The sequence below is a fragment of the Choloepus didactylus genome, chromosome 16, assembly GCF_015220235.1.
Source record: "Choloepus didactylus isolate mChoDid1 chromosome 16, mChoDid1.pri, whole genome shotgun sequence".
In the NCBI taxonomy this organism is placed as follows: Eukaryota; Metazoa; Chordata; class Mammalia; order Pilosa; family Megalonychidae; genus Choloepus; species Choloepus didactylus.
The window spans coordinates 16,502,442-16,624,337 of record NC_051322.1 but is presented as its reverse complement, the minus strand read 5'-3'; the positions used below and the strand labels follow the sequence as shown (position 1 = coordinate 16,624,337).

General features: G+C 41.4%; 4 protein-coding genes across 8 annotated transcripts; 3 read left to right on the top strand and 1 right to left on the bottom strand.

Moving 5' to 3' along the window:
* The first annotated feature begins 6,209 nt into the window (after positions 1 to 6,209).
* SERPINB2 (serpin family B member 2) lies at positions 6,210 to 20,594 on the top strand. The gene is made up of 8 exons (XM_037806052.1): positions 6,210 to 6,331; positions 9,771 to 9,947; positions 11,798 to 11,908; positions 13,175 to 13,303; positions 14,504 to 14,621; positions 18,375 to 18,517; positions 19,134 to 19,298; positions 19,624 to 20,594. Exons 2-8 carry the CDS (start codon positions 9,780 to 9,782, stop codon positions 20,026 to 20,028), a joined length of 1,239 nt encoding a protein of 412 aa, XP_037661980.1. The 5' UTR covers positions 6,210 to 6,331; positions 9,771 to 9,779; the 3' UTR covers positions 20,029 to 20,594.
* Positions 20,595 to 23,142: 2,548 nt separating this feature from the next.
* LOC119511608 (serpin B10-like) lies at positions 23,143 to 46,068 on the top strand. Of its 2 annotated transcripts, XM_037806115.1 has the most exons (8): positions 23,143 to 23,209; positions 26,117 to 26,293; positions 28,530 to 28,595; positions 29,076 to 29,204; positions 31,526 to 31,643; positions 40,148 to 40,290; positions 42,587 to 42,742; positions 44,919 to 46,068. In XM_037806115.1, exons 2-8 carry the CDS (start codon positions 26,126 to 26,128, stop codon positions 45,321 to 45,323), a joined length of 1,185 nt encoding a protein of 394 aa, XP_037662043.1. In that variant the 5' UTR covers positions 23,143 to 23,209; positions 26,117 to 26,125; the 3' UTR covers positions 45,324 to 46,068. The 2 variants fall into 2 exon arrangements, with proteins under 2 accessions (XP_037662043.1, XP_037662044.1); XM_037806116.1 differs by lacking the exon at positions 23,143 to 23,209 and having other exon boundaries at positions 26,117 to 26,198.
* Positions 46,069 to 55,650: 9,582 nt separating this feature from the next.
* Positions 55,651 to 56,648, bottom strand: LOC119511464 (60S ribosomal protein L5-like). The gene has a single exon (XM_037805898.1). The coding sequence runs from the start codon at positions 56,604 to 56,606 to the stop codon at positions 55,713 to 55,715; it is 894 nt and encodes a 297-aa protein (XP_037661826.1). The 5' UTR covers positions 56,607 to 56,648; the 3' UTR covers positions 55,651 to 55,712.
* An 8,927-nt stretch (positions 56,649 to 65,575) lies between these two features.
* LOC119511761 (serpin B8-like) lies at positions 65,576 to 80,333 on the top strand. 4 transcript variants are annotated; one of them, XM_037806286.1, is made up of 7 exons: positions 65,576 to 65,898; positions 71,527 to 71,704; positions 73,015 to 73,152; positions 75,043 to 75,160; positions 76,794 to 76,936; positions 78,067 to 78,219; positions 79,812 to 80,333. In XM_037806286.1, the coding sequence occupies exons 2-7, from the start codon at positions 71,537 to 71,539 to the stop codon at positions 80,214 to 80,216; spliced, it is 1,125 nt and encodes a 374-aa protein (XP_037662214.1). In that variant the 5' UTR covers positions 65,576 to 65,898; positions 71,527 to 71,536; the 3' UTR covers positions 80,217 to 80,333. The 4 variants fall into 4 exon arrangements, with proteins under 4 accessions (XP_037662214.1, XP_037662215.1, XP_037662212.1 ...); XM_037806287.1 differs by lacking the exon at positions 65,576 to 65,898 and adding an exon at positions 66,622 to 66,639; XM_037806284.1 differs by lacking the exon at positions 65,576 to 65,898 and adding an exon at positions 66,725 to 67,375.
* The last annotated feature ends 41,563 nt before the right edge of the window (positions 80,334 to 121,896 follow it).

Sequence of the window (121,896 nt, the reverse complement as noted above, 5' to 3'; positions counted from 1 at the left end):
TCTACAGTTATTTGGCTATGTGTTTACTTTCTAAGTGTGTTTTATGGAAGTTAGCACTGAAATATGCTTACTGTTCCCAAGCACACAGAATTGGTGAGATGTACTGGAATGTGCCAGATAATAGAGAGATTAAATTAAGATTTGTTAAGTAATATAAATAATCCACTTATCTATCCATAAATAATCCCCAAGGATAGTGGAGAGTTGAGTGATGCATGCAATTAGGGTTACATGATTCCAACATTGCACCATTAGACTCTTGAAGGAAATGTATCATTGCAAGCATAGGGTTCCACCTGGTATACACGATGAGTGAATTCATGATTCACACTGCATTCTGAGTTTCCTCTCAAAGCACAGTCTCTCTTTGCATGCTTTTGGCATGACAAGTCTGAGGAAGGCTAATGGCTTTCTCAAATAGCTGAATCACGGAATGCTGGGCCTTTCCCTCAGCCTACGGACCATGTTAGGGTTATCACCTGGCAACAAGATAAATACCTTGACTGAGGTGTTATACTCCCTAACCAAGCTTGTTCCCACTGCAAACTTTCTCACACTCATGGCTGGCCCAGGGCAATGTCTTAAAATAGGTGAGGCTCGCTTTCTCTTGTCCTGGATTTCGGGACCATCCCTCTCTGTGGCTGTGGCCGGTTCTCATCCAAAGCCTGCTTATTCTTTTGCTTCATCCTCTTCACACACCCTGAAACTCCCTCCCTGACCACCCCACCCCCATCAAAACCCCCTCCTCAGGGATTTAGATGCAAGTCTTACTTCTCCCCGAACCATTAGCTTGCCACATTTTGTTGCTAATTGTAAAAGGAGGCATTAAAGATATTTTCCCCAATAAATATATTTTAAATATATACTGGGGGGATGTTTTAGCCAAAGGATCCAAATTCACACTCTAGGGTCACCACCTTCACTCCATTTGATCCTCCTCACAGCAATAGTTACTTCAATTTCTAGAGGGAATCATGCTATCTAAACACTAAAGCTAATTAGAATTAATGACTTTTATTACAAATCAACAGTGTTTCCATATATAACTGAAAGTCTATAATAAAATAAGATTATTATATGGAATTTTATGTCAAAAAGGACTTTCAAAGGAAAACATTATAATAATGTATATACAACTCAAAATTTCCCATTTTAACCACTTTAAGTATACAACTCAACAGTATTAATTACAGTCATGATATTGTTCTACCATCACCAGGAATTTCTCTTTGGTCTACAATTGTATCATATTTTGCATAAGTTCAATGATGACATTACTTCTGATGCAGAGATGATACATTTTGCTCATTTGTATGTTCCCCAGTTATCAGCAAGTCACATGAAATGGGTAGTTATGAAAGTACCAGTGGTTGCTCATCCAAAGTGAGGGGAGGAATGGAAATGCATTACGATGTGCTGGACATGAGCGAGTCATTCAGTGAGCACTGAGTGAGCACCTGATGTGAGCCCGGCACCCGCACTGGCCTTTGGGGAAGCCCATCACGTCCTCGGATTTCGTGATGCCTCCTCTCCAGCATCACCCAACAGGTTATTCCATCACTGAACTGCCTTTTCAATCACAGCCAGACAGATGTTTCAAAAAAAAAAGCACAGTGTACGCCAGTCTCCAAATCAGAACAATATACCTGTTTCATTTAAATGCGGATCTTCTTCTTTCCACTGAGATAAATGACAAAAGTTTATTCATGAAGTTGTTTTCTTTTGGGGGAATTATTTCTCTTTCATATGTGATTCACTTTAGTACTATGGGAAGAAAACCACTCACCTCAATATAGATTCAGTGCATTTCTGATTTTAAAAGTGTGCCCATTGTGGGAAAATTTTGAAGTTATAAAGAAAAAATGACAATCTACAATGTCACCACCCTGAAATAAGCGCTGACTTGTTTCCTTCAAGTCATATTTCTGCACATATTTTTATCTATATAGTTGAAGTCATAGTGTTTGTATATATAGATACAGATACAGATATAGATATAGATATAGATATAGATAGATAGATATCCTTTTTTCCACTTGCGATTTTCTCTTACACATTCCGGAAAGATAAGAAAATAAGAGAGAGAGAATTTATTTCACTATTCTCGGCTTCCACGGAAGTGATGGGCACGACCACCCTTCCACTGCTATTCCAGGGAATCTTACCTGCTTTGTAACGGTGAGGAATGCTTGGTAGTAGCTATGCTCCTTCTTCCTGTTGACTTACTAGCTGGATTACTGCTGTGGTCTCCTAATAGATCTCTCATCCTTTGGGTTCTTCCTCTTCCTGATTTCCAGAATTTTCTTCTTAAAACATCATGTTTTACAGGTGGCTTCTCTTCTCCAGAGTTGACAGTAGGTTGCTGGTACCTTAGCTCTCAGCTCCCTCCTTTCTTCTTTCCCTCCCCTGCCACACCGACTCCTCCAGGCAGATCTCGGGCAGCCATCCAGTACCTTCGGAACCTTCCCCTTAGAATCTTCCACTTTTCCATCTTTCCCAGCCCTTTATTGAGAGCCTGACGCACTCTTCAGTCCTTTCCCCTCCTCCCATGACACCCAGCACCTGCATCACTCAGTCTGGCTCTTAATTATATATCACCTTTTACAACTTTTTCAAATTGCTTGATATGTGAAAGTTTGTCTGCTTATAACATTGTCAGACTCATAGCATTGCTCTAATCTAGGCAGAAGGCCACCCCCATACCTGACCCCCAACAGGCACTCTGCTATAATAGCTAACACTCTGGAACACTTACTGTATGAAGGGCAATATGCTAAGTGCTTGACAGACATTATCTCATCTATTCCCCATAAAAGCCTGTGTCATTTAGGAATGCTTTCAGCTGCAAATCATAGGGGACCTATAGTGTCTAACAACGGAGCAAATGGTACCGACTTCTTATCTATTGTCTCATGTAACAACAACAACATGGACAGAAACACAAGGTAGGTGGTTGGTGCCATGGGCTCAGGAGCTCTCTGATGTCAGGGCTCTGGTCTGGTGTCTCTGCAAATCCCCAGGCCTTCCTCTGGTGTTACAATTTGGCTGTAGTAGCACATCCTCACACCACCATGCAGAGACCCAGGGAGGAGAGGATGGGACAGGATAGGGAGGTTCTTCTCATGTACCTCTTTCTTATCAGGAAGGAGAATTTCCCCAATTTTTCCCAACAGACTTCCTCCTCATCTCATTGACCAGAACTGGGTTATATGTCTACCCCTAGACCAACAGCTAGGCCCTCCTTTCTGGAGATCAAGAAATCTCTGAACAAGAACTGAGCAAAATCAGGAAGAAGGGGTTACTTCAGGGTAAGCAATGAATGGTACCAGCCATGCAATTTTATTAGGAAATTAAAGCCCAGAGAGGTTGAGCAATTTGTGCAAGATTATACGACTGACAAATGGCAGGAAGAGGCTTCAAATCAGACCTTCCTGCATCTCTCAGAACTGTCATCCTTGCTCACCACACCACAGGACTTCTCTGGATATTTTTTTGCCCCTTACTCAATTCACAAAACAACAACAACAACAACAACAACAACAACAACAACAACTTAATAACTACCCATTCTATGCCCAGCATCATTCTTGCTGCTGAAGGGGAACCAAGTATGTAATCTAGTTAGGGATAGATGCCTAACTCAGATGAAGCAGCTGGACTGTGCGAGACTATGAAATGGTGAGCTCAACTCTGAGAAGTGTAGTTCTGTGGGGAGGAAGTGCCCTGAGGGTTGTTGGAGTTGCAGCCCACTTCATGGAGGATATGGGGTGGGAACTGAACCTCTCCGAGTTGGATAAGCAGGGAGAAGATGGCATTCCTGTTAAGAAGAATAGCTTGAGACAAAGCAATAAGGCAAGAAACAACAGAGCTTGAAGAGTAAGCAAAGCCAAGAGGGGCTGAAGTTCTAGGCAGATTAAATATTTGCTCAGCTATCTGTTGGGTAGCCAACATGTGGGTTAAAAACAGTTGAACCAATTGGGCACAGAGACATTGACAGAGAGGGTCTCCCAGGGGCCTGAGGCTGAAAAGTGGGAGAGGCCTAAACTGCCAAGTAGAAGCATCTACTGACCTTTCACTGGAGACAGAGAACTGATGAGTACTGAGCATGTTATCAAACCTGTGGGAGGGTCAGTAGCTTCCTAAAAGTTCTCTATGGTCTCATGGAGGACTTCAGAGGAAAGATCACTGTGTGGGTAGGCTTTTTTTCAAATTTCTTTGCTTGAAGGAATGGTACAAATGAAAGAACTTGATGCATGTTAATACAACCTATAGAAAGGCAAAGAAAGGTAAATCCAACATGAATGCACTGCCAGGCTGACCGCTGGTTACTCCTGGGGCTCTGGGGAAGCCAACCTAAGATTGAATTCTCATCACTGCTTCCCAGGCTGTGCTTGTCAGTCGGCCAAGCCAGATTCCAGGGCCCCCATCTTGCGCGAGTTGGTTATACAGTCACCCAATTCTCTGACGAATTTCACCTGTCATTCAGCCTCAATGAAGACACACAAGAGGGGGTCATTTTTGACAGTGGTCAGTGTGTACAGTCCCAGTAGGGATGGATTCACCCTTTTTGTCCAAGTGTCAAGCTCGCCCCTTTGCATTCAGCCCACTATCCCAATTGTCAAATTTTCTCAACAACCTGAAGGAAGATTCAGCCACCTCCTCGCTTCTGCAGCTTCGTAAGTTTCTCAGCGTGTTCTCTCTCCTCGTGAGATTGGTGAAGAAAATATTTAGCAAAGCTCTTCAAAACCACAACATCACTGTCAAAGTAGAAAGACATGGACAGGTAGAGGTGAGAGGGTGGAGCTCCAGGCCGATTTTGTGGTTGGTGATGGCCTCCACGCCCTGGTGGGGTCTGGCACCCCTATGAAGGGACCCAAGGGGAAGGCAGGCAGCGGAGCTGGGGTGGTCCAGGGCACTGGGAAGAGGTGACTGAGGACGAGGAGGAGGAGGGCAAGGGATGAGGTACAAGCACTGTGACTGTGAAGCTGTCTGCCGTTCAGCTCTTTTGTTCATGAGACTGAGATCTTTCAGCTGTTAAAAAATCAAGTAATTAGGCTTTTGAGTGTCAGGCACAGATTCTGAAGAATAAGCCCATCCCACTGTTCCTGTACTGACGATGAGAGGTTTGTGTGAGGCACCCCCACTCCTTTGTGACCAGAGAGACACTCAGATTGGCAAGACGAGGTAAGGGTCAAGTCTGAAGCTGAGGCTACAGCCCAGCTGAGAAGCTCATGTGGGGCTAAAACCCAGTCTCGTCTTCCTTGACATCACTGATGGTCAACTCAGCTCTCCAGCCAGGCGCAGAGTTCACCATTCCAGCTGTGGAGAAACATACTGCTTTTACATCTCCTCATCTCTATCCCATTTGGGTATTTCCTATACATAAAAAGCAAAGTGAAGAGAAAGCCATCTTTACAATGTGTTACAAACACTTTTCAATGAACTGTCAAAATGTGCATATTTCTGGACTCAATTATATTTCATTATGCATAGCTGCTCCATATTTTTTCCTCATTCCTTTGGTTGTGTCTAACAATCTGGTGACTTTCTCAATCAAGGTTTTGAAATCACAATTTCCAGTCAACACCTATGCTTTACCCAGAATTATAAATCAACTGAAAATACCCAGTGGATTGTCACTGTTTAATAAAAGGTAAGGTCTAGGCCCTAATTATGGGCAAGTGAAAAGTTCTTTGGGTGTGCCTTGTGACAAGAGATTAGGGCGGAACCCATAACTATTAAGGAAATTATAGTTTGAGAAAACAGAAGACAATTTAAAATAGAGAATTTCTAAGAAAGAAAAATAATGGTTTACTCTTCCTTCGCATGCCCAGAAAGGTCACTTGGGGGCTGCCCAGGGTCGATAGAGAGTAAGGATCCCATTGTCTTTATCTATGGCAAAGGCCCACAGGCCCTGGCTGTGAAACCTTCCCTGTGATGAGTTGGAAGCTAGAACGAATTTCTTGGAAGTTGACGCTATCGATTAGCATAGGAATAGAGGGGAAAGACTTGAAACTGAGATGACAGGTTGCAGCGAAATTTGGCAGGCATGTGTGGATATTGCCAAATTCTCAAGTTTCTGAGTGATGACATCCTCCCAACAAATTTCTTAAATTATGCTTTTACAAACAAGCATTTTTATTCTAGTGATGTCTTTCTGAGTAAAATGTTGAATCATTCAAAGGCTACAAATTAAATAGAGGGAGAGAGAAAAGTGCTGGGTGGGAGGGGCAGAACACTAGAGCATTATAAAACCAGTCGTCCCAAGTCTGAGTGATAACAATCCTTGGAGCAGCATTTCTTGCCAGACAGCACTTCAGAGAATTACCAGGTATTTCAGCAACTTTCTTGGCAATCTCTATGGGAACTTTGGTTTCATTTTCTCTCTTCCTTCATACTAGTATTATTAATAGATTGAAAATTAAAAAGTGAGATGTTTTTAAAGAGTGAGTAAAAATGAAGCGATGTTTTCTTGTTTAGCTATTTGCTTGTTTAACTGAAAATATTTTAGTTCAAGGTTTTAACTAAATTTGTAGCAGGGCTTAATCTTGAATGCCAGAAGACAGGAAATGCCGGTGTGGCATTAATCAAACTGTAATGGACATTCCAATTAGGATAGCAACTTTATGGAGCAGGTTAGAATATTTGTAATCTAGGCTAGCCACTGCTTTGATACTGAGTTTGACAGAAAGATTTAGATAAATGTAAATGAAGATATTTTCATCTAAGCAAATGAAAATCATCTATTTTAAAAGGAAAAATGACTCCGTTTTCATAGGAAATGAACAAGCAAAAACTGGAGAAATTAAACAACAATTTGGGTAGGGTCAACCTAATACAAAAATATATTCAATGAATTTAGTTAAATAATGGGTCAATTCAGTGAAAAGGAAAAATCAGCCAAAGTGATTGTTGGATTAACTGAAATGATAGTTCAATAAATAATCTAAAACTCCAGAAACAAACAATCGTTCATTATGAAAGTTAGCAAACAAAAGAGATTGCTTTTAATTTTGTGTGTGTTTTGAGTTGTGGTAATTTTTGAAGGGAAGTTTCCTCGAAACTATTGCTTTCTCTTAGCTATTGTTTTCCTTGGTCAAAGTCTCTGCTCTGTATAGTTGCCAAAAGAACATTATGTTAAATGCCATAGCAAACTCAAATATAGCAACCAGGGCCAAAGAGGAGAGGGCCTGGGGCCAAGTTTCAGAGGTGCGGCAGGTGACTCCTGTGGCAGAAAACAGCACAAACTTCAGGGAGTCCGGCCCCACGGTTTGGTTTCCATTCATTCTTCCCAAGGATGATATTAAGCATTAATTAGGAGCATGGTATTTGGAAGTGAATGAAGTTGTGTAATTTACCACAGTGTTAAGGAATGCGTAACAGGTGCTACCCGTTTTGCTCTGTGACTTCAAGTTTACGTGTCACATAATCCAGACGTAAGGCCCTGATTGGACCGTGTCCTTGTGCCTTCACGGATTTCTAACACTGTGAGCTTCTCAAACCTTATCTGAGAGGGAGGTAGAAAAGGTGCTAGACTTGGAGGCAGAAGGCTGGCCTCCCTCCTGGTTCTGAAGCTAACTAGGAGTGCTTCTTCATATTTTCATGAATTACAAAGCTTTATTGGGCAAGGAATCATGCCAATTAAATGAAACAAAGAAACAAAATGAGCAAGGAATTTTGATGACTGCAATATAAATGTTAGATATTTTTCATGATAAATGCAGATAATTGCATATATCTCGCTTGTATTTTTTCACGCAGGAACAGAGAAATATTTTCTTTGTCATTAATACTCGGTTTCTTTCCAAAAAGGTATTGAGAAAGCTTACAAATAAAGGCCCACAAATAAGGCTAATTAATTAGAAAGGCAATTTTAAATTGATGAAAGAGGAAACGAATCTTGGGCCACCATTAAGTCTCTGTGATGAAGCAAGAGGAAAAAAAAAGTTACGTTTTTACTTAATAGGCCTTCTAGGAGTATTACAGACGTGCTCCTTTCCTCTTTTTATTTCCTCTTTCCAGCACATGCAGTGTGACTTGTTTATGCTCTTACATATACTAGTAAAGGTCTACATCACAGGTGAGGCCATGTGCAACATTGGAGGGGATGGGATTCCTCTGGCAGAAATTGCTTGAATCTCTGCACCATCGCACATGAGCTGTGAGACCTTATGCAAGTGACTTAACTTCTCTGAGCTTCACGATATAACCTATAAAATGGAGATAATATTGTCTACCTCATACAGATCCTGTGAAGATTAAATGAATAGACAAGAGGAAGGGAGAGGGTTTCAAAGACGAGTTTCACTTAATTTATGATTTTTGTATTGATAAACTACATTCCAGTGGTATCTTAAATGAGAAATGTTGATACAAATTTCAGTCACTGTCTAAAAGAAAGTTCACAAAGTAAGCGTTTTCATGGATTAGGGAGAGAAGTGGCTGCGGTCTTTCCTCCTTGGGAAACCCTGCTGGGTGAGGGGGTCACTGCAGACAGGCAAACAACAGCTGCAGGCCATGCTTCACCTGGGGGGGGGGGTGGTTGTGCCCCCAGCCCTTCCCACACTGTCACAAGAAGGTTTCTGTGGGACGATGATGGTAATTACAGGGCGTATTTTAAGCCACCGTGTAACAAAGACATAAGATACAGTGAGGAATAGAAATATGATCACTGGCCAGTACCAAGAGTTTCACACACACCTTGGGTGTGTCCAAGCATTGAGCTGCTTGCAGAGCCTTAGGTGATGAAGTCATGTCTGTCACTTATTTTTAGAGTGTTGATAAGTTGAGTGTGTGTGTGTGTGTGTGTGTGTGTGTGTGTGTGTGTGTGTTTCATATACCCCTGATAGTCCCTGCAAGGCTGCCTGGCATTGACTTACTCTGTGGAGAGTGAGATAGGGGAGGGGGCTGTTCTGTATTCCCAGAATGAACTCCCCAGCATAGCAAGTCCTTTTGTAACAAGGCATATTCAGTAAGAACTCAAAGAATGCTATTTATGGTTGGTTAGACTCAGAACCAAACAATGGTTCTAGGTCATTTCTAGAAACAGGGACCACAAAAGGAAATTGACCATCTCAATAGGGGCCTACGAGAATCTGTGTGCATGTTACACACATTTGGATATGTGAGTATTTGCCTGTGGGTGTTAGTGTGTGTGGTGAGTACGTGGTGTGTGTTTGGGTGTGCAGAGGGCATGACCCTGAAGTGCACCCACCTGGCTTCAGTTCCCAGCTCCACCACCTCTAGTTGAGTGAAATTGGTCATTTTCTTAATTCTGTGCCACAGTTTCTCATTTAAAACAGGAATAGCAGCATTTTCCTCACAAGGCTTCAGTGAGGGTTAAATGTTAGTACAGGTAAAGTATTTAGAACAAGCCTGTTACACAGTGAGAACTGAAGAAATGTCATTTGTTGTCACTGTTGTTATCATTATTATTTTATGGAGAGTCATAAAGTCTACTCATCGTGTAACTTCTCACTGTATCTCAAAACCAACTCCATAATTTGTGGAGTCCAGTGCAAAATGAAAATGCGGGGCCCCTTGCTTAAAAATTATTAAGAATTCCCAGACGGTAATAACCAAGCCTGGGGCCCTCTGTGGCTGCACACGCCGCATACCCTGTTGCCTTACTACACCCCCGTGGTGCTCTGTGGAGGAAGAACGGAGAGGAAACTCCTACCCCAAGCAGGTACTCTGTGTACTGCTCTGCTGACCTCACCCAAGATGTTGAGTCATCTTTTAGAACTGTTTCTTCCTCGATTTCCTTCCAGATTGAAACAATGGAGGACCTTTATGTGGCAAACACAATCTTTGCCCTCAATTTCTTTAAGCATCTGGTGAAAATAAACCCCACCCAGAATCTCTTCTTCTGCCCATGGAGCATCTCTTCCACCATGGCCATGGTCTACATGGGCGCCAGGGGAAACACTGCAGACCAGATGGCAAAGGTAAGCCTGTGTTGAAACTCCAAATGAGGACCAGGGATTCCTGGACTGCTCTTACGTTATGCTCGGGACATCTTGACTATAACAACGTCAGTGCCCATTGCATGCTAGTAGAGCACCTGTGGTGACAACACAAAATCCATAGATTCATACCTAGCGACAACCAAACCCCCCAAACCCTCAACTGTAGCTAGCAGAAAGCATATCAGAGTATATTAGTCTACGAGGCTGGAGATAGTCCATTTCCTTATATTTTAATAATAGAAAACTGATGCTTTTCAAAAGTGTTTTGAATGCGAATCTCATTTGGTTTTAGCACAGGTCATCCTTTTACAGATAGGAAAATTGGCAGCACGAATGGAGCTCCTTTCCCAAGGTTTCCCAATGTTTCCAAGTTCCTGTTCAGGTTCTTCCCATTGCACTGGCCACTGTGGCATCTGTTCCCCCAAACCATTCTTGTAAAGAGTGCCTCTAAATGGTTTAAAGACTGTCACAAAGAAAGAAAATACAGCAGAGCTAGGGTCACTCCCAGGGATTCATGGATTGTGATGTAGCTTCAGAGAACCTCTGGCCATATTACCAAGTCCGGGAGGTCTTGGTCAAGAGATGGGGCCTGGCACTAGAACATGGCCAGTCTTCAAGATCGGTGTGGACAGGGCATGGAACCGTGTTGCAAGGTGTTTCTGTGTCAAGGCTGCTGCTTTCCTTCTCTGGTGGATGGAGACAGACCCAGTCAGGGGACTCTTTGCACTGAGTCTGAGGCCTTGAAAATATGTTGAACTACTTCAACCGGATGTTCCAATATGCCTGGGGAGTCATTCAGCACATTTCAGGTCCATGATCCTGTTATTTCTTAGGCCAGTGACCCAGAGGTGGTCATCATATAATTAAAATTCTTCCACATTCACGTGCACACAAATAAACACTAAAGTTGAAGGCTTTCATGTACAGTTTCTGACTTTCCCACAACTATGCATTGTGCTTTTGGTCCTACCAAATTGCCAACAGCTGGTTTCCATTTTCCCATGAGAATTGTACCTGACCATATAGCACATGGTGACCCACTTAGGACGGGCTTTGCTTAAGCCAGGGAGGACGTTGGCCAATCTCATGGCAGGAGGAAGAGATGGGTGCATCCCTCCCTGTGTTGGTGGCAGTTTAGGCTTACAACAAAACCCAATTGCTCAATGCTCGGACTGGTACCAGCAGCATTTTGCAACATTCCTTCCCCTTTATTTTCTCTGCCTTGAAGAAACAAAAACAGTGGGCTTCATTAAAACCTTTAGAAAACACCAGAGTCTTAATTTTTAAAATGTAAAGGAATCAGAAGCAATATACTTTGAGGGCAAATACTGACTAAAGTGCTCCAGGTTGTTAATGTAAAAACTTGACTTTGATAATAAATGAAAATTAGCCTATTAGTCATTCTGGGCCCCAGAGAGCTTTTCAGTATCCAGTCACAGTGTTTTGAGCAATTTATAAACAAGATGATAATTCAGATATTTAGGGGAAGAGGTTATAAATCATCTCATTATTAGTAATAATTACAAGTATATGAGCCAATTTTGGATTTATATACAAGACCTCAGGTTGTTTTCTGTAAGGGAAATTAAGTTGGCTGACACCTACATGTACCTGTGAAGGGGAGCTACTGGAGGACGCCATCATTGCTGTTTTCAATCTTACGACATTCAGACATAGCTTTAGTAACTATGAAACATGAATGCTGTGTGTGTTCCTCTCACACCAAGGCAGGGAACCATTTATTGGGCCACTAAGCGGCAAACCACTGGTTTTAAAAGTTAAGTAATGTGGCAGGAGAGCTGAACCCTTTTCCATAATTCCGTTCACAGGTGCTTCAGTTTAGCGAAGTTGGAAACCTTAAAGCCATCACAGAAAAGTTCACCAGCTGTGAGGCCATGCAGCAGATCCAGAAGGACAGGTATCCGGAAGCTATCTTGCAGGTACCTGGCTCACGTGTTCATCTTTCTTTTGTATTTTATTTCTAGAATCATGCTGTCTTGAAATCACAGTATTAGACTGGGGAGGAAACTGGTACAGCTGCCCCTGCTTACAGAAAGAAAACCAAGGCTGGGCATCACTCAGTGAGCTTCCTGAGGTCCCACAGGAAATTGATGGCAGAGCCAGGGCCAAGTTCAGACTTTGTGACTTTCAGGCCAAGGCTGTTTCTAACTCCTAATACACTCCTCTGCCATAGCTGGGCATGAGGAGTTTATTCTAAATCCAGGTAGAGATTCCTGGAATACAAATGCATGGATGCAGAGTTCCAAAGGGCAGTGGGTAGGAAGTGATGAATAATTGAGCAATGGGGAGGCCCAGGTTTTATGACTCCACGAGAGGCCACTGGCCATGAGATCCCAGTTTCTTGAGCACTTTCCCAAGTCTTATCTCTCTCTCTACTCCCCCAGCCCCCATCTCTATCCCTATGTCAACACTCCATTTCCTTAAATCCCAGCTATGCAGCTAAACCATAGCAACTAGATATAGACCTGTTCCTGCTGGTGACCAGCTTCTGTGATCACCCTTGCAAATTAGGTTTTCAGAGAGACTTCCTCCTTCCTGGAACCCTGACACGCCTTCTGCCTGCCTCCCAGGGAGTGATGGTGGAAGGATCCCTTCAATATGGAAATTCAGCCAGGTCTCCACAACCCTGGGCAGCCCAGCTGGAGGGCTCTGTCCTCTGCTCCACCCTCAGATGTGCTGCTCTGGGCCCATGTCTGACATGTTGCTTACAAATTTCAGTTGAGGCTTAGGATTCCCACTCACTTCCATGGTTTTATAAAGCCCAGATTTCCAACTGCATAAACCACTCCTTAACTGTAAAACAGGTACTACAGAGGCTGTAAGAGCTTTTGTAGGCTGTCACCAAGGGTAACATTTTAATTAGTAAAAATTCCTTAGAGACCTTGATGTTTAGGAAATTGATGTTAGGAGCCTAACCTTTCTTCTAGGATGTTGGTTTCCTCCTGGTTAAATGCAATCTACAGATACAGCAAAAGCTGAAAAAAGTAAAAAGTTATCTTATTAGTTTTAATGTGCCACCTTCTTGTCAAAATAACCTTCTCAAAGATTCCTCTAAGTACCAGAAAAACAAGTATACAGCAATATAGCATTTTATTGTTGTATTGAGAAAAAAAATATCCTTGTTGGAGAAAATCTGGTTTAGCAGTTCCTTGATGTATGAAGAGAATCCCTTCTTTGTGTTTAAGGCACAAGCTAGAGAGAGAATCCCTTCTTCCTTCCTGGCTCTCAACTCTGCACTCAACACATCCACAGGGGATTATTTATTGGAAAGTGCCAATAAGCTGTTTGGAGAGAAGACTGCAAGATTTAAGGAAGTAAGTGAACCCTGTAATTGAAACTGCAGAGTCCAAAAACTGTAATGAGGTAACTGTCAAAGCAAGTTCTCCACAATAATACAAGAAACATCAGAATCCACATGGGCTCCCCAAGGTTGGCTGCACAGAAACACCGCTTGGTGGTGACAGCTGTCCCTTTTCCTCCTCTACTGGTTGCTGCCTCTCCCTGTTGCAAATGTTCCACGTGCCAAGTAGTCAGTCAGGACAAGTGCAACTGAGTTTGGGAAGCACTCCTCCCCAAGCCATCTACTTCTCACTTCTTGCAGGTCTAGCGTGCAAAGAGTGCAAGAGGGCACACAGAGCTGGGACGGGCAGTGGAGGCAGATAGAGGGGAAGGGGCTTAACTGAGCATCTGCAATCTGCACTGTTTCCTACTTTGGCCCCCTATATCCAACCCCCACCCCGTTGCTGCCCTCCCCTGGACCAATCTTTTTTTTTTTTTTTTTAAACGAAATTCAGTTTTATTGAAATACATTCACACACCATACAATCATCCATGGTATACAATCCACTGTCCACAGTATGATAACATAGTTATGCGTTCATCACCACAATCTATCTCTGAACATTTTCCTTGCATCAGAAACAACCAGAAAAAGAATAAAAAATAAAAGTGAAAAAAGAACACCCAAATCATCCCCCCATCCCACCCCGTTTGTCCTTTAGTTTTTATCCCCATTTTTCTACTCATCCATACACTAGATGAAGGGGCTGTGATCCACAAGGTCTTCACAATCACACTGTCACTCCTTGTAATCTACATTATTATATAATTGTCTTCAGGAGTCCAGACTGCTGGGTTGGAGTTTGGTAGTTTCAGATATTTACTTCTAGCTATTCCAATACATTAAAGCCTAAGAGGTGTTATCTATATAGTGCATAAGAATGTCCACCAGAGTGACCTCTAGACTCCATTTGAAATCTCTCAGCCACTGAAACTATTTCGTCTCATTTTGCATCCCCCTTTTGGTCAACAAGATACTCTCAGTGTCATGATGCCGGGTCCACATTCATCCCCAGGAGTCATACTCTGCGTTGCCAGGGAGATTTACAACCCTGGGAGTCGGGTCCCACATAGTCCCCCGGACCAATCTTGACAAGAATCCCATAACTCACAATCATGCGCCAACTTGTTCCGCGTAAATTCTATATAACATTTGGTATTTTCTTGCTTTAAAGGAATACATTCAACTCTGTGAGAAATATTTCTCGACAGAACCCGAAGCAGTCAACTTCCTAGACTCTGCAGAAGAAGCCAGAAAAAAGATGAATTCCTGGGTCAAGGCTCAAACCAAAGGTAAAACTGAAGAATTATTTTCTGTTCTTTCCATTTAGAAAACTTGGTCTACTTTTTAAACCATCCTTAAAATCTGTTCAAGCCACAAGAAAAATGTCAGCACTTAACTATTTTGGTTAGTGTAATCTTATTTCTGTTTATCTGAGTGGTGTTTTAAGTGAGAAAAAGAATTGAAAACCCACTGCTAGAAGACAAATGTTCAGTACTTGCATATTCTTCATTTGGATATTATCTCACAGTCGAATATGAGAGGAGGCAGAAGTTTTCGAGCATAGGAAATACCAGTATAGATGTAATTGTGAACAAAGCACAGGAATAAATATTTGACCCCAACTGAGTGACTGGTGTAAGCTTAAAGAATACTGGCAATTGGGGGTGGGTTCATAAAATTATTTTAGCTTTTTCTTCTCTTTCCTCACTCAGAGATAATAGTTTGTTAATTTCTTTTGGTCTCTGCTTCATCTCTCCTTCATTTTCTAAGACACTTTTGCTTCCTTAACCCATGTCCTTAATTATTCCTTGGCTCCTACCTCCCTTGGTATCTTTTATAAGGACTAAAACTCAACTAAATCATTCATTCATTGCTACTGGATTCATTTATTCAGTCAACAAATATTTATTTACCAGACACTGTGTGCCAGACACTGATGAGGATAAAAATGGTGAACAAACAAACAAAAAAACAGAACCCAGACCCTGCCGTCATCGAACTTGCAGTCTAGGGGAGGATTCAATCACATTGGCGATTGCTATGGAGTGTTGCTGAGCGCTTTCTGGAAGTACGAGGCGCTGTGCGGGAGCTGGTAGAAAGGTCCCTGACCCCAGCTCGGAGGAGGACAGAAGGCTTCCTGGGACAGGAAATGTTTAAGTTGGGATTGGAAGGAAGAGCTGGAGCTGGCCAGGACATGGGAGAGAGTTCCTAGCTGAGTGCACAGCATGTGCAAGAGTCCTGAGGCGAGACAGCCCAGGATCCTTTGAGGCAATGAAAGGAGGTGGATCTGGCTGGAGTATAGGGTGCTGAGGGGAGAAGTAGCACATTTACTGTGTCATGCCTGTGCTCAAAACTTTTAGTGCCCTCCTCCTATCCTCAGGCGAATGTCTCACTCTTTCCCCTCACTTTTGAGGTTCTTCATAATCTGACTGACTGTACTTACCTGCTGACAACTTGATGCAAACAGTGCACTCGTTGCAAACTTCCTTTTCCTGGATCCCTGGGCTTCAGCGTTTAATTTAAGGGGCAACCCAAGTCCTCCCCCTCCTTGGAAGCATTTCCCGGGTTACTATGTGCCCCATACAACCTTGAACGGTTATTGAACTGTTATTAGTTACTTTGCTTTGCCTTCTTACCCAGACTGTAACTACTGCAGGATAGGGGTCTGACATCCTTCTCTCATGTCCCTGCAAAAATTAGGAAAGTCCTTTGCTGAAAGTGAAAATCCTTCATTCTTCCAAATTTCCAGTTAGAATTATAGGTCTTAAATAAATTATTGTTGAATAACATAAAAATAGATTCCTGAGAGTGAAAATTGGTACCATGGATGCAGAATTGTTTTGGTATTTCACAGATTTATGAGCTATCATGATAGGAAAGTTACTTGGAGACTCATCACGTCATATTTTGGAGTCCAAAGTCAGAGGGGTTTACCTGGCTTTGATCACACTACCAGGTAGTGGGGAAGCTGGGGTTACCTTTTTTTCTGATTCTCAGTCCAAAGATTCTTCAGCTGGCTATTTAAAGACTTTGATAACTTAATGCAACAAATTAGTTTTCCCTTTAACTGCTATTTTTAAAACATTTTCCAGGTAAATTTAGTGTCTTGGTTCTTAGCCACCACAATGGAAAAAGCATAGAGAAAAATTTTTTCATCTTGTTCTTTATCTGTGAATAGTTGCTTTAGTTCTTCATTTCCATTGTGGATTTCTAAATTACTCTATTAAAATATTGAGAAATCATTGACACAGAGAGAGTAAGGACAGTGAAGATTAAATTAGAGAAGTGACAGTAAAAATAGAGACACAATTAAAGAGAGACACATAAAAGGTTTGCTTTTGTGAGAACAGCATGAGTTGTTTAACTCTTTAAAAATTGTGCTGATCTTGCTGTAAACCCATCATTTGTAATGCTAAGATGCCAAGCAGTCATTTAGGCTGATTGTGTTTACTGATTTTTAAAATAATTTGACAGAGTTGTCTGATCTATCCCAAGTTATGGTCAAATACTAGTTTGTTATGTGCATCACAAAGTTAAATAAAGCATTATTGGAACTCAATAGGAACCAAGAAGAATAACCCATGGATATAGTGAAATTAGTCAGACCACAGTCGTCTTTTTTTTTTTAGTAGGCTTTATTTTTTTTCAGAGAAGTTTTAGGTTTACAGAAAAATTGCCCAGAAAATATGGAGTTCTCAGATGCCCCCCTCTTCCCCAGCACAGTTTTCCCTATTATTAGCGTCTTGGATTCATGTGGTACATTTGTTACAATTGATGAGCTAAAACTGATGCATTACTAGTAACTAAAGTCCATAGTTGACACTAGGGCTCACTCTTCGTGTTGTACATTTCCATGGGTTTTGGCAAATGCAAAATGTCCTGTCTCGACCATTAGAGTATCATATGGAAGAGTTTCTCCCACCTAAAAATTCCTCGTGCTCCACCTAATCTTCCCTCTCTCACTTTTTACCCTGAATCCCTGGCAACTGCTGATCTTTCTTCAGTGCCTAGCATTGTCTTTCCCAGAATGTCACATAGTTGGAATCTGACAGCACCTGGCCTTTCCTGCTGGCTCCTTAACGACTGATGTGCATTTAGACAGTGACCTTTCTGTTACGGTCCCGTATCTGTCAGCAAGATCGGAGGGTGGTGGACAGGGAAGCAACGGGCTCTGGAGACAGAATCCTCACTAGCTTAGCAGCTTGGTGACCTTGTCAGATGGCTGTGCTCTCTCACTGCGGCACCCTTACAAAACTGACCTAGTAGAGTAGTTGTGAGGATTAAATAAAATAACATATTTGAGCAGTTGCAATAGTGCAGAGCAGGTGCTCAGTATAATTGGACTGTTTCTTAAAATTTTCTTAAACTTTCCTTAAAAATACCACACACAGCTGTCATCATTTCTGAGAACATTCTCTGGTGCACTCATTTACTCCCTTCTCTGTACACAGTATTTTGCATTTCTTAGCTCTATTACAGAGCTTATCACACATTATTTGACAACTGACTTTGAGTGTCCCTTCCAGTCTTCCCAGGTCCTCCAGGATGATTCTTGCTCTTTAAATCCTTGTGCCTTCACCACTACTAGTTTAAGTCTAGCACAACTTTCAAAAACATGTTTTTGAATGACTGAATGGGTCAGACCCCTGGACTGTCTAACCCAGACCCAGAAAGAGCACTAAGGGACATACAGTAGAAAGACACTTATTTGCCTTCAGAGACTTTCACTCCGTTCTGGATAAGTATCTCCCAAACAATTGCACAAATTTGATAAAACAACATAAAAGGAAGTGAAAATCTCAACCTAAATTTTGAACCCAATATTTCTTCATTTTCTCTTGGATTTCCCAAACCTTCTGAGAATTTGGCCTGAGTTTTATTGATGATTCAAATAAATCTAGAGAAAAACTTGAGTTTGAAGATTAGTGTCTCTGCAAAGTTCAGTGAATTTCAGATTCACGGTTACTTGAAAGACCCAAGAAACGATAATAGCTTCAGAATTCTTGTTCATGAAACCTGAACATCTGTCATGTTTTCTGTAGGCAAAATCCCTGACCTGCTGCCTGAAGGTTCCGTAAATGCGGAGACCATGATGGTCTTAGTGGATGCCGTCTACTTCAAAGGAAAGTGGAAAACCCCATTTGAGAAGAAGCTTAACGGGCTTCAGCCTTTCCGCATCAACTTGGTATGAGGCAACAAGATGCATTTTCCTAATGCTTATTTTAGGGCCTTACATAAGATGACAGAAAAAATAAGAGCTCATTCATTGGCAAACCTAAATGACTTGTTAGTTACGAGTTCTGCCCACTGGGCATTTAACAGACTCTCTCAATAATTTACTGGGAAGCAGTCTGAGTCGTGGTGAAGACCATGGGTTTTATAACTGCACCAGCCTGGGTTCAAACGTTGGCCCTTACTGGCTATGACCTAACTTATCTTCCACACCTTCCATTTCTTGATCTGTGAAACTGGGATAATAATACTCAACTCAGAAGTTTGTGGGAAGTGGTCAGTGGCATTAACAGAGCTCTCAGCCCATGGTAGGTACTCAAAAAATGTTTGAGTATTATTATTATCCTTATTATCATCCATCTTACTAAATAATAGGCATAAACACGGAAAAGGTAATAAGATCAGAACACCCACTGTAAGGTTAGACAGATGATTCATTTTGCTTAATTTTTTAAAAGCATATTTCTTTGACACTAGAGCAGATTCCATTTTCTTTCATGTCTAACTTTTATGTAAATCTCTTGATGTCTTAGTACTAACTTACATGTTTCACTTTTCCAAAATTTTAGACTGAGCGCAAACTTGTACAGATGATGTACTTGCACGAAAAGCTGAACATCGGATATGTAAAAGATCTAAAGGTTCAGATTCTAGAACTCCCATATGCTGGAGATGTCAGCATGTTTCTGTTGCTTCCAGATGAAGTTGCTGAGGTGTCCACTGGCTTGGAGCTGGTAAGGCACTCTAACTTCAATTGCTTTCAACGTTCATGAGATGAAATATCTACACCTTAGGAAATGGTGCACAGTTTCTCATGGAAATATGTAAATGGATTGATATAGCAAATGTGTCAGGTCTCAAACTTTCAGAGTATTCAGTTCAGCCTTAATCATATGTTACGCATGTCACCGTCTTACAAAAATTTGACCAATCTATCCAATTTTTATGCCAGCCATAATATAGTAAAGTCAGTGAATTTTAAAATTAGGTTAAAATAGAGTGTTTTCCTTCCTTTCTAAACACTTACCAGTATTTTTGGTTTTGGTTTTGGATTTGCAGCTGGAACATGAAATAACCTTTGATAAACTCAAGAAGTGGACCAGCAAAGATACAATGGCTGAAGATGATGTTGAAGTGTATTTACCCCTGTTCAAGTTAGAAGAGAAATATGAAATGAAATCCATTCTGAGAAGCATGGGTATGGAGGATGCCTTCAGCCGGGGCCAGGCCAATTTCTCAGGCATGACGGAGAGGAATGACCTGTTTCTGTCCCAGGTGTTCCATCAAGCCTCTGTGGATGTCAACGAGGAGGGCACTGAAGCCACTGCTGGCACTGGGGCCGTTATGTCAGGGAGAACAGGTCATGGAGGCCCACAGTTTGTGGCTGATCACCCCTTCCTCTTCTTTATCATGCACAGAATAACCAACAGCATCCTCTTTTGGGGCAGATGCTCCTCACCCTAAAATTGAAAACTTCTCTTTCTGCACTGGATCTTGTAGCATAAGCCATAAGCCTCAGAATTGCTATCTCAAATGTCAAAAATTGAGAGATTTTACCCTCGGATTGTTGACTTATTGAGCAACTTTTGAAGATTAAAATTGACCAGTTATGTATGTCACACTAAATGTAATCACAGAAATAACAACAGCCATGTCAGTCATGACAACCCTAGTAATCATTTGAAGTCCCTAAAATGTAATGATGTCCCATTTAGTTCTTCCTTGCCATTAGTTTATTTTATAACATTAACTTTCATTGTGTTATTTATTCTTTTATATAATGATGAGGTTTTAAAAATTATTATTCACTGTTTATTTAATGTAACTTATAATGTTCCAGAAACAGGTGATCGGTTAATTTTCTATGTAAGGAAATGCACTCACTTGTTCTTAATAATGATTAATAAGTGTATCTCCATGACATTTTATAAGAAATATCCAGAAGAAAGCATTGAACAGCAGGCAAATATATATTATATGCATTTTTAGCATTATGTAGCACATAGATGTCCTGTAACATGTAAAATTACAAACACATAATAAATAAACATGTTTCCACGCAACCATTTGTTTGTTGTCATTCCATTAGGTCTGCAGATCATAAGATCTATTGTATCTTGATTCCTAGACATGAGCGGCATCATGGCTCACACGTGGAGATCCAGAAATAATAAACAGGATAGAGGATGAAAGAAAGGGCATGTCTGCCCCTCTTGCAAGGAGGCCCAATCTTAAGGTGGGATGGAGTGTGGCAGTGAGCTTCCTTCTCACTGCAGCAAAAGTCATAGCAGTTCAGATGAGTATTCTAGGTCCAAGTCTTTCGGGACACCAGGCATAAGCACCCAGCCCAGTGGTCCTGACACAGAGTCAAGGTCAAAGTCGCTGAGCTGAGTTCAGAAGTGTGGGGATGGGTTGGGCCCAAGAGCAGTAAGGCAAACACGGATAGCTCCTTTTGAAGGGTGTTTGTTTTGAGTATCACTGAATGCTTTATAGTGGGTAAGGCTGAGTTCTAGGTACAGAAACAGAGCAGAACTTAATTTAAAACCAGAGAACTAAGGCAGATCAAGGGAAGGTGGTAGGTGGTAACTTTCCGAATCTTGGTGAGCCTTAAAATATCTGTATTTTACTCTCACTCTCGAATCAGGGTGTGGGTATAGAATCCTCATTTTAAAGCAATCTTCAGTACTTTGGAATATGGTTTCATTATCGCCTGGCACCCAAAGTTGCTGATGGGGAAGTTGATGTCAAAATAATTCTTGCTCCTTGTAGTTTTAATACTTTTCTCTTTGTTCTTGATGATGTTCTTAATATTTCATTGCATATGTTTTATAAATGTTCTCCTGTTCATTAACAGATTTTCCCACCTGGGGGCTTGTATTTTGCTTCAGTTCTGGGAAACGCTCAGCCATTATCTCCTGAATTGCCCCTGCCTCACTCTATCTACTCTCTTCTTCTGGATTCCTCTTAGAATAATATTGATGTACCTGGAGCTATTCTCTATGTTTCTAAAATTTTTTGACTTGGTAATAAATTCATATGGCTAAAACATGGAATATCATGAAAAAGCTTAGAGCAAAAATTCTCCCTCCCACCTCTGTTTCCCATTTATTCCGTTCCTATTCCTCCATCCCCACTTGTAGTATATGCACATATTACTAGATCTCCTTAGGGCAAGCCATAAATAACAAGAAGAAACAAACAGACAAACAAAATTATGCCAAAGACATTATACTGTTCACTTAAGATGTGATTACCTTTTTCTCTTTTCCTACCTCCCAACAGGCAGTAAAATAATGCACATCCATGATCTTATCTATGTAGGCAGTATATCTACATTTAGGGAGGATTTTAATCAAGGGCTAACAGAGAAAAGAATCTAGAGAAAGTTTTGGGGAAAAAATAAAAATAAAACCTAGTCTTGTGACTCCAAAGAAAATGAAGCTATCCGGCAGATTAGCAGAATCTTCAGGACACATTTAATGTACCGTCAGGTCTTCGTGCTGTGCAGTGAAGCAGCCTGAGTCACTCTCTTGAATTGCTGTCAGTTGAGATGGGCAATCCTTCTATCCGGAGCCTGCGTATGACACTTCCAGCTAATAATAGTCCTAGGGCAGCCACAGATATTAATATCTGCCTAGTGCAAGTAAGGCAGGCATCACAGAATTTCCTAGCACATGTTGCATTCCCTGGAGAAATCCAGAGTAACCGCTCCACTCTGGGCCTCATACCAACATTCAAATATTAAACTCTGAGCAAGATTGCCAGAAGGCATGAGTGTGCCCATTAAGAGAAAAATCTTGCAATAGTCTTATAGACACATATACTAAATATATTATAAATGAAAGAACACCTCTTCTCCCTTGATCCCTTCTGGATGTTTCCTCCTGCTTCCATCTCTACACACTCCCTTCATGACTGCCCTATGCTTGTGCATGTCATGATGGAAAATGAAACCGTTTACCTACCTTTTTTCCTTTGTAATAAGTAAGGAGGGAGAAACAGAAAATGATGAGTCAACACAAAACAGGAATGGGTCTAGGAGCGTCGATCCATATCCCTTGTCCCTGCTGGTGGCAAGAACTGACATCCGGAGAGCTCAGCTCTTGGTTCTACAGAACATTCCAAACGAGAAGGGCAGGAGAATGTCTTAGATGCCTCTCGCATAAGGACCCTAATAGCAATTTAACAGTAAATACTTCTCCAATAATATTTTCTCTTTCATTGCCATTATTATTCCACTAATTTGAAGCCTTCTATTTTTACTTTGAAAGAAATCTGAATCTGCTGGGGAAATCTGCTCTAACTGACGCCAGCGGGCAGACTGAAGATGCAATGCAGGGAGGAGTGTGGGATTTACCATTCATCAGAGTTCAGGTCTCTACATGCATATAGATGTGGAAAATGTGGGTAATTAAACAACTCAATCAAAGGCCTCTCTGCCTTTTTATCTGAAGTTCTGGCCAAAATAAGCGTGAAAGAAGAGTGTGTATAAGCTTGTAAAAGTCAAAGGGTGGAGCCAAGAAGAGGGAGGCATAGGATTTTCTTCTTCTTTTTTTTATTTCTACAGTTACAAGTTACCCAACTCTTCAGCCACAGTCTCTTACTAAAGGAAGACATTGCCAGTTCTGTTCCAGCAGAAAACAAGGTATTGTGAATATTTCTTTGGTTAAAAAAATTTTTGTTAATGTTTTTCTTTGTTGCAGTGCCTAGCTAAATAAGGAATGATTGAGTCCTCCAAATCATAGAAATAATCACCGTTAAGTAGTAGTATTTTTATAAGGCTCCTTTCCTCAAGAATTCTGTGCAAGTCAGAGAGACTTAAGCCTGAGTTGGTTCAAAGTTTGTATTGGAAAGAGGGCTGAGGAGGGTGCTGTATTAATTTCCTGTGGCATTAGAGAGTTAATTAAGTCCGGAATTGTGAAAGTACTGGGCTCCCTCTGGGACAGATTTGTTACCCCTAGATCTGTCACCATAGGCAAAGAGAAATAAGATATTCTTAGAATAATCGAGCCTAAACCCTTCCAACCCTGCAGAAGAGTGGGCCTGGCAACATGAATTTTTATTCTACTTGATAGTAGATGGAACTAAGAGCTGGACCACGAACCAACAACCAACACCCCATATTCCCGTCTTGGCCTCATTCCATGGGCCATTAGCTTTCTTCTCGCCAATGGAATAATCTAAGCCCCTAACCCCTCACCTTACACTGGGTGTGGATCACAAAACAAACCAAATTGTTCCCTTCCAAGAAAATGGCTTAAAGTAAATGTAAAAGTCCCGAGGTGTCATCCTCTGTTCTGTCCAACTCTGTCCTCCCCACTCCTCCTCCTCATCTCTGTCCTTCACCTCTTATTCCTCCTGCTCTTCCTCTTTTTCACCCATATTCTCTCAACTTTACCATTAAAATCTTAAAGACAATAAGATGTAATGACAAGAGCAACTGGATTCAGAGTTTGGAGAATGGGGTTGCAGGCCTGTCAATTCACTAGCTGTGCCTTGTTGGCCAGCTCGTCAACTTCTCTGGGCCTTGGTTTCCTCACAGATGAAAAGAAGGAATCGAATCAGGGGTTTCAAAAGTTCTTTCCAACCCTTATCTGCTGGGAGTATGTGTATCTAGGATGACTATCTATGAGTATTTTGATACATGATACTATCTTTTCCCTACTTTCCTGATTCTCTGCAGCTTCTCCCATGACCTCATTTATAGATTGAGGTTATTCTTTTTAATTTAACTTAACAGTTCATAGCTCTGGAAAACCATAAAAGAGCCATTCATTCCAAAAATGACACAATAGGTTTATGATCTAAACATTTACATTCTTCTTTGAAAAAAGATAATTATTCAACATGTATGAATAAATTATTTACAGTAACATCTTTTCTAAAATTCTCACCCTTCAGAAAGCATGTTTCACTGTAGAGTAAAATATTATTAGTGGCTGGCTTAACATTAAAATTAAATTTCTTTTTTTTTTTTTAAGTTGGCAAGAATTTTTCCCTCATATATCCTGGTCTACTTTTAATATATATTAATGATGCTATCAATGGGAGAATTAATGAAGCTGAAGATAAATGGATATATTTTTTCCACAAGAAGTTAGCTCTTTCATTACTGTTTTCAGGAATTTGTAACAAGTAGTCAAATTCTATAATAACTATAAACCACAGGTTGAAAAATAAAAATTTGAGACCCTAAGATGCTACTTGCCCCTTTCTTCATGGAGGTTCATGGTCACGAAATCAAGTGTTTCTCACGTAAATGTAATTTATGATTTTTAAAAAGATAAACCTTACTATAGAAGCAGTAAATGCAATGTCATTTGAATGAATACAGCCATTAAGGAAATAGAGAAGTTATTTCCAAGGCGGCATTGGATCTGTTAAGAAAAGGTACACATGGGCAAGTTTTGAACATATTTTGAGGGTGTGAGATTACTCCAAAACTAGAGTTGTTTTTTTAATCAAGTAATATTAGCCTAGGATTATCATTGGCTTCTAGAATAGACAGGAGCCACACCTAGGGCATGACTTAGAGGCTGGAAAGCTGTTTGGTTAAGTGTAGGCTTATGGTTAGGAAGGATTTCAGCAGTATCACAATGCCAAGTCATGATGAAATAAAAACTTTGCCTACCCACGTTTCTCCCTTGATCCAACTATTTGACAATAGAGAAGTCACAACCTTTCTGAAGCTCTCCTTCTAGGCGAAGGCGAGGTGACATCAGCTAAAGACAAAACTTACACTACGCTGGAACTAGACCTGAGAATTTGATTCATTTTTCATCATTCAACCAATTTGAGAAATCATTTAGCTATAACATGTCAGTAGATTGCACTAGCTATGTCTTTGATAGAGATCCAATTTTTAAAAGATTTTTAAAATGAACACATCAGAACAATTAGAGGTGAAATTTAGAAGTTGAATGTAAAATTAAAAAACAAGCAAACCTTGGTCTTTGAATTCAAGAAGACCAGTTTCAGAGGGTTTTTAGCAAATGAGAGTAAAGGCAAAAGAGTCTCTGTGTCTCAACTTCTCTGTAAGGATTTCCCACCTGATTGTACACCATTTTGTTGAAATAAATTTAAAATGGTGACTAAAACCCAAGCAATATTTATAAACATCCATTCTGTGCAAAGACCTGAGCTAAGTGCCTCTGGATCTACGAAGCAGTGTAAGAAGGAAATTCAGAAAGCATTAGATATGCCCATATGAGAACAAAACTGGTTGTATGATAAATGTCAAGCCAGGGGCAAAAGCTATGTTATGGGATATCAGCAGAAGATACATTCCTGTGGACCTGAAAGGTCAGGAAAAGCTTCCAGAAAAATAAGGAATTTGAACAGGGTTGGATTTCAATAGAATAAAAGGGGATCCAGGCATTCCGGGAACTAGGAATATCACATATAAAGATTGGATAATACATATTTTTTTCATTTCAGTGAAGGATGATTCAAAATAAGATCATTGTGTAAGCTAACAAATCCTTTTACAAGAGTGAAACAAATGGAAAGGATTATTAACATGTTTTCTGTATTTTGCTTTATTTTTTCTTAGACTTTCGCAATGGACTCTTTAGCAACATCAATCAACCAGTTTGCCCTAGAGCTTAGCAAAAAGCTAGCTGAATCTGCTGAGGGTAAAAATATTTTCTTTTCTCCCTGGGGCATCTATACTTCCTTAGTCATGGTATATTTGGGCACCAAAGGCTCCACTGCAGCCCAAATGGCCCAGGTAAGTGTGAAAGGTCAACCATCCTCTGTGTCCTTAAAACTAAATGCTTGCCTTGCCCTTTATTTTCAGCCAGTCCCCGAAGAGTCCCACAGCCCACATTTTATAATAATATTCCCCAAACAAAACATACGCTATTGAAAAAAAAAATTCTGTATCATAAAAAAAAGCCTGGGAAAGGGAATCAGTTTAAAAACTGTAACTAAGAAAACTGAGTACTTGTATGCTCTAGCAAAATAAAAAAAGGAGAAATGATGAGGTTATCAATTTTAGTTTAACACCAAAAACATGTTTATTTTGATTACTAAAATATTTCAAGATTAAGGCATCAAACTTTAAATAATAGAATTAGTTAGCATCTTTCTACTCTCCAAAGATTTTCTTGAAAACAGAAAACAGAAAACCTGAGTGCATTATCTTCCTCATGCTTTCCTTGGTCGTTTCTCTATTTAATCCCCCGTGTCGGAATGAATCTAAAGAGCACACTAACAGATAACATTAAAATTGTGAAATAATATAAGGAACTATTGATTCACTGTAAGTGCCACTCAAAACTCGTTGGCTGCCAAAGCAAATACCATGCAATAGGTTTGCTTAAACAATGGGAATTTATTGGTTCACAATTTTGAGGCTAAGAGACGTCCAAAGTCAAGGTGTCATCAAGGCGATGTTTCTCCCTTGGGACTGTGGCGTTCTGGGGCTGGCTGCCTGTGATCTTTGGTCCTAGGCTTTTCTGTCACATGGCAATGCACATGGTGACATCTCCTGCCTTTTCTCTTCTCTTCTGGGTTCCACTGACATTCAGCTTCTGGCTTTCTCTCTCTCTCTGTGGCTTTCCCTATAAGGTCTTTAGTAATAGGATCAAGCCCCATCCTGACTCAGCTGGGCCACACCTTAACTAAAGTAACCTCATCGAAAGGTCCCATTTATGAGTCCACACCCATAAGAACATGTTTTTCTCGGGTACCTAGCCCGAAACCACCACAATATATTCATAGATAGCAAGCTTATAGCAAAATTATCCATATGTATGTGTGCATATATATGTGTGTGTGTTTTAAAAAAAAAAAATAAAAACAGAAAAGAGTGAATTCAGCCCTAAATCCTGCAATAATAGAAAGGCCAAGTGGCAGAATTTCCTTAATATCCCACAAGGGGGGATGCCCCCTGTGCTAAATCAGGAAATGCACACAAGCGGCAATTCTCAGGGATGTAGACAGAGTATCTATTCTGTCACTTGGGGCCTGGGAGAGCCTCTTATTCTAGTGTAACTTTCCACCGGCTTACACACAGCTGGTCTGGCTGAACCTGTAGTTCACAAGATATTGAGGGGTTGGTTTAACAACAATAGCAACAAAATCTTGGCTCACAGCTAGTTAATAACTGGTCAATTAGTGAAAAGGGCTAAAGACTTGATCTTAGATGGATTGCAATTTGGGTCCATTTCATATCAATATATTGCAATTATTGCAAAGTGTTGATTGTCCTTGCTTTATCTAACTGTTCACAGCTTCAGTGTGCAGCTGAGCCCAGGAGGCTGGCTGTGCCCTCCTTTTTCTATGGCAGTTGGCCCCAGTTCTATCCCTGTGGATCAACACAACCTGTGGCCTCATAGGCATTGTTCCTTATTGTGAGCTGATCCAGCATATAGGAAATGGAATTGTAGCCCTCTGCTCTACTTTTGTACAATTCAGGGTAAAAAAGGGTTGTCCCGTCCTTTGTGTTAGCCTTCAGATGAAATGCTGGGCTGAAGACAATGATTGCCTCAACATGGCCAGTGGTGGTAGATGAGAACCAAAGCCCTTACATAGGAAAACAATGAAATTCCCTGTATTTTCCAGATAATTGGGACAATGGTGGCTTTTGCTTATATTATCTAAATAATGATCTCAATTGAACACCTAGCCTTCTTTTCAAAATAAACAGAGATAAACATAGGAAATAAGAGAATTTTAGCTATAAAGGTACGCCCAGCATCATCCTAAATGTCCTATAAAAAGTATTAAAATATACAGACTAGTGGCTTAAATGAGACTTTAATATATTTATTTAAAAGCAGCTCTTGATTTACTCTATTAGTTCAGCTCACACTCCATTTAAGTAAAATCAGAGCTCCTTTGCTTAATTAATCATATGTTTGGAAGCTATAGAAGCAACTGACTTGTGTTTATCGATGTGTTTCATATGATTACTTCTCCTCAAACTGAACTCACATATTGTCTTTTTACTGAAATTATAGGTGCTTCACTTTAACCAAGAACAAGACAGCAAATCTTGTCCTGAAAGTGAAAAGAAAAGGAAAATGGTATATCTTATCTCTTAATATTCAAGTAACTATTTATCTGATAATTAAGAAGAAAACACTTTTAGCATATGTATTTTACTAGTTACTTTAAACAGTCTTTAATAGGTAACTTTTCTTAGAAAAAATGATATTAAAATTATAGCAGCAGTTTCCAAAATACAAAATATCTATGTTTTTGAAGGACAGTATTCTTTCACCTTATCTTTCTCCTGCCTTCCTCCCCACATTTTTTTACAAATCAGAATTGCTCCTCTTTTAAATTTGTTTTGCCTCCTTCGCAAAATGTGAAGAAAACAATGCCCCCAATAACTTGAAAATGTTTGCACTGAAAACATTAAAGAAAGCAATTTTTATCTACTTTTAGAATTGTTTCCAGCTTTTGTTTTTAATTTACCAAATAATTTCATTTGCTATAGATTGTTCAGATACATGTATTTCTTGTTCAACATTTTTATCTGGATATCCCTTTTTCTTTTAAAGGAATGCAAGGTTGAAGAAACATATTCTGATTTCCAGAAACTTATCTCAGAAATCAATAAGCCAGGCAATGCCTACATACTTAAAGCAGCCAATAGGATATATGGGGAGAAGACTTATCCGTTCCACAGTGTAAGTACAAGCATCTGATCTTAAGCTGATGAGAAATAGAGCCATGTGAGACTAATCAATAAACTTGTGTACCTTTCTCTAGGTATCCCAGGAGCAATCTTAATGTGATCACTGCTTCTTGGTAGACAGTCATTTAGATTAGTCAATAAGGATCTAGTTGTAAAGGAAATCAATAATGGATCTTAACCGGATCTAGTGCTTAGATCTTTATGTCCAGAATAAAAGGGTACACCAAGGAATGGCATGATTACTTATAGAAATGCAGTCTGTATAATGCTTGGGCCAGTGTTGTTTCATAGGATACAAGGAGCAAAAATATAGAGCAACCAAGCTGGGAGAATCTGGAAGGGCAGAGGGGCATGTTGGCCATAGGAGTGTGGCTCGAGATAACTGAAGAAAAGCTGACCTTGGGAGGAGAGAAGCGGGCAATTTTTACATCATGGCTTCAGAAGCTTTAGGAAAGCTTCCTAATGTGAAATCATGTCACCTTCTTCCCTTCACTAATGGTTGAAACCCACCAGTGCAATCCAAGACTGTGTCCTCTGTTAAATCTCAAGGACTCCTGAGTGTGAGTGGCACATCCTGAACTAGGTCAAGCATTTACTTCTCCCAGGTTTATCCATCAGATCCTTTGGTGCATATCAGAAGAGAGCAGGGGGGCTGAGGTGACCAATGAGCAAAGACCAAGGAAAAGTAGGTAGGGTAGAGGGATAGCAATTAAGACCAAATGAAGGTATTTTGTGATTTCAAGGGTGCTATCCCTGTAGATGTCCAGCAGATTCCCAGGAGTTCAGGAATTGGTCTGTAATATGCCTAAAGGCATAAAATGGGTCAAATGGCCTCTCAGAGACATTGTTGTCACTGGCAGTCTCCGGACTCCAGTTCAGAAATAGGAGAGACGACCGAGCATGTGTGCACTTGGAAATGAGAGGGCCACAGGGAGACAGAACATCATTAAAATGTCCCCAAGTCCTGGAAGTGCTCAGAGATGTTGGTTAGAACCCATGAGTCAAGAAGGGAGTGGTGTCTTGAGGATCATTAAGTTTTCTTTTTACCAGATTATAAATTCCACAGAACTAGGATTTCCTCACCTTCAAACCACTACCAGATGGTGAATTAAATCACCACTTTTTACTGCTTACACACCCACCACAAAGTAAGAAAACTCAAGCAAGATTGACTACCACAATCATCCCAAAGAATAAATTATGCTCCCAAGGCAGGGCCCTCACAACCAGCAATCTCGGTTACAGCCATCATGATGACCTTCACGGGGGTGAACGTCAAAGGGCTGGAAGGAGGAGGCTGAACTTTCCCCTCCAAAATCTCACCCTGCCTATTTTCTGTAGGCTCTAAAGTTCGGTCAGCCTCTCTGGAATGCCTGACGAAACCGGTGACCTTGCTCGGAAGTGAGTTTTCATGTCAGCATGCCAGGGGCACTCCTCAAGGTTCTCGGGTGTTTAAAGCACAAAGCAGGAAGCTACAGGGCCCACAGGTTTAACTTTGGCTTCATCCCTGCCATGGAAAGCCAAGTACAATTCCCAAGACCTCTTGGCCACTGGTGTAACTCCTGGAGATTTGTAGAATGCACCCCCTTTTAATTCCAGCTTTGTTTCCCAGGCTGTGGATCGAAATGTGTCCCCCCCAAAAGAAATGCTAAGGATCCAAATGCTTCAGAATGTGACCTTATTTGGAAATAGGGTCATTGAAGATATAAATCAAGATGAAGTCATATCAGAGTAGTGTGGGCCCTTATTCCAATATGACTGGTGTCCTTAAAAGAAGGAGGGACACAGGACAGAGAAGAGAGGCTGAAGCAATGAGTTTGCAAGCCAAGGGATATCAAGGAACGCCTGCAGCCACTGGAAGCTGGGAAAGGAAAGGAAGGCTCCCTCCCTAGAACCTTCAGAGGGAATTTGACTCTGGGAACATCTTGATTTGGAACTGCTATCCAGAATGATGACAGAATATGTTTCTGTTGTTTTAAGCCACCCAGTTTACGGTAATTTGTTTACAGCATCACTAGAAAATCAATACCCCTAGCATGGAAAAAAAAAAAAAAAGAAAAGAAGAGTATGTGGAAACATCAGAACTGTGCAAAGCAAGCATTGCTTCTCCACCTTGGCCAGTCAGTGCCCTGCTAAGTTTGGAGAGGGGGGTGTTTAGTTCTTGACCAAAACTGGGGTGGAGGAAGAGGGAAGGGACTAATGGAAGGGGGATTTGCAATTGTTTGTCTACCTAGTTCTTTTGATAGTCTAAATACATTTGATTTCTCAATTTAGACAAACTCTGCAAAAAGGGATTGTACATGTATCTTTCAGAAATATCTAGAAGTCATGAAAAAATACTTTGGGGCAGAGCCACAGTCTGTTAACTTCGTGGAAACTTTTGACAAAGTCAGAAAGGAGATCAACTCTTGGGTTGAAAACCAGACAGAGGGTAAGTTTCCACCAGCATGCTCCCAGAGTGCTTTCTCCAAGCCTCATTTTATTTTTCTGAACATGTGTTATGTGTAAGTATATGTATTTCTTAAATAGAACAGTGGGCACATTCTAAATATTCAGGACATTTCTTTCTATTCATACCCATAGTTTTTAGATACATAGCTTTCCCAGTAAGTCTTAACCAAAACTATAAGCCAAGCCACCACTTTTCCAAGTAAACAGCAAAATTATCATAGCCTGCTAATTCCAAAGAGGATTCAGGGGGGGGAATAGGAAAACGCAAACCAAAATGTGAAATACTGCTAGACTTGTGGTTTTAAGAAAAAATAGCTACTATTTGATAAAAATGAAGATTACATACACAGTACAATTTTAAGCAATTCACTAATTTAGGTCATGTGTTAGAGTATAGGCTATGCTGCTGTAACAAAGAGGCCTCAAAATTCAGTGGCTTAAGTAAGATAGAAATTCATCTTTCTCATGCATAATAGTCTAAAGGTAGATAAGCATGGTTGAACAGGTGAAGCACTTTGCCCCTAGAGGCCCTCTAGAGCCCATGCTGGTGGGTCAGCTCCTCCGTCCTTAATACAGAGCTTCTATTTCTAGATCTAAGATGGTTCTTGGAATTGTCAATTTTACTGTCAGCAGTAAGAGGGAAAAAGAAAACCCAGGGCAAGCCACTTTGTCTTCAAGGGGATGCCTTGGAAGTTTCATGCATCAGTTCTATTCATATTCCACTGGCCCTCCTCTCAGTCTCATGGCACATTCAGTACAAAGGTGACCAACTTGCTTGCTCCGGTTTGCCTGGGACTTCCTGGATCTGGATGAAAGGCTTCAGTCCCAGGCAAACCTGGATCATCAGTCACTTTACTTGCTGTAAGAAAATCCTGTAAAATGTAGTTTTTAACTGGGTAACCACATGTCCAGCTAAAACTTGAGGGCTCTATTTGTAAAAGGAAATAGTAGAAGGATACTTGGGTGCAATTTTGCAGTCTTTTCTTTATAACCCTTATTTTAGAAAGGAACCCTTATTTAGACAGATGAGGCTTTAGAGAAATTAAGTTCTCCAAGATCACACAGTTCAGAACTTCAGAACTAGGATTCAAATCTAAGTCTGTTTAGCTCCAAAGTCTGAACTCATTTCAATACACCATGCTGTCTTTTAAATCTAGATTTCAACTGATGCTTCATTTTACCTCACAAAGAAATACAAAGGCTTAATCACTAATGATTAATGATTAATGAGTAGTAATTACTAAGGCTAAGCAATGGAATGTTCAGGTGTTTTGGCCCCTCCCCTGAACTTTAGTTGTAAGGATAAATACCTACCTGACAGACTTGCTGAGGTTCTCACAGGTATTTCAAACTCAACATACCTAGAGTCATACTCAAAATTGTTTTCCCAGTCGTTATCCTCCCCATGTATGTGCCAACTTGGTGGAAGGGTGCATCAACCGTCTAATTACCCAGAACAGAAATCCAAGAGATACCCTAAACTTGCCCTTTTCCTTTGCCTCCTCCTAAATGTGTCTTACATTTGGCCTTTCCTCTCCCTGCCTTCCTCCTCTGTCTTAGTTCTTGTCATCCTTTATCTGCACGAGTGTGAGAAGCTGCCTCTAATCTTGCTCCCCTCAAATCCAATCTCAACTCAGCCACCTGATTGATCTTCCTAAAATACAGATCAGACCACGTGGCCCATTTCATCCCTTTTCTCAAAACCCATCCGTGGTTCCCAGTGATGTACAGGATGAATTCAAGTCCCTTCATCTGACACATCATGTCTTTTATGACCATGAAGTCTTGCCCTTCTCTCCACATCTAGTCCTGTCACTCCCTGCCTTGACATTTATATTTCAGGAATTCTAAGCAGCACAGAGTCCCCTGAATTCTCTGTGCTACTTCATGACCCTGTCCTCATGCCACTATTGGAAACACCTTTCCCTGCCCCACCACTCCCAACCCTTCCACTGCCACTGGGTCACTTTCCAAGTCTTCACTCCAGAAGAATGTCCTTCAGGAAACCACTGAGAGTCCTCCTCTCTGCCACCATAGCAGACTGTGACAATTTTTACCACAACACTGAAGCACATTGCTATTGAAATCAACTGCTGACACATCTGCCTCCCCTACTGGACTCAAAACTATGCCTTATTCATCTTCCAGCTTTGACTCGCCAGCACATAATAGGCTGCCCACAGGAGCTGCTCACAGCATTAAGTTTATTGGAATGAAGTGAGGAAGTTGGAAACCCTAAATTCTCAACTCCTTTCATATTGAACCAGTGACTCAAAAACCATGTTGAGGCAAGAGTAACCACTGGACATAAATTACTCCTGATTTGGATTTGTACAGAAGAAAGTCTGGTTTTAAATTTTAGATTAGCTAGCATCCACTGAGTACTTATACTGCTCCAGTTTGCATGAGGACCAAGTGGGATTATACAGACAGAAGCATGTTGAAAAATGCAACACAAATTCAGCCTAATAAGTAGTGCTGGAGCCAGACTAGAATTCAGGTCTTAGATTCCTAGTTCTATGACTATAATGCTGTGTGGACAACAGGTGGGAATCCTACTAATAGGAAAGCTAGAAACATCTAAGCTGCTGTCTTTAATCCCCCAAAAAGTTTTTCAGAGAAGAAAGGAGAGCAGTTGAAGAATTTTATGTAAGTGGGGTTCTTAGGACCTGGCTCATGCCATGTTTTCCCCCAGTTTAAACTGAGACACTCAAGGAGTATGTCAGGATCCAGGTGTCTAGAAGACAGAGCTGTCCAGTGGACATCCAGCAAGGGCAGAAACATTATATAACTCTGCACCATCCAGTGTGCTAGTTTCTAGCCACATGTGACCACTGAGGATTTGAAATGTGGTGAATGTGACTGAAGAACTTAATTTTAAATTGTATTTAATTTTAATTAATTTAACCTTAAGTAGACATACATGGCTAGTGGCTACCATATTAGGATGGGTCTATAGGAAGTTTTTTTTGAAGAAGAAGAACAAATGATTTTTTTAAATTATGGAGGAAATGTATACTTCAGAGTACAGTTGCTACATGACCAAGATATAGGATGGCCGCATTTTGAAAAATTCTGTCGTCTGACTAGTAGTCAAATGAGAGGTCCTGGAAAATAAGCGCATCCTTGACATGGTCAGACTCGTTGGTTGAGCTTCTGTGTGCCACATTCCTCCATTGGCCCTGCTGACTCTTTCTTTTAGAAGTGGGATCTTCCAATGAGGTAGAAAGCTATCATCCACCTGTATTTTCTTTTGTGTATTGTACACAAATCACTGTTAATTGGGGGTTATGGCACACAAAATAAAATAAGGAATAGTCAGCTGTTCAGGAACCTTGACTTTGTTGAGACAGAGTTCCACATGACATCAAGAGAAAATCACTAGAAACTCTTCTGCATAACTAGGTTCTACCTGCACCACCTTAAGCTTCCTTTCTTAAGCTCTCCACAGACCTTCTTCCTCCAAGTAGCAGTTGGATGACTGGGACACACATCGTATTCAAAGTCAAATTCTCAATGTTAATATTAGACATATGTTGCAATTATTTTTTTCTGGTTCATCTCCCTTATAGTCTGTAAGCTCCTTAATAGTGGGGAGTCTGGGAAGGAGTACTGTAGGCACGTTTGCAATCTCAAAACCCATCACTTGCTTGCACACTGGGTGCTCTAACGTCCACATTAATCTGTGCCCAGCAGGATTTACCCTGAAAATCCAGAGAATGGCCATCCAATTACCTACAACTGCTGTGGCTGTGTGCTTTGAGAGAGCCACTAGGTGACACTATAAGCTTTCAGTTAACATTACGAATAGCGTGAAATGTTTTCTTTGGAGTCAAATTTGCTGTTACATTGAAGTTTCATTTGTCCACATTTTGTACATTCTTTGTAACACAAATTATATATTAAATGTCCTACCATGGTTGTGCATTCAAGAAACTAGGTTCCTTGAAAGAATGTGAACCCAGAGAACAATGTAATAAAACTAAAGTTAACTGGGGATCAAATAATTTGAGATCAATCCATGCAAATCTCAATCCTCAATATGTCCTCTATTTGCATCTATAACTCTACAAAATGATAGAGTAATTCATTCAAAATGATAGTTAAAAAATATGCTGTTTTTCAATATTTATTTAGACAACTGAAAGTTTCACTTGTTTCTTTTTTATCGTGGTTTCTTGCACCCCATATCTTCCTCACTTTGACCCAGTTTTATTTGCTAGAATACATTCTCTGGAAAGTATTTAAAAGGGGATTGGGGTATCTGTGGATTATATTATTTCTGAAAAATCCAGTATCTGAGAAGATCTTTATTTTTCTTTCCACTGTACTAATGGAGTGGCCAAATATAAAGAGGTTCAAAATCCATCTTTCCTCCAGACATTAGCATCCAGCACTGTTGATGAAAACAATACACCTGTAGCCCCACTCCCTCCAAAAAATTTTAGAATTTTCTCTTTATTTTTGGTATTCTGAAGTTTCAATTTTATGCTCCAAGCATAGGTCCTTTTAAAAAAAAAATCTGCTTGGCACTCATTTTAAAGCTAAACTTAGACTCCTTCAACTAGAGAATGTTGTGTATATTATTTAGTTAACCATTTTCTTCTCTCTATTTACTCCATTCTTGCTTTCAGGTACTCCTAAGAAACAAATGTTGGAATCTCTGGATCTATCCTACATGCCGCCATCTTCCTTTTATACTTATTTTTATTTCTTTGTACTTTCCATCTCATGCATTTGCTCCAGCTGTGCTCATTCTATTATTCTGCCCACTGAAGTAAGAGTTTTACTCTGACAGTTACGTATTTTGTACTTTGACAATTTTGTTTTTCTTCCCTGAGAAGTATAGTTATTTCTTTTTCATGGGTAATATCTCATATTAAATCATTCTAAAGGCATGTAAAATTTGGGTAACTTTTAAGTCTTTTTTTCCTCTGTTAATTCCTGTTCCTTATTTGTTTTGCTTGTTGAGTCTGAAGCTTCTCTTTCATCAGGTTGAGTTTCTTAATTCTTTAATCCTCTTAGTTTTCTGCTTGTCTCTTTGTTTGAGAATCTCAGTTTATTTGTCTTTAGTTGACTTCTGACCAGAAAATCTTGTCTTATTGTGACTCTATGTATGGGCTTTGCCACTTGCCTGCTGGGTGTGTCAGGCTCCCGTTTTTTCTTGGGGGTTCCTAATTCTCGGGGGACACTGTCATAGCTCCACCATGACATGTTATCTAGCCCGTTAAGTTAGCACATTTGCTACTCAGGGAGGTAGAAAAGGTCAATTGGCTGGATTGCTCCAAACCGGTGATTCTGAATCCTGACCATACATTAACTCCAATTTACTGATTCCTGAACCCAACCCAGATGAATTAATTCAGATCTCAGGAGTGGGGCTCAGGAATCAGTAATTTTTTTAAGTCCTCAGGCAATTCTAAAGTGCAGTCAAGGTGAAGAACCACTGACATAAATGGAATTATCTAGTTAATCTCACTAAGGGTCCCTGCACTGATAAATTCCCTGGGCATGGCCTTTGGGCCAGTGACTACCAGGGTGTATCGACCTCCACATCAGTCGTCTCCGATTCCTGTTCTAATGCTGCATTTCTATCCATCAATCTGATCCATCTGCATCTTCTCTTTCAAAATTCCTCCAATGTTCCAGTCCTTTGGGTGGGGTCCTTTCTTGGTTTACTGTTTTAGATTTACTTTTTTTTTTTTAATTTACAAATGTTTGTTCTGGAGCTAATTTAGTAACTTTGGAAAGACTTTATAAGGCTAAGGATGAAAAGAATTGTGCATCAATATTGTATCCTAATTAGTAAATTTGTTTTTCTCAGGAGAATTGGTTAGCAATTCTGTACCTACCTGATGTGTATTCTAAGATTGAGCAAATAAACAAATACACTGTGAATAATGAGGGTCAGCTTTCTCATTGCTGGAGAAAGGAATTGCAAATAAGGAAAGGGGAAATACTAGAATGAATCTTGTAGTGTTGAGCTAGAATTGGAGGTATCAGTATGACCTCCTCACCTTTTAGCCTTTAATATATTTGCAAAATGATATCTATCTATCTATCTATCTATCTATCGAGAGATACAGATGTCTAGATACATACACATATTTCCTAGTTCCTTCTGCTGACAGGGCCTAGAAGCAATGACAACCCAGTAGCACTCAGCATATCTCGTGCCTAGCTCTTGATTTCCAAACTCCATCCTCCAGCAAGAGGAACCAGAGCTCCTAGAAGAAATGGCTGATTCCAGGGCTGGGATAAGGAAAGTACAAGATGAGTGGAGGACATGTAAGGTAAGGTAAGGTAAGGAAGGTAAGGAAGTGCTCACAAAATGTTAGGAGTATGTCAAAAGAGCACAGGAGCCAACATGAGGAAGCTTCCAATGACTGCAGCAAGGACAATTTGATCAAGAAAACAAATGATGCTAGTAATGAATTATAACCCATTGAATAAAACAAATATCCATAAGTCCATACTGATATAAATAAATTATTGAATACCTAAATTACTGGAGAAGAAGGGAAAGCTCTTTCTCACAGTATAATTTCAACTAATATGTGTAGAAGGAATGACAAAACCAGAAAATCACCATTTGGCAAATACCACAGCAATAATTGTCGTAGGCAAGAATCATCAATGGATGCTAAATTTTCATGAGAAGCAGAATATTTGCATAGTTTAAGTAGCTCCTTATATGACACTTGTTAATTGCAAAGGGGAAATAGTATTTTTATAGCACTGAAACCTGGTAGATGCCACTTAATCAAGTGATCTAAGTTAACCTCACCAATAATGGGGCATATGGACCTCATGTATCTCCTGATATGATGAAGGGCACAAACTCATTTCTGTGGTATTCTTTCCAAAAATGCACGACCTGAATATAATCTTGAAGACAAATCAGACAAACCCAAATTGAGGGACAGTCTACAAAATAACTGGCTAGTCTTTTTCAAAAGAGTCAAGGTCATGAAAGACAAAGAATGAGGAATTGCCCCAGATTACAGTAAAGGAAACCAAGGAGAAATAACAACTAAATGCAATGTGAGATCCTGGACTGATTCCTGGTCCAGAAAAAGGACAATTGGTGAAGTTTGAATAATATCTGTTAACTTCCTGGTTTTGATCATTGTACTGGTGGATGTAAGATGGCATCATGTAATGGTATTTCATTATCATCATTTTTATAAGTATAGCATATCACTGGGCTATAACCATTTTCTGAATCCTTATTATTAGAATATAAGAATTAATTTAGTGTGATGGTGTAACTCAACACCAAGATAAAGTTTTTTATTAAATTCTTTTTCAAATGATTTTCTTTGTTTTTCCTATTATTTGCAAATAATAATTTGATCTCTTCCTTTTATGAATTTTATCCCATTTGTTTTCTTGCTTTACTATGTTGGCTAGCACTTCCTTGCCTCTTTCAGCTTCAGGTAGCCCCAGGTGGTCCTTGGCTTGTAGACACACATCACTCCAATCTCTGCCTCTGTCTTCCTTCTCCTCTCATGTCTGTGTCCAAAATTCCCTTGTCTCATAAGGACACTAGTCCTTGGATTAAAGCCCATCCTAACCCAGTATGACATCATAACTTGACTACATCTACAAAGACTCTATTTTCAAGTAAAGTCTCATTCACAAGTACTGGCTGTTTGGATGTCACCGTAACTTTTGGGGGGACACAGTCAACCTGTAACGATAGTCCATATCAAATTTTTTGATTACGTACCAAAAGCTATCTTTTATAGTTTTTAAGTCTCTTCCATGCCTGTATTTTGGCAGCTTAAAAGATATGCCCTTTATTTCAAGTAGCCTCTGTTTCAAGGGTGAAGCTGGATTGGCTGGGAGGTTTCCCACAGTCCAGTTCCATCTACCTTATAGATATCAAACATGTTACTTCTACAACAAACTTCTAATAAGTGACTTGATATCTTTTTAATAAATCCTTCAAGGTCTTTTAGTGGGGAGTTCAGAGAGAATGTATTGGGGGCTGCAAGCCAAGGATCAGTTTAAAAAGGAACTAGAGGAGGCTAAAAAAAGCAATTGCCCAAAGCAGTGTTCTGGACAATGAGAAAATGTTGACACAGCCTTTCAAATGGCAATCAGGCCAAGCAGCTGGAGCAGCTTACAGAATGTGGCTGCAAACAGAAGTGAAAAAGAAGGAAACATTTCAATTCCCCCCAAAATAAGGGTACAAATCAACTCATATTAGAGGAAAGTTTTTATAATAAAAACATGAATTTAGAATTAATTGGAGTAGTGGCTACTTACTGTTTGGCATATTATTTCTTCAAGTTTTCCTGCTATACTCATAGCTATTCTGGACAGGTAAAGTATTTATCCCCAAATTGTTCTGTTTCTGGAAAATCTAAACCCAGAACACTTCAAGAAAACTTTCCAGGAAAATGGTAGTATAGTTGTCTAAATAAAATATTCATATTGTCACCCAGCCATTTGAAACCTGTTCTTTTGCTCTTGTAGGTAAAATCCTGGATCTTCTTCCTGAAGACTCTGTGAGTTCTACAACCAGGATGGTTTTGGTGAATGCCCTTTACTTTAAAGGAACTTGGGAACATCAATTCTTAGTCCAGAACACCACTGAAAAGCCTTTCAGAATAAACAAGGTAGGTGCCTGGTAACGATCCGTATGGACTTCTATGTGATATCGTAAAAGGGTTTCTATTTTAAAGCCTTTCCTCTTTCTGAAGATATGCTTCTGCAATCTACGGCTCTTTCTAGGGCAGGGAAGGCTGAGCTAAAAGCCCCCAGTTCCATCCCACCTGGAAGTTCTCCTTTTATAATTTTTCTCTGCATATAGACTGTGCACATATTTTGTCACTTAGCCCTTGTTACCTCATGAGTAGGGTAGTGAGTTGAATTGGGCTCCCCCAGAAAAAAAGATATATTGTAGTCCTAACTCCTGGTACCTGTGAGTGTGACCTTATTTGGAAATTAAGGAAGTTAAGATGAGGTCATCCGATGACTGTGTCCTTATGAGAGGGAGTTTGGACACAGAGACATAGAAGAGAAATGCACAGGAAAGAAGGCCATGTGATGATGGAGTCAGAGACTGGAGGGAGGCAGTTACAAGCCTGGGAATACCAAGGATTGCCGGATGCCACCAAAAGCTAGGAAGAGGCAAGGAAGGATTTTTCCCCTAGAGCCTTCAGAGGGAACATGCTGCCCCCCCCCCCAACACCTTTATTTAGGACTTCTAGCCTCCAGAACCATGAGAGGATAAATATCTGCTGTTTTAAGCTACCCGCATTGTAGTTTTTTGTTATGGCAGCCATAGGAAGCTAATTCAGGCAGTTATTATGTTTATTTCTCAGGGGAGAAATACAGAGTAGCTAAGTGACTGGCACCAGGCAAGAGTTAGAAGCAGACCAGAACCAGAATCCAAGACTCCTCACTATCAGTTGAGTCCTTGTTCTTCTAAACCAATACTATCTCCTACCAAACTCTTACACTTCCGCAAGTAAAAGAAAGAAGAACATTTTTAAACTTAACTGTTCAAGGTTTCTCTCTGTGTTAGGACACAGCACGCTTGTTTCTGAATAAGTAGCAGGAGTCCACTATAGTGACACGGGAGACTAAGATAAGATCCATGAGCTTTATCTTATGGAATCCACAGGCTAGCATATTGGGAACTTAGTGGAAGCAAGGGCTCAGATGCTGTCAGGATTCTTTAGCCATCTTTTCCACTCTCATCATTCTTTTCTCGCGCTGCAGGCTAACTTCCTCTGCCCCCTTATTCAACATGGCAGAGCATAGCTAAACCCACAATACTGCCTCCCTTCTAGAGACGGGTCTGGCTAAGGCTGGAATCTGATGGCTCCCATGACAAACTACTAGGAAAGGAGCTCGCTGGTCCAGGTTTTCTACATTTGCTAAGTCCAGTGGTGGATGGTATCTACAAACAATGCTGCTTAGGACCACCCAGGGCTCTAACCCTGCCAACGTGGGCAATAGACAGTTCTCAGAAACTCACAGGGAAACAGGTGGGGAAGGGACTGAACACGTATCCCAACAGGTGTCAGTGCACCTGGCTAACTAGAAGTGAGCTGATTATATACCTGTTTCATACATTAGTCAGGAATTTTCAGTTGCAAGTGATAGGAAAGCATCCTAACCAGCTCCAGCAAAATGCGGGAATCATATTAGCTTATGTAATTAAGAGAAACAGGGAAACAAAATCTCAGGTTTCACCCCCACTCCCCACCTCTGGTTTTCTTTGTGTGTTGCCCTCATTCTCTACTACTGAAGATGGGATTTATCCATCTGACCTGGGAATATGGCTACCACATGTTTGCCTTCCAGCTTCATACCCTAATAGACAAGAGAAATTCTTGCTGATTTAACAGAAGGATCCCAAAGAGGACTCTGGTTGATGCCATTCATGTGTTCATTCCTGAAAATCACCGTATCCTAGAGTACTCTGAGCAGACAGCCCAGGACATATGGCTACCACCTTAGCAGAAGCAGGGGGGCTCGTGAAGGACACTCAACCCCACGCAGAATGAATAAATGACATAGGTCTACAACATCTGAATTGCAGTCTTCATGACTCTAAAATACTTCGTGAAATGTTTGCATGGGAAACATACCTTCCTCAGTTTCCGAATCACTGGCTTTTGCAAAGTTTTGCATAAGATTATACACTCTCTTAAGTGTTTGGTAGAGTCCACCTTGCCATGATTTATAGGTTGCCACAAAGGTTATAGAGACAGAGAGTCCCAGGCCCTCTGTTGTCTAGTAGAATTCATATTTCCAGAAGGCAAGGTCTGGATAACTTTAATTAGAATTCAACTGAGGCTCCCCAGTTTTGCCAGTGTCCCAGACAACTGGAAGCCAATGATGACAAAGAATTAAGGATTTGATGGAACACCTCTTCAATGATTTTGCTACTTATTTTTACAGACCACAAGTAAACAAGTGCAGATGATGTCAATGCAAGAAAAACTTCCAGTATTTCACATAGAAAAGCCACAAGCCAAGGGCCTCCAACTCTACTATGAGAGCCGTGACCTCAGCCTGCTCATACTGCTGCCAGAAGATGTCGATGGACTGGAGCAGGTAAAGACATCATCTGTGTGATGTGAAGATGGTCCTTGTGCTTGTCCTCACTAGGAGAAAATAAAAGGACGTGGTGTCTGTTTTTTTCTGTAGGGGAAGCCAACCAACATTCCTTGAACACTAGATACTTTACATTCACAATATCATTTAAGCTTTACAAAACTCTGGAAGGTTGATATTACTATTCTTTGGAAAGGTTAAGTAATCTATGAACACTTCCAGCATGCGACGGTCTCACACACAGCCCCATGTACAGAAGACGTGATAGTCTTCATCAGTCACAAAGCTGAGTAGATTGATCACAGCAAATCTTTCAGTCAGCACAGGTCTTCTCCCTCTGGTGGGTCCTACCTAACTGGAGATTAAGTTTTTAATCATTTCCATTAATCTAGACTTGGATATACATTTTTAACTTGCGTAACTTGTTTTTACCTTCTGAAACTTGTTTTTAACTTTTTATCAAGTAAACACCTTTCAGGAGGAACAGTCTGTACCAGTACCACCTTCAAGTACTATTTAAGTAGCTTATCTGTCAGATGTCTATCAAGCTTGACCTCATGTCCATTGGAGCATATTTCTGAATAATTCTCTTGCCTAGATTGAAGTGAGTCTCACAAGAAATAGGTGGCCTGCCTTTCTTTTACAGTATCAATTTTTCATATGTGCTAGACCTAGACACTTAATACTTATAAGTTCCCATTTTCCTACTAACGTGTAGAAAAGGTTTCCAAATTGTATCATGGAGCTTGTGAAACTGGAAAGGACAGTAAAAGTAAGGCCAAGTGTGGACATTGAACCCCTAGATTCAATGCCCTACGAGATTCAACTTGTAGCATTCTTCCTTACAAGTGCAAGTTCCTGGGCTGTAGCTGTTGTCACAGTATTAATGAACATCATTTACAAATGTTTCATTGACAGCCAATACTGGGTCTAGAAAACTCAGAAAGTGGCAAAAGCATGTGCTTTGAAATGAAATGAAATGAACCTATATACATGTGTATATACAGGAAAAACATTGATATTTTTAAAATAATATATATACGTTATCTTAAAAATTTAAAATATAAAGAGAGGGAAACACCTGTAACCCACCATAAAGAGTCATTACTCTTAAGATTTGGGAGTTTTTTTCCTTTCTTTCTTTTTTTGCATTGTTTATAGTTATTAATTTCCTATCATTGTGACTACAGATATAGACATTTTATTTTATCTCTGATTTTGTTTCTAAAGAACCATCTCATACATTAACACAACTAATGCTTTTTATGCTGGCATATGACTTGACATGGAGTATAGACTTTTGTGTAGACAACATCTAAATGCTTATTTATATTGTGTCTTTGATGTCTTACACACTATCATAGAAGTGCTTCCACTTCCAATGGAGGTCTAATTCTCCAATATCTTGAGAACTATCAATCTGCAAAACAGAGATTCTGAAGGTCAACGATATAACAAAAGAATTTCCAAATGTGTGTGTTCTGTCACTATGGGAATGGAAGGGATCACAAACCATCTGTTACGGTTTTTGCTAATGCTGCCATTATGCAAAATACCAGAAATGGACTGGCTTTTATAAAGGGGGTTTATTTGATTACAAAGTTACTGTCTTGAGGCCATAAAGTATCCAAAGTAAGGCATCAACAACAGGATACCTTCACTGAAGGATGGCCAATGGTGTCCGGCAAACTTCTGTTAGCTAGGAAGCATGTGGCTAGCATCTGCTTGCTCCCAGGTTGCATTTCAAAACAGTGTTCTCCAAAGTGTCAACGTCAGCTTTCAACAGCCATCTTCAAAATGTCTCTCTAAGCTGCAGGACTGAGATCCTTCTGTCTGAGCACTTATAGGGCTCCAGTGATTTAATTAAGACCCACACTGAATGGTGGGGTGCACCTCCATGGAAATAATCTAATCAAAGGTATTACCCACAATTGGGTGGGTCACATCTCCATGGAAACAAACTAATCCAAAGATTCCAGCCTATTAACACTAATACCTCTGCCTCCACAAGACTGCATCAAAGAACATGGCATTTTGGGGGACATAGTACATCCAAATCAGCACACCACCCATGTAATACCCAGGCTGTATGTATCTCTAATAGGTCTCTCTAGAGAATATTTTTCACTCCACTTTGGAATTACTGACTCTTTCTTCCTTGATTCCAAACCTGCAGCTGGAAAAGGCCATTACCTATGAGAAGTTAAAGGAGTGGACCAGACCAGACCAGATGGAGTTGTATGAAGTGCACCTACACCTCCCCAGGTTGACATTCAAAGAGAGTTACGATCTCAAGTCAACCCTGTGCAGTATGGGGGTAATTGACGTCTTTAATCCAGGCAATGCTGATTTCTCAGGAATGTCTGCCAAGAGAAATCTGTATCTGTCCAATGTCTTCCACAAGTCTTTTGTGGAAATAAATGAAAAAGGTACAGAGGCTGCAGCTGGCACTGGGAGTGAGGTGAGCATTCGAATTAAACTCCCGCATCTTGAATTTAAAGTTGACCACCCATTCCTACTCCTTATCAAGCACGGCAAAACCAATGGCATTCTCTTCTTTGGAAGGTTCTATTCTCCCTAAATCCTGCATATCTCTCATTGGACAAGACCATTTTATAGTGTTTAAAAATCCCATAAGATGGAAAAACACAGTTATAAAAAAAAATCACTTTGCCTTCCGGACCTTTTTCATGTTCTAATCTTGAAAGAATGCATTCTACAGATTCTTTCATGTCTATACAGCTAGAGAGGATGATAATTTTTATTTTTACTACATGAACAGCATTTTGTCTTATTGTGTATTTTATTTACATTTATCTTTTAACATTGCAGAACTACCATGTTATTCAATGGAATGCCTTAGACTTCTTGAGCTACCCAGTGATTCCATTATCATTGTCACTTAATGTACTTCACATACACCAGTAAGTGAAGAAAAGCCTTTAGTGAGGCCTGATTTCTCAGGTGTATTGATAATGATATATAGTTAAATGTATGTGACATTGATAAATAAGAAATCTCTCAAGAATAGCATTTGGTAGTTTATAAATTACCCCTGTACTATTAAAAAATGCTATGTGACTCTTAAAAAATACATATGTTGACATTAGTGGAAAAACTAATGAAACCCAAATGAAGTCTTGTGTTTTGTTAAATGTAATGTGCTGATGTTAGCATCTTTGCTTTGACCAATGTTCCGTGGTAACGTAACATGCTCCCATGAAGGGAAAATGGGTGAGCACTGTAGGGCACCCCCTGCATTATTATCTTTGCAACTTTTCTGTGAAATTAAAATTATTCAAAAGTAAAACTTTTCTTAAAAATAATACCTGTTGTGTGAAATTTTAGTTATGCTAACAATCCACTTTTAAAAATCTTCAGAGATGAGGAACCTGCTGTGTCTGGGCCCCTGGGGAAGCTCCTCCCCACTGGCTCCCCAGCCAAGGCCACACACCAGAAGTCTGAACTTGCATCTCCTCTCCCACTGAGGATGACCACGGTAACAACATATCATCACTAACGTAAAACTAACCTGGCTCATGACGGTGCCTGGAGGAGAAAAGAGAGAACTATTTCACTCTTTACTTTCTATAATCCCAGATTGCTTGAGTTTGTGACAAGGACGTGGAATGTTTTTGCAGTGCTATTAAAATAGAGTGTACGTAGAACAATTGCCTGGGCTGAGCTAGAAGTGGAATGGGGGAGACTGTTTTTAATTTGCAGAATTAAAAACAGGATGGAAATGTTCCATTGCAAGTTGGCAAACTGAGCTCATGCTAAAGCCTTCTCATCCAAATCCCTAGAAAGAGAAAATATATATTTAAAACATAAATAAATCCCTAATCCCAATGGAAGAAGGGAATTTTTGATGGCCCAGAAAATCTCTCAGTGAGCACTAAAAAAGAGAAAGCTGAGAGGACACCGCTGGTCAAAGCATTCACAGAATACTGCTAGGAAAGGTGGGGACAGCTCCAAGGAAGCACCAAACCTGTTCTGGGACAGGGGATGCAGGCACAAGACCTGGACCTTCAGGCAACCCCCCACTAGGGCTGCAACAGGAGCAAATATGACCAACCCTCGAAACTGCGCCCCATCTCCTCCTAAAGTGGAGAGCAAAACATTGCAATACTTACTTGGACTACTTTGAGAACAGTCTCTTAAAGTAAGTGAGGAGCAACACTTTGCAAATGCTTCTAGTATTTTAAGGAAATGCAAATTGTTGGAGAAATGTAATTAAAAAGAGTCTTCTGCCAATCCAGAACTCCTCTCCACCAAAATAGGTGAGAAATAAAACCGATTATTGAATATATAGTAAATCGGAATATGATGCATCACAGGCAATCAAGTAGAGTTTGACAAGAAGGAAAGAAATCTCACCCTTTTCTATAGTCCAGCAGACGCAACCCGTTTCATACATGTGGTCAAGATAAACAATAACTAGCTCTCAATTTAGGAGAACTTGATAGAACCATTTGTCACTCATAGTTCATCCAAAATTCTCCTGGTAATTGGGTTGATCTTCTGTGTTAGCTAATTGCCCTTATCTGAAGGAAAAATAAAACTTTTCATATATTTATGACAGGAAGCAGGCTTGCAACTTGGAGCCAAGCATTCCTGGATTCTAAAGCTGGCAAAAGGCTTATTTAGCTTGTAAGATTTACGTACATTTCAAAGATGCAATTACAAGTTTTCTAAAGTAAATGTTCTAAGAAAAGGGAGGGGGGGCTGGAATTCTCCCTTTTTGCTCCAGGAATTTTTTTTTCTTTTTCTATTTGTATTTACCCCTACAACAGGATAATGAAAACTCTGCCTATTCCACTGTCCACTTGGAAAGTCACTATCCCACAAGACCCCCTCAACTGACACTACCGTGGATTCATCCTGACCCCCAGAGTTACTCTTTGCCATCTTCTGTTCTTGGTCTGGTGTGTACGTGCTTCCATTAGACCCGCCATGTTGTAAATACAATCTGACATTCCCTTTTCTTCTAAGCTACCATGAAAGGAAGGACTCTGTTTTGTTCAGTTTTACTTCTCAACTTCTCTATGGCCTGGTACAGTGCTTAGTACAATAAATGTTTCATAAATAAGTTATGAGGAGCCAGTAACTAGTTTTAAGGTTTATGTAGTTTTCCAGCTCTGTTAACTAGCGGAGGAATTTCAAGGGTATGAGTTTTCTCTGGAACAGGGGACCACTGCTTTATCGCATGTCTGGGTCCTTTACTCTCATAAATGAATTATGATTTTTAACTGCAGAGGTGGGAGACGTCATTCGATCTGTTTATAGGTGAGGTAGAGTGCTGTGCTCTGATGCACAAATTGATTTTTGTTATTAAAAAAAAAATAGATTCTGACTGCAACAATTCGTTCCAGTGCGTTTTTGTCACTCTTATTTGAAACATATGAAAAGGAGATCATTTAAAAAAATAAAACCCAGCAATGTAAAATATTTACTTGTAACAATTGCAAATTTGTTTTAAAGTAAAACTAGTGCCAAAGCCAAAAAATTTGAGATGAACTCAACCCTGGTAAATCTTTATTTCCAGTGTAATGCCTCTAAGTTCAGGCTGCTTTGCAAACAACAAAAAGGCTGTTTATTTTTATTTTACATGGAGTACTGAAGTCTTTTAAACTGATGCTGAACGAGTTTCTGATTCAGGGAAGTTTGAGAAAAGACAGTGCCATTTTGCTGCTGAACCAGAGCCATTTATTGCTGAATGGGACAGTGCTTTCAGTCAGGGTTAGAAACAGGGACCAACGTGGCTGGGGCTGTACAGATAAAAGTGGCCTCTGGAGTCAAGCCTTTCTGTGGAAATTATTGTTGCATTTGAAGTATCATTGGGCCAGAACTGTGTGTCTCTCTGAAAATGGACTGGGGCACTCTCCTTAGACTGTTTAGCATGCTCTGACGACACTCTCTCCTCTCCTCTGGCCCTGGCTGGCTGGAGTTCCAGCCATCACCTGGGGCTGAAGTAGCCGGGAGGGCCTCTGGAATTCAGTTTCCAGGGCAACCCCCTGAACACTGCTCTCCAGGACTGCTCCATGGTGGCAGCCAGGGTTTTCATACCCATTTACAGTATTTCTCAGTACCCTGGAGCCTAAATAATATGGATCTGAGGAGTCTCGGAGAACACGGGATGATCGCGTGGGCTTTGCTCACTTTTCATTTCTGTCCTGGCTGTCCCACTGAAGCCCAGCCACCAGGGAGTGGCACTTTTCTGGTCCCTGAGACCACAGTTCACAGCTCTGTAGGAAGAAACATTAACAAGTGGGTGGAGGTGGCGGTCCGTATCATCATCCCCAGTTTGGAAACTGGCCTCACACCTTGGAACAGGCACCACTTCCTCCCCGCCCCGCTCCATCCCGCCTGCGGGGGGCGCCCCGGGACCCTGCCCTGTTCCCCAGCTCCCGCCGCGGCTGCCTCTATTCCCCGCCCACCCGACGGGGGTTCGAGGCCCCGGGCTCCCCGCCGGCCCGGCCCTCTCCCCCGCAGCGGAGCCGAGGCTTTGGGGTACCTGCCTGGCTTTGGGACCTGCTCCCACCCCGGGGGAATCCGGGTATTCCTCCATAGCTTTGGAAAGTGCTAGAAGCGAGAGAGGAGCGAACTGGCAAGTCTGAAAAGTGACACCCGGAGAAGCGCGCAGCGCGCCCTGAGTCGAGGCACCCCACGTTCCCTCCGGTCTCCCCGCATCTCCCCGGAGCCCCCAGCGTGTTCCCGAGTTTTCCCGCGTCTCCGCGGGGCATCCCACGTTTCCCGCGGCGCTCCAGGCCTTTCCCCGGGACTCCCAGAGTTTTCCCGAGCTTCCTCCCGTCCCCGCGGGCTCCCTTTCCTAACCTTCATCCCGCGCCAGAGGCGCGCGGGGGCCGGCCGGTGGCCCCCGAGGGTCCGGGCGAGGACGGGCGAGGAGGGCGGCTGGGCGCCCGGGCGGCCGGGGCGGACGGTGTCGCCGCGCGGAGAGTCAGGCCTGCCGCCCGGGTCCGGGCTGTGAGGCGGCCGGACGCCCCCTACCCCGGGACCAGCTGAGAGCGGCCGGGGGGCCTGTCCCCAAGTGCCCGGACCCCCGGCTCCCCGGGCGCCTGTTCAGTGACCCTGCTCGTGGGCTTCCCTCCCGCTAAAGCCCGAGTGTGACAGATTCCGCGGCCGTTTCCCGCTCCTTCAAGCCTCTGAAGATAATGGCGAGGGCATTCCAGAGCTTGTTACTTCCTTGGTTTTCATGAAACTCTTTGTATGCAAAGAATTATGTGATTTGGTGTCTTCAGGCAAGTTTTAATCCTATTTGGGATTTGTTGTGCTAGATAAAATCGGCACTTAATTTAGTGTATCCTCCCCACTCCCCACCTGCCCTTAAAACAGTTTTGGAAAACGGAAGGGTGGAAGGTTAGTATTCAGACGCTCCGAGGAATACTCAGATGCTGCCGAGAAGCTGGGTCCGGCTTTGGCACTTGCTTCCGGGGCTCAGTTGTGCCTGGTGACAGGTGTGTGAGCCAAGGCTGCCGGTTATGCCCTGGTGTGGCCGCAGGGCTGATGATGTGGTGTGTTAAGTAACTTTGGGGTTAGGTCCTGGGGCTCTTTGTATCTTTGGGATTGAGTAACACACATTGTGATTAACATGAATAATCGCTGTTCTCAGAATCTAGGAGGTGTGTCCAACCATAGTTTATGGCTATTCCTAAGTAAATACAACCATTGTGACTTTATGCCATCGCAGAGAAAGGGTGCAATTTAAGTCATGTTTGGTCATGTAAACTAAATATTTAAAAATTATATACAGCCAATTGCAATCCGGGGAATTTTATTATAATTCAGTGTATGACAGTTCACTCTGACCACTCACAGTATACTGTTATTAGAATGAACAAAATCACTATTCATTTCTGCTTATCTGATATTAAGTTCACCCAGTCACACCAAAGGATGCCATAAGGCTCTGTAGAGATCACATTCTTTACATTTCCTTGCTTACTGGACCTGGGTTTAGGTCTAGATATCAAAAGAAAGGAAACAATGTGTAATTCTACCTACCATTTATTGAATACTCACCGTGTGCCGGGAATTATTTTATTTAATACTCAGAGTAAACCTATAAAGTGGATGGACTCATCCCTTGTTTACAAAATAGGCACTTGCTATTCAAAAAAAGTTTCAATTTGCTAATGCTGCCATTATGCAAAATAGTAGAAATGGATTAGCTTTTATAAAGGGGGTTTATTTGGTAACAAATTTACAGTCTGAAGGCCATGAAAATGTCCAAATTAAGGCATCAACACTAGTATACTTTCACCAAAGGAAGGCCAATGGTGTCCAGAAAATCTCTGTTAGCAGGGAAGGCACATGGCTGGCGTCTGCTGATCCTGGGTTGCATTCAGCTCCTCTCTCAGCCCCTGTGCATTCTTCAAAATGTTGCCCTTGGGGTATTTTGTCCTCTCTTAGCTTCTACAGAGCAAAGTGTCAACAAAAGTCTTCTTTCAATGGCCGTTTCCAAAACGTCTCTCTTGGCTGTAGCAAGCATCTGGGCCTGCATGGCTCTTTTTAAAGTACTCCAGTAATTAAATCAAGACTCACGTTGAATGGGCAGGGCCACACCTCCACGGAAATAATCTAATCAAAGGTATTACCCACAGTTGGGTGGGTCACATCTCCATGTAAACAATCTAATCCAAAGATTCCAACCTAATCAACACTAATATATTTGCCCCCACAAGATTGCATCAAAGTACATGGCGTTTTGTGGGAAATAATACATCCAAACCAGCACAACTACATGCGTGCATGCACAGACAGGCAAAATGTCCAGGAAAGCCGAGGTTGTTTCAAAGCAGAAGCCTGAGTCATCATTAAACCAATATTTGGTTACATGTTGTAGGAAATTAAGGCATCCTTAATCCAAGAAAGTAAGAATCCCAATTAAATAGTGACACCTTAACAATTATTTCGATAAACTCAGTTGAATAAAATCAAGAACATTAATGATCCAAAGTTACTGGTGATGCTATGGGGAAAAAAAAATGGTGCTGTTATAGGTTTGTTAGACTTGTTTTAAATATATGTATGTATATATAATTGTTTATTAAAATATTGATACCCAGTTTTTGTGTTCATCGTTACATATTGTTTTTATTTTTAAAAGGCACACTATTTTTAAAATAATAAATAATTTTAAAATATAAAATGAATTTTGGGTGCACACATGTGTGTATATATGCATGTATTTATGAAGGATGCTTTGGTTATCTTATTTACTAAAGCTAAAGAAATAAGCTAAAGAAGTCGGCACTTGGAAAGCCATTGTTAGGCATTGAGTTTGCAATGTGACTGATTGTGAATTATGCACCCTTTTTACTGGTACATTCATGAAATGGATAAAAGAAAGTGCTCAGTTTAAAAAATCACTAGACTTTATGATTTTCTTTGATATTTGGAATATCTTAATGGGAAATAAACTGTTTAAATTTGTTTTATTTTTCTTTTTTTAGGATTAGGATCTTTAATTTTTTATGATTGATTATTAAGGATTTATATTTATATTATATCATTGTTTTATGATTCAGGAGAAACAAAAAAGGTATTAATAAGTGGTACTGGATTATTTCACAATTAAATGAGGAACCAGGAAACAGCTGAAGAAATGGTTCTAAAACATTAAAATGGAGTTTTGTTCTGCTCACATAAAAGAACTCTAAGAGTTGTGACTTTATGTGTTTGTCTCTTTTCATTCATAAAACCTGCTAAAATGACAGTCAAAGAGCTTTTAATTCCATGGAGGTGTGGCCCCACCCATTCAGCATGGGTCTTGATTAGCTTAGTGGAGTCCTTTAAAAAGAGTCAAACAGGCCCAGATGCTTGCTGACGCTGACGTTTAGAGACGGTTGGAGATGCAGGCAGAAAGACATTTGGAGATGTTAAGCTAAGAGATGAAGCCCAGAGTTTCCCCTGGGATATACTAAAACAGGACCCCCAGGTGCTTAGAGAGAAATGTCCTGGGAGAAGGAACCAAGAATGCGCAGGACCTGTGAGAGGAGCTGGAACACAACCCGGGATCAGCAGACACCAGCCATGTGTCTTCCCAGCTAACAGAGGTTTTTCCGGACTCCATGGGCCATTCTTCAGTGAAGATACTGTCTTGGTGATGCCTTAGCTTAGACACTCTTATGGTTGTACAACTGTAAACTTGTAACCTAATAAACCCCTTTATAAAAGCCAATCCGTTTCTGGTATTTTGCGGAATGGCAGCATTAGCAAACCGAAATGGGATTTCAGCAGATTTTTGGAGGAGCTAAGGTTGAGTCAAGCCACTGGAGCATGCGCAGTCACCTTCACCTAATTAAAATAGTAAAATTCACTCCCATGGATCATGTTAAGCCACATTTTTGAAGAACATGCGATCATGAAGTAGCATGATTTGAAACTGAGCACACTCCACTTTAGTCCACTCCCAACCCATGTCATCTCACCCTATCCTTAGCCACTCCCTTGTCCCGGCCCGTGGGACGATCAATGGAAGCTCCAAGTCCTGTGAAGGAAGAATGGTATGGGACAAGAGACACGAAGAACGACAGCAAGACAAGTATTCTGATCAAGCTGCAAAATTTTATTGAGGAGGCTGGGCATATATACTCTAGGGAAGGATGGGGGTGGCTAGTAAGGATAGGTGGCGGCCTAGGATTGGCTGCTGCTGTTGCTAGGGTGGAAGGCAGATGTAAGGTTAGCACTTTTGGCGTGAACCACTACTTTTGGCACAAACCACTTCCGTAAAGAAGGCTGAGGGCAACCCAAGTTGTTGTTTCAGTCCTGGCGGCCATGTTTCCGGCATTGCTGACAAGTACACTTCATGCATGCTACCTTAATCGCCCACAACACTCCCTTAAGTATGCTTTCTCTAAACAGTATAAACCCCCCCACATCCCATTTTGCTCAAAGAGAGGGATCCTGATGAAGCTTGTTTCTTGTTTCCTTGCTGGTCGACTATGCAATAAATTCTTTTCTTGAAATCCTGGTGTCATGGCATTGACTTCTGTGCATATTGGGCAATGAGCCTGCTTTGGGTGGCAATAAACTGACTAGCCAAGGATAACCCAGCACTGGTGAAAAGCCTATGTATGAAAGAGAGAAACCAAAATAAAAAGAGCAAACATCAACCATATGAACAAAAAGATGCCAGAGAAAAACAGTCCAGACAGCAGAAGACAACTCAAGAAAACAATTATTGATGTCCTCAGAAGAATTAGAACAGAAGGCTGTGAAGAATTTATTTTCTAAATTTCTTAAAATGAACATGCAGTCCTTATAATCAGAAAAATATTATTTAATACTGTTTACAGAAAAAGGCTTTGTTTAGTTCCCCTTTTGCTTTTGTAGGGATAAATTTGAATATCTTCCTGATTGCAAGCTTTGTAATCAATGATTGCAAGTAACCCAAAGCTTCCAAAATTAAAATTTTAGGTGCTCCACTCTTGAGTATTTTGATTAAATATTCTTAGCTGTTTTTGAACAAAATGCATCTGAAATTTAGAGGACTCATTTAAAGAAGTTTAGTACCATTATAGAACATTTAGGATGATTTAAAAACAGTTCTCCAAGGGAGCAAACATAACTATCTTCCAGTTGCTGATGGTCAGCAAAGAGGGAAAGCATGTGCTACCATGTTGAAGATTTTTATTCACCAGCTGCTTCATCACAAATATTTTATAGTTTAGATAATATATGATTATATGAAGAATATTTGCAAATTTTGACAACTACAGATTCTATTTTGATTGGAAGAATATTTCAGCTGGATTAATGCAATCTGAATTATTTGTATACCATAACCAATTCCAAGGACATTCTCCAAAGACTTTTTTTTTTTTTTTTTTTTTTTGCTGTTTTAAAAAGAAAATTTATAAATGTACTAATGTCTTAGCATGGCAAAGTTTGCACATTAACAGAAATTACGACTGCAAAGCAGGTAAGCTTACTTTCCTAAAACAGATGTTGGGTTAATAGCATGGTTTGTTGTACTCTAGACTTAAACACACATTTTAAACCTCATTTAGACATCAAGTATTGTGGTTTCAGAATGTTTCCTTAAGTGGCTCTTTGACCCTCAGAATTGTTCTAGGTGACAATATGTAATACCAACATTAGCCAAAACTGGGTGACTTTTCACATATTCATCCTAAATTGAGTCCATTTTGGAATCAACCAGCATAATGAGCCCTTCAGAACTGCCATCTTAAGACCCAATCCAGACCCATATATTGTGAACTTAAAATTATGTGGGAATGCAAGACTTTCCAGTAATAATTTTCCATTTCCAAACAATATTTCCTGTTGGCCAAAGGGCTGTTTTTTAAGACACATGTAATTTATTCATCTATTTTTTTTCCATGTAAACTTGGACATAGGGTTAATATGTGTCCCCTTTTATGTTATTTTCAACTATATATATATTCAGATTCGGCATATATCTTTCAAAGTCTCCATAAAATTAAACACCTCTTTTTGCAGAAAAGACCTGTTATTTTCTGCTGAAAGTTTTCACCTGGCTAAAGTGAGTGTTAAAGTTGTGAATCCTTCATTGGATAGTTTTCTCATGAAAAATTAAAGTCATGGATTAATACCAGTTCTAAGATTGTGTACTCTGAAGGTACGTTTTCTTCCCATTAATCATCAGGTTACAATAAATGGATGGATGAATTATTTACTATTGATGGTTGATCTGTTGCTTGCCAGACTTTTTAGGAAGAGCTGCAAATAACTCCTGTCAGGGAGAAGAGAGGCCCAAGAAAATGTGATCTTTGTTGGAGTAAATATACAGATAAACCTTTTCTGGAAAAGTTATACTTGTTTCTTGTAGAAAATAACTGCCAAACTCTTATACTTCAAGATATTTCCTACAGTTTCATAACAATAAGTGCATAACACAGAAATAGAAGGCTGTTAAATTTATTGTCTTCATCTCAAAAATCTTCATAAAAAATTGCAGTTTGGTTTAGCTGTCAGCAGCCCGCTCCTGAGCCCTGAGGAAACTAGCCTTCTTCTGAGCTACCCGATCTTTCTTTTGGGCAAGAGACATTTTGGGACAGTTCCACCTCTTCTTTTTAACTTCTTTCTTAGGCTTTTTCTCATAGACTGGATTCTCTCGTATAGCAGCATGGGCTTTCTTGTACATCTCCTCCATCATGTCTGGAGTTACGTTGTTCTTTATGTACTGAGAGAATTGTTTCTTGTAAGCATCTTCATCTTCCTCCATTAGGTAACGCATATAATCCGCAACATTCTGACCCATGATGTGCTTCCGATGTACTTCTGCATTGAATTCTTTGCTTTCTGAATCATAACCAGGGAATCGTTTGGTACTGTGAGGAATAGACAAGCCTCCATCCACAGCTCCCTTCAGAGCCCCAAAAACTTTATTTCCAGTGGTAGTTCTGGCAAGCCCTGCATCCAAATAGCAGGTGAAGGCACCAGGTTGACCATCAATACTTTCCACATTGTATTCATCTCCTGTTACCTCTACTTGGCCTTCATAGATCTTGTCCATGCCAAACCTGTTGAGAAGCCTGCGGGCCAGCAGCAGGCCAGTACAATATGCTGCAGCATAATTTGTCAGACCAACCTTCACACCATACTTTGGGAGTTCGTGAGCATAAGCTGCGCAGACTATCATATCCCCTTCTATACGGGCATAAGCAATCTGACAAATGATATCCCTGTTAGTTACACGAACTATCATCCTGTATTTGGGTGTGTTGTACTTATTTTTATCCTGAATTACCAAACGTTTCCGAGCATAGTAATCAGTTTTACCCTCTCGTCTTCTTCTAAATTTCACTTGGTACCTCTTGAAATAGGCCTTATTCTTGACAACTTTAACAAACCCCATCCTGCGGATGAGAGACCAGCTTCCGCGGCTCTCCACAGACCGGTAGCTCCAGGAACCTCTCCAAAGACTTTTAATTTAATTAATAAGAATACTGTTTTTAACACAGCAGTATGTACCATCAAAATGTTATCCCTATGGTCACTACAAAAATCTTCGCTGATACACAACTTAAATGCATAACAGCATTCACTCACAATATACGCTTCACCTCTAAAAAAGAGAATTTTCAAAAGCTTTACTTTGATTCTGTCCATGAATTAGATGAAGAACTCAAGCAATTATTGGACTGATTTTTCTCTATATGAAGCATCTGATGAAACAGGCCTGAACAAAAAAAGCACAGCCCTCCTTCTGCTATGGAGCCATCACTTTAATATAATGTTTCTTCTTTTGAAAATGAGGAAAAGTAATTTAGAATAAGTCATTTGATTAAATGGAAAGTCCTGCTTCACAGAGTGATATATAAGTGTATCCTCTGTAGCTACTCTTGTGAAATTGTTGTCTTTGGACATAATTTTCTGAAAATAAATAACTTTCGAAGGAGATAGTGCTATTTCTTTGGCAGATCAGTGCCTTCTTATGTGGTCAGCAGTAACACTCTGGTGCCCAGGGTGGGTGGTAAACAGTGACCTTTTGTGCACATTGCACATTCTATTTCTTGAGAAATGAAAATCCTGTACATAACTGTTTATTTCTGACCTCACTGTTTGCTGAAAGGATTTCCTGCAAACAATAAAACAAATAGATGGCTATAGATTTCCATTATAACATGAATTAAACAAGTCAAACCACTGTAGTTAAAGAGGGTTCAGACTTTTTTCCCATAATACTCTACAACTAGACTGGTCAGTCTGAGTCTTTCACACACAATTTCCCATGTGTCCCTTTGACCCTGCTGAACTGAGACCTAGTGGCTTGGTGCATCTCAGTGGCATGGGCCAGGCACACACGGCTGGTCCACCAAGTGGCTGTTGGGGAAGCACATCAAATCCCTCCCCCAGGGAGAGACTAGGGGCAGAAGGAGTTAGCTGCCCCTAGCTGCCTGTGACGTGTTGTTTTGATTTATCAGAGTTCCTTACAAGCTGTCCTTGAAAGGGGGAACTTCTGAAAGGGTCGGGAAAAGACAGATACACTGGCTCCCTTTCAGATTCAACTGCAGGTTAGAGTGAGAACTCCACTCACAGCCCCGTCAGTTACTGGTTTATTGTCTCCCAGCTCTCTATCCACCTCTGATTCTAAATGGGGACTCTGTAAACATGACTGCTTTGCCAGTGGGCGCAGTGTCCCGCTTGGTCAATAGAGGGCGCCGGAGAGACGCTGCAAGGAGGTCGCAGCGGCAAGGCATTTCTCTTCCAGGTTCTGGTCCTTCTCTGTTATTCAGCGCGGGAGCCCAGCAGCCCACGGGGGCCTTCTCCAGCCTCACTCTGAGGCCGTGCTTTTTCCACGCAACGGCCATTTCTGCAGTCGCTCCAGCTGCAACCTCGACCAACTCTGCAGCGTCCTGGTATTTCACTTCTACTGACCAGCTGCGGTGGGCTCACACTCTCCAGCACCCGGCAAGTTTCTTTGCCCCTAGCAGACTGCATGTTCCTTCTTTTGCACCTACTACATCCGCTTCCTAAGGGGAGGGTCCTTTTTTAGCTGTTTTACTAAAAATTATTTATGTTAATTCTTCCCAATTCAAGTAACTGATGTAGTTTCTGTCTCCTGTCTGGACCCAGATTGATATAACTAATTGCACATGTGTTTCAAACACTAACAGAAAAGACCATGGCAGAAGCATTTAATACAAAGTGAAAGTGTGTCAAACCCATCCTGGCTTCGTTTAATGCATTAGGATTTTTAAAAAGTACTTAAACAATACTTCATTAAAAACAAAAAGCCTCAGACAAATACTGAACCAGAGAGAACACCAGGATGATAGGTATAAATTGGGAGTGTCCCCAGCAAACAGGGTATGCAGTCACCCTATCCATGTGCCATACATATTCCAGGAGGATACCAGGGATTATATTTTCTATTTAACTTTCCTATCTACAATGCATCCAATCAAAGCCTCCCCAAAAGGAATGGATACATTTAGAAGCCAAACAGAACCCTCTAATTCCACCCCCCCCAACCTTTTATCATTTAATACTTCCAGCTAACACTCTTGAAATTAATGGAGAGAATGAGGAGGCATTAATGGTGCACTAATGGCAGTTACAGGTAATATCATGTCAGAAACACTTTTGTTCCTCTCACAAGTTCCTTGAAATACAAAACTAATTAATGTAATGCCTTTAACTTTCACATTCACTGGGTCTCCATATCCCTGGGTCAGCAAATGTGTCAACATTTCCTTTTTAATTGCTCTCATTTTGGTAATCATCTAAACATTTTAATATAAGAATAATTTTGGGTTACCTAGATGCCTACTTTATAGCTGAGTACTCCATTTGAGTTTAGGATTGTGTGGGTATTAAGCAGTACTGATTGGATTGTGGCAGGTAAATGAAAAGGGACAGAAGTAGAGCCTAAGTAAATGATTCATTAATTCTAAGGACTGTCCTAATAATATTCAGGCAGGTTTTGTAACAGTTCAAATAGAAGTGAGGGGAGAGCTGAACAGAGGAGATATTTCGGTAAGTTGAATATACACGGCAATACAGACACATCGAACTTAAAAGGACCAGTGCCAAAGCGATAAGAATCATTTTCAAGTTATAACTGGATATTTAGCTGCAGCCTAAAGCAGCATCACAGATCCCTTGGAAGATTCTTGTTAGCCATTTCGCTCAGCTGCTCTCAGAGAGTGAAAATGCAATTCCCTAAGTGCCTTTGACAATCAGATAGGAATTTTTTAAAATACATTTTTTATTGTGGAATTTAACATATAAACATAATAGTGATAAATTTCAAAGTATGATTCAACAAGTAGTTAGAGAGCAAATTTCAAAGAATGTTCTGGGTTACAGTTCCACAATTTCAGTCATTTCCTTACTGTGAAATATAACAAATATACAGAAGGGTGATAATCTTCAAAGTACAATTTAACAAGTAGTTATATTGGTAATTTTAAAGAATGTTATGGGTTACAGTTCTACAGTTTCAATTATTTTCTTATGGTGAAATATAAGGTACATACAGAAGGGTGATAACTTTCAAAGTACAATTTAATGAGTAGCTATAGAGCAAATGTCAAAGAATGTTATGGGCTAAATTTCCACCATTTCAGTTATTTCATTCTAGCTATTCTAATATCCTAGCATCAAAAAAATATCTATATAAGATTCAGTATTTGTAATCCTTTGTTAAATCCTATCTTGTCTGTTTCCACCCCTTCCTCTTGTTTAATCACTTTCTCGATCTTCAGGGGTGTCTAGGCAGTGACCACCCTAACTTGTTCATATTGAAAAGGAGTGCTGACATTATGGGGAGGGGATGCATCTGGTGGTTGTTCTTAAAGAGGCTACTGCCTCTGGGTTTTAGGACTTGTCTGGCATAGGGACACTTTGGTGGATTTAAGTTTCTGAGAGATAAACTTAGTGAGTGAAACACAGAATCTCAGATAGGGACCTAGGTATTTCAGGACTACTGTTGGTTAGGGCATGACATATTGTGGCCATTTGGGATATCTAGCTGAAGCTTGCTTAAGAGTAACCTCCAGGATAGCCTCTCAACTCTATTTGAAATCTCTTAGCTACTGCAACCTTATTTTGTTACCTTTCTTTTCCCCCTTTCGGTCAAGAAAGTGTTTTCAATCCCTCGATGCCAGAGCCAGGCTCATTCCTGGGAGTCATGTCCCACATTGCCAGGGAGATTCACTCCCCTGGGAGCCATGTCCCTCGTGTGTGTGTGTGTGTGTGTGTGTGTGTGTGTGTGTGTGTGTGTGTGTGTGTTGGGGGGGGATGTTAATGAATTTATTTGCTGAGTTGGGTTTAGAAAGAGAAAGGCCACATCTGAGCAACAAAAGAGGTTCTCTGGAGGTGCCTCTTAGGTATAATTAGAGGAATGCATAACCTCCCATTTACAGCCTGTGCCGGTTTGTATATTTATTTCCCCCAGAAAAAGCCATATTCTTTAATGCATTCTTGTGGGGGCAGACGTATTAGTGTGGGTTGGGTTGGAACATATTGGTTCAGTGTCCATGGAGATGTGACCCACCCAACTGTAGGTGATAACTCTGGATAATTTCCATGGAGGTGTGGCCCCACCCATTCAGCATGGGCCTTGTTTACTTTACTGGAGCACTATATAAGCTCAGACAGAAGGAGCTCATAGCAAGCTGGAGCTGAGACAGACATTTTGGAGAACGCTGTTTTGAAACCCAACCTAGGGGCAAGCAGATGCCAGCCACATGCCTTCTCAGCTAACAGAGGTTTTCTGGATGCCAATACCCTTTCTCCAGTGAAGGTACCCTTTGTTGATGGACACTTTAAGTCCTTAAGACTATAACTGTGTAACCAAATAAAACCCATTTTATAAAAACCAGTCCATTTCTGATGTTTTGCATTCCAGGAGCATTAGCAAACTAGAACACAGCCCTAAGTTTCAAAAGAGCAAGCTTCAAGATTGAGGGCTTGATTTATTAAGTAGGGAGTTCCTAATTTCACATAGTGTAAATTCTGTCCAAGATAAACAATCAGTGTCTCACATTATCTTCACTTAGTTGTACAATCATCACCCTCAATTTTAAACAATTATTATAACACAAAACATCCCAGAGCTCTTACCAGCCACTGATTATTCATCCCTAGTATTAGTGTAGTGCTGGTAAGGTATTCCTATTAAATACAGTCTATGATATGTAATGGGTAGATTTTCCTTATATCATCCTGTTGTTAACTCTTTCAGACAGTTAATTTTTATTGACACTTGTTCATCACAATTAAGCTTCTCTCACCGGCTCTGTGAAGCACTCTTTTGTTGTTTTGTGACCATATTCTTATGGCAGAGGATGATAGAAAAGGCACTGCCCTGGGAATGAGGTCACAGGGACTGTGGTCCAGCATTTTTTTTCCAGTAACTCTATATATAATCCTGAGCAAATGGCACACAAACCACCTCTGCTTCACTTTTCTCCTCTTTAAAATACAAGTAGCATCAACAATCTCTCTGGCACTTTCTAGCTCTTCTATTTCATGATGCTATCTCTGCTGTCCTGGGATTGTGAGAAACAAGCACTATTCCTAAAAAGGAATAAACGCTCACCCGATTGTGGAGAAGAAAAGAATTTATTCACGATCTTGCAAGAACGGGCTCAACAAAAATGTGGGGGTTGGTGCACAGAACAATAGACCCAGCAGTATTTATTCCCTACACCTAACTGCAAGTCCCTCCCCTGTTTCTCCATTGGCTGGATACTTCAGAGGTTACATTCTATTCGACAAGCCTAACTAGTCCACGCAAATTTGAAACATGCAGCCCGCCCAAATTGGTAAGATTTGAAAAAAAAGTCTCCTGTGCAAACTGGGAACAGTTGAAACAAGTCTCCACCCCTCTTTCCTTTGTTCTTGAACTGCAGAGCTAGTCTGAGCTAGTTTGGTAACAACTTATGAAGCTGTTTAAGGAACATCTACCCCCTCCCCCTGCCAGTCTCCACCTTGCCAGTATCCACAGTGGGTGGATAAACAGGAGGACCGGCCACCGATTATAGCTTGGCTTCTTGACCCTCTGCCATTCCCCTGAGCTGCCCCCACCCTGTGTGAAAGCTAAACTTAATCTAATTCTCACAGGATTAGTTAACAGAGGCTAAGGTGGTTGTTTGCCTCCCTTCTCCGCAAAGCCATGAAAGCTGTGGGAATCTCACGGGGAGAGTGGGAGGTGGATGGGGAATTCCTGAGGGGCTGTTGCTGGAGAATATGGTCAGTCACCAAGTGTGAACAGTTTGGAAGCCCAGTGAGGGCTAATCCTCATGAATCAGGACTTGTGAACAGATTCCCCCTCCTAGGAAAACAAACCATTTCCACATGGAGAAGGAGGTTGTTGCAGCCCAAGAGGGCCATGCCAGTCCAAAGGCCAAAGAAGACAATGAGCATTTTCTGATACACGAACTTTTATTCGGGGCTTACTTACAGGTTGAGAAGTCATGGAGAGATCATGACGGCTCTCTCAGGCCGGGCAGGCATCGCGTTCGCAAGGAAGACGACCGAGCAATGCAAAAAGGACAGAAAGCCTTTTATAAGGGTTTAAGACAAAGGCCTTCCTAAGGGTGGGGGAGCATAGATGCAGGAATGGGTCACTTTGACCTGGGGGGTGGGGCAGGAAGGACTAGAATAGCACTTGAACAATTACATTTTGCTCTTTTTGTGAGACTAAGAGCCTCTCACTTCCTGCCTGCTTCCCATAAAGTTACATTTTAAGGTCAATTTACCCATTTTCTCTTTACTGGCTTAGAAAGACAATAGGTTAAACATTTAGCTGCCTAGGTCATGCAGACTGCTGTGCACCAAGGATCTGCAGGCCTGTTTTGCTCAGGCCACGGGTTGCCACACAGGTTTACTTTCTTGAAACAGAAAGGGTAGAGATATGGCCAGTCTAATTCAGGGGAAAACCGGTCACTTCAGAAGACCTTCCCTTCACGGCCACCCGCCCTAAGACCATGAGAACTGATCTGGGTAGTCTCTTTATCCCATTCATGTTCAGGCAAGGAAGTGTTAGGGCTGATGTTCTTTTAAGGTTTTCCAGGGTAAGAACTGTGGGGTTAGTTCCTACACCCTGCTGCTTGGGAACACAAGCTCAGGCACTACAGAAACTTCCAGCAAATGACACAGCACAAAGGCTCCAAAAGAGCAGGGGAAAAGATCCCATCATGGCTGGTCTCCTGGGGAGGCTCAGGTCAGAGTGGGGGGAAGGTAGCACCCATGTCCCCCTTAGGGGAGAGAGAGATCTGTGCTGCCAACGGGGGTGGGTATTTATGCGACTCGGGGTGGGGGCTCTGCCACTGAGATTTCCCACCTTGATAGCAGCTGGGGCTGCTTGTTCTGGGTTTCCAGGTTCAAGGTCAGGCCTTTTTATAAGACCTAATGTCTCCTCTGGGGCTGTGGCATGGGAACATACTGGAACATCTGCACACAACAATAAAGGAGGGGGTAGCAGGAGAGGGCTGGGAGACGGTCACTGAGCAAGTGCCTGTCATTTCCCCAGCAAGAACCCTCTGAAAATAAGTCCAAAATAGACCTGAGGTGGCAAGGTGTGCCGGTTTGGATGTATTATGTCCCCCCAAACCATATTCTTTAATGCAATCTTGTGTGGGCAGACGTATTAGTGTTGATTAGATTGTAATTCTTTCAGTGTTTCCATGGAGATGCAACCCACCCAACCGTAGGTGATAACTCTGATTAGATAATTTCTATGGAGGGGTGGCCCTGCCCATTCAGCATGGGCCTTCATTAGTTTACTAGAGCACTATATAAGCTCAGACAGAAGGAGCAAGCTTGCTATAGCCAAGAGGGACACTGAAGAATGCACAGGAGCTGAGAGAGGAGCTGCAGATGACAGACAGTTTGAAGACAGCTGTTGAAAGCAGACTTTTGCTCTGGAGAAGCTAAGAGAGGACAAGTGCCCTAAGAGCAACTAAGAATGACATTTTTGAAAAGCTGCAGCCTAGACAGGAAGGTCCTGGGAGAAAGCCATTTTGAAACCAGAACTTGGAGCAGATGCCAGCCACGTGCCTTCCCAGCAAACAGGTTTTCTGGATGCCATTGGCCATCCTCCAATGAAGGTACCTGATTGTTGATGACTTATCTTGAACACTGTATGGCCTTAAGACTGTAACTTGGTATCCAAGTAACCCCCCGTTAAAAGCCAGTCCATTTCTGGTGTTTTTCAAAAAGTCAGCATTAGCAAACTGGAACACAAGGATTACTCAGCAAAACTGATTGGGGCTGCTCCACACCTGAGTGACTGTGTTTGTCTCTGATTCTTAATTAGCCTTGCCAGCTCTACTTTGGAAGCAGAGGAGCTCAGACTTTGGAGTCAGGGGTATTTGGGTTTGAACTGCAGCTGGGCTCTTTGAACCTCTATACAGGTACTGGGAAGCACTGGCTCATAAGGCTGAGCCATGACAGTGAGTGGCGGCCTCAGGTGTCTGCTTAGTGCGAGGTATTGGAGGGGGGCAGGCTATAGGGGGGTATCCTGGGGATTAAACAAACAAACCTAGAACTTTGAAAAGGGCAATTTTTACAAAAGACTATTTTGTACTGAGCAGAGTAGTGGGCATTCAGCATGTTAAAACAATAACAACAACAAAAAACCCTGAGGTTTGCTTATTATCTCATAGCAAAGTACTTTCAAAAGGGGGTTAGTTACATATTTTAAAGACTAGTGTTCCAAATGTGCTTACCTTTTCTATAGTGAGTGGCTGTCAGCAGTAGAACACCAAGCAAAGATTTTTGAAAAAATATAATCCACTGCCTTTTCTGGAAATGGGTGCATCTTATCCAGGAATGAGGAACTCACTGCTTTTTTAAAGAGTGCGGAGTGATTGTTTGGATTTATTCCATAATTTTTAATTTTATTGCTTAAAAAGGATGTAAAAACTCTCACAGACACTTCAAAAAACTTATCTTCCAACCTTCATAAAAAAATCTTCCAGAAAGAAGAGGTTTGGTTGGCTTCAAACTGTTAACATATAAAAATGCAAGATTAAAAACAATTAGTTGGCAAGAAAAACTTATTTTCATGAGGATCAATGGCTTTTTAGCTGGATTTGGACCAGAAACCTTTGCATAATTAGTCCGTGGATTGAAAATCAAGTGTCAAGTTTTTGTGAGTACAAGCAGTGCTACTTTCTCATTCTTCACAGTCTGTTTACGTGTTTTGTAGCGTTCATAATATATTAATATTTAGCACTTAGCACATATAAATAGCTAGACGGCGGGTGGGTGCTCACATATTGTACTGATGGGGGTCCCACCCAAAAAGTTTGGAAACCACTGGTTTTAAGGAATCTTTAACCTCTGGTTTTGCTTTTGGTTAATTTTCACAGTGAAGTTCCGGTTTTGCACATCTCGCATGCACACATCGAACACAAACACTCCGCATAAGAACCAGGAACGCAAACTAACACCCAATGGGGCGAAGCCCTCCGAGCCCTCGGGGACCCGGCTCCAACCTCCTCATCAGCTACCCCGGCCAAGGCAGCAGCAAATGCCGGGCGAGCCTCAGCCTCCTCCCGGGATCCAGAAAGCATGGGCCGGGCCCTCGGCCCTGAGTCACCCGCCGGAAGCTTTGCCCCAGATCCAAGCGGGCGGGAAGCACCCAGGAGGCAGGACCAGTAGCAGCGGCGGCGGCGGCGGCACTATCGCAGGTACCGGGTCTGGGGGCGCTGGGGCTCCCGCGGCCTGCACCGCCCAGCGGGGCGCGGAGTGTTGGAGGGGGGGAGAAGGGGAGCGAGGAAACCACTGGCAGGAAGTGGTGGTGGAGGAAAGCCGGGAGTGCCGGCGGTGGGTAACCCGTGGTTGAGCTGCGGCTCCCGGGACGTCGGCGAAGGCCGGGAGCTGCAGGGAGAGGCGACCAGCGCCCGGGCACCCGGGAGCCGCAGCGCGCAGGCGCGCCGGGGTCGGCCTTGCTCCCGGGTGGGCCTGTCTGGTGCCGGACGTGCGACGCCCCGCTCGGCGGTTCGCTGGCAGACAGGGCGTGGCTGTGACACAGGCTCGGGATTTGCTGCCCAACATGGAAGGGCAGAAACTTTGGGAGGGAGAGGTGGGGGGAGCCGCGGCGAGCCTCAGAAAGACCAGGGCTCAGGCTGCAACCCTGCCGGGAACTGCTCCGGGGCCTTGAGCTAAGTCTGGGAACCGCCTGTTGTCTCTGCCATCTGGCTTATTGGCTATACCCCTTCCCCTCCCCTCCCTTCCCTTCCCTTCCCTTCTCTTCTCTTCTCTTCTCTTCTCTTCTCTTCTCTTCTCTTCTCTTCTCCTCTTGTCTTTTTTCCTTCCTTCTTTTCTTTTCGCTCTCTCTGACATCTTTCATCTTTTTTTTCTTCATTGGCTGTTTCCCCTAAACTTAGAAAGAAAAAAAAAAAGCGCTTCTTCACCTGGCTCCCCCTCAGGTGGGCAGCTACACTAGTTACTTGAATCGAGGTCCTCACTTCCCAGATACCCCAGCCCCCACCCTCTGCTTCCTCTGCTGGGTTGAGGCCGGCGCAGGCCCCGACTGCCTGCCCTAAGGGCCGCCTTCCAGCCTCCTCCACAGCCTCCCTGCTTGGCGCCATGGATGAGGCTCTCCCCGCTCGCCCTGGGACACTCCCTCCCAGTTCCCCGTACATCTCTGTTGCTGGGCCACAGTCTCATTTTATCTTCTTCTTACTTCTTCAAATATTGGAATTTCATCAGATCGGATGAATTCCTTCTCCTTTGATGGCACATATTCTGCCGAGTTTCACCTATTTATTCACGTAGAATCACCTGGAGTCCTGCGCTGATGGCCCCATCCTCCTGCTCTAGAACTGCACACCTTATGTCCCCTACTTGCGTGGACAACATCCCTTAACAGCCTTTGGTTACAGGTTCAGATGGTATGTCCCACAGATCTCAAATGGAATGCGAACCTGCCCCATTCCAATCTGGCTTCTCCTCGAATCCGCCCTGTGGTTCACGGTCCACCCTAAGGATAAATTGAGCCACGAGCCTCAGAATATTCCTTCCTCCTGCTCCCTAAACCCTCGTGATCTCCACCCAGCCTGGCAGTTCAGTCTCCTCCTTCTCTGAAGCAGATGTTTCCTCTGCATTCCGGCAGCCTTTGGTCTGTTCTACCACAGGTTCCCTGGCCTCTTTCCATATGGAACGGTGAGCCACACTGTTTTTCTGAAGTTTCAGAGTCAGCTCAAACGTCTGTTTAAAAACCATGCATGGCCTTCCAGACTGTAAGATCAAGTCAAGACTCTTAATCGTGGCACAAGTCGCCCTGAACTGTCTGGTGCCTCCCAGCCGGTCTGGTCACCCCGTCTCTCATAGGGAACCCCACAGAGCCGCTCCCCGGCCCTACACACACCTGCCCTTCCTGTTGCTTCTGTGCACCCACTCATCCTTCAGCCTAGAATTGACCTCCCCTGTCCCCACCTATGGAACTCCTGCCCAGCCTTTTAGAACCAGCTCACCAGTCACTGTTTCTGGCAAGTTTTCCCAGGCTTCTATAGAGAGTTTGTTCTGCTTTCCGATGGGCTGTTATGGCTTGACTTGTATTCCCCCAAAAGACATGTTCAAGCCCTAATATCCAGTACCTCAGAATATGACCTTATTTGGAAATAGGGTCATTACAGATGGAATGAGGCAATGTATAATGAGGTCATGCTGGAGTACGGTGGACCCTTAATCCAATGTGACTGACGTCCTTATAAAGAAGGGGAGAACTGGACACAGACAGACAGATTAGAGGGGCTCCAGAGAATGCCGTGTGATGAATGAAGCAGAAATGGAAGTTCAAGGATTGCCTGCACCCCACCAGGTCAAGGGGCAAGGAAGGATGTCCTCCCCACGTTTTGGACTTCTAGCTTCCGGAACTGTGAGACCATAAAGTTCTGTTGTTTTAAGCCATCCAGTTTGTGATACTCTGTTTTGGCAGCCTTAGCAAACTAAAGGGTTTAGCATGTCAAATAAATAAATGATAATATAATAAATAATCCTATGAGAGCACATGACTGAGTAACCATGTACTCATGTATGTGCATATCCCACTAGGGTGTGAGCTCCAGATCAGAAATTATGGCATTTAGTTTTCATTTTCTCCCCCAAAAACATATAACAGAATTTCAAAATAATTCCTCCTTGAATAAATTCACTTTTTGGCTGTGTGTATGGGGAAGGGGGAAGTGGAGTAGATATCAGAGGCGTACAAAGTTCACAACAGGAGAATAAGACCACATACTTGGTAGCTTCTAGAAGGTTCACTTTGGAGGCTGATTCAGCCACTCTTTCTGTGAGACCCGAAGACAATGATTTAATTGTCCCCAGCCTTGTTTGTTCACCCAATAAAGGAAGACTAGTTTATGACCAATTAATTTTAATGACTTGAAATAAAAACTTTCAGCAGTGCTGTGGTTTTATGACACTGCTGAATTGTGGCACAGGCACCCATAGGTCTTATTTATATTATTTTGAAATTAACTCCATTTTGGGTTTATTGTGGAAGCTCCATTTGGTTTAAAGTTCCAGCCCTGTCGTGCACAAATGGGATTGGAGTACCAGGAAGACTGGCGGGAAGTGAGCCATTCATTCACCTTGTTCCAGCCCCCGCCTGGCCATGAGTGTGATCCGGGCACACCCTGAAGGCACATCTGCGGGAGTGTGTGCAGTGTGTATGTCATTACTTAGGGAGATGCTGTGCTACTGACCAGCACCTGGGTGTCGAAAGGAAATGGAGGTGAGCAAACGAGGTAAAGGAAGAGGAGAGGGGGGAAACTGGAAGTAGGCGTTTGCAAGGAATTGAGAGCAGTTAGTGTGGAGTCGAGATTGACATGATAGTCCTGTTCACTGCTTTGCCTGGTTCCCCTTGAGTCCAAAACTCTCACACTCAGGTAGGATCACATCCTAAATTATTTATGTCTCTGACACCTCCAGTTTGCCTAATTCCCTCATTGGCTCTCTTTGGTTGGTGCTTCCTTCAGGTGCTGCGAAGTTTGAATATCCCTTCCTGGCTGCTGGGTCTTTATTTTCCCAAATGTCCTCCAGTGTTAGGGAGATTGTGTGTGGCTGGGGGTGGCCTGGAGGCTGGCTGCACACTGCCTGGGGCTTGCACCAGCCTTCTCATATCTGCCTCCATCGAGGTCCAAGCTTTGCAGCGGGAGGTTCTGGAGAGGCTTACTGATTTGAGCACAGTTGAGGAACGTTAACATCTTATTCTGTAATGATTGACCTCTTATATGTATAGTACTGTTGGCAGTTTAGTGCATGATTATATTTTCTTGGCTGATGTTTCAGCACGTTGTTCCAAAGAATTGGCGCTGGTTTGGACTGTGGTTCTGTATTGAAGGCATGGCCTTAATGTTTTTGTTTGTTTGTTTGTTTGTTATTTTAGTTGGAGACCCTCTCTCTTAAAAAAAAATCTTAGGTGGAAGCTTAAAACAAAACAATTTAGCAGTGGAGATGCTCTCGTTGAAGTAGTTGCTCCCAAACCCCCATCCCATGCACTCAGCTCTGCTATCGTCTCATTGAGCCCCGAGAGACCCAGAAAACCCTTCCCAAGGCTTTGCTGGAATGCAGTTTCAGAGCTGCTGTGGAGGCACTTTTAGTCCACTGAGAACGGGGAGAAGAAAGATGATACGATGATCCTCTCTAGATGGCGTTTACAGCAATTATCATTTGCTTCTTTTCTAATTTTCCAAACTGGAACATATTTTTCTTATGTAGCTTTAAAATTTTTTGCACTAAAACTATGAGTGCATAAGAATAAAAGGGTCATGTAATAGAAAAACTAGCTTGTAGGGTCATGGGACTATGGATGATTTATCCTTTTATTTTCCAAAATACCCTCAATGGTAATAGCAGAGAGACTCAGAGAGAGATGAGTTGATGAACTTGAATATTTTATTGCATAGTATCCCAGATTTCTATAAGATTTAATATAAATAGTTAATGCTGTTTAATAATAATAATTTTATAAAAGTATAACAATTAGTAATGAGCTGTAATAATCATTGACTTAGTAATAAAGTTACTTGCTGGGAACATCTTTTCCTTCTACTTTCTGGACACCTGTGGCTCACACCTGGGAGTGTGTTTCTCAGAGCCGCCCCTGGGAGGCTGTGGCCTGGTCCCCAATCCGTGCTTGTCATTCAGGGTGGCCCCAGTGACTTGAGCTGTGGGCTTCCCACTTGACATCAGGCCCAGGGGCTCCCTGGACAGCATCCCAGGCCAGTTTCAGCAACTCTAGGGGCAAACAGAGGATCTCTTCAGACTCCCACTGCTTCAAAAGCAATTTTGTGTCTTCCAAGTCCATCTTTTCGGTCAGACTGTCCCAAAAAACCCTGCAAACTTAGCAAAATCTGTCCAGCTGTTTTCACATGACATGGTGGCAGAAATGTAGTTTGTTTTCTTTTTTACAGAGAGCTACATTCTCATTAACAGAACATTTATTATAAATTATGTTAGTGAAACCAAACTGAGAGATGACTAGCAGCAAATAGGGGACTGTAGTGCAATGGCCAGAATTCAGGCTCTCGAATCAAACTGCAGGTTCCATTCCTGACTTCATCAGTGACTGCCTGTGTCATCGCTAAAGGGGGTAATGACTGTACTGACATTGTGTTGCTGTGAGGGTTACATGATGTGATAGGTAATGTGCTTAGAGCAGTGCCCAACAAGGAAGTGTTAACCCCTGGTGCATGAGTTAAGATTCAAAGCAGGTCTGGGGGGGGGGGCGGGCGGCGGGGCGTCTGAACCCCTGCAGTGATGCCGGTGCTGAGGCAGGGAGCAGTGGTCACAAAGATTGGCTGCTTTTAGGAACACCATTGTATCTGTTTCTCACTGCTGCTGTGACAAATTTAGTACCTGAAAACAACACAAATTTACTATCTTGACATGTTGGAGGTCAGAAGTCTAAAATGTAGACTGAGTTCCTTGTGGAGGCCCTCCCAGGGGAAACTCCAATTCCTTGCCTTTTCCAGCCTTTCTAGAAGTTGCCTGCCCCTCTCAGCTCGTGGTCCAGCCTCACTGCAGCCTCTGCTTCCCTGGCCATATCTCCTCTGACGCTGACCCTCCGGCCTCCCTCTTCAAACGACCCTTTTGATTAAATTGATCCCACCCAGATAATCCAGGACTCTCTGTCTTGAGATCCTTAATTCAATCACATCTGCAAACTCCCTTTTCCCACGTAAGATAATGTAGTCCCAGGTATTGGGGGTTAGGACGTGGCATTTTGGGGGCCCGTGTTCTGCCCACATGGCAGTGCCCGCTCCCGGAGGTGCTAATGGTTGATTGCTTCTGTTGTGCTTTTGTTCTAGACCTTGCCTGATGGATAATCTCTGTGAAGCAAATGGCACTTTTGCCATCAACTTATTTAAAATGTTGGGTAAAGAAGGCAACTTGCAAAATGTGTTTTTCTCCCCTCTGAGCATCTCTTCAGCCCTGGCCATGGTCTCCTTAGGGGCAAAAGGAAACACCGCTGCCCAGATGTCCAAGGTACGTGCACAGTTGCAGAGCAAGAGCTTTGGCTTATTTCTCTGGGGACTTCCATGGAGATGGACTGTTTGCACCTGCACAGCAGCCACCGAAGGCCAGTGTGGTCTCAGCTGCAAGAGGGGAATGTGGTGATGGAGAAAGGACAGGTGTGGGCAGGAAGTTGTTCCGTGCAGGACAGGTACTCTCTGATAGTGTTTGTGGGAGAAATCAAATAAGTATGTTGTTTCTCTAGATAGAAATATCAATATATTACAGCAAAATCGTAATGTCAGGGAAAACTATAATTCTGTTCCACAAAGGCAAAGAATTTCCATTTTTTTACATTTTAGACTTTTGTTAAAATTCTTTTGCAAATTTAAATGCAGCTGTGTAAATGAACTTCCAGTAAAAGGGATTATTTTTAGTGTATTATTATGCATAAGTGAAAGAAGAAAGAATGCAGCATATATGGGGACTTGTACCTTTTTGAGTTATTTAGAAGAAATATATAATCTGATTGATCTAAAATGGGTTGCATGAATTTATCTACAAGTGAGGTAGTGGATAATACTTTAGGGAAGTCCCCTTTTGCCTCCTTGTATCTTAGGTTCCCTTGACAATCTTGAGAAAGTGTCCCAGAAAGTTGCCATATGCACATTTTGCTCATAATATTAGGGGCTTATGGATGCTCCCCTAAAGCATATCCCTCCATGGACACCAGTTGGAAATGCCCTAGGAGTTGTTTCTTTCAGCTGCTGGGGATGGCAGGAAGATAAAGAACCACCTTCATGCTCATTGGACTTGGCATTTAAATTGTAGTCTGGTCTGGAAAATTCCTATAGAACTGCTGATAAAGTACTTTCATTTTTATATCTGCTCTTCCCTGTTTCCCCTGGGACCTTGTTAGTCCCATCCAACTGCCTCATTTTTTCTGATCTGTCCCCCTCCTGGGCTATCAGACACTACCTTCTTGGATGGATTAAATCTGCCAGATTAGTGGTTCTCACCCAGGGGTGAGTTTGCCCTGCAGGACACATTTGGCCAGGTCTGCGGACACTTTGGGATGTCACAACTGAGGGGTTGCACTGACATTTAGTGGGTGGATGCCAAGGATGTTGCGAGACATCTTAACAATGCATCAAGGTCACAGCAAGGAATATCTGCCCAAAACATCGATGGCACTAAGGTAAAGAAACCCTGTGCTAGACAATGAAACCAAAACTTTGAAGATAGGAAAAGCATAATTTTAGTAGAGAGGTTTCTTTGAAGACAGCTCTTTGGGAAGCAAAGGGGCAATGTTAAAAGTCGGTGTCATTGTTTTCTATTAACAGACACTTTTTTTAAAAGAAGTTGGAGATATTCACCAAAGTTTCCAGTCACTTCTCACTGAAATTAACAAACCTGGCACCCAGTACTTTCTTAGAACAGCCAACAGACTCTTTGGAGAAAAAACGTGTGACTTCCTTTCAGTAAGTAGTACTCAAACATCGATGAAAAAGAAATTGAAAACAGAAAAGAAACGAGAACAACAGAGAACAGACAGTATAACTCTACTGCCTTAAGTATGTGCTTAGAATTACACCTCTCTGATTATAACTTTGAATTTTAAGATTGCTTCTGAATTACATCTTTCTAAAATTCTTTCTGATACATCCCTCCCTAATGTCTGTCCCAATGTGTCCATCATCTCTTATCCAGACACCCTTCTCCCTGTGGTTCTCTGCCCCTGAGTGATAGCGTCTGCCAAGCGTTGTACAAGACGGAAGCTTGGCCACCCTGGGACTCCTCCCCAATGTCACCTCGGGTTGATATGCTGCTTCTGCTGAGCCAGCCTCTTATGTCTTCTGAAATTTGCCCCCCCTCCTTCTGAGTCACCACTTCCTTATTGGAGTTCTGATCCTCACCGTTTGGTCTATACTGTTCTTTTAATTGTGTCCTCTTGGTCTGTCCAAGTCTAGCCTGGTCTTCCCCCACGTAATTCTACATTATTGACAGAATAGTCTTTCTAAAGTAACATCTAGTCATGAAACTGAGGTTTTAGATCTGAGTAGCTTCTAGATACTTCAGTATGTGATTCCAGAATTCCTTAGTCCAGTAAAACCCTGCCATTGTGCCATAGGTGAAGTTAAAAAATTAATACCACATAATTTGCAGGGTGATGATGTTGTGGGGTAATGAAAGGATGGGGCAAACCTGGCTTTCCTAGTGACTGCGCACTCCAAGATTCTTCTGTAAGATTCAATTATATCCCTTTCCTGGTTGCTGCTCGGTGCAACCTCATGGAGCTTGCCTGCCCTGGGCTTAAATCTCAGTGTGGATGATTCTGGATCCTTCAGCTTGTCAGGTCTTTCAGGATAAGCACTAATACTTCCAGGGACTTTCTGGCTAATTGATTTTCATTTTTGAATATCACTCTGTTATTTGAATATTGTAATTGGAGAATATTGGGAGTACAGGGAGGTCCCCTCCCCCTGGCCTTTTTCTGTTGCTTGGCTCTTCCTCCCTTCTACATCCTTTTCATTCTGTAGAAGCTTAAATATTTGAGAATGGGGTATAGGTGGAAGATGTGAGCCAATTGTCAAGCACATTATATCTGAAACCAAGTTATTGTGTGTGTTCTCTGGATTTTCATGCATTACATATAAGGCCCTTCTTGATTTGACTCATCTTCTGCTGCTGTGTTTTCCCTAGTACCCTCCCTTCCCTGACATGTGCACTGACACGTGCACACATACATGCATGCACACAATGTATGCACACACATGCTGACACATGCACACTGCACACACACATTGCTTCGGACCTCTCACATTTCATCTGCCGAGGACCTGCCTTCAGGTCTAAAATGCAATTTCCTTTTTTATCAACTTGGAGAGCTATACAATTTCTTGATATTATCATCCCACTTGGAAGACTCATGATCATTCAACAAATATGTTTCAGACACAATGGTTGGTATTGGTAATACTACAATGAATGAAAGAAAGTTAGGCTGCCTAGTGGGGAGGTCAGCAGTCAAACAGAAAGTCAACACGGAGGGTAAAGGTTGACAGGGAGACTTATGAGGTGTCTTGTATGTGGTTGCTAGGGTCCACATTTTCATAACATCTCTAAACCCCTGGTCTCTCTCAGCAGACAGCGTAGTATCGTGTGTTCAGGTTCATGCCCAGTATCTACCACATTGCCAGCCACACAGTAGGTGGTCAAGAACTTCTTGTTAACTGAATGAGTGATCTTCAAATGCAGCATGACCTGTGCAAGCATTTATGGTACATGCATGTTAAGAGGGGAAAAAATGTTTTCAAAGTTGTGGAAACCTTCGCAGAATCAGGCCAAACTCAGTATCTTGCTTTCTGTAGGCCTTTAAGGAATCCTGCCAGAAGTTCTATCAGGCAGAGCTGGAGGAGCTGTCCTTCGCCAAAGATACAGAAGGGTCCAGGAAACACATAAATGACTGGGTCACAGAAAGGACTGAAGGTGAGATTTTCATTTCAGTGACCTGGAGTTAAGAAGGAAAGCGGCTGAGGTTGGCAGGGGCCAGACCTCCACGGAGTGGGTGTGGGACCCAGTGAGCAGAGGCCAGGAGTGCAATTCCATCCTTTCTCCTGGGCTTATTGGGTCATGAAGTGGTGGTTTTATAAAAACACTTTAAGCTAGATCTCAGGCCCCCTCCCCTCTGGGCAGTGCTGGAAAATCCCCCCAATGCTGCTTCTTTGTGGTCCTGCTGGTCTTCTCTCTGGGAGGACTTGCCGTACCCTGAGGGAGAAGGAAATTCCATTAAGTCAGGGTTTATACAGGACAGCATTTCCCGTTCTCTCCTTGTGGTAATTTGAGGAACTCACTGGTTTCATCTGCAGCCCTCTCCCTCCCTTTCAACTTAATCATGGCTGTTTGCTGGATTTGTTTCTGATCTTGGAGCTTCTGTGGAGGCTGCAGTGTTCCCTGTCAGGGTCATAATTGTCTCCTCAGAAATATTTCTGCCAGTTCATGACTAGAGTTCAGACTGAAAAAGAATGTGCCTTTAAGCACCCTGAATACTTCACATGCAATTTAGAGATCCCCCCAAAACGGGGGAATGAAATTCTATCACTTATTTCTTTGTATGCCAGCCGAGCCCTCATTGTCCATCCGTCCCGTCTTTCCTGCACACCCACTGTGTGCCAGGCAGCAGCGGTGCCCATGACTATGTTGAAAGGCAGTGAAGTGATTATCATGGAAGGGAAGAGCCTCACTTTTCCATGTGCCATCTGCACAGTGGCCTCGTGTTCTCCAGGCAATCCAGCAGTACTTCATCACGCTGGAGAAGCCCAGAAGCTTCTCCCCACCTCGCCCGCCTGTACCAGTCACCTCCACCCACACAGCTGCTCACACTCTTCCTTCCACTTGGCTGACCACCCACATGCTATCCCAGAATGTTAAAGCTGGAGGGGAACCTTGGGATCCCCTTGTCACCCTTCTCGTTTGCCGATTCCTCTTGGGCCCCTCCGTTCCAGCTCCTCTAATTCCTTTGCCCCAGTCACCTCTTCAGGTGGTCTGTTTTCTCTCATTTACGGGTCTGCATGCCTCTGTCCTTTGGAAGCCTCTCCTCATTTGAATGAATGTAAAGATAGGCAGAAAGCAGCACTTCTCAACCAGGGGTGGTTTTGCCCCCACCCAGGGAACATTTGGCAATGGCTGAAGATATTTTGAGTTGTCACGATTGGGGGAGCTGCTACTGGCCAAGCCTTCTGCATTGCACAGGACAACCCTGCAGCACCTCCAACAAAGAATTATCTGTCCTAAAATGTCACTATTCCCAGATCAAGAGGCTGTTGTCAGAATCAAGACTCTTGGGTTATATCCTCAGCTCTGCCACTTGCCTCCTGTGTAAACTTGACCAAAATTCAGGCTCTTCTTTTGAACCTGAATTTCCTCATTTGTAAATTGAGGGCAAAATGACAGTCTTCCCAGATGTTTTGAGATGCTCATCTAAGGAGCAGGCTCAATTCCATCACCCCAGGTCCAACGGTAGGCGGGAAGCCAGGACTCGGCTTTAGAGTTCAAGGGGATTTCTGTACAACCATGTTTTCTCCCCTAAAACAGCAATAAACTTCTCTTATATTCTTTAAAGGTAAGATTTCAGAGGTGCTGGACGCCGGGACAGTTGATCCACTGACAAAGCTGATCCTGGTGAATGCCGTCTACTTTAAAGGACAGTGGAATGAGCAATTTGACAGGAAGTTCACAAGAGGGATGCCCTTTAAAATCAAGCAGGTAAGGAAATATTTTTCAGATACACTGCTGTTGAGCTGAAGTAAAAAGGTGGGGAAGATTTTGAATGGAAAAAAAATCATTTATTTCAAGATATCTTGATTCTTTATCAATTTCTGAATGAAGTTCATGTACCTCCCCTTCCATATCTCTTTTATTGGCAGTGGGGAGAAAATCTAAAATGATTTCTTTATTGATAGTTCTGTATTACCATCCTTGATCAAATCTGTTTCTATCTCTGTTCATATTTTTTGAATAGGAGGAAACTTTCTTCTAAGCCTTGGAATAAGAGGCAGCCAGAACTTTTATATTGTGTTGTCACTATCGATATTCACTTAGACACCTTCTTGCAGTGTCGGTGACTACTATAGCTATTTATTGCCATAGAATTCACCACTATGCAATTCTGAATGCAAGACAAAAAGTGTTAGCAGATATTAAGACCAACTTTGAAACCACATTTCTGCATTCCTTTTTTGAATGCGACAATGGCTACAGTCAATAGCTGTTAGCTTGGAATAAGACCTTCATCAACCTGATAATAGCATACTGTTCAAGGATATTAAAGTCTAGTGTATATTTGAAAAATAAAGTATGTTTGATGCAGGTTTTAAAGATGGTACACCCTGCACATCTTGTCAAGCCACTACCCACAAACACCAAAGCCATAAATTCAATGATATAATCAGACAATTTTTCAGAATAAAAATATAACTCCTGTTGACCTATATATCTTTCTAACCAGATCCTTCACCCAAAGACCCAAATATTAGTTAATCCTCCTCTTAACTTGGGAAACAATTTTTTAACTATAAATTCCATGGGGGTTGCTACTCTACGCATCTTCTCAAAAGAAAGAAAACACGTGACCTCTTCCAAAAAAATGTAGCGTTTCATGTCTCTCCATGTTCGCCAACCTATTCCCTCTCACCTGGCAAATACTTGATTTGTTGGGACAACAGCAGTTTGTACTGAATATTAAGCTGTACTAATATGAAAAGATTTTATATCTGTCAGCATAAATGCACAGAAATGATAATGCTCTCGTATGTACTTTAGGGGTTCGAGTTAGATGCATCTTCCATTTAGTAAACTTTTTCAGTAACCTAATTTTAATTTCATGTTTCTATTAGGAGAAAAAGACAGTGCAGATGATGTTTAAGGAGGCTAAATTTAACCTGGGGTACGTGGATGAGGTGCACACCCAGGTCCTGGAGCTGCCCTATGCTGGCAGGGAGCTGAGCATGATCGTCCTGCTTCCCGACGAGAACACCGATCTCGCCGTGGTGAGCCGTGGGCTATCGTTGTCTCGGTGTCTGTGGATTCCAGCTGGAGCTCATTTCTCTGATCTGTCACCAGATAGCATTTGAGGAGTTTCCAGTTTAGGGTCAATGCGTGTAGGGATGGATGAACACCACTGCCTGCCTTTTGGTGACCAGTAGCGTTGCTGGCAAGGACCAATTTTGATGAAGCTAAAAAGAGTTCCAAAATTATGAGAACACTATCCATTATTCTGAAGGGAGGGGCTAGCTGTCAGCCCAATAATGATTCAACGGAAGTCCTGGAGGAAGGGTAGGGATTGATCTGGGCAGTGTTTCTTAAACACTGATGTGCATGTAGAGTCCCCTGGAGATCTTGTTAAGTGCACATTTTGATTGAGTGGGTCTGCAATTCCGACAGGATTCCAGGTGAGGCAGATGCTGTTGGTCCGTGGGCTGCACTCTGAATGGGAAGGGTCTAAAGTACAGGTGAGGAATTCATGATGTTAGACAGGAGGAGAGAGGCCTCTTCCCATGACAGAAAAGGAAAAAAGTTCAGGATGGGAGAAAGTAAACTTGCAAGGTGGGAGGCAGAGGGTCAACAGTGTGTTGTCAAACCAGCTCTTTAGGGCAGGGGGTAGAGAGAGCCTTGATTTATAACATTTGCCAATTCTTGTGGTGTAAACACTTCCACCATGGCTGACTTTGGGCTACCACAGATTTGACCGCGACTCTGACCCGCTGGTGAGAGCTAGCTCCCACATGCCATGGCACAGGATGCTGAGGGAGGGGCCTGCCTGATCTCCCTGGTTTCTCTTATGGGATCAGAAGGATCTTGCTGTGAATCAAGTCTGAGATCTTCCATGGGCTACTTAAGAAGAAAACTTAGCAGAGGCTAGGAATAGAGCTAACTTCAAAATAGCATTATTGGAGAGGGGCACCGTCCAGGTCCCAGTTGGTAAAGGGAGGAGGAAGATGCAAGTGGAAGCTTCTCTCCCCTCCTTCCCCTTCTTCCTTGTGGATAAACAGAATGAGTGATGATCTTGGAGCATTTGAAGCTACCTCCAGAGCAGGCAGTTAGCTTGGTGTGAGAGAGCAAACAGGGATGCTGGAAGCACCAGCCCTGTTGAAACCTCCACTTCTCCTCTCCCCCACCAAGAAGCCACATCACCCTCCTTGATCAGAAGATACTTGATTTCCCCTTCTCCCAGCAGTCTGAGTTCTGAGCTGTGCTCTTTGTCTCTCCTTTGTCAAGGCATCTCTCTGATGCATGACACTGTGCATGGCAAGAATGTTAACATGGTCAATTGGCTATGAGAATTTTCTAAACCAAAGCACATTGTAAATGAGCTTGGTGCAGATGGTTCTATTTTGAAATCTCTGCTGATCTCAGGTATTTTTTCACTGTTTTAGTCTTGTATCCATAGTGTAGGAAAAAGACAACAATTTGGGAAAAACCTTATAAGAATAAAAACCCTGTAGATGGTCTTGGACTAGAACTCACCACGTAGTTGCATGTTTGTGCAGGGTCCTAAGTGTGTGTGTGTTTTTTTTGGGGAGGGGGGGGGCTTGTGTGTGTTGTCATCTAGATTTTAAGATTTGTTGGTTTGTTATTCCAGGTGGAAAAAGAACTCACTTATGAGAAGTTCAGAGCCTGGACAAATCCAGAAAAGATGCCAAAGAGTAAAGTTCAAGTGTTCCTTCCCAGGTTAAAGCTGGAGGAGAGTTATGATTTGGAGTCTTTTCTTCAAAGTTTAGGAATGATTGATGCTTTTGAGGAAGCCAAGGCTGACTTTTCTGGAATGTCAACTAAGAAAAATGTGCCGGTGTCCAAGGTTGCACACAAGTGCCGTGTCGAGGTCAATGAGGAAGGCACTGAGGCGGCTGCGGCCACTGCCGTGGTCAGAAATTCCCGATGTTGCAGAGCAGAACCAGTATTTTGTGCAGATCGCCCTTTCATTTTCCTCATCCAGCACAACTCCACTAAGAGCATTTTGTTCTTGGGCAGGTTCTTTTCTCCATAGCAAGGTGTAGTTGTTGAGCATGACTCCTTTGCTTTCTGCCTATGCTGTTTGATTTAAATTCTGTCTGAGCAAATTGGTGCTGTGATTCTGATACCAAAATAAAGTGTGTGTACCTGGGTGGTTTGTAAATGTCTTTTCTGAATATTCCATAGCCGCTGGGAATAATGGAGGCTTCAGATGTGTCAAGTTTGAGCTCAAGAAAGCAGATGTTGTTTTGCAGGGTTTGGGGTACCTCGTGTTGGCTCTGCCCTCCTTCACACCAGAGGGTAGCCAGCTCCCCTCATGGGCTGCCACCATTATTTGTGGGTGCCCTTGGGGGTATCTCAAGGAATCACAATCCCGCCGTCCCTGTGCTCTTCTGTCCTGAGATGATGGCCTCTAGCGCTGCCCCATCACTGCTGTCAGGGCACAAGTTACCTTGTTCCCAAAGCCAGAGATCTTGAGATGTAAACACTGCAGCCACCCAGTGTCTCATAAACAGTTGAGATACTCTCTCTCCCTCGGTATCATTCGGACAGCCCCGTGTGTCCCAAATATCACAGTTTCTCGTGAAAATAACTCCTACAGATCCTTTTTCCATAAGCGAACACTTCAGACCAGTCCTGGGGCTCAGCAATGAGCTTTAGGACTTGCTTAGGAGGCAAATCCCTGAACCAAATGCCATGTGGTCCTCTCCATTCCCTTTCTCTCCAAAACATGCGCACAAAATCCAAAAAGAACCTTCACATCAAACAACTCCTGGGAGCAGTGGCCACTGATGAATCATATGTGTTCAGATATGGCTCAGGCCTTGCTTAAGAAAGGACCACATAAAGTAGTATTTTCTTTCAATTGCAAAGAACATGTGGCACCAGGGCTGTGCTGTGTGTGATATAAGACAACCGACCCAACTGCTTTGCTGCCCCTGCCCCTCTGGCTCCTGTGAAACAGGATTCCTAGAGTAATGGAAAGTCCATTGGGTAATCCACCTCCACAGAGGTCTGAATGGACCAGCCCTACATCCAGAGAATTGTCCTAGTTTGGGTCCTTGATTAGCTGTCACACTTGTTTTTGCATGTGTACTCTCTCCTCTTTCTTTCCAGTTTTTATTGAGTTATTATTGTTACAGAATAAACTGCACATATTAAGAATTTTAAAATGAACATTTCCATCACTCCCAGCTGTTTCCCAATGCCCCTTTGCAATCCAGTCCCCAACCGCCGCTGTAGGCAACAACTGATCTGCTTTCTGTCACTATACTTGAATTTTCTAGAATTTAGAATAAAATGTTTGTGTAAAAGAAGAATTTGTACTGTGGCAGAAATGTGTGAATTATAGAAAAGTATACAAAGTAAATTTAAGTCACTCACAATTCTACCACCCAGCAATCACCACTATTAACACAGATATATCTCCTTCTCTATTCTATGAATGCAAAGGTAAATTTAAAGATGTACTTAACACAAGTGAATCACATACTTCTGTAGCTTATTTCCACCCCACTTAGATAAACTTTATTTGCACTGTATGCTGATAAGACTCTGCCTCCTCCCCTCAACTAATACATCCCTCTTTTACAATTATTGATGACTCAATCTCCATGGAGGATGCTTCAGTCTCCTTTAACACCTTCTTGAGGACTCAAATCCATGGGAGATTAGAATGACTATTAAATAATGAGGAGTTGTAGACCATAACTTCCTTCTTCATTTCCCCCTCCGTGCTGAGCATGGATTTTTGCCTATAAAGACTTCAAAGATGATGGCCGTCAATTTGAGGTTTCTAATTCAACATTTTCCTTAAGGTGGCCCTGCTGTGTAGACCCATGGGATGGGTATCAATACATAAAATAGAAATCTTTACTAAGCCACAAGAAGATCCAAGCCAAAAGATTTGGTTATGCCACCTTGGGGATCAAGGACTCTATCCTTGCCAATGGTAATTGACAGACTGCCTATGTCTGTTGATGGGTGTGGTGGTCTGAAGCTGTGTGTACCCTGGAAAAGATCAGGTTCTTTCACTCCCGAGGGTGTAGACCTATTGTGGGTGGGAACTTTTGATTGGGTTATTTCAGTTGAAGAGTGCCCCAGGGTGGGTCTTAATCCTCTTATGGGAATCCTTTTTAAGAGGATAAAAGAGAAAAGAGAAAACCAGAGAAAGGCCCCAGAGAAGCTGAGAGAGGAAGCCACAGAAGCCCGAAGCTGGAAGCAACGACACCCTGGACAGAAGGGCCAGCAGACATCACCATGTGCCTTGCTATCTGACAGAGGAGCCTAAGCTCACGAGTAGCCAGTCTTCAGGGAGAAGATATCATCCTGTTGATGCCTTAATTTGGACATTTTCATGGTCTTAGATCTGTAAACTTGTAAGATAATAAATCCCCATTGTAAAAACCAACCCACTTCTGGTATATTGCATTTTGTCAGCTTCAGCAAAATAAAACATGGAGAGACGTCCCATCTCTGGGACCCACTCATCATTTCAGCCCATCATCACAGCCGCCACATTGTGTATCAGCTGATAAATAGGGAAGTCAAGAATGGCACACAACTGAAAATCTAACAAGGGCTCTTCATGAATTTATGCCAACAATAAGCACAGTGCTGTGGAGGCTGGGCTGGAATTCCAAGAAGTTTATCAGTTGGTTTCTCCTTCTCCTTCCCAACCTTCATCCTCCTCCTGAGATTGGAGGAATTGGTCTTTAGGAGAAAAGATTGGGATTTGCTGCTCCCCTCTGCTTTGCTCTCAGGATGCTCTGTGTGTGTGTCTATGTGTGCACCTGCCAGTTCTGCTGATTGTTGGAGACTCAGGCTGGTTTGATCTGCGGCCACCACTACATTTAGCCAGTTACCTTAAAAATTGGATCTATTTCTTGGATGAAGAGCAACAGTCAATGCATTTTCCTCCAACTTAAAATATTTATGAGCTTAAGATGCAAAGAAAACCACAAAAAAACAGTGCCATTCCAACACTGTCATGTACTAGGTCAATAAACATTTAGGGGGTGCACTGAGGTAGCATTTCGCTTTATTCTTCATTTCTAGACTGCATTGTGGACTCTGTCTTTGAAGCAAATGGCACTTTTGCCATCCGTCTTTTAAAGACTGTCAGGATAACCCTTCACACAAGGTGTTTGATTCTCCTGTGAGCATCTCCTCTGTGCTGGCCGTGGTCTTCCTGGGGACAAAAGGAAACAGTTGCCCAGATGGCCCAGATGTGTGTACCTGTCACACAGAAGGACTCAGTTTTCCTGTTTTTATGTTTTGGCCCCAGCTTCATAACGCACCCTTCAGGACTGCTGACAAAGGAGGGCTGGGCAAGTGGTACCTGGTGTGTGTGTGTGTGTGTGTGTGTGTGTGTACCACACTCACACACATGCAAGAAAATACATACACATATACACTTGTTTACTTCAGGAAGATGGGCTAGGCTGGGGGAGAAGGTTACAAAGTGGACAGCAGAGAGTCTCTTTCAGTGAGATTTTGTAGAAAAGTTCCCTCAACCTGGAGAAGACTATTGTAATTTTGTACTAGCATTTTAGTACATTTGTGCTTTAGAAAATGACACTGAAATTATTTTGAACTTAAGCTGCTAAGATCTATCCCTTTGTTTGAGCAAAAAAACTTAGTAACAATAATTATTTATTGGTATGGAAGGCTAGATTAATATCTGTTTCAAGTAGTTTGTATCCCATGGCACTTTTCTACTATAGTAAGGGAATGAAGCAGAAACATGAAAACTAGCATAAAAAGATGTGTGCTGGAATTATAAATATGCGCTTCTTGGTGCACTAGTTGGATCAATTTAACAGGCATTTAATAGACACCCAGAATGCGTCAAACAATATTCCGGATATTACAGATTAATAAAGTTGTTAGGAATCAGTTCCTGTACCCAAGGGATTTAAAGAGTTGGGAGGGAATATCTGAGCCTAACACAACATCAAAAAGCTTGTGTGATCCCTGAGCTCACACCCCTGCACACTCCTTCATTGTGGGGGATGTTAAACCATCCATGTGGGTGTTTTTGTTTCAACATGGCTTTCTTTGCCCTTGAGGATTACTCATTTTAATCTTTTTCCATTTTCCAGCTCATTCCAGGAAGGAGTGAAAGTTTATATGTGTAGAGGGAGGGGTGCTCTTTATGTTTAAAATTTTACATACTTTTTATATTTTAAGATAAACCCTTAAACCTAAAAGATGGAATATATTATAAGATCAACCCTTATAGGGAGCTTTTTTTTTTTTTTTTTTTTTTTTGAGAAAAGCCCCAAATGTCTGGTAACTATGAGGTCTCTCATTGAGAGCTCTTCATGCCTTTTATTTTCAATATGCAATAATGCAGCACTCAGTAAGCTAAATGCACTCCTAGTTATAATTTTCCTTCATTAATAAGTGGTAAAATCCCATTATAAAATTATTTTTTACAAAAAGTAGAAAGAAGGAAAATTCTCTATGGCTCTGCTACCCAGAGAGAACCACCTTGTTACAGTCAATCATTTCCCTCCAGTCTGTTTTTCCCATTGGACAAGAACGATCACTAATGCCCTTCTTATTCTTGAATTCAATAGACACGTGTTTTCCCAACAATATTTGACACTGTTGAAGATTTTGTCCTCAAAATAGTTTTTACCTGGAATCCCAATTTCCCTTCTATCTTCCTGGCCTCTCGTGTAGTCTCACCTTCTTGTCCTTTTCTCTGCCATTTCTTTAAATGTTGCTATTCCTTATGGTGCTGTCATGGGCCCTCTTTCAGGCTCTTTCTTCCAGGCTGTTGCCATCTCCTCCAATGACATATTTGCCAGCCCAAAGCTAGTGAGTTTCAGATACTTGGCTCACATTTCTCTCCTGAGCTCCAGATCCCAATCTCCAGCTTCCCATTTGATAGTTTCCTTTGGACACCAAGTGCCTCTGTCTCAATTTATCCAAATCTAAGTCTATCACCCAACTTCCCAACCTTCCTTCTTGATTTTTTTTTTAGCTCTGGCAACTTAGACTGTAATTCATAAGGGCAGGACTCAGATTTGCTTTATTAATTTGACATACTCAGGACCTAGCCCAGTATCTAGGACTTCTTAATAAATATAAGTTGGATTAAAATCAATGTAAGACAATAATTTGGTTTCCCAAATCGGACATCAGGACATCTTCCTGCCTCTGTCACTCAGATACTCTGATATACAAATTTGGATACTATCTTTCTGACACAACTTACAGGCCATTATCATTTACCCGATTCAAGAAAGCATCATAACTCATCTTCTTTCCTTTTCTTGCCTTCTCTGACCCATTCTCCATATCACAGCTGGGGAGGTCTTTCTTAAAAGTAAATCTGGGCAATACTAGCTGCTATAACATAAACCACAGACTCAGAAGCTTAACACAATAGAAATCTATTTGTTCACATAGACCCAAAAATAATCCCCTTTATAAAAGCCAAAAAAATAAAAAATAAAAAATAAAATAAAATAAAATAAAATAAAGAAATACTTCCACACAAATAGAGCAGAATATTTGGAAGGGAAAGATTTCTTAAACAATATATAAAAAGCCATAATTTTAAAAGCAAACAATTGGTAAAATCAACTATGTTGAAATTAAGACACTATAAAATGATTAAAAAAAAAAAAAAAAAAAAAAGACAAGCACAAGCTTGGAGATGTTAGTTGCAACAAATTTAACCATTAAAGGATAAGTATCCAAAGTATAAACATTTCCATGATAGAACCTGTGAGAAAGGGGCAAACAACCCAATAGAAAAATGAGCAAAAGACTTGAGCAGCCTCATTAATTCATTTATAATACAAAGCCAATGTCTGTTGACATCAAATCTTGGCAAAGATCAATAGTAACTCTCAGAAATAACTGGTGGGAACAGACACTGGTAAAACCGCTTGGAAAAGCAATCTGGCATCACTCAGTAAAGTTAAGCATTCGTATACCCTGTGACGAGATATTCCACTCCTACTCAGCGATGCTAGAGGAACTCTTGCAAATATGTTCGAGACACGTAAAATAATGCTCATAACAATACTGCTCATTATAGCAAGATAAAAGGAAAAAAAAAAAAAGGAAAAACTGTAATTGATAAAACAAACAATGTTGCATTTATCTGGTGGAAACAGGGGTACCATTCGGCTCTGGAGCACCATTCTTATAAATACAATATTACGGTGTCTTCTGCAGGTTGTGCAGCCCTGGAGGGAATGCAACACATTAGGGAAAATGAGTTAATCACAGCTACTAGCTTAAAACACAGTGCAGAGCAAAAATAACATGTCAATTACTTCTGTAAAAAGTTCAACCGCAGACAAACTGATCATTATCTTGTTGAGAGATACATATATGTGGTAAAGCTATGGAGGACGAACAAAGGAATTATTAACACAAAATATGGAACAGCATTGAAATCCAGAGGCAGGGAAAAGAATGTGATCAGTTGGAGGCAATGGTAGCCTCCAGGTTATTTATGACAGTCTATTTCTTAAGCTGGTAGTTGATATTAGGTGTTCATTTCAATTAACTTCTAACTTTAAATGTGTATATATGTGTGTATGCATGATACATTTCATTGTAAAAAAAGATTTAACAAATTATGAAGAAATCATGGTGTGATGAGAACTAAAATCAGCTAAAAGAGTTAAGACAAAATATTGTAAATTTAATAATCAAACTAGATGTAACTTCTTGTTAAAAGGCAAAAATCTTTTAGATTGGAAATGAAAAGTAATATCTTGCCAAATGTGGTTTGCAATTAGCATAACTCAAAGAAATGACACAAAATATGAACGTGAAATGATGGACAAAGATATATCAGGCAAATTTAAATGAAAGGACAATAGGGGTTACAATATTAATATTAGAAAAAGTAGAGTTCAAGGAAATGAATTAAAATGGAGAAATACTGTCAATTGATATAGGAAAAAATAGGGTATGATTCACAATGAAGATAACATTTAAACTTTAACATAGCTCTTTCAATCCTGGACAGACAAAGCATAGAAAGCAAATAATAAAACTGAGATGAAAAAGCTATGATACTGTACTTCACACTAAGACCATTTTAAAAATACATTTTCACAACCTCTGAAATTAAAATGTGTTGTTAGAATGTTCATTAGTCATGCATGTGAGTATTTAGTCATAGGTGTTCCTATTGTCATCACTTCCAATGAGTTATGATTGGTGCTGTTCGTGTTGTGTATAACTGCCATGAATTTTTTAAGGTGACATTATTTCATATTGAAAAAAGTTATTTTGAATGTCGAAAGTTGAAGTGAAATGGTGTTGGAGTTTGATATTAATGAAGCAAATACTTTTCTTTGGAAGAAGGAGTGAAATTCCCTATTTCCTTGCTAAGCAATGACCGTGAGTTGTAGGGCCTAAATAGGAAGTCACTCTATCCGTAAGTAGAAGAAGCTGAATGATAGGATTTCCTATCACTACCACGCAAGATAGTATCAACATCAAAACTTGCAGAAAAGGTATCAGCAGCTTGGAAGGAAATCCCGGAAATGATAGTGTTAATATTTGGCGATGTTTGGTAATGCCCATGTACCAAAACTCTTGATGTTTCAGTGGACAATAACGTGATGAAAACATGAACATCAGTGACTTTGAGCCCCATAACTCTTTAAAGCAGTCAGACTCTGAGTATGTTTTAAGGTTATTTTGCAATTTATTTAGCAAATATTTAACTTTTATATATGAATACAATTAACATATAATTTATGTATATAAATACATATAAAAGAACTCTTTACATATTTATAAAATAAAAATTCCTCAAGTTAAAGAAAACATTGTATTATAATCCAATTACCTGAGCTTTTAATTTCCTTGGTGATACCTAAAATAGATAATGTATTTAAGAGCTGAAGTCATTTTAGAATTGATGAAATGAGGTATAATTTTAAAAATTATTCCTCCCTTTCCATTTTTCTGTCTTAGAGTTCAGAATGCATGAGCCTCAAGTGTTGCACTTCCTGAATTAATCATCTACATCTCAACTTCTCTCTGTTTTCCATTCTTAGATCATGAGAAGTTTCCTGAACTTTTCCTCCTAGACCTATTGATTTTTTGGGCAATAGTGTTTATAATGTCACAAACATGCTCTCTTGCCTTCTTATCTGTGTGTGTGTGTCCACATGCACCAGTGCACATGCAATAACTTTTTAAATTAGCTAAAGATGCAAAGACAAATTTTCAATGTTCTTGTCTGAATTGTTTCTTCCAGAGTCCACTCTACATAGTGTTAATCTTGGTCCTTCTGTTGTAAATTGACGATGTTCTCAAAATTTCTTGTAAATTTTGATTGTCCGTTCATACCTAATAATTGTAATTTTGTTGATGGATGTGGGCAGTTTTCTCTGCTGTTATATAAGTAGGTCTATTCCCTCAATAGGCCTCTCTCTCACTTAGTCTAATTGAGAAGTCTGCTTCATATGGAAAAGTCTGCCAACTTGCATTCTTTGCTGAAGAGCATGAAGGCAGAGAAGCCTGGCTGGCATTGCTAGCCCCCTTGCCCCATGTTTCTTTACTCCCCCACTTCCTGCCTTAATTCTCCCTCAAATTTCAGAATAAGATGAGTTCTACTACAGTGTTGTAACATTGATAGTAAAAGCTCCTTTTCTCTTAGGGCAGATTTAAAAAAATTATTTACAAAAATGCTCACAATTTTATTTTCCTTTTCTTAAGAAGCAGTTCTGGATTGCCAATCACTCTGCCAAATAAACATGGAAGCCATGGAGCTAGTTGGAGTACTGGACTTCCATCTATCTCCTTTTGCCTTCTCTCCCTCTGCCTGCTGATGAGGCGTCCTGAATCTATCTGGAGCTCCCCCAGGAATCCTGATTCCCCCCTGTACCCCAGTCTTCTCCTTTGTGAATGTTGACCTATGTATTCCTCCACCCTGACTTTCCGTCAGCATTCTGCCATATACCTTCTGTCTTCTAGAGATCAACCCAAATATGCTACCTACATTGAATTCCCTCCCATTCATCCTATTTTCATTGGTATGTTTCTTTTTTGTTCACTTTCTTTACAGTAATTATAATAGGATATTCAGAGGAAGAAGAAGCAACCATATACTCTTCTACTATTTTGCTGTTCGGGGAATATGTCATTCCCTCCTGTGGGAGTTAAGTTCAGATCTAAATTTTGGGGAAGAGTAGCCAGGTGAAGTTAATGGGGAAAGGTGTTCCAGGAAGAAGGAACAGCACGTGCACATTGCTGATGCTGAACATTGCTTACTGAATAAAAACTGAAACAGTGTCTGTGCAGAAGTAGAATTGAGAAGCAGGAGGGAGTGGGAGCAAAGGAGGCTGAAGAGAGAGGCAGAGTCTTGACATGCAGGCCTTTGTAGGCCACAGAAAATATTTTATATTTAATTATTAATGCTGCAGGTCCCAATTAAGGGGTTTTAAATTAAAAAGCAAAACATCAATTTGCAGGTTCCCAAAATAATTGGACTGCTATATGGAGAATAAAGTAAAAGGTGCAAAAGTAGAAACAAGAACCTCAACTGGAAGATTCTTTTAGTTATGTTGGCAAGAGATGAAGGCTGTTGGCACTAGAATAGTAGAGTAATATACGTGGAAAAGGGAATGCCTTAAAGATATATACTTAAGGAGGAATCACAAGGTCCTAGTGTTGGACAGAATGTAGCAGGACATGTATGGGGGTGAGAGGCTGTGAAGACCAGGAAATTATTGAAAAGTTTGTCTTGAGCAAAGGGAGGGAGGTGCTTTTCCTTCGATGGGGGCCACTGAAAGGGCAGCACTGGAGGTTTCAGATGGAATAGGGCTGTGAAGACCGAGTGAGGGGAAGAGGTCTTAGATGGTCTGGGGGACACTGACAGGAGCAGAGATAGGGATGGGGACTGCTAAAGGGGGCAGGGGTAGAGGTTTCAGGTGGGATGGAGACCAAGGGTTCCATTTTCAACTTGTTAAAATTGAGATTCCTGCCACACAGACATATTTAGAGCTCAAGAAAAGAGTCCAAGATGGATAAAAAGCCCTGGGGGTGGCTGGGAAAGCAGAGGGCCTGAGAGGAGAGAGCACAGGGTGAGCGTCCCTTTAGCAGTCCTTCCTCATTTATCTCCATCTTTTCATACCGCAGTCTCCTCTCCTCGATGGCTTGACCCTAGTTCATAAATAATGGAGCTTCTTGATTTCTATTGCACATGCCAAACAGTTTCTACACATTATCTTCAGATTCTGCAGTAGATCATTCTCGGATCATCTTCCTTGAGTATTTTGATGCTGCTGGCTTTCCTCTTATCTGCAGTGACTCCTCTCCACAGGCTCCATGTCATTTATTTCCTTTTTACTTACTTTTGACAAATGTGGACCTGTATGTCTGAAGGGAAGATTGAGCTACACAGCTCCAAATCCATTTGCCAGCGCCTTAGTTCCCCGTGGCTGTTGTGACAAAGTATGAATGGGATGATTCGAAGCAACAGAAATTTGTCTCATAGTTCTGGAGGCTGAAAGTCTAAAATCAAGGTGTCTGCAGGGCCACCCTTCCTGGGAAACCTGTAGGGAGAATCCTTCCAGTCCTTCCTCGCCTCCACCAGCTTCTGCTGGCCCCAGGTGTCCCTCGCCTTGGGGCAGCCTAACCCCAATCTCTGCCTCCATCATTACGTGGCAGGTGTTCTCCCTGGCGTCTGACTGTCTGTGTCTCCTTCATTTGTCTGTTTCCTCTCCCCTTAAAAGGACACCACTCATACTGGATTAAGAACCCACCTTACTCTGGGATGACCTCATTTCAACTTGCTTAATTCCATCTGTACCAACCCTATTTCCAAATAAGGTCACTTGCTGTGATACTGGGCATTAGGATTTCAGCAGATTTCTTTTGGGGGACACGATTCAACCCATAACAGTTTCTAAAAGGCCAATTCTCTGACTATCTCAGGTATTGACAGATCCTCATTGGAAAAATAATCCATCCTGTTTTTCCGCATACATCATCTTTCGGGGCCTTTCCACTTTTTCCCATACTTACAATGGTTTAATTCCATGGGCTTCAATTTCTAGAACACACCATGTCTTCCTCAGTCCTCCATCCCTTTGCCAAGTATTTTTCTGAAATTCTCTGTCTTTGCCCCTGTTCGCTGTACCATAAGTCAGACAAGCCTAACTGCAGAGGGCCTTGATCTGCACAGAAAACTCTGATTCTGCATTTGAGGGGGTGGGAGTGAGGTGGGTGACAGGACGGCGAGGACTCAAGGAGCCCAGCACCCAGTGGACCGACGGCAGTGAGACAAATGCCAGGCCCCAGCCCCTGGTGGGCTTGAACTTCTGTGGTGATCAGGGCTGCCTGGGTAATGTGCAAGGGCCGAGAAGGCAGGTGCTGCACAGTCAGAAGTCACTAACTAGTTATACGACCTTGAGCAAGTTTCTGAAAGTCCTTGGCACACACAGATTCCTCCTTTGTAACATGAACGGGTTTGCTCAGATGATCCCTACGTGGCTCCCAGCTCGCACGTACTCTAATAAGTGTGCAGCTCCAGACTATTTTGGGCCACACGCCTTACCTTCTGCATTGAGATTTTTCATTACTTTGTAAGCTTTTGTTATTTCAAAGATGACTTTCGTTGTCGGAAATCTAAGTCGGCTCTGGTGTGCTTGTTATAGCGATACTTTTTCATTTCAGTTAAAGACTTTGATGATAGTTTCCCGTGAGCGGATGGCAAAATAAAATCGTGTTTTCAGTTCTAACATTTGTTTCATCTTAATCTTTTGTCAGTGGAAATATTGTTATTTGTCATGTCAACGTTTTCCAGTGACACTGCTTTCCTCATTTGAAGCCTTTGAAGTTTCTCTCATCAGACTGGGTCTTTGCTAATGGTTCTCCTGGGCAGCTTCTTGTTTCAGGGAAAGGGGCTGAGCGAGCCTGCTAAGTGTTCTGCAAGGTCCCTAGGCAATCTCCCTCTCTTCCTAATAAAAAGAGTGGCCTTCAGTTAGAGGACCAAGAGTTGGAGAAGAAAACAGCCGCAGGGCTCGGAAGTTCCTGTGGCTTGAGGGCCACCATCTGGTAGTGAGCTTATTTAGGAGAGACCGACCCTACCTGCCCCTTCCCTGGGAGAGGGATGGGAATCAGGGCCCCCACCTTGGGAAGGGGATGGCTACCTGGACATCCGTTCTTGAGAGGTGGAACCAGGCACTGAGGCTACATGAAGTCCTTCAGATGAGAGAGGCCTCGTGGGTCCATGGGTCACAAAGCTTTTCAGAAGGGCAAACAGAGAAGGCTTCCCAGCTCTTTCTACTGACACCATTTTCAAAAGGTTTGAAATCAGGTTTGTTTTGGTTTAAAGTCAGGTTTGTTCAAGAAAACCCAGCACCCCTGCTGCTCTCTTGCTAGACCCGTGACATCCCCCAGCCCAACTCAGCCAACAGGTATAGAGCAACAGTCTTCACGCTACCACCCAGGAATTATAGGAACTGGGTCTGTCAGTTGCAGTCTCCTGTTGCTGGAAGTTTTACTCTGAGGGCTGCTGGGACAGTAGAGCCATCAAGTCAGAGGCATCTCTGATCTGATGACTGGTATTGAGCTGGTATTGCATAACTTTCACTTCAATTTAGTAACTACCCCTCCTTTTAAATTTTTTCTCATGAAAGCAAGGGTCAGGGCATTGAATTTCTGTAGTTGAAATTCCAAAGGGACTGCACCGTGCAGGTATGTGTGAGTCATCAGATCCAAGGGCCCTTCCAACCGCAGCCCAGTGTAAGGGGATCCTCTGTCTCTCAGGGGCAGCCTGGGTATTAGGCAGGAAATGGACATGAGCACACCAGGATATGAAAAATGGAACTTTATAAATTTTCAATTTTTCCTCTGCGCTCCCTTTCCCCCAGTGGTGCAGAAAATACTTGATCTTGGCAGTTACTGATATCATCTAATTTAGGTTTTCCAGTAAGACCATTTTCAGGTGTTCATTAAATATTGAGGTTTCTCCATTCTCCTTTCTCCCCACCATCTTCCCAAAATTACATTGAGCATGAGGGTGGTGGTGGTGGTGGCCTGTGGTCTGTGGATTAAGCACCAGGTCCCTAGCAACTTCTTCTTCTGATGAAACTGGTCTTCTGGGCATGTGTTGCCATCTGCCTCTGATGAACTTGGTCCTTGCCAAGGCCTTAGCTCTCAGGAACCACACTCTGTGCAACCTTCTTGTCCCAACCCTTGGCATCTTCTGGCTCCATGCCCTCATGTGGGGCATGCAGAAATTCTGGCCCTCCAGGCTCTGCTACCGTGTGTCACCTCTCGGCCTCACTATGCCCCATCGATATTTCTACTCCACAAGCACCGTCCCCGGTGGTCTCTGGGTATCAGCCAGGCAGCCTCAGATCCAAAGGCAAACAGGACACAGACCACCTCTGCTTTGAACTTCCTTTTACTTTCCCTGGAGTTTCTGGGGTCCCCATTCTCTATTCTACCCCAGGCTGAGCATCAGGGGATTGTGAGAAACAAGTCCCTTTTTAGGGATCTAATTGACATCACCAATCTAGTCTCATCATTTCTGAGTTTCTCCAAGGTCCTTCCTCCTTGTAGCCCCAGGAAGGCTTCTCTTAAGTCACAGACAGTCAATTTTCATTATTTGTGGTAGTTGTGTTCTCTAAAGCTGCCACGATACTGAATTAGTGAGTACCGAGTCATTTCTCCAAGGGAAATTCAGGGTTAGCCTGCTGTGATCCTTTGCTCATAGCATTTTCATCAACAGACCAATACATAAACTGGTTTTATGTCTGTTTCTGTTTAAAGACACCTTACTTAAAATATACTGTTGATTCATTAACACTGAAATCATGGCCAGTAGCCCTATAACTCATGTTTGAATGAAGCTTGCCTAATGCAGATATTTTCTCCGTAAGGCACATCACAGCTTTCTTGTGCTTCAGGACACTAGAAAGCACTTCAGCACTGGCTTGGGGGCCATTTTAAACAATGAAATCACCTCCCCAAAGCACAAAGATGGGAAAAACGCGGCACTAAGTATTCTGCAAAAAGGACACTTGTTTACAGTAGGAGAGCTGAGACAAGAACGCAGAGCAAAGCCTCGTGTGACCACACCTGGGAACAGGCATGTCAGTCAACTCAAATTTTCCCCACTCTGCATATGATCAGGGATGACCACGGAAGCAGAGGGAGTACTGATTTGGGGTGACCAATATATCTGTTAGTGGGGAGGTGAATTCACAAATATGGGATTTGCAAATAAGGAGGAATCTAATGTACTTCATGATTCCTTCTCTGTGGTTTTTGTCCTTGGTTCATTAAACTCAGTTTTAGAAGTTCTGAGAAAACCCTCTCTTGTTTTGTTTTGTTTTGTTTTCTTGTGGGAAAGCAAAACCATCAAAGAGTTCTGTTTTCTAAATTCAAAGCTGAATCATGACTTTCCTTTTAGGCATTATGGGATCTTCCTCTTGCCTGGGGCAATAGCCTCAGACCCCATACCTGGTCTTAATGGCTCAAATGCTACAGGAAGAAACACAAAAACAAAACTTTATCGTTAAAAAGGATAATTCAAAATATTACCTATTTACACATGCCCTAGATAGAAATCAAAGACCAAAGCAATTATTTAACTTTCCACTGCACTCATTTTGCCAGGCATCCCCACTTCACCATTCAGTGCAAGGGCAGATTTAGGAATGCTGTATGGATGTGTGCCCTTGGGATTTCTTCCAAATTTGGAACATACCCTGTTCCTGGAAGAGGGGGAGGTGTTTCCATGAGAACCTCATCCACTTGACTTGAACTTTTGGTCCCAACCCACAGACCTGGATATGCCACCAATGAGTAAGAATCTCTGGTGCACTCGTCTCATGCACATAAAACTCTATTCATGTGTTGTTTCCCACTCGGAAGTCTCCCCAACTTTATTTTTCTATTTATACACATATCTATCTGCAGTGGATTGAGAGACACTTGCAGTCTGTTGCAATCCTTTTCATCCCTCTTACTAGTGCTATCACTTTCCAGGGTCCATGTCAATAGCTGAGGAATGTTTTTTGGATAAATGGATTTTTGAAAAAACATGATTTCCTCAATCTACTCTCAAACAAATATGATCTAGGGATCTTAGCTTGGTCCTGACTTCCTAACAGACAGGCTTTATGGAATGTTGAGTCCCTAAAATTGTGTGAACCCTTTTATGTTTGTGCACATAAGGACATTTTTCTGGGAAGATGGAACACTGCATCTGAAAAGGGGAGCAGATACCTCCCAGGTAGAGAATCATCCACCTACAGGATCACATGCCTCAAAGGCACCTTAGGTGACAGGAAATTATTTCCACTATTTTCTGGCAGGATGAATTTGAATCCACCCCCATCTGCAATATTGGATCTGAACTTTAAAGTTCTTTTCAGAAAGAGGCAGTTCGCCAACTATCCTTAGAATCTCATTTCCTAAATTTAACATTGATCACTGTCTTGATGCTACAACTTCGTCATGGTTTTGCTGAACCGCTTTAATTTCTAAGCTCCTGAATAAATGTTCGGAAAAGCATGGGAGAAAGCCGGGATTCTCACAGGGTGGGACAGTGAGAGATCTTATGTGGGCCACTGTGAGCCAAATATGACAAGGTGGCAAATATACCCACTAACCCAGCTCCCTGCTGGCCACACTTTCTGCATCCTGGAGACTCCCTGCAGGTCTTGCCGTGCAGTGCAAGGATTTGGGCACAGGCTTTCTACTTCCCTGCTCTGCTCTTGCCTTTGTGACAGGTAGAACTCCAGGAGTGCTTAAAATAGTCAGGGTTTGGTCAAGGACAACTTCTTTCTATATGAATCACTGTGCAATTTAGAACACTCCTCTAAAATAAGTAGGCTTTTGAGGAGACAAATCCTGATTCTAAAACAACATTTTCCTTGGAGGACAGGAATCAGGTAAGATTTATTTTCATTCTATCAGTGAAGATAGAAGAGCTATGCATATAGATCCATAGATCAATTTGATCGGTTTGGTTTAATGATGATGCTGATGAAGAACAGAACAAAAATAACCACGCTTCATAAGATACTCTGCAAGGCAATGCATTGGTGCATTCTCTACATGAACTAATTGGGTCTTCACAAAAATTTATGGTTAGAGTTTACCTTTTTTCCATCATAGAGATGAAGGGGAAAATTTACTAATGAGAGAGCTTAAGTAATGGGCCCTGACTCATGCATCTAGTAAAGAGCAAAGCATTTGACCTCACTTGGGTAGACTTTCACTTGGTATCTCTGGCCATTAGTTAGAGTTAACAGGTGCCTCTTCAGAATGCTGATGTCACACTGCCTCTTCCCTTTCTTTTGAAAAGCTAGGAACAATTTATTATGCTTATTTATATACTAATCATGGTTGTCCACTTGGAATTTCTTAATTGATTCTGAGACTGGGCTGGAGGCAAAAACGTTTTACAGATGCATTGGTTGTTACTAAAACTAAAGAGCGACACCCCATTAGAGCCTGATTGTGACTATACTGGTCACAATAAGCATTTTCTGAAGTTGTAATTTTTCTCAAATGCGTTAAAAGAGACTAAAAACAATTTGAATGCAATGCCACTAGGTGGCGCCATTAGTCTGCATGTAGTAGCGGAACAATCCTTTCCTATTTATATATTCTAGCAAATGACAACTTTTTTATTTTAAAGAAATGCTTTTGGGATAACCTAGAATGAATCCATCAGAATTCAACTAACATTCTTACTTTTTAATTTTATTTTTTTTTCAAAACTTAATAGTAGTTAACTTTGGGTTTATTTCCAAACACTCATTCTCGATCAGATTTCTAATTAAAAATAAAAAGCCTCTGTTATTGCATGTGAGTCATCTTAGTGCATTGAACAGAAATAAAAGGACCAGAAGGAAACCCTTAAAAATGTTTTCAAGGGCAAATCAATGCAAAGCGAATTGGAACGTTTAGAATGGATTTCTTGCAACAAGTAATTTGATTATTAGTACCAATCTAGCTTTATTGGGCTGAAGATGTGGTAAGCACCTGGATCCATTAAAGAAGGTAAGAAAAATTAGTTGAATGTTTATGGTGTGAAGACACTGTGCTATGTGATTTACAAGTATAAAGTCTAGTTGTCATTATCATTATGACCATCCCTGTCATTCTTTAATTTTGTTTAATGTTTTTCAGCTTACAAAGCACTTTATCTTAATGACTCTTAGAAGGCAGAGAGCAAAAGCCAAAAATGCTCAGGGAAGCCATTAGAAACCAAGGGAAGACAGGGCAAGGATCTACGAGAACACGTCCTGCTTTTATGGTTTTAGCAAAGTGTATCGACGTCTGTTAGACATATCTTGATCTTTGCCTATTTTACTAGTGCTTGCTGAGATCATTGGATTACTTCATGTCACACACACACATGCACACACACACACACAACAGCATTAAAAAACAAATAACATCAAAGAGAAAATGAATGACCTGGTCCCCAGTTTTTCGGTTCTAGGATTTATAACCTTTATTCAGGATCAAACACCCCCTGGGTGAAGAACCAAGCTGCATGAGAGATCAAATATCTACCTTAGTACAGATTTTGCCCTGAGGTCTAGACCTCTCCAGCAAGCTGCCTATGGGAAACTACCTTCCAGATGCCTGCAGGCAAAGTGAATCATTTTCCATCCTTGTATCTGCTGCTCTCCTCACCCCGCCCCCCCCCATCCCAAGCCCCATCTGATTTGCCTCTCGTGCTTCCTGCCTCTCCGAAGGGTCCTGCTACCCACCCAGTCCTGTGTCACCTTACACCCTTGCCTTTCTCTTGCCTCCTAATCCAGTCATTCATCTCTCCATTTTTATTTGTCCTGTGACTGCTGCTATCTAATTATCTGTCTCCATCTCTCCGTATCTGAAGCCAATGTCCTTGTTCAAGTTCTCATCATCTCCCTCTTGCTCCGTCTTTTGCTCTATTCTGCCCTCCAGATTGCTGCCAGATTGCATGCACATCCAATGGAGCCACACCCAGCTAAGAATTTTCTAGTAGCTAACCTTTAACTGGAGGCTGAGCCACTTTCTTTCATGTGATATGAGGAAAGTCCTTCCTTCAGTAGCTGGCTCCTGTCTAGCTGTTACTATCCTGTCAAGATTTGTGCTAGAGCAGCAGTGAGCCACTGAGTAATGGCTTGATACGTTGTGGTTGAATTTCTAAAGAAATCAGTGAGTGTGAAGTGTGTCCGTGTGACTACTACAAGTTTCTTCTTTGGGAACTGAAGGTTTTCCTGGGTCCCAGAATCCTCACAAATGAACAAATAAATGAATGAATGACTGGTACAAGCTTTGGGAACATACAGCTTCATTAGTTAATATGTACATTTTTAGTTAGATTTCTTTGACTGGCTAGTCGGCTAAGGACTTTGTGCAGAGATGGGTCCTGGGTTCAGGGTCTGGGGTGTGGCCAGAAGCTGCTGCAAGTCCAGTCTGCTGATTTCACAATGTAGCTTGGGGCCGTCCCTGGAGGAGCTTTGTTATCTGCTGGATAACCTTGGGTAAATTGTTCTACTTCAGTTTCTTCCAAGTGAACTTAGTATAGCAACATTAACCTACCCCCCACAGGCATGTTAATAAGTACATTTCCCCCCAAAGTGCAATGTAAGAATTTTCATTAGTCATAGGGCTACAATAATAGTTAATTGTCCCTCGTTCTGCTTATTTACTGCTCACTCAAGCAAAAGCTGTTCCTGAAGGTACTGAGGGGGAGAAAGTCACCACAAGTGCTAATGCACCAACTAGGTTGCCAAGATAATAATAAAAAAAAAATGCAATCAGGCCTGCAGAAGACCTTTTCATTTCCATCCCAACTAATCATTAGAGATTCCATTGCAAACTAATTTTTGTATCTCTTATCTCTAAGTCAGCTACTCTGCCAAGGACTTAGCATTCAATTCATCATCTCCCTTAGCAGGTGCCTTGGCTGCCTGTGTGTCTGGCTGCAAGCCTACCCAGATGATTTAAAGCAAAATTGATCCTGACTCACAAGTTTGGTTTTTAAATGCAAATGCCTAAATACTGAAGTAATAGATGATGAAACATTTATAACCACACACACACACACACACACACACACACTTGCTCTCCCAATCTCTTCCCCTGAATGAGTAATACTGTCTTTAGATCTAACCAAATCTAACCAATGCCCAATTGATCCTACTTTTCTCCCTCCTTCTACCAAAACACAAGAAGAAAAAGGCAGGGCAAAGGGAACTTTCAGCAGGAAGTGACTCTAGACCATCAAAAACCAGAGCAGCTGACCGTGGCATGTATTTCAGTAGACCCATCTCAATCTTTCCAATGTACTGACACTTTAAAGAAAGAAAAAGCAACTGAGAGATTGTACTGAATCTCTCAACAGAGATGTATTACTCTGACATCAGAAGAAGTAGAAGGTACAGAAAGAAGGCCACCAAAGAGGTTTCCACATTCTTGAACTTTTGAAAGTATAAGCCTAGCGCATGTCCTGTCCAGTTCTAGACCACACTGGTTGTATTCCTTCCACGCATCTATTCTGGAATTTTCCTTTTAGTCAGAAATATCTCCCTAACCTGATGGTTCTCTCTCTTGATATTTTATTTCTCAGTCATATTTACAGAAACCTCAAGCATTTTTTTTTTTTTTGGTTTTTCTCCTTTGTTGCACACTAATTTGAAAATCACGATGATCTGTAATCATTAATGTTTGAACTTTCAGACAGTAGAGACAATATAGGTAGTGACTTTGCAAGTGAGAAAACAGACTTGAAAGGGTTTGTTCGAGTTGCGTAGTTAATGCCACATGCAAACAGCTATGAGACTCATTCAAGGAAAAACATTTGAGATTTGAAGATGCAAGTTGAAGTTTATTTTGAAAATGATCTTCATATCAATTTTGATTCTATATAAAATAATGGTCTCTCTCATATATGCGTCCCACCATATGAATCAACATTTTTGTAGGTTTAATGTATTGCAGTATGTTGTTACTTGTGTTCTACCCTAAACTGTGATTATCAAATATAGCATGACAACTTCATATTAGTTGAGCATTTATAAAGATAGGGTATCAGGCCTAGGTGTATTAATCTATCACTTATTAATTTGACCCATATTAGACATCTTAGATTTATCTCCCTTTCTATCCCACATTCAATCAATCCCATGGCTGTCAGTTTTAGCTCCTTGATATCTCTGAAATGCCTTCACCTCTCTCCATTTCCACTGTGCTTCTCTTAGATCAGGGATTGTCAAACTTTTTCATTCAGTGACTGTACAGTCTTTGTCGTGTCTCCATGATATTTGTGTGTAATTTTCTGCATAAAAAAATGTGGGCACAGATGACTGTCTCTTTTCAATAATATGAAGGCACTTCTCTCAGATCTGCTGCTGTCGACTCCCCTGAAATCTCAGCCTGGGGCACCTGTACTCAAGGCTGGACACGGCCAAGCCGCTGCACTTGACTGCAGAGCCTGGGAGAGGCGGCTCCCAGCAGGCTCTGGGCATGGCTCTAGAGAGATAATTCATTAGGATTGCCACTGGCTCGGGAACATCCTTTTTCCACTGATTACTTGCTTTTATCCACCCATTTATCTTCATTAAAGATTTTGTTTCCCTTCAAATACCTGTGTCCATTTTTCCCATAAAAAGCTGTTTTTCCCCCTGGCTTTGAGGTTTTAGGCGTCCTCTTTCTCTACCCCTACTGAGGCTAACCACAAATTCCCAGTGTAATGAAAGTTTCAATCCTTAAATCGCTCTCACTACTGGGACACAGTCAGATGTCACAATGGGCAAAATGTTCCATCTTGACATCATTAGTCAGGGTACAGGCTAATGGAAATTAGCCTTCTGGTCAACTGTTGTGATGGTTCACTGGAGACTTCTCTTAAGTGAAGATAATTATCAGTCTTCCCTTGCCAAGGACAAGTTTCAATTTACAAAGCGTACTCTAAACAAGTCAATTAAAAGTAATTCGGCTTGAAGACATCATGTTGAGTGAAATACGCCGGACATAAAAGGGCAAATATTATATGATTTCACTTAAATGAAGCATCTAGAATAAGCAAATTCATAGAGACAGAAAGTACCAGGTTACTGGGGGTAGGACAGAATGGGGAGTTATTACTAAATGGGTACAGAGTTTCTGTTTGGGGTGATGAAGAGGTTTTGGTAATGGATGGTGGTGATGGTCACACACTATTGTGACTGTACATACCAGTGAGTTGTAGACTTGAAGGTGTTTGAAATGGGAAATCTTATGTTGTAGATATGTTACAACAATAAAAATTGTTTTAGAAAAGTAATTTGACTAGTGGGTGTCTGAGTTCTCATATTTTTAAGTTATAAAAATACATTTTCAATAACTAATGTAAATTTTTTCTTTCCTTCTGATTTTATTTCAATAATGTCGAGGCAAACAAATGAAAATTATTTTGCTATGTTTGCTCTTTCTAAAGAAATATTGTTCCTGATTATTACAGACCTGATGCCATGATCTTTTGTCATGCACTGAATTTCCATCCTTATTGATTTTACTAATGAGTAATATAATTAGTGGTACCCCACCTGGTAATATGAGTTCATTCTTCCTAAGTGTGCTGGTTTGGATGTATTATGTCCCCCAAAACACCATTATCTTTGATGCAGTCTTGTGTGGGCAGGAAGCATATTGGTGTTGATTGGGTTTGAGACTTTTGATTGGATTCTTCCGTGAAGATGTGATCACTCAGCTGTGGGTGAGATCTTTTATTGGATAATTTCCATGGAGGTGTGGCCCTGCCCATTCAGAGTGGGACTTGATTAGTTGACTAGGGCACTATATAAGCTCAGACAGAAGGAGCGAGCTTGCTACAGCCAAGAGGGACACTTTGAAGAATGCACAGGAGCTTCAGCTATAGAGACATTTTGGAGACAGCCTTTGAAAGCAGACTTTTGCTCTGGAGAAGCTAAGAGAGGACAAATGCCCCAAGAGCAACTAAGAGTGACATTTTTGAGGAGTTGAAGCCTAGGGAGGAACGTCCTGGGAGAAAGCCATTTTGAAAGCAGAACTCTGGAGCAGATGCCAGCCACGTGCCTTCCCAGCTAACAGAGGTTTTCTGGATGCCATTGGCCATCCTCCAGTGAAGGTACTTGATTGTTGATGTGTTACCTTGGACACTTTATGGCCTTTAGACTGTAACTGTGTAACTAAATAAACCACCTTTTATAAAAGCCAATCCATGTCTCGTGTTTTGCATTCTGGCAGCATTAGCAAACCAGAACACCAAGCTTTTTCTGAAGATGGGTGCCATGTTGCCAGTTTCCATTCTACTATAAGAGTTTTGAAAAATCTTTGTAAGTTAATTAAGTTTCTTGACTAATTTCCTTAATGGCCTCGGGCATTTGTCATTCAGACTTATTGCTTAATATATGCTTGTGTTTTCCAAGCATTTTCTCACTAGGTCTTTGCAAATAGCAATTTTTAAAAAGTCTTCATTAGCTCCTAATTGCTCAAATTTATCTTCTTCATTATACCTGCTAAAGAGCAATTTTAAAATGAGTCTGTTTTCCCTGCTATTTTAGAGCGAGTATTATATCCTATCTCCTTTGTTTATTACAGGATTTAAATTATTCCAGTATATTCTGCCTTTGGTTTTGAGAACAGCAAAAAGAAAAAAAAATCATTTTTGTGTGCTTAACATGATCCATAATAACTAAAATGAAGTATTTGGGGAATGAGTTTTATATTATATGGTAACATTTCAATTACATCTTGTTAAATAAAGTAAGCATTAAACAAGTTTGACTGATGGAGCTTTAACTTACTGAACTTTTGTTTTAAATATACCTTACTATCAAACCAAGATAGTACACTCTGGCATCCACCGCCCCCTCAGAAAATCTAGTCTGAAGTAAGGATATTTTAATTCTTTAAAATTCACTTAGGCAAGGTTTTTAGTCTTTGCTTTTTAAATTTTGCTGTCTCTAGCTTTTGTCCATATTTCTTAATTTTAATATTTGCATCCAAATGCATTCTAATATGACAAACATTAAAAACAAAATCATTTATTATCTATATGGATTTTTACTTTCACTCTTCTTTCGAGTTTGTACAATGTAGGGGGCAGGGCCTGACTCCCCAAATGTCATGTTCGCTTCTGATCTTGCAACTTCCAATCTAGGCGAATCGCTCTGGATTACCGGACAAGATTTCCTCCCTCTCGCTGTCCCCGATTCACCCCCTTTGGGGCTTCTAGACTGACACAAGCCTCACCCCGAGCATTTGCCAGCCCCTCCAATTCGGGTTGCACCGTGACCCCCAGCTCTGACCTCAGAACTCCTCTGGGGGGCGCCCTGTCCAAGCCTGCCCGGCTGCGAGCAGATTGTGCATCCTTCCAAGCTTCTTACTGAATTGACAGTTCCCTACAAACAACCAAGCCAGCAAACTGAAAACCAATCAAAAGAAACAGTCAACTTAATATCATCCCTCGTCGACCCCGACCCCCAGGGTATCCTGCAGTGTATTTCACTCTGGCTTCGCAGTGCAGCAACGATCAACGGGTCCCGGCAGCCATCCCTGGAGCCTGAGAAATGTTCCTCTCTTCTCAGCCATTCACTCAACAAACATGCACCAAACAACTGCTCTGGCCTAAACATTTGTTTTTCATTTTTATTCTAGCAACATATCTATCGCCTAAAACTTCCCCTTTCCACCACATTCGGATATATAATTCAGTAGTGTTAATCACATTCACAATGTTTTGTTGCCATCGTCACTTCACATTACCAAAATTTATCTATCACCCCAAACAGAAACTCTGTGCTAATTAAGAATTAACTCAGCATTCCCTATCCCCATCGCAGCCCCTGTTAACTTGTCTTCTAGTTTTTGACTCCATGAATTTGCTTATTCTAATTATTTTGTTTAAATGAGATGATACAATATTTGTCCTTTTTGTGTCTAGCTCATTTCACTCAACATGATATCTTCAAGGTACATCCATGTGGTTGCATGCTTCAGAACTTTGTTCTTTTTCACAGTAGAATAATATTCTGTTGCATGTATACCCCTTTTTGTTTATTTATGCATCTGTTGATGGACACTTGGGTTGCTTCCATCTTTTGGCAATTATGAATAATGCTGCTATGAACATCAATGTGAAAATAGCTGTGCCAACCCCTGCTTTCAACTCTGTTGGATATATACCTAGAAATTGGATTGCCAGCTCATATGGTAATTCTTTACTTAACTTTGTGAGGAACCGCCAAACTGTTTTCCACATTGGTTGCCCCATTTTACATCATCACCAATAATGAATGAGTGTTCGTATTTCTCCACATCTTCAACACTTGTTATATTTTGCTTTTTTAATAGTAGTAATTCTAGTGGGTGTGAAATGGTATTTTATTGTGGTTCTGATTTGCATTTCCTTAATGGCTAATGATGTTGAGCATCTTTTCATGTGCTTTTTGGTTATTTGTACATTTTCTTTACAGAAATGTCTATATAAGTCTTTGGCCCATTTTCAAATTTGTCCATTTTTTTTGTTGTCGGGTCGTAGGATTTCTTTATAAATTCTGGACTTAAATCCTTATCAAATATATGGTTTTCAATTTTTTCTCCCATTTGGTAGGCTGTCCTTTTACTTTCATGATGAAGTCCTCTGATGCACAAAAGTTTTTAATTTTGATGAGGCCCCATTGATTTATTTTTTTCTTTTGGTCTCTTGTGCTTTTGGTGTAAAGTCTAAGAAACCATTGCCTAACACAAGATTATGAAGATGCTTCCCTATGTTTTCTTCTAAGAGTTTTATAGTTCTTGTTTTTATATTTAGGCTTTTGGTCCATTTTGAGTTAATTGTTGTACATGGTGTGAGGTGGGGAATCCACCTTCATTCTTTTGCATATGGAGATCCAGTTTTCCCAGCACCGGTTGTTGAAGAAACTATTACTTCCCAATTGAGTGGACTTGGCGCCCTTGTCCAAAATTAATTGACCATAGATGTGAGGGTCTGTTTCCGAACTCTCGGTTTGAGTCCGTTGGTCTCTAAGGCAGTCCTTAGGCCAGTCCCATGCTCTCTTGACAACTGTAGCTTTGTAGTAAGTTTTAACATCTGGTCTAAATGTTTTGATGAGAATTAATTGTGACCCTACCCTTTTTGTATATTACAACAATTGCCACTGACCCACCTCTCGAATCCCAATTCTTTAGGTTGGCCCTGTCCCGATAGAGTCCTGGTAGGACAGTGGACGTTCTGGGAGCGGCTGTCTGAACTGCGATGTGTTTCTGCCCCGAGGTCTCCCCTCTCCATGTTCTCCTGCCACTCTGCTCCTTCCATGGCATGGCTGCGCTCGTCAGAGATGGTCAGTTCCCTCACAGATCTCCAAAGCACGTCCTTGTGCACCCTCATCTTCCTTCCTTAATTTCTCGTGTCTGTGCCCCAGTCCTACCATGTTCCTCTTCTGTTCTTGCCCCCCTTTTCAGTGCACTGTAGTTACTCAGGAACAGGGTGAATGTGGTGGTCTGGTGGCCATTGATGGATGGGGATTGCCTGGCTTTGTTCTTATTCTCAATTTGCTTCCAAAAATGGGGAACCAGAAATACTGGATGACACTTCACAGTTATTTATAGCATCTCAGAAGCATTTAGTCTGGGAGCTCTGAAATCCTTCCTGTAGAGGAGATTGTGGCACTCCTGCCCTTCTTTTAGGGCTTGCAGTTTTCACTGTTACTCAGATCCAGGTTGCCAGTGAGTGAAGCCCGGAACTCTGGGCCTCACTGCATCTCACACAGAGTCAGAGCGATTCACGGTGGGGCCTGTCCTTCCCTGCCAGCGGGAGGGCTGTGTGGTCTGTGGAATTTTGAACTTTGAATCTTGAATATCTATTTGGGGTAGCATATGAGGAGAATTTTTTGATTGCTATTAATATCTTAGAGTGTTTGGCTGATGCATTATTTCCATAGATATGACAAGGCAGAAAGTGGGTTAGGCCCTCTTGTATGCACATCCTAGATGGTTAATGCTGTTCTAAAACAGGGGAGTACTATTTGTGACTAAGAATAAAGTGGTACAAGATGCAGAGGTTCATGCCGGTGGGAACTGCAGGGTGTAATGCAGTTTGGAGTGACGCTTTATAGAAAACACATCCTGCTCAGAATGTTATAGGGAAACTTGAATCAGGTCTGAAACCTGTTATCTTGGAAAAATACCTATGTCAGACTGGTAAATGAATGTGGTGTGGTCTTTTGGGAAGTATATGGACAGGGCAGGGGGTTATTTGGACTCCATAGCACCTATACACCTTCCCCCAACCAGATGTTCACACCACCATGTTGCTACAGAATTTCAGTTTTGTCGGTGATCAGGGAGAAAAACCAGGTTTGACCTCTTGGACACAAGAAAGTCTGTCTCTCTCTCCCTCTCTCTCCAGGGTCTTAGGTAAAGGGTAGCTCTGGGCACAATACATGGCTTATGGCCAAATTCATTCCAGTCCAGCCCCCTGGCACCTTGGACATCCCCCAAGGAAAGGCTCTGTGTGTGTGTGTGTGTGTGCATGCGTGCGCACTCGCGCCAAGAGTACCGAGCCTCTGTAGCGTGTTGGCATTAGAAGTCCGTGTTGGCATGTGTGGTGGTCTGAAACTGTATGCACCCCAGAAAAATGTATTCTTAAATTTAATCTGTTACAGTGGGTGTGAAGCCATTGTAAGTAGGACCTTTTGGTGAGGCTACTTCAGTTAAGGCATGACCTACCTCAACCAGGATGGGTCTTAATCCTATTTCTGGATTTATAAAAGAATAAACTAAGGACCAAGGATCACCATCAGCCAGCCACAGTCTTTGGGGAAAAAGCATTGCCTTGAAAATGCCTCGATTTGGACTTTCTTTTTACCTCAAAAACACAAGCAAATAAGTTCTTATTGTTTAACCTGCCCCATTTCCTGGCCTTTGCTTGAGCAGCCTAGGAAACTAAAACAGCATGCAGTGACAATATTTGAGCTTCACACTGAGGAAGAGGAACTTTTCCTTCCTCCCGCATTGTAGGCCAGAAATTGTCCTGAGTCCTTCAGTCACCGTAGTGTCCTAAACTGCAAATGGCATGTGTCAGCGATGCCTATAGCTGGAGCACACATGATCCTCAGGGACTGAGCATACTTTTCATCTCTTTCTCTGGAGGGATACCAACCCCTGGGATGTGAAGGAACACAGGAGAGGCACTCATTTTCCAGGGGAGAAGGACATTTTCACAAAGGGAGAGGAGGAATTCAGAAAAATTTATTATGAGTACATAAAATGATTGGTGCTTTATTGTACAACTTAAGACATATGGATGACAAAATAATTCAGTTTGATTTTGTGCCTGACATTCTTAAATGGCACTTGCCAAAGAAACCAAACTATGTTATGAAATAACCCATGAGATTTTGATTGCAATACTTTGTGCTAGCTAATTTACCTTTGGCCTTAATAAAATCTTTATTAATCCAGGTTCTCTTTAACTCATACATAATGGAAAGCAAAAACTGGTATAAAGGAAAATTTATAGCTTCAGGATTTGCTTGATGGATTTCATCAGAATTCAGGTTTTCTTCATTTCTTAGCTCTGCCTTCACTGGGTTGTCTTCATTCAAACTTTTGGCTCCTATATTTCCAGGTTAAAGTCCAGTAGATGAGACAACATGCTTTTCTTCCAATAGTCTCAGGAAAAGTCTTTTGCAATGATTGACCAGGATTGGATCCCATACCATAATCCTCTGCTCTGATGGGTCAGATGTGAGTCAAAAGCCCATCATGTTGTTGAAGATAGACTGGAAATTGGGGAGGTGTGGTTTCCCATAGGAAATTCAAAGTATTAGAGGGAAAGGAAGGAGGAATGAATGCTGAGGACCACAACCACCTCACCAAAGAAAAACAAAAAAGTAGTACCCGTAAATAGTCCAGTACAAAATCATAAAACTTTTTCCCCCAAATATAACATACTATAGCAGCTTAAAACAACTGTTGCTGCCGCAATTATGAGAGAGATCTTTTAATAATGGGACTTGTGAAAGCTTTTCCACCTCCATGAAGACAATTTTACTTAGTAGATTTGACAACTTCATGTTCTTTGGATTATTTCAATTGCAAAGCATTTCAATGAGTTATAGCATAAAATAAAGCAAAAGCATTAGCATGTACTGTCATCAACAAAATACAAATTTACAAAACTAACTATGACAAGGGTGAAGTAGGATGCATTGAGGTTAGTCCCAACCGAGAGACTGGGTTCAAGTTCTACTTCACCCATTTACTTGATGAATGACCTTAGAACAAATTACATAAACTCTCTGAATATAGTTCTCCTATGTGTAAAGGAATAATAATCATACTTGCTTTAGAGGGTGCACTGACAACTTCATTTATGTTGAGAAACTTATTGCTAAGATTGGAACATTCTTTTTCTTCATTTTCTTTTCCTGTCCCTCTTAATTTTCTTACCCCTCTTACCATCTTGTTTTCCTTAAGTTCCCAAATCATCTCTGATCTTCTCTTTCTTTGTGAGCAGAAGGCCAACTGACCGGAGGTTGGATGAATCAGGGAAATCCATTACTTTGCAATAATGTGTTAACCCTTCCCCAGATTTGTTACTGACAGGGAAAGATAACCTCTTCCCAGTTTTTCCTCCAGTCTAAGGCAATCTCTGTTGTAGAGTACAAAAATGTCTTCACACCAGGCTTTCAAACAACCTCAGTGGTAACTAAAATGACTAATTAAAAGCAATATAAGAAATCCCTTTGTGGTTTATGTGTCCCTTCAAGTCTCCAAAATTACATGCTATGAGTACATTCTGTAATTTGTCATGGAACCACTTACCATTTGGGTCAGAAAGGATCTGAAAGGTAATCTGTCCAAGCATCTCATTTTACAGGTGAGAAAACTGAGACTGAGAAAGGGGACAAGCTTGGCTTCACAGGAGAGACCTGCTAGATGTACTGTTGAGATCATAACCCTGATCGGGACTCAAGTATTTGTCCCATGGCTGTGGGAAGAGGAACCCTCTGGAAACCCCTGTCCCCCACTTGCTCTAATACAGATCACATTTAGCCTCCCTTGGAGCTGGGTTATGATTTCATGAGCTGGTGGCCAAGATCAGTATCACCTCCTCTGCTCTTCACCCCTCAAGGCCTAAAGGATGCATCCAAGATCTTCTTCTGTGGCATGTGTATATTCTCTGTCTCTCCCTCTATGCTGGCTTCTCTATCCTTAACAAGTGCTAATAATCACACCCGTCTGAAGCTGCTGTTCTAAGGATTAAAAGAGGTAGACATGGAAGCACATTGGAACTTAGGAAACAATTCAACGATGTCAAATACATGTTGATGATGCGTGGACAGAAGGCTGATCCCTTCCAAAAGGCTTGGGAGAATTCCATTCACCTGTTTTGAAATGTCAGTGCTTTGTGCAAGGCAAAGTTCTGAGGGATGTGCAAGCTTCCCCCTTTGTCTGTCCTAAATCTAAAATTGCACCCCCATCCACACCTCTTATTAATGTCCTCCACTTCTGGGGGAAAGAAGGTGGAGAGGAGAACACTGATCTCCGCCAACCACTCTGCTGCTTAGATGGGGCCAATTGCACAGCGATGTACTGGAAAGTGGGAGCTAATAAGGAACAGGGTTCAGCAGTCCCAGCCCTTCCCTGAGAATCCTATGCATCTTCCACTCAGTCCTGCTTGCCCAGGAGTCTACTTTTTTGATCCTGTCTCATTGAAGCACTTGGGCATGAGGGGCAAGATCCAAGAAAAATAATTTTTCAAATATAATAAAATATAAAAAAAATCCCCCATTTACAAAACCCAACAGTAGTGGGGAAGAATGAGGAGGTGAAGCCCAGCGGCCCACAGCTGGCAGGGTGGTCCCAGCCTGTTTGCTCTGCCCTGGGCTGGCCGTGGGGAAGGCGTTTAAAACGTCTCTTCAAACCCAGCACATCTGTCTGCCTGAGGGCCCCGTGTCCCGGGGAAGCTGCTCTGACAAGGCTGTTCCGAGCCTCCCAGTGAAGAGGTGCCCCGTGGGGAGGAGAGGGGAGCAGGCGAGCCTCTGCCCCAGGAGGAGCCCTGTCGCCGTGGCTCGTACCCCGTGAGGCAGCCTGGGTGTTGGCGTTGTATTTGGCTGCTCATCTGAAATTGAGATGCGTTCACGAACAGGCTTCTTTCATGTGAAGCTGAGTGGTGGGAGCAGGCAGATGCCATGCCACAGAAATGAACATTTATTTTTTATGTAACTGTCCTTAGCAATTAAGTATGAAGGGAACACCAGATAAAGAGCATTAATTTCTGAAGATGCTTCAGACAAATCAATCTAAAATCAAATAGAGTTCATCATATTTTTGAACTAGGGATATTTGGCTCTGTTAACTATGCCTATAAGCTTACCTGTACAAGGAGAATAATGGCACCTTATAGCATTATTTAGTGAGACAAACTATATTAGACAAAGTAAGAAGTGGATGCGTGGAATCTTGTTGACACATTGTTAGTACTCAACAACATAGTTCTTTTTTCCTTCTTGATTAAACAAGGGAAAGGCCCTAAGTAAGAAGCCTTCACTTTGTTATTGCTACTCTGAGCTATTTCAATTGTGTTTTTAATAATCTTTTATTAGGGCTGGTGAATGAGAAGACTTAAGACAATAACAAGTTCCATCTGAACTTAAATATGGCCTAGACATGGCTCCCAACTCAACGGCAAAGAATCTTTTGAAGGGTTCTGTCTATTCACTGGAAGCCTTAAGGGCAGAACTGGAATGTGTAGGAGGAAGCCAGAGATGTCAGCTCAGTAAAAGAAAAAGCTTTCTAACAATTTAAGCTTTTCAAAGATGAACAAATGGCCTCTGAAGACAGCAAGTCTTCCATCACTGGAAGCCGTCAAATGGCACAGGGAAGAAGGGGGTCCTTTGCTGGGTGGGGTTGCACCTGAAGACCTTTAATAAGGGCTCTCAGTGCTGAGACTCTGCTTCATGGATCCTATGCATCTCTGAAGATTTCGTGGATGTTATGGAGGAGCCAGATACCTCAGAATGCAAGTTTCACTTATGTACTTGTTCATTCAGGTTTTGGTTGACTGCTTCTGTGTACCAGGCTCAGTCTAGGCACTATGGATATAAGATGAGTAAGATATAAGGATACCTCTTAACAATATCAGAGATACCAGTGGGAGAGACACACATTAAATATGAAATGCAAGACAATATGATTGGTATTCTGTTAGAAGATCGTATAAGATATAATTGAATACACCAAGGGGAGGCAGTCAGTGGTCTCTGTTTTTGGTTTAATACCATGCTTTCTTTGTTAGTTTGCCCTAATACCTTGGTTTTGAATATTCTGATCAGCCTCCAGATTTTTCTGAACCATCTCTGGATATCTTCTCCATGAATTGCAATCAAGGAAAAGCGACACTCCTGTTCATCACCTGAATGGATGTTGCCCTGCTGCTGTCTCTGGTAGGTCTAGCTGGGAGGCATGGATTTGAGATTTAGCTGTAGAGGTTGGAGTAATGAGAAAGAGTGAACTTAGCCTAGGATAGGCTATAGATGGAGAAAAGAGAACCAAACAAGGGTAACCAGTGGTCATAGCTCCCTGGTCCATGGATACTCTTGAGTTATTTCCTTTTGATAGAATCAATGAAAACATGTACTGGTTATGAAATGACATGGCTTTGGGGATGCAAACCGCAATTTCCAAATCACTCATCTCAGTGTAATCCCTTTTCTGTAAGTCTGGAATGAGCTCCCTTGCCATAAACTGAGACTGCGGCTCTCGTGACCTCCTTCCAGTGTGACTGGATAGAAAAGACGATGCAGATAGGCTCTATTCTGTTTCATGAATTTTGGGAAAACACTTTCTGTCTTACTTATATTTTGATAACGTCAAGAGAGAGGGACCCATTCTTGCTTGTCCAACGTCAAAGCTCATTGCATAGTTACAGAAAGCCTGCAAAGTCTGCCCCAATCCATCTTTTCATTCTTAACTCCTGCACCCAGGTCAAATTGGAAGATCTCATTGTTCTTGGATGTGCCAATTACTTTCATAACTTCAAGCCTTTGTATGTGCTTTCTTTTTCCCTTAGAATTCCCTTCCCAACTCTGTCACCTACCTAGCTTGTTGGCCAAGGTTCAGAAGAAATTTTATTTTGTGATCTTCTCTAACTCTACTAGACAGAGTTGGTAATTGTTCTATCCTCTGGGCTCCCATACCCTGTTTGTTTCTGTGTTTTGGTCTTTACCATGTTATATTGAAATATGGGTGTTTTTTTTTTTTTTTTTTGGCATTATTTCTAGCTTTCCCACTTGACTTGTAAGTTCCTGGTGGGCTGGGTGATGACATTAATTTCTAAACCTCTATAATCTATTACAGTGTTTGATAATAGATAATCAATAGATACTTTATAAATAGAAAAGATAATTTAGATGTAGCTGTGAAGTAGGCAAAATCCTTCCCAGGTGGGCTATTTTATACTCTCAAAAATATCTTTTTATTTCCTGTCATAGAGAGCACTGTATAATGGGCCTATCATGCTGTTGTGGAAAGAACATTGGTATAAGAGTCAGGATACTTAGACTTATTACCATCCCTATCAGTAAATTGAACAAACTTTAGAAAGTCAGTTAGCCAGGAAAAATACTTTGGTTTCCTTATCTGAAAAGTCAGAGTGTTGAGGAGATAGCTTTGAAAGTGTTTTTCCAACTCAAAAAATTCTGTGATTCTTTGGAGTGGCCAATGTTCCAAAAATAATGTGAAATCAATGCCATTATGAATGTTATTACATAGTAACAGGTATAATGGGGCAAGGAGCCATAAGACCTAGATTTACAATCCAGATCTGCAACTAAATGGCTGTGGCACTGGATAAATCACTTAATATCTAAGCTTCAGATTAGTAGTCTGAAAAATGAGAATAAAATGTTTATTTTGAGACTGTTATGAGCATGCAACAAGATAATTCACTTGAAAGTTCATTTCAAATTTGTTATTACTTATGCAGCCCACATGTGGTTATTAACTATGCACGGCAGCCCAGTCCAAGCCACCTGCAGCTCTTGGCTGTCCTACTGCTAGAGACTCCTGCCTCCAGAGTGAAAGTGTAAATATTAAATTTGATGATATGATTGCCTTACTTCAAACCCTCCAATGGCTTCCATTTTAAACTTAGGACAGAATCTTAACTCCTTGCATGGCCTGCAGGAACTTGTGTGGTCTGACCCTTACCTACTCCATCCACGTCCCGTCTGACCATTCTCATCCTCTGCTCCAGGCTCACTGACCTGCTATCCCAAAGTAAATGAGCTCATCCCACACTGGGCCTTTCTGCTTGCTCTCCCCTTGGATCTTTCCACGGCTGGCTTCCTTGCATCGGCACAGCCTCTTTCAAATAGCAGAGAGATATTCCCTGTCCCCAGTGCTTCTCTGTTCTCCTCCAAGAACTCTATCTCTTTAACCCTAAGACTTACAGAGTTTTAGTGACTTACTCAAAGTTATTCAGACTTTAGAAACTAGGACCAAGGGGTCCTGTGCTGTTTTTCTAATCACATTCAGATACATTGGCCCTATTCTATTTCTTTAATATAAGAAGGGGTCACTTCTTTCTGGTTTGCTTAAGGAAGATGCTCTGATGTAGCTGACACTGGGTCACAGGTCATTGTCAGAAATGGGTGGGGGGACTTTGACTATTTTTTCATGTTTTGCAAAGCATGGTACAAAAGTAAGCATAAAAAGAATATGCATTTGGGTCTGCTTTTTTTCAAAAGGCATGCTGTGACGAAGTAAAACCATTGATTTGATAGCCACCAGATTTTACCAGTAAACTCCAGTTCAAATGTTTCAGAAATGAAATAAGGTAATGGAAAATAACTGACAAATGTATTTCACTAATAATAATCTATGTGTGGATGGGTAAATTGATATAAACTAACTGCTTTTAAATGGATATGGGAGATGCTTTCAATGAACCACATTGGGCATAAATAAATATCCAATCTTAATTAGAGTTTAAAAGACACTAAAAGTACTTTTAAATTAATGGGTGAGTTGACTGGAGAGTAAACAATGAACAAATTCCAGTAATTCTGATAGGTCATTTATCCCAGTTTCGCTGTGCCGTTGAAAGTTCCTAATTGTTATTCAACCTGACTTCAAAAATATTTTTTGCATTTGTTATTATGAAAGTAATTAGCATAAATTTGAAAAGACAAGTAAGTAAAAAAGAGTAAAATAAAAACCAACATCACAGTAAACATTTTCTCCATGGTTTAAACTCAAGGATTCCCCATGCCCTAGAGCTCTAGAAAGAATGTAAGATAAATACTTGACAATAGCATCCTTTTAATTACTTCTGAAGTACTCAAAACGTGAGAAGGTTCACACAATATGCACTGAAATTAGGTAAATATGAGCTCTGTACATTTTGTAGGTGAAGGGATGAGAATGTAGGTATATAAAATTAGATCCTGATCAAATGAGCAGCAGGTGAGTTAAAGCCCAGGTAGTTTTCTTTCCCTTTCAACAGACTGGTCTTACTGCTTGCTTTAGTTTCCCAACTGTTGAAACAAATGGCACACAATGGGTTGACTTCACAGGAATTTATTGGCTCCTGGTTTCAGAGGTTAGCATGCTTACTTCCTCCCAGGGGTCGTTATCTTCTGTATGGCTGGCAATCTTTGGGGTTCCTTGGCTTTCCTGTCACACGGCAATGGGCATAGTGACATCTTCTAGGTTCCGTTGACTTCCAGATTCTGGCTGTTTCTTATGGCTTCCTCTTTTCTGTGTCCAATGTCCTTTGCTCATAAACCATGTTGGATTAAGGACCACCCACATTCAGTGTGGGTTCGCCTTAAATGATATCTTCAACGGTCCTATTTCCAAATGGGTTCACACTCACAGGACCAGGGGTTGGAACCTGAACATGTCTTTTGTGGGGGACGTGATTCAGTCCCCAACACCATCGTATGCAAAGATCTCCTTTATAAGAGTCCTTTAGGTTTTATTTCAATTGGGAATATGTCAGAAAGTAGCCATAGAAGTGAGTGGTATTTTCTTTATGTATTGCAAAATAAAGAAAATATCATTATCTTTTAAGTAAAAGCTATGGAATTTTTCTTATAGTCACATTCCCCTGATTGTCAGTCATCCTGGGGTTTCTATTTCTTGCTCAATACTGCTTGTGCTGATGACCTGTAGATCAGAAGGACATGAAGCCTGCACAAGCTTTCCATAAATAGGACAGGGACTGGGACCATTGGTCTCGACATTTTTCAGGTATTAAAGTTTGTGGTGGTTTTGATGAAGTGAGCAGAAGTCTATTCACATTGATTGATTGACTAGACTCAGAAACTCTGTAATCTAGAAGTGGGGATTTGTCATGTGTTTAGCAAAGGGCGTTTTGCAGAATGCCTGATAATTCGGGGTATGAGTCTATTGGCACTTGTGCAAGAGGTCATCATCATGATTGCCTGTGCAGGTGTCAGCCCCACACTGGCCAACCAGTATGGTGGTAAGTGACATGGGCACTGGAGAAGATGTTAATTTACCATCTCCAATGACCTAAACAGCATCATTGTCACTTCACTATGTCTGCTGAACACAAAGCCATGTTACCACACTTGGGTTTCTTACAATCCTATTCTCAATTATCTAAATCTATAAGAATGCCACTTTATTTTATTAATAAATCCTAAGTATTTTATAATCCAAAAGAGATCAAGAATGAAACACTGGAGCTTTAATCTTAGGCTGTGCATAGTGTATAATATTTTTGAGTTGTTTTGCAAGAGTTTAAAACTGGTCATGAGGTTTGCATATATTAAGCCAGGCTTCTTTTCAAAAGTCCAAACTTTAATTTCTTCTTGAAAAATCTCTTAAATAGCAAGAAAACTGTAGCTGAATCCAAACATAGACTCTTATAGACTCTGCATAAATTTGTGTCTCTAGAACTGTGCATGACAGTCATGAAGAAATTAAATTAATTAAAACCTAAAAAATAAGAAGAGAAATATTCTTCCTCCTTCCAGAGAAGTGAAAGACCACTGAGAAATTCAGTCAATAAACATTTATTGAATACTTACTGTTGAAAGGATCATTTCAGAAGTTGTTGGGAGTACAATAAATAAGTTGACACACTGTAAACAAGACAGTCAAAAGAAACATATATATATAGACACATAGAGTAACATTAAATTATTTGTTCATCAAACACTTACTCGTTACCTAATAGGTACTAGTCTACAGAAGGGCACTGGGGAATCAGCAACAACAATAATGATAATATTAGTGATGACAGCAGCTACTATTTACCAAGAGCTTTCTAGGTTCCAGGCAAGATGCTAAGTAAGCATTCTCCATCTTGTGTTACCTACATTTTTCACTTAAAGAACCGAGGACCAGAGAAATTAAGTATCTAAAACAAATGCTCAGATCTACTTGCAGAGCAGATAGCTAAATTCTGGTATATTCCTCAAAAGACGTTCCACTACTTCATACTAGTTCTCACAAGAAGACACAAGATAAACAGGCGTTCCTTCAGAGATCACAGGTCATGAAGAGGAATGCAGATGTGTAAATAGTTACAAAACTATGTAGTAATTGCTATGGTGCGGGGATATCTGTAACATAATATAGAGGAAGGAGAAAGGCACTTGTAACCACCTCTGGTGGCCCATTCAGAGGAGATAAATGGTGCCCATTTTGAGTCGGACGCTGAGAAGGAGTTCACTGTAGTCAAGTGGAGCGGGCACGAGGGTAAAGAGAATAGGAGGCTCCAGGCTTCCTTGCAGGAGACAGGGCATATGGTTCCGTGAGACTTTACACGGAGGGCATTTGGAGAGCTTGCAGGGAGCTGTTCTAGAGCAACCAGAGTGGACTGTCGGCTAGGTGTGTGTTGCAGGTCAGTGTGCAGAGGGAGTGGAAGTTGCTGGCAAAGAAAGTATTGATGAAATAAACCATGAGAACGAGGCTGGACATGGAATATGCTGTGTGGTAATTCTCCATGATGGCATTTCCTGCATGTGTTCTGAGCAAAGGCTCTCAATATCTTTGTTCAAGCATGTTTGCCTAATAGCCAGCCTTGAGAAGATACAGATAATGACTGTCTCCGGAGTCATTCCAGGTTAATACATTTAGCAATGCCTCCTTCCCCTCACTAGAGGCATTCTGGGAAATAAAGATAATGTCTCTCTGGAGGGGAAGGGGGCAGGCCTCCTGTAAGAGCAGGTTCACCTTATCTTGGAGTTTCTCAGCTGTGACACATCCTCTGTGTGTGCAGTGTCTATCTGGCCTGCCCCCGCGTGGCCTCCACGGGACATGGGGGACAATGCACCAGCGTGAGAGTGAAACCCATGCAGCCTGGGCTGAGAGCATAAGCTGTCTAAACCATGTGGACTATCTGATCATCTCGTGGGTCCTTGTTGGAATTTATGGAAGCCTGATGGGACAACTGTCATAGCTGCTGCTGCTTCAGGGCTGCTCGACCATTTGACAAAGTCAAGCCAGAAGAGGGGAGGGCACCTGGTGCTTGTAAAAGGAAAGGGGACTTTGATGGGTTTTAAGAGCAAGGTAGGATATAAACCAAAAAAATGAGTAGTATGACACTGGAAGAGTTTTGTGGGGAAGGTGATTTTTGGACTGAGTCTGAAGTGATATATAAATATTCAGTGATTAAAAATGCTGGGAGCTGCTCCAGGGAGGGCAAATGAGTGGTAGAGCCGGCAGTACAAGCTAGAGGCTGGGGCGGCTTTGTGTGGAAGGGCTCGGGGCATTTCGGGATCCGTAAGGAGCCCAGTTTGGTCTGGGGACACAATGAAATGATGCTGGTAATGGTTTCAGTGAGGCCAGCATGCAAGCAGCAGACAAAACTGAAGGCACAGTGGATTAATTGTAGGTTAAAAACATTAAATTCAACCTCATAATACAGAACGGTGGAACAAAAACTAAGAGCCTGTTAAAGGGAAGAGGCAGGCTATAATAGTTATTTTTATGAAGTGTCTGGTTGTATTCAAAGTGTTTTTTTAGACCCACTTAACAACCTAAATTTCCGGAATTCTTACATCTAAACTAGGAAGTTAAGGGATTTATTTAAAAAACCGATCTATGCGGTGTAGTGCGACATTTGAGCTGAACTTCATTAAGAAAAATAAACCTGGGGTAAAAGCAGCTACAGTACTGAGGAGGTGGGATCATTATAGAGGCAAGAAACACAACCCTGGGGGAAGGGGCCGAGTTTACAAGGAAGCCTGGAAGCCAAAGAGCTTTGAATGATTTTAAGAGTTGCTTTAATAAGGGAAAAAGGTTTCAGTGCTACTTTTTGGTTTAATGCTTCTCTATGGAGTTTTTTTTCCTTCTTATTTTTCTTTCTTTCTGTCTTTATCTATCTATCTATCTATCTATCTATCTATCTATCTATCTGATCATCTCTATCATCATTTATATCTATCTATATCTATTTGTAACAAGAATACAGTTCTTCCTTCTAAATGTTGGTGTATTGTCTACATTTCTAAATCAGAGAAGTCAAGTACTTGGCTTGAGAATTTTCTTACTGATTATATGAATATTACAGATAATATATTAGAAATAGTTTTATTTATTTTTTTTTAAATTCAGTTTTATTGATATATATTCACATACCATACAGTCATCCATGGTGTGCAATCAACTATTCACAGTACCATCTTATAGTTGTGCATTCATCACCCCAATCTATTTTTGAACATTTTCCTTATACCAGAAAGAATCAGAATAAGAATAACAAATAAAAATAAAAAAAGAACACCCAAATCACCACCACCTCCATCCCACCCTATTTTTCATTTAGGTTTTGTCCCCATTTTTCTACTCATCCATCCATACACTGGATAAAGGGAGTGCAATCCACAAGGTTTTCACAGTCACACTGTCATCGCTTGTAAGCTACATTGTTATACAATCACCTTCAAGAGTCAAGGCTACTGGGTTGGAGTTTGATAGTTTCAGGTATTTACTTCTGGCTATTCCAACACATTAAAACCTAAAAAGTGTCATCTATATAGTTTATAAGAATGTCTACCAGAGTGACCTCTCAACTCCATTTGAAATCTCTCAACCACTGAAGCTTTATTTCATTTCATTTCGCATTCCCCTTTTGGTCAAGAAGATGTTCTTAATCCCAAGATGCTGGGTCCAGATTCATCCCCGGGAGTCATATCCTGCATTGCAGGGAGATTTACACCCCTGGGAGTCAGGTCCCATGTAGGGAGGAGGGCAGGGAGATCACCTGCTCAGTTGGCTTAGCTAGAGAGAGAGAGGCCACATCTGAGCAACAAAGAGGCACTCAGAAGGAGAATCTTAGGCACAATTATAAGCAAGGTTAGCCTCTCCTTGCAGCAACAAGCTTCATAGGGGCCAGTCCCAAGACAGAGGGCTCAGCACATCAAGCCATCAGTCCCCAATGTTTGTGAGAACATCAACAACAATCCAGGTGAGGAAGTCCAATACCTCTGCATACTCCCCCAGCTCTTCGGGGGGCCCCAAATATATATTTTTCTTCTTCACCCAAATTACTTTAGGATGTATTGTTATTTCATTCTAATCTATAGAGACCTACCATAGCTCACTTCCTATTCAAAGTTCCATGTAATTATAGTGTTGAACAAACCGACTGTAGAAACTATACTGTTTAGAAAATATAGATCCTACAGCAAATAAACATCTCTTCCCTTGGTCTCATATGGAAGTTGAAGTTTTAACACACAGTCAGTTTCAACCTTTACCCTTCAGCCCGATTTGCTCTAGTCTTAACCAGATCTGCTTTATTCATGCCTCTAATTGAAGCCTGGGCTCTATTTCAGCTTTTTATTTTTTTTTTTTAACAGTTGCTGTATGCGTTAATACTGATATTCATATCGGCTGAGCTCTAGCTCTGAGTTTCAGGTATAACACAGATACCCAATGCTCCAGAGACCAATCAGGTTATACACTAAGGGATCAACATCTCAGAGTTTGGAGATAGCCATTACAATTCAGGAATAGATTTGACTGCTGTAAGAGCTTACAATCTAGGGACCATTACAATAATCATTTCCCTCTTAGGCTGTGCTCTGAGATTCAATTCTGAGTTTACACATTGTAGTTAGTCCATATTGGTGAGGCATTATAGGGTTTGCCTTGGTTTCTGGAGTACTTCACTCAACATGCTGTCTACAGGATCCATTCACCTCGTTGTGTGTCTCATAGCTTCACTCCTTCTCATAGTTGCTCAATATTCCATTGTATGCATACGCCACAGTTCACCATTCTGTTCCTCAGTCAGTGTACCCTTAGGCCACCTCCACCCCTTGCAAATCAGGAGTACTGCCTCCATAAACACCAATGTGTAAATGTCCTTTCATGTCTCTGCTCTCAGTTCTTCCATGTACATACCCCATAATGAGGTTGCAGGACTTTATGGCCTCCATATACTTAGCTTCCTTTGGAGCCACCACAGTGACCTCCAGAAAGGCTAAACTGTTCTGTCTCCTCATCACCGTAAATAGATACATTCCTCTCTCCATGTTTTCTGCAGCACTTTTACCTCAGAAATAGTTTTATTTTAACTAGGATATATATTTTTCTGAAAGATATTTTTCTTTTCTATTTTGGGTTTATTACATTTGCTGTGGAATAATTCTTTCCTTCATTTTATTCATCATTTAGGAATGTCATTAGTAGAGAAAACTAAAAAGACAAGTGAAGATGCCTGGGGATGCAAAATGCCCTTAGTTTTCCTCTGGATAAATTATACAACAAGGTTACTCTCCCAATTAGATAGTATCTTGAGAGATAACCACTTGCTCTCTAAATAAAAGCACATATGAATATTAAAATGTTAGCCTTACAGAAGGCGATATTTTCAATCTCTGAGCTGAGTACAAAGTGTGAAAGTCCAATCTGGGTGTGAAAAATGATATTAAGTAATCCAATCAAGAGAATTCTTTCTCAGTGTAATCACAAATACATACATGCACACATGCATATATAAAATATATGATTTATATAAATACATATTATATAAAATACATACATAAAATTTGCATGATTCTCTCTTTTTAACAATTTATTTGACCATTCTTTGAATGCATTCCTTACAATGTTCCTCGGTTAGTTTTTGACTCACCATATCTCCATGAATGTTAATATTTCTGAGAGGGAGGAGAATCTTGAGTGTTTTGTTATTTTTAGGTTGGATGGAGAAGACATGATGTTTTTAGGACTGGACATTTCCAAATGTTTTAGCTTCTGATTTCCCCCAAAGGATATTCACTTTTTGTGGACATTTCATTAAATAAACATGGATATTTTTAAATTCAGTGACTAGGATCTAGATACAGTAATAAATATATTTGAATGTATAAATCTGTGTGTGTTTAATCTAAACATAAATTATAAACAAGGCCCTTGACTCTTCAATTCACAAACTTCTCTGCAGTTTTCTTTTGAAATTTTAATGATCTTAAATTACCTTATATACTTTCAAAACTGCTTGTATTTTAATGTAATTTCTGGCAGTCTTTAAATTTTTTCAGCATTATAAATCATAGTCTTCATTTAGCTTGGCACTGCTGGCTCAGGAATGTGGAGCACAGTATTAGTTTGTGTAAGAATGAATTGACTTCACTATGAAATAAGGCTTCTTTCTTATCAGCCCTGCACAAATATATATGTTACAGTTAAAATGTATGACTATGCTTACACTAAAACATAAAGACATTATAAAACTGTGT

Excerpts from the sequence above, each read along its gene's own strand:
- SERPINB2 (XM_037806052.1), top strand. The coding sequence starts at position 9,780 with ATGGAGGACCTTTATGTGGCAAACACAATCTTTGCCCTCAATTTCTTT. Across the intron at positions 18,518-19,133 it reads AGCCTTTCCGCATCAACTTG|ACTGAGCGCAAACTTGTACA; the intron begins GTATGAGGCAAC and ends CCAAAATTTTAG. Across the intron at positions 19,299-19,623 it reads TGTCCACTGGCTTGGAGCTG|CTGGAACATGAAATAACCTT; the intron begins GTAAGGCACTCT and ends TTGGATTTGCAG.
- LOC119511608 (XM_037806115.1), top strand. The coding sequence starts at position 26,126 with ATGGACTCTTTAGCAACATCAATCAACCAGTTTGCCCTAGAGCTTAGC. Across the intron at positions 26,294-28,529 it reads CTGCAGCCCAAATGGCCCAG|GTGCTTCACTTTAACCAAGA; the intron begins GTAAGTGTGAAA and ends CTGAAATTATAG. Across the intron at positions 31,644-40,147 it reads GGTTGAAAACCAGACAGAGG|GTAAAATCCTGGATCTTCTT; the intron begins GTAAGTTTCCAC and ends TTGCTCTTGTAG.
- LOC119511464 (XM_037805898.1), bottom strand. The coding sequence starts at position 56,606 with ATGGGGTTTGTTAAAGTTGTCAAGAATAAGGCCTATTTCAAGAGGTAC.
- LOC119511761 (XM_037806284.1), top strand. Across the intron at positions 75,161-76,793 it reads GGTCACAGAAAGGACTGAAG|GTAAGATTTCAGAGGTGCTG; the intron begins GTGAGATTTTCA and ends TATTCTTTAAAG. Across the intron at positions 78,220-79,811 it reads AGAACACCGATCTCGCCGTG|GTGGAAAAAGAACTCACTTA; the intron begins GTGAGCCGTGGG and ends TTGTTATTCCAG.